This window comes from Elephas maximus, chromosome 2 (assembly GCF_024166365.1).
Source record: "Elephas maximus indicus isolate mEleMax1 chromosome 2, mEleMax1 primary haplotype, whole genome shotgun sequence".
Taxonomy (NCBI): Eukaryota; Metazoa; Chordata; class Mammalia; order Proboscidea; family Elephantidae; genus Elephas; species Elephas maximus.
Window position 1 is genome coordinate 49,796,829 of NC_064820.1, and position 123,720 is coordinate 49,920,548.

General features: G+C 40.4%; 2 protein-coding genes across 9 annotated transcripts; both read right to left on the minus strand.

Moving 5' to 3' along the window:
• Positions 1-35,434: 35,434 nt before the first annotated feature.
• Positions 35,435-86,573, minus strand: CCL28 (C-C motif chemokine ligand 28). The gene is made up of 3 exons (XM_049863447.1): positions 86,447-86,573; positions 50,028-50,154; positions 35,435-41,232 (listed from the first exon to the last, which is right to left on the minus strand). The coding sequence occupies exons 1-3, from the start codon at positions 86,508-86,510 to the stop codon at positions 41,040-41,042; spliced, it is 384 nt and encodes a 127-aa protein (XP_049719404.1). The 5' UTR covers positions 86,511-86,573; the 3' UTR covers positions 35,435-41,039.
• An 11,280-nt stretch (positions 86,574-97,853) lies between these two features.
• TMEM267 (transmembrane protein 267) lies at positions 97,854-121,673 on the minus strand. 8 transcript variants are annotated; one of them, XM_049863411.1, is made up of 5 exons: positions 121,532-121,673; positions 110,499-110,583; positions 108,612-108,691; positions 106,319-106,699; positions 97,854-99,249 (listed from the first exon to the last, which is right to left on the minus strand). In XM_049863411.1, exons 4-5 carry the CDS (start codon positions 106,628-106,630, stop codon positions 98,914-98,916), a joined length of 648 nt encoding a protein of 215 aa, XP_049719368.1. In that variant the 5' UTR covers positions 106,631-106,699; positions 108,612-108,691; positions 110,499-110,583; positions 121,532-121,673; the 3' UTR covers positions 97,854-98,913. The 8 variants fall into 8 exon arrangements, with proteins under 8 accessions (XP_049719368.1, XP_049719379.1, XP_049719371.1 ...); XM_049863422.1 differs by lacking the exon at positions 110,499-110,583 and having other exon boundaries at positions 121,545-121,673; XM_049863414.1 differs by lacking the exon at positions 110,499-110,583 and having other exon boundaries at positions 108,612-108,702; positions 121,545-121,673.
• Between the last annotated feature and the right edge of the window lie 2,047 nt (positions 121,674-123,720).

Consider the following 123,720-nt stretch of genomic DNA (forward strand, 5'->3'; position numbering starts at 1 on the left):
TTTAATTGATTGTTTCTTTTTTTTTAATTGTACTTTAGATGAATGTTAGAAGCTAGAACAAACTAGCGTCTCATTAAACAGTTAGTACACGTATTGTTTTTGTTGTAGGGAAAATACATCACAAAGTTTAGTAAGACAAAAAGAAAGTTTTATTTGGCATATATTCAAAAAGGCGAAAGCAGGAAATCAAACAATCATGCTCCCAGAGCCAGTCTGCCTAAGTCCAAGGAAATATTACAGAACAGACAAAAGTGGGAAAATGGACAAACATGCTGCCACAGTCATGTCTGCCCGAGTCCAAGGGGTATTACAGAATAAGCAAGAGTGGGAAAATGGACAAGCATGCTGCCACAGCTATGTCCAAAGAACATTATTGAGTCATCAGTATAAATTAACATTACAAATGGACAAAACCATTGAAAGCTTCACCTTTTCACATATTGGCTAGAAACTGTGACCCTACATTTTGAATTGTCTTTCTTAACAATCTTTGGTACAAGTTTCAGTCTTCACTGTTCCAACAAATTTTCTATTCACTAAAGGCTAATAGAAAAAGATGAGAGTGAAAAGTCTTTTGAGTTCTCCTTGATTGGCTTATGTGAAAGTTTCCCTAAAAGATATTTTTCTTCCCTAAAAGATAATTTCCAAGGTTATTCTATCTATTGTCTTTATCTTAGGGCCCAGTTGATATGTCCTTGTGAGTCCTTGTGAGCCCTAGTGGGCTCACCTCCAGCTAGGTCACATTCTCTATGCTCAGGGACAGGGAATAATGATTCCAATATTATTTTCTAAATCACTTTATGATATTGGTTAACATCCCCATGTCATGTCAACACTCTCCCTTCTTGACCTTTGGTTCAGCTTTCCTGTCCCCTCTTGCCTTTTCATCCTTGCCCTTGGGTTGGTGTGCCACTTTAGTCTCATTTTGTTTTATGGGCCTGTACAGTCTTTGGCTGAAGTGTGAGCCTCAGGAGTGACTTCATCACTGAACAATAAGGATATCCGGGAGCCATACTCTCTGTGTTTCTCCAGACTCTGTCAGACCGGTAAGACTGGTCTTTTTTTTTGTGAGTTAGAATTTTGTTTTACATTTTTCTCCAGCTTTGTCCAGGGCCCTCTGTTGTGATCCCTCAGAGCAGTCAGTGGTAGTAGCTGGGCACCATCTAGTTGCACTGGACTCAGACTGGTGGAGGCCATGGTAGTTGTAGAAGTCTGTGATTTTTTTAATGCCTAAGATAAGAATGCTGACTTGTTTTCATGGTTCTTCAAAGAAATAACTTTTGCTCTGAGGTGAAAGATATGCTATTTAAGGTGACAAAGTTTGAGTTGCTGAGATAACAAGTTGGCAGGTCTGCTCTGCCCTGCCCTGCCCTGTCTTGCCCTGCCTGGGGCAGCTTGCCTGTCGGCACCCACCAATCAGGAAGCGGGAAACCTGGTCAGGTATGCTAAGGTGACAGCAGGAGACATGGGAGCAAATCAAGGAAACGAAGAGAAACTGAAGGCACTATCTGAACCTGAGGTGGGGGAAATGAAATTTCTAGGCCGAAACCCTGGTGGCGTAGTGGTTAAGTGCTACGGCTGCTAACCAAAGGGTCAGCAGTTTGAATCCGCCAGGCACTCTTTGGAAACCCTATGGGGAAGTTCTACTCTGTCCTATAGGGTCACTATGAGTCAGAATCGACTCGACAACGGCACTGGGTTTTTTTGGGGGAGAAGAGAGGTGGGGGGAGGGGGAAGAAAACAATGAGTTAAGTCAAGACAAAAAAGCATTTGGGGGAAAGTGAGAATTTGTCTAAGAAAATCAACACTTCTGATTCTTTTCATAAACTTTTATTTTAGATTTACAGAAAATTTGCAAATATAGTACAGAGAGTTCCCATATGCCCCACAACCAGCTTTCCTATTGTTAACATCTTATTTATGATATATTAGTCACAGCTAATAAACTGATATTGATACATTATCATTAACATGTGATTCTATGATACCACATTACATTTAGTCATTGCCTCTTTAGGCAACTCTGGGTTGTGACAGTTTCTCCAATTTTTCTTGTTTTTGATGATCTTGATAGTTTTGAGGAGTACCAGTTAAGTATTTTGGAGAATGTCTCTTAATTGTTATCTGTCTGATGTTTTTATAATGGTTATACTAGGGTTATGGGTTTTTGGAGGAAGATCACATATCAAGGGTACATACTAGCAACATGACTTATCGCTGTTGATACTGACTTTGGTTACCTGGCTGAGATAGTGTTTGTCAGCTTTCTCCACTGTAAATTTACTCTTTTCCCCTCCCCATACTGTACTTTTAGGAAGGCAATCACTATGCACAGCTCACACTTAAGAGGCGGCATCCCGCTTATTTTGTTTCCTTTTTATCCCTCAGGTTTATCTTGTTTTTCCCGTTGCCTCATAGCCACCCTGGCATCATCATCTCTCCTTCTCTCCTCCCTGCTCTTATGTAGCAGCCTTTCCCTTGTAACAAATGAATACCATGAAAAAATCATTCCTTTCTCTCTACTTTCCTTCCACAGATATGATGTATTAGTCAACTACTCCATGAGTCTGAACTGACTCCATGGCAGCTAACAACAAAGATATAACAAACCACACCCAAACCCAGCGATTTAAAGCAACAATTTATTTATTGCTCACGTGCCTGCAGATTATTTAGGGGTTAGCTGATCCAGGCTGGGCTCAGCAGGGTGGCTCTGTTCAAGTTGTGGGGCTGACCAGCTCTGGTCTTTGCTCTGTGTATGTTCATTCTGGGGCCCAGGATTTGGAGAATAGTACCCAGAGTGAAGGATTCTTAAGGCAGTGACAGAAGTGCAAAAGGGCAAGCCCAATTGCACAAGCACTTTTTAAGCTCTGGTTTGCATCACATCTGCTAACATACCTGTGAGGCGCAGAAGCAATTTGGCCTTTTGTTCTAAGCTCCTGAGAGCTGGACTACAGCTAAGGCTAATGAGTGGGAGCTGACCAGCCAGCAGGGACCACCTGGGAGCCTGATGCTAAGCCTCATGTTGTTGTTGTTAGGCACCTTCCAGCCGGTTACAACACTATGTGCAATAGAAAAAACACTGCCCAATCCTGCCCCATCCTCATGATCATTGCTGTACTTGAACTCGTTGTTGCAGCCATCGTGTCAATCCAAAAAAGAGGGCCTTCCTCTTTTTCGCTGACCCTCTGCTTTAACAAGCATGATGTCCTTCTGCAGGAACTGGTCCATTCTTACAACACACCCAAAGTATGTGAGATGTAGTCTTGCCGTCTTTGATTCTAAGGAACACTCTGGCTGTACTTCCGAGAAAGATTTGTTTGTTCTTCTGGGCAACGCCATAATTCTAAGGCATCAATTATTCTTCAGTCTTCCTTATTCATTGTCCAGCCTTCACACACATATGAAGTGATTGAAAATACCATGGCTTGGGTCAGGCACACCTTAGTCCTCAAAGCGACATCTTTGCTTTGTAACACTTTAAAGAGGTCTTTTGCAGCAGATTTGCTCAATGCAGTGTCATTTGATTTCTTTCTTACTTCTTCATTGCAAATACATTTTTTTCTATCTTTTTTTTTTTGTGCTTTAAGTGAAAGTTTATAAATCAAGTCAGTCGATCATACAAAAACTTATATACACCTTGCTATGAACTCCTAGTTGCTCTCCCCCTAACGAGACAGCACACCCCTCCTCTCCACCCTGTATTGCCGGTATCCATTCAGCCAGCTCCTGTCCCCCTCTGCCTTCTCATCTCCCCTCCAGACAAGAGCTCCCCACATAGTCTCATGTGTCTACTAGAGCCAAGAAACTCACTCCTCACCAGTATCATTTTCTGCCTTATAGTCCAGTCCAATCCCTGTCTGAAGGGTTGGCCTTGGGAATGGTTCCAGTCTTGGGCTAACAGAAAGTCTGGGGACCATGACCTCCAGGGTCCCTCCAGTCTCAGTCAGACCATTAAGTCTGGTCTTTTTTACGAGAATTTGAGGTCTGCATCCCGCTGTTCTCCTGCCCCATCAGGGATTCTCTGTTGTATTCCCTGTCAGGCAGTCATCTGTTGTAGCCTTGCCCCATCTGGCTCTTCTGATCTCAGGCTGATGTAGACTCTGGTTTATGCAGCCCTTTCTGTCTCTTGGGCTCATAATTACCTTATGTCTTTGGTGTTCTTCATTCTCCTTTGCTCCAGGTGGGTTGACACCAACTGATGCCTCCTTAGATGGCTGCTTGCTACCGTTTAAGTCCCCAGACGCCACTCACGAAAGCGGGATGCAGAATGTTTTCTTAATAGTTTTTATTATGCCAAATGACCTAGATGTCCCCTGAAACCATGGTCCCCAGGCTCCTGCCCCTACTACTCTGGCCTTCAAAGTGTTCGGTTGTATTCAGGAAACTTCTTTGCTTTTGGTTTAATCCAGTTGTGCTGACCTCTCCTGTATTGTGTGCTATCTTTCCCTCTACCTAAAATAGTTCTTGTCTACTATCTAATTAGCGAATACTCCTCTCCCTCCCTCCCTACCCTGTAAGCGTTAAAAAATATTTTCTTCTGCATTTAAACTATTTCTTCAGTTCTTATAATAGAGGTCTCATGAGATACTTGTCCTTTTGCAACTCACTAATTTCACTTAGCATAATGCCTTCCAGATTCCTCCATGTTATGAAGTGTATTATGGATTCATTGTTGCTCTTTATCATTGCGTAGTATTCCATTGTATGAATATACCATAATTCATTTATCCATTCATCCGTTGATGGGCACCTTGGTTGCTTCCATCTTTTTGCTATTGTAAATAGTGCTGCAATGAACATGGGTGTGCATATATCTGTTCGTGTAAAGGCTCTTATTTCTCTAGAATATATTCCAAGGAGTGGAATTGCTGGATCATATGGTAGTTAGATTTCTAGCTTTTTAAGGAAGCGCCAAATCGATTTCCAAAGTAGTTGTACCTTTTTACATTTCCACCAGCAGTGTATAAGTGTTCCAGTCTCTCCACAACCTCTCCAACATTTATGATTTTGTGTTTTTTTGGATTAATGCCGGCCTTGTTGGAGTGAGATGGTTATTTTATTGTAGTTTTGATTTGCATTTCTCTAATGGCTAATCATCCTGAGCGTTTCCTCATGTATCTGTTAGCTGCCTGAATGCCTTCTTTGGTGAAGTGCCTGTTCATATCCTTTGTCAATTTTTTAATTGGATTATTTGTCTTTTTTGTAGTTGAGTTTTTGCAGTATCATATAGATTTTAGAGATCAGAGGCTGATCAGAATTGTCATAGCTAAAAACTTTTTCCCAGTCTGTAGGTAATCTTTTTACTCTTTTGGTGAAGTCTTTGAATGAGCATTAAGTGTTTGATTTTAAGGAGCTCCCAGTTATCTAGCTTCTCTTCTGATGTTTGTACATTGTCAATAGTGTTTTGTATACTATTTATACCATGTATTAGGGCCCCTAGTGTTGTCCCTATTTTTTCTTCCACAATCTTTATTGTTTTAGATGTTATATTCAGGTCTTTGATCCATTTTGAGTTAGTTTTTGTGTATGGTGTGAGGTATGGGTCTTGTTTCATTTTTTTTGCAAATGGATATCCAGTTATGCCAGCACCATTGTTACAGAGACTGTCTTTTCCCCATTTAACAGACTTTGGGCTTTGGCAAATATTAGCTGCCCGTATGTGGATAGATTTATGTCTGGATTCTCAATTCTGTTCCATTGGTCTATGTACCTGTTGTCGTACCAGTACGAAGCTGTTTTGACTGCTGTGGCAGGATAATAGATTCTAAAATCAGGTAATGTGAGGCCTCCCACTTTGTTCTTTTATTTCAGTAATGTTTTACTTATCTGGGGCCTCTTTCCCTTTCATATGAAGTTGGTGATTTGTTTCTCCATCTCATTAAAAAATGTCATTGGAATTGGGATCGGAAGCATCCTTGTCTGGTTCCCATTCTCAAGGAAAAGTTCTCAAGGGGACTGCTTTCCGACTCTCTCCATTTAGGATGATGTTGGCTGTTGGCTTTGTGTAAATGCCCTTTATTATGTTGAGAAATTCCCTTCTATTCCTATTTTGCTGAGAGCTTTTATCCTGAGTGGGTGTTGGACTTTGTCAAATGTCTTTTCTGCATCAATTGATAAAATCATGTGGTTCTTATCTTTTGTTTTATTTATGTGATGGATTACATTGATTGTTTTTCTAATGTTGAACCATCCCTGCATACCTGGTATGAATCCCACTTGGTCATGGTGAATTATTTTTTTCATATGTTCTTGAATTCTATTGGCTAGAGTTTTGTTGAGGATTTTCACATCTAAATTCATGAGGGATATAGGTCTGTAATTTTCTTTTTTTGTGGTGTCTCTACCTGGTTTCGGTATTGGGGATAGGCTGGCTTCATAGAATGAATTTGGGAGTATTCTATCCTTTTTTGGCTATCCTTTTCTATGCTCTGAAATACATTTAGTAGTAGTGGTGTTAACTGTTCTCTAAAAGTTTGGTAAAATTCTCCGGTAAAGTCCTCAGGTCAGGGCTTTTTTTGTTGTTGTTGGGAGTTTTTAAATTACCTTTTCAATCTCTTCTTTTGTTATGGGTTTATTTAGTTGTTCTACCTCTGTTTGTGTTAGTTTAGGTAGGTAGTGTGTTTCTAGAAATTCATCCATTTCTTCTAGGTTTTCAAATTTGTTAGAGCACAATTTTTCATTGTAATCTGATATTATTCTTTTAATTTCAGTTGTGTCTGTTGTGATATCGCCTATCTCATTTCTTATTTGGGTTATTTGCTTCCTCTCTTGTTTTTCTTTTGTCAGTTTGGCCAATGGTTTTATCAATTTTGTTAACTTTTTCAAAGAACCAACATTCGGTCTTGTTAACTCTTTCAATTGTTTTTCTGGTCTCTATTTCATTTAATTCTGCTCTAATGTTTGTTATTTGTTTTCTTCTGGTGTCTGAAGGCTTCTTTTGTTGCTCTCTTTCTATTTGTTCAAGTTGTAGGGATAATTCTTTGATTTTGGCCCTTTCTTCTTTTTGGATGTGTGCATTTGTTGATATAAATTGACCCCTGAGCACTGCTTTCTCTGTGTCCCAAATGTTCTGAAAGGAAGTGTTTTCATTCTCATTCGATTCTATGAATTTCTTTATTCCGTCCTTAATTTCTTCCATAACCCAGTCATTTCTGAGCAAGGTGTTGTTCAGTTTCCAAGTGTTTGATTTCTTTTCCCTGCTTTTTTCTGTTATTGATTTCTACTTTTATGGCTTTATGATCAGAGAAAATGCTTTGTAATATTTTGACGTTTTGGATTCTATTAAGGTTTGCTTTGTGACCTAATATGTGGTCTATTCTAGAGAATGTTCCAAGGGCACTGGAAAAGAAAGCATACTTGGCTGGTGTTGGGTGGAGTGCTCTGTATACGTCTGTGAGGTCAAGTTGGTTGATTGTGGTGTTTAGACCTTCCGTGTCTTTATTGAGCTTCTTTCTGGATATTCTGTCCTTCACCAAAAGTGGTGTGTTGAAGTCTGCTATTACTATTGTGGAGCTGTCTATCTTGCTTTTCAATGTTGTTAGAGTTTCTTTTCTGTATCTTGAAGCCCTGTCATTGGGTGCATAAATATTTAATATGGTTATATCCTCCTGGCATATTGTCCCTTTAATCATGAATCATTATATAGTGTCCTTCCTTATCCTTTGTCATGTATTTTACTTTAAAGTCTATTTTGTCAGAAATTAATTTTGCCACTCCTGCTCTTTTTTGATTGTTGTTTGCTTGATTTTTTTTTTCAGTCTAAGGTGTATCTCTTGTAGGCAGCATATAGATGGATCATGTTTTTTTTTAATCCATTCTGCCACCCTCTGTCTCTTTATTGGTGCATTTAGTCCATTTACATTCAGTGTAATTATGGATAAAACCCCACCCCAGCAGATAGGTATGAGTTTTGTGCTGTCATTTTGATGTCTTCTTTTGTGTGTTGCTGACAGTTTCTTTTTTCCACTCAATTTTTTGTGCTGAGTAGTTTTTCTTTATATATTGTCTTTTCCTGTTTTTCATTGCTGTTCATTTTGTTTTTGCTTAGTGTTTATGTTTTTCTTGTATTTTATTTTGATGTGTAGGATTGTTAGTGTCCTTTGTGATTACCCTAATATTTACCCCGATTTTTCTAAGTTTAAACCAAACTTTTATTTCTTTATGTTGCCTTGACTTCCTCTCCATATGAAAGGTCTATGACTACATTTTTTAGTCCCTCTTTATTGATTTAATGTTGTAATGTTTTATATTATGACATCGCTGTTTCCCTGTTTTGCACTTTTTTATCTTGATTTATTTTTGTGATTTCCCTATCTGGGTTGATATCTGGTTGCTCTGTCCTGTGTTCTGGTCTTGGGTTGATATCTGATGTTATTGATTTTCTAACCAGAGAACTCCCTTTAGTTTCTTATAGTTTTGGTTTGGTTTTTGCGAGTTCCCTAAACTTCTGTTTATCTAGAAATGTCCTAATTTCACCTTCGTAGTTGAGAGACAGTTTTGCTGGATATATGATTCTTGGCTGGCAATTTTTTTCCTTCAATGCTGTATATAAATAATCCCATTGCCTTCTTGCCTGCATGGTTTCTGCTGAGTAGTCCAAGCTTATTCTTATCGACCCTCCTTTGTAGGTGACTTTTTGTTTATCCCTAGCCACTCTTAAAATTCTCTGCTTATCTTTGGTTTTGGCAAGTTTGATTATAATATGTCTTGGTGAGTTTCTTTTAGGATCTACCTTACATGGAGTTCGACGAGCACCTTGGATAGATATCTTCTCATATTTCACTATATCAGGGAAGTTTTCTGCCAACAAATCTTCAACAATTCTCTTTTTTCTGTTCTCTCTTCCTGTTCTGGTATACCAATCACTCATAGGTTACTTTTCTTGATAGAGTCCCACATGATTCTTAGGGTTTCTTCATTTTTTTAAATTCTTTTATCTGATTTTTCTTTGAATCTATTTGTGCCAAGTGTTTTATCTTCAATCTCACTAATTCTGAGTTCCAGTTCCTCAATTCCTCTCTTCTCTGACTTTCTATTGATTTGTCTAATTCTGAAATTTTATTGTTAATCTTTTGAATTTCTGATTGCTGTCTCTCTATGTATTCTTGCAGGCTATTAAATTTTTCATAATGTTCTTGAATAACCTTCTTAATTTCTTCCACTGCCTTATTTGTGCATTCCTTGACTTGTTCTGTGTTTTGTCTTATTGCCTTCCTGATCTCTTGAAGAATTCTGTAAATTAATCTTTTGTATTCTTCCTCTGGTAATTCCAGGATAATCCCTTCATCTGGAAGATTTCTTGATTCTTTGAGAGCTTGTTTAAGGGATCATGGTCTGCTCATTAATGTGATTTGATATTGACAGTTATCTCTGAGCCATCTATAAGTTATTGTATTAATTTATTTTATATTTGCTTACTGTATCTTAGCTTCTTGCTTTGTTTTGTTTTGATATGCCCAAATAGGCTGCTTGAGAGAGCTATCTTGGTTATTTGACCTTTGAAGCTCTAATGTCCTGTCACCAGATGGCTAGAGCTGTTCCCATGTATATGAACCTAGGAGTCCATTCAGTTTTCTTGTATGGCTTCAGCTCAGGTACCCAGGTAGTTGGTCACCAAGTGTGTGGTGAAGGCTCTGACCTACAGTCTTAGAGGGGCAGGGCGATTGGTGTAGGCAAAGGTATCCGGTTGCAGCAGGGATTCACGTACTGAGCAAGGCAGGGGGCTAAAAACCATCCCCTGAGTGTCTGTGAGGAAAGTGCATCTCTGTTAGAGCACACATGTGGGTGGGTTCTGCAGCCAGATCATGGGTACTGAATGGTTTTTTTTGTAAGGACTGGAGGCACCACTTATCCTTGGACCCCTGTCTCATGTGTGGCTAGGTGGCATGGGTGGAGCCACCAGTCCTCAGGCCCCTGATCTGGGTAGGTGAGGTCCCTGTTTAATAGGCAGAGTGGTGTCAGACCTCTAAAACCTGACTCTTAACCACATAGCTAAAACAGTTAAAGTCAGATCTTAGGCACATACACCATTGCAGTCTGCCAACAAGGGTGTAGGCTCCTGAAATGGACCCACACAGGTCCATACAGGGGCGACAGGCATTCAAAGTCCATGGACCATTCGTGCCTGGACAGGAGCCACTTCTGCCCTGAGTTCCTAGCTTAGGGAAGCCAGTAGATTATCTTTTCCCCCACCTGCTAATTTATTCCTTCTTCAAGGCCGGGAGAATGGTTCAGAGCATGCAGCAGGACCTATCTCAAGCTCAAGGAAATTGACCACCACTGAAGCCAGCTTGGGGACTGGGGGTGTGTGGAAAATTAGACGCAAGTACGTAGCTGTTGGCAAGAGCACTGTTCTCTGGTTCTGGAGGCATGAGTAGACTGTGCGGCTCCCTGACTCTCCCTGAGGAACTTGTGGCCTGAATGCCGCTGGCCCCACCACAGTTGCACCACGGGATCGTGCCTGAGGGACTCTGGTTCCTGCTGATTCAGTTCCTGCAACTTCTCCCTGCTTCTGAACCATCTCTCCTCCCCCCTCACTCAGTCCAATTTCCTAATTTTTCCTTTGATATTCAGGGCTCCTAACACGTCATGTATATAATCGCTTCACTTGTTTTTTCAGGTCTTTTTGTAAGAGGGATCGCCGGAAGTGTCTGACTACTCTGCCATCTTTGTCATTTGATTTCTCGACTGCTCCTTCCATGGGTGTTGATTGTGGATCCAAGTAAATGAAATCCTTGACAACTTCAGTCTTTTCTCCGTTTATCGTGATGTAGCTTAATGGTCCAGCTGTGAGGATTTATGTTTTTCTTTGTGTTGAGGTATAATCCATACTGAAGGTTGTAGTCTTTGATCTTTATCAGTAAGTGCTTTAAGCCCTCTTCACTTTCAGCAAGCAGGTTATGTCATCTGCAGGTTGTTAATGAGTCTGCCTCTAAACCTGGTGCCGAGCTCTTCATATAGTCCAGCTTGTCAGATTATTTGCTCAGCATACAGATTGAATAAGTATGGTGAAAGGATAAAACCTTGAAGTACACCATTCCTGATTTTAAACCACACAGTATCTCCCTTGCTCTCTTTGAACAACTTCCTCTTGGTCTATCTACAGGTTCTGCATGAACACAGTTAAGTGTTCTGGAAGGGGAGCGTAGCTTATGATATTTTCTCAAACTTTCCCCCAATCCAATTCAAATCAATGAAAGAGATTACTTTAATTGTGTGAAATAATGCATGTGACTAAAAATAGGGATACATTTTCTTGATGTTCAAATTAAGATGTGTTGACATTCCAGCAACCTAATTGCCAGAAATTACCTTTCTTTAGTGTGATTCCCAGGACTCAAGGGCAGTGTGCCAACACTACCGTGGCAACAAGAGATTGTGTGCTTTTGCTCCGTCCTTGTCTGCTGCCTTATTGCTGCTTCACCTACCAATGATCCACATGAAGTTGCTGCTCTTAGGGCACTGACGTCCCCTCTCTTTTTTTTTAATTTAATTTTTATTGTAATTTATTTATTTATTTTTAATTGTACTTTAGATGAAGGTTTACAGAACAAACTAGTTTCTCATCAGTTAGTATACACATTGTTCAATGACATTGGTTAACAACCCCACGACATGTCAACACTCTCCCTTCTCAACCCTGGGTCCCTGTTGCCAACTTTCCTGTTCCCTCTGCCTTCCAGTCCCTGCCCCAGGGCTGGTGTGCACATTCAGTCTTGTTTTGTTCCATGGGAATTTATTTTTTATTGTAATTTGGATGAATGTTTATAGACAAAATTAGTTTCTTATTAAACAATTAATACACATATTGTTTTGTGACATTGGTTGCCAACCCCACAACATGTCAACACTCTCCCCTTCTCGACCTTGTGTTCCGTGTTGCCAGCTTTCCTGTCCCTTCCTGCCTTCTTGTCCTTGCCCCTGAGCTGGTGTGCCCATTTAGTCTCATTTTGTTTTATGGGCTTGTCTAATCTTTGGCTGAAGCGTGAACCTCAGGGGTGACTTAAGTACTGAGTTAAAAGGGTGTCCAGAGCCATACTCTCTGGGGTTTTTCTAGTCTCTGTCAGACCAGTAAGTCTGGTTTGTGTGTGTGTGTGTGTGTATGAGCTAAAATTTTGTTCTACATTTTTCTATAGCTCTGTCCAGGACCCTCTATTGTGATCTCTGTCAGAGCAGCCAGTGGCAGTAGCTGGGTACCATCTAGTTGTGCTGTTGATGTCCTCTCTTTTATTGGTGATGGCCTCAGTATCACCACTCAGCTTTTGAGGGGAGGATACTGTTCCCCCCCCATGGATACCCATTTTGAAACCCAGGACAGACCCTTCCCCAACTCGCCATAGCATAGCTGAGGTCAGGTTGTTACATTTAACAGGTGTTCAAGTGCAAAGGATTAGGGAGTAAAGGTTGGGTTGGAAATAATTGCCTTCATAAAGTAGAACAGCTACATATGCTCTTAAAGGTTGTTCTTACTTTAAACAGACCAGAAAACCGTTTTCCCAAAACAGAACCAATAGTTACTGAGCACCTCTTATGTATCAAGCACTGTGCTTTACATTTAATCCTCACAACAACTTTTGAGCCAAGTTTTATTATCCCCATTTATAGATAAACAAACAAAGTTTCAATCCAAGGATTCCAGCCAAGGAAGGCCTGCTGAACAAAACAATTCTGTGCTCTTTCTACTTCTTAATGTTGCACAAATGAAAAATCAAGACTCAACATTAGATTTAAAAAATAATATTCACTTTATCAAGTGATTTTTTACAGGAAAATTTTCTACCTTTTAAAAAATTTAATTCAATTATGAAAATATTTTTAAGAAGAAACTTACCTACCTCAAATTCAATTTATAAAAATATTATTTACTCTATTTTTTCAGAAATATTTATTTTACAAAAAACAGATTCACATAGGTTTATAAGTTGGTTGTGTGTTTTTTAAATAGCTGTTGCTAACTCCACAAAAACTCATACATGACTATTAAAACTAATATCTTACTCCAATTATTTACATAGCAGTCATTGTGAGTATATTAGCTCTGTTAAAAAAAGAAAAGAAAAGAAAAACCATTGCTGTTGAGTTGATTTCAACTCATAGCAACACTGTAGGGCAGATTAGAACTGCCCCATAAGGTTTCCAAGGAGTGGCTGATGGATTCGAACTACTGACCATTTGGTTAGCAGCTGTAGCTCTTAACCACTGCACTACCAGGGGTCCATATTTGCTCCAGATATGTAAAATCTGGATGTATCCATAACTTCCACTGTGTCTTCACTACCTCTTGTTTCTCAGCCAGTAATAAGGGGAAATTGGCCTGCTTTTGAGATTTGATTTAGGGAGCTAGAAATGGTAAATTTCTCCATTTGCACCTGGAAAGTAGCTTGAGGCCATTTTGGTGTGAGGAGCTATTGCTAATATAAAAGATTGATGTGTATATATTAAGTGGCACACTGAATTGAAATAAACCTTGTTCCAGCATATTCTTTTGGAAATCTGAGCCTTACAACTGTCATCTGTGATCTACGTGATCCAGATATCTGAAATAATATCTTATACAACTACTAAGACTTGTTCCACCTGCTTAGAATGTAAATACATTTATTTTGTTTATTATTCTGATCAACTGACTGCAAATCAATTTGCCCTTTGCCTTTAAGCTAGATTGCCTAGAGAAGCAAAACCAGTAAAGCATAAAAATACATATATAGACAAAGATTTATATCAAGGAAATGGCTCATGTGGTTGTAGAGGCTGAAATGTCCCAAGTCCGTGGGTCAGGATAGACGCTTCTCCTGATTCACACAGCCACAGGGGCTGGTGTACCCAAGAAAAGCAGGCAAGTCTGTAGGTAAGCTGCTAGCTCCGGTTGCAAGAATTGGAGGTCAAACGAACAGGAGCCAGCTGCAGGACCCAGAACAAGCAAAAGCCCATGAGCCCTGCCAGAATGTCTGCCTGCACTTCATGCAGGCCACACGCCCAAGGAAACTCCCCTTCAACCGATTGGCTACTCACAGCAGATCCAATCATGGGAGTGATGACATATGAAATCTCTACAGGGAAGTGACCACAACATCACAGGACTGCCAAAACACTGAGAGTCATGGCCCAGCCAAGTTGACACACAATCTTAACCACTATACCCTTATTCTCAGTAATTAGAGTATTTCCTTTTCAAAGCCTATCTCCTTCTCTACTTGGATAGTTCAGGAATTCAATCCAAAGTACTCAATCTTGTTTTCCAAATACCAGGTAGATAGAGAGTTCAGTCTACCAGCGTGATTGCTGTGGCTACTACTACAGGGTGTTGTTACTGAATACTGGTCCTAGATCTTTTATTTAGCACCTTTTATGCTCCCATATTCATTGAGCATCTTCTATGTACCAGACACTGGACTAAGGGATATAGGTGGGATGACACTAGACATGGCTGCTGTCCCCTTCCAGCTTTCCCAATACTATAGTCTAGTAGATGATGCCCTTACTGGACCAGTCACATGGACCAGCTTGGGGAAATGCCCCGTGCTTGGGTCCCCCATTTGCAGCTCTCCTGAGTCACACACAGGCTCAAATCCTATTTCCTAAGTGGCAGAGTCTTGTGAGCTTTGCTCTTAATCACACATGGAAGTACAAAGAATCTACCTCCACATCCAAACACTGAGCCCCTTGTGTCAAGCCTGAGCCATCAGCTGAGAATATTCCCACTTTTCAGGTAAATTTACCTTTGTGGCAGTTGGTGCTGTGTCTGCCATCAGGCCTTGAGAGAGACTACCCTGAAAGGATTCCCTGATGGCTACTGCTAACTCCAATTTCAGTTGTCCAAATTAGAGTCTTGGTCCCTTCTTCCCCAGCAAGTTTTGACTTCCTTGTGCAAATTGTACACCCGTTCCCCCAAACTTCACATATAAAAAATATCAGTGGAAAATACCGGTGCTAAGCCGTAATGGGGGAGAGTGAGATCTTATTGTGACCTTACCATTGCCCACCAACCTTACATTTACACAGTAAATGGAAGCCACTCAAGAAAATCTTCACAGAACAATTGAGACTAGCAACTCACCATCCAAAGGCGACTTCCTGTCTCTGCCTAGAAAAAAAGAGGCTGAGATCATTAAAACAATAACAACACTGCTTCACCTGTCATCATCTTTGATGGGGGGAGAGGAGGAATGATACTTTCTGTGCTCAACTCCAGAGAAATCTTATACGTAGACCTTACATTCTAATAAGCTTTTGACTATTTTCTAAATGAGGTGACTATTTTCTAAATGAGGTGACTATTTTCCAAACTGATAATCTTGGAGTGGTAGGGGGGAGGGTCATTTTCCATAAAAGCAAAAATGTGTGTTTGCGTGCATGCATGTATATGGATGCCACAAACGGCCTGCTCTCTACTACTAACCTAAAGCAACAATGTTTCGAAAGAAAAGCCTGGTGATCTGCTTTTGTAAGGATTACCACCAAGAAAACCCAATGGAGCAGTTCTATTCTGTAACACGTGGGGTTGCCATGAGTCGGAGTCAACTCAATGGCAATGGATATGATATATGTATATTACATATAAATATAAAATATTTTATATATTTATACAATTGCATATTTTATATATGAAATTTTGGTTGTCTATTTTACTTCCTCATGGAGCCCTAGTGGCACAGTTGTTAAATGCTAACCAAAAGGTCGGCGGTTCGGATGCATCAGCCACTCCTTGGAAACCCTGTGGAGCAGTTCCATTCTAGCCTAAAGGGTCGCCGCGAGTCAGGATCGACTTGACAGCAATTTTTTTAAATTACTTTGTTAAGAGTCCTGGTGGAACAGTGGTTAAAGCACTAGGCTGCTATCTGAAGAGTTGGTGGTTTGAACCCACCAGCTGCTCTGGGGAAGAAAGATGTGGTAGTCTGCTTCCGTAAAGATTTACAGCCTTGTAACCCATGGGGCAGTTCTACTCTGTCCTAAAGGGTTGCTATGAGTCAGAATCGACTCTATGGCAGTGGGTCTGGTTTTTTTTTTTTCTTTCTTTTTCATATTATTTTGTTAGCCCATAGTCTAAAAGCAGGTATTTCTGATGTCTGCCATACAAATCTTCAAATCACTAATCAGCATTGTTGATGAAGTGAATTGAAGTTGAGCAGTAGGCCTGCTGAAGAGCTGCTTTCAAAGGTACGTGATATGGTGCAGTGAAATGGGTCAGGCCTTAGCACCAGAGAAAAAGCTCGGTTGGAATTCAGGTTATACCATTTAATAGATTCAGCTTTGAGCAAGTTGCTTAATCTGTCTGAGTTTCAGTTTTTCCTTTTGTTATATGTAAGAAAAAGTATCTACTTTTGAGGGTTATTGTGAGCCCTAAATATAATGTTTCTAGGATGGTGAGGGGAAGTCAAAACAAACAAACAATTATTATTTGGGTTTGTAGGAAGAAGTTAGTTCTCTGCTTCATAAGGTTTTTACAAATTGCAGTGTGTCATAGGTTGCTCCCAATACTCATTCTTTCTTTCTTCACCTAATAATAAAAAAACAATAGTTTTAGTTGGGCGCGTGGCCACCAAGCTATGTTTCCTTGCTTCTCTTGAAGCTGGGGTGTTCATGTGGCTAACTACTGACCAATAACATGTGAAGGGGAGTGTTACATTCAACCTCTGGGTTATGCACTTTAAAGAAAAGAGCATTTTGCCCCTCCCACCTACCCTACTGACTCTTTTTCACTCTTATTGGTATGCGAGCCCAGTGCACGTGATGGTAAACCATATTTAACCAATTGGACAAGAGGACAACAGAAAGACATGGCAGAGGAGACCATGGAGCCACCATTTCAGCCCTGGTAGGATAATTTTTTTTTTTTTTTTTTAGGATATTACTTGAGGGAGAAATAAACTTCTGTCTTGTTTGAACTATTTTTTGTTTCAGAATCTGGACCGGCATCCTAACTAAAACAAACAATGATTAACAAATAGCCATATTTACTAGGAGAGGCTCTTTGAGGCAGCATTCAGAATAATGCTTGGCTATGAATGTTCTATTTTGGATAAAAGAGATTCATAATTTGGGGTTGGTTGTAGGGAAAAGGGAGGCATGCTCACTTTGTGAATTAAATGTGACCATTCAAAGGCACAAAGTTGAAATTCAGTGAACTTCCTCAAGGGCATTATATGATGTTTTGATTTAATAAAATAACCTCATCTAGAAGTTTACTTCTAATAAGTAATTTGATTGCCTGTTAAATTAGTTACTGTGGTAATTTTTATTGTTCAAAACCAAAAACCAAACCTCTTTGCCGTCAAGTCTATTTCGACTCATAGTGACCCTGTAGGACAGAGTAGAACTGCCCCATAGAGTTTCCAAGGAGAGCCTGGTGAATTCAAACTGCCAACCCTTTGGTTAGTGGCTGTAGCACTTAACCACTACGCCACCAGGGTTTCCAATTGTTATTGCCTAATTTTTTTTTTTTTAATAATTATTATCCTTTTCCCCAATGAAACATTTGCTTCCTCAAATGGTGTTTGCAACACTGCACTTCCTTGTTTGGGCTTTGAACTTCTTGGGGAGCAGCAGGCAATGTGAAGGCTGCTTTCACCTGACTGAAAAAAATCAAGTACTTTCTGGGTGATTATAAATGTTCAGATGTATGGCACCATGCTAATAACAGTAAAAGATATTCGATTCAAGTTTTCAGTTTTACAAATATAGCCAGAAGTGGGATTTTGTCAAAATTGTGATCAAAGAGATAATTCCTCTTATTTCTCAGTCTTTTCTAGCATCTCCAGATAGCGTCAGTCTTTCAAACCCAAACATTACTCTCCTCTTCACCCCCCTTGGCTTCAGAACAATTCCTGTCACTCAGGATTCTGCCAGCCTTTGAGTATCTATGTTTCAGGTTAAGCTCTTTTTCCCCACTCAGCTTCTCTTTGTCCTTTAAATCTACAGATCTTACTACTAGTGATGTGTTTTATAAATATGTTTAAAAGAAATTACCTGATTCTCAATCTTCAGCGTATGTGTGTTCTTTAGTGGTAGAATTTGTTGTGATTTTTGCTTTCCAGAAGATAGAACACCTCGTTACACTGTTTCTTTGTACTGGTTATCTACATAACTAGTTATCTGTATCTCTGTTCTGGTTTGCTACATAACTAATTACCTCAAGATTTCATGGCTTACATAACATGGATGAATCTGGAGGGCATTATCCTAAGTGAAATAAGTCAATCACAAAAGGACAAATATTGTATGAGACCACTATTATAAAATCTCAAGAAAAGGTTTACTCAGGGAAAAAACAAAAAACTGATGATGTCTCAGTCATCTAGTGGTGCTATAACAGAAATGCCACAAGTGGATAGCTTTAACAAAGAGAAATTTATTCTGTCACAGTCTAGTAGGCTAAAAGTCCAAATTCAGGGTGTTAGCTCCAGGGGAAGGCTTTTTTTTCTGTCAGCTCTGGAGGAAGGTCCTTGTCATCAATCTTCCCCTGGACTAGGAGCTGCTCAGCGCAGGGACCCTGGGTCCAATGGCTGCACTATTCTCCTGCCTTTTGCTTCTTGGTGGTATGAGGTCCCCAATTCTGCTTGCTTGCCTTTCCTTTTGTCTTTTGTAAGATAAAAAGGTGGTTCAGGTCACACCCCAGGGAAACTCCCTTTACATTGGATCAGGGATGTGACCTGAGCAAGGGTGTTACCTCCCACCCTATTACTCTTTAACCACAGGCAGAGATTATGATTTATAACATATAGGAAAATCACAAAATGGAGGACAACCACACAATACTGGGAATCATGGCCTAACCAAGTTGACACATATTTTTGGGGGAAACAATTCAATCCATAACAGAAGGTTATGAGGGAGGGGAAAGTGGGGAGGAGGAATCACTAACTAAATAGTTAGACAAGTGTTAACTTTGGTGAAGGGAAAGACAACACATAATATAGGGGAAGTCAGCACAACTTGTCCAAGGCAAAGTCATAGAAGCTTCCTGGACACATCCAAATACCTTGAGGGACTCGGTTACTAGGGCTGAAGGCTGGGGACCTTGGTCTTTGGAGACATCTAGGTCAATTGGCATAATATAGTTCATAAAGAAAATATTCTACATCCTTCTTTGCTGATTAGCATCTGGAGTGTTAAAAGCTCATGAATGGCCAAAAAGAGAACCTACAGAATAGGAAAATTTTTTGGCTATGACAAGCCGTACAAAGTCCTAATCTCTAAAATCTACAGGAAAATCCAAAGACTCTACAATAAAAAGACAATCCAATTAAAAAATGGGCAAAGGACCTGACAGGGAACACAACAGAGAACCCCTGAGGGAGCAGGAGAACAGTGGGATGCGGACCCCAAATTCTCATAAAAAGACAAGACTTAATGGTCTGACTGAGACTAGAAGGACCCTGGTGGTCACGGTCCCCAAACCTTCTGTTGGCCCAGGACAGGAACCATTCCCGAAGCCAACTCGTCAGGCATGGATCAGACTGGACAATGGGTTGGAGAGAGGTGCTGATGAGGAGTGAGCTACTTGCATCAGATGGACACTTGAGACTATGTTGGCATCTCCTGTCTGGAGGGGAGATGGGAGGGTAGAGGGGGTTAGAAGCTGGCAAAATGGTCACAAAAAGACAGACTGGAAGGAGGGAGCAGACTGTCTCATTAGAGGGAGAATAATTGGGAGTATGTAGTAAGGTGTGTATAAGTTTATATGTGAGAGACTGACTTGATTTGTAAACCTTCACTTAAAGTACAATAAAAATTATTTTTAAAAAAATGGGCAAAGGATATGAACACACACTTCACCAAAGAAGACATTCAAGAGGCTAAAGGATATATGATGAAATGCTCAAGATCACTAGTCATTAAACAAAAAAAAAAGAGAGAAATGCATATCAAAACCACAATGAGATACCATCTCACCCCGACATTATTAGCAAGAATAAAAAAAAAAAAAAACAAAAAAATAAATGTTGGAGAGGCTGTGGGGAGATTGGAACTTTTATGCACTGCTCCAGGAATGCAAAATGGTACAGCCATTTGGAAAATGATATGGCACTTCCTTAAAAGGCTAGAAATAGAAATACCATATGATCCAGCAATCCTACTACTAGGAATATATCCTAGGGAAATAAGAGCCATCACATGAATAGACATACACACTTAAGTTCATTGCAGCATTATTCACAATAGCAAAAGGATGGAAATAACTTAAGTGCCCATTAACAGATGAATGGATAAACTAACTGTGGTACATACACAAAATGGAATGCGACACAATGGTAGAGAACAGTGATGAGTCTGCAAAGCATCTCACAACATGGATGAATCTGGAGGGCATTATGCTGAGTGAAATAAGTCAATCACAAAGGACAAATATTGTCTGAGACCACAACTATAAAAACTCATGAAAAGATTTACACACAGAAAGAAACAATCTTTGATGGTTATGAGGGACAGGAAGGGTGGGGAGGGAAAAACTTTAAGTAGACAATAGATAAGTAGTAGCTTTGGGGAGGGGTAAGACAGTATACAATACTGGGGAAGCCAGCACGACTTGTCCAAGGCAAGGTTTCTGCACCCTGGCCCATTTCCTGTTACTTTGTTTGTAGATTTGGGGGCCCCTCTGTTCCCTGTCTTAGATCCACTTCCCTCATACACATGGTTGTTGGCCAGGTTCAGTTCTAATGGCTGTCGGATTGAAGGGTTCATTTCTTCACTGGCTATTGGCAGGAGGCTAGCCTCAGTTCCTTGTCACATGGGCCTCTCTAACATGGATGCTTGCTTCAACAAGGTAAGTCAAGAACGCAAAAGAAAGTGTCAGAAAGAGAGTGTGCCAGTGTGACAAAGTCACAATCTTTTATAACCTAATCTTGGAAGTGACACTCCATCACTTTTGCCATATGCTATTCATTAGAAGCAAGTCACTAGGTTCAGCCTACTCTCAAGGGGAGGGGATTACATAAGTGCATGAATATCGGAAGGAGTGGATCATTTGGAGCCATTTTAGAAAGCTAACGACCAGTCTCTTAATACTTCATTAATTTCCAATGTACCTAAAGCTGATCTTAAAAAAAGGGGGGGGGGGGGAGTTGAAACAAATTGAGAAAGTGCATTCTTGTAATAAAGAAAAAAGAAGATTGATGTCTCATGATACATATTTTTTTTATTTCTACATGTGGTAGCTAGTCTCCAAAGATGACCTTCAATGAGCCATGGTTCCTAGTATTCATTTCTTCAGTTATTCCTCTCCCACATTGAATCGAGGCTGGCTTGTGACTTGCTTTAGCCCATAGAATGTGGCAGAAGGCCTGTTTGAAGACAGCTTCCGTGTACTTAAAAGCCCTTAGTCACCAGGTAAAAAGTTTGGCTACCATGCTGTAGACATCATGTGGAGAAACCACATGAAGAAGGAGACCCCAATACTAAAACACCAGCTGATGAGTAAATAAAAATGTTTCTATTGCCTACTACATGCTAGGGCCCTACTACTTTCTCACACATATCACTTAATTCTCTTAATAATCTTGAAATGTCATGATAATCATTCCAATTTTACAGGTCAGGGGGCTTAAATCAGAGCTTCTCAACCATGAATATAACAGATGTGTCCAAACATTCAGTCCTCAGGTCTTGAGGCAGTCAAGTGGGGCCTGGGGCTTGTTAAAAATCAACCTCTTTGTTCTTCCAGTGTGAGATAATAATCTTATCGTTTTCTATAATAAGGAAGTACGACCTAGAGATAAGAAGTGGCAGATCCAAAATTTACCCAGTTATGTCTGACCTCAAGCCCAGTGTGCTTTCCACTGGCACACACCTACTTCCTAAAACATTTTCAGTGTCTGAATCAGTAATTGTCGACTTTTGGGGAGTCGCGGATGTCAAACACACATAAGACAAGACAACACTGGGGAAGGCCAAGGCCAAGGACTGACCTGGTTGGTAAGTACACATATTAAGAGTCACTTTAATACTTTATTATTTACATAGCAAAAAAAAGCATATCCAAAGGCATCAGCTTCCCATGGTCCTTGTTCCACACTCCAAAATGAGTTGTGGGATATCCCATTGCTGAGAAGCAATTCTAGACTGAAGCTGAACAGTTTTATATTCCACAACTCTGTTTTGAGAGGGGTGAAGTAGAAAGCCCCATACCTCAGCAGAATCTGGGATGTGATACGAAACTGTCTTGTGACAGCTTCCCAGAAGAGAGAGGGAGGCAAGTGGGAGATGGCCTCAGAGCAGCTCCTTATAGGTATCTCATCCTCTCATGTTCCAGGAAGATCACAAGGTGTTCTAGAGATCAAGCCTTTGCCTGTGTGGCCTGTGTGGATCTGTGTAAGGTCACTAGGGCACCATGGTGGAGCCATTCCCCTACAAAGGACACATTTGAATCTTCAGTGAAAACAAAGACTCACTCAACATAAAAATTCACATATATACAAAAATTTTCTCTCAAGGGGTTCACGAGCCTTCTTGGAGCCTCTAGGCATTCCAGGCACCCCAGATCAAGAAGTTTGTTCTAAATGAATTGCTTGATCTAAAAACCATGACAGACCTGCTTTGATGCAGTAAAGCATGTTAGAGGAGGGAACTTCAGAAGATAAAAAGTAAAAAGATGAGGAAGCTCTAGTAGGCAAAATCATCAGTCTTGTATTGAGTGCGACTTGTCCATCTGTGTTAGAATTTCTGTAGTGTTTAATGCTAGTTTGGAAGTTAGGTCTAAGACAATAAAGAACTTCCCCTTTCTTGCCCTACCCCACTCTTAACCTAAGCATGCACTTAGGGCACCAGCTAACAGGGTCATGCAAACAATTTTTTTGAAATAATTTATTTTCAAAATACTTCCCTACACTTATTTTAAAATTGTTTTTGTTTTTAATTACATACCAGTGAACACAATACAGTAATCTTGTTAGTGCTTAGGGCTGGTAAAGGTCTTAATTTTGCTCTCTAATATGAGGCTTGAGTATAACAGGTTGGGAAGATGCATGATGCTTTGGATAAATGAATCAAGGGATAAAAGATTTTTATGAGATTCCGAATTGAAAAGATTTTCTTCCTTTAGTGAAAAAGTTGTAGGGAAGTGGAAATAGACTGGTTGTAGAAGCAGTGTTTAGGACTAGTTCTGTAGTGCTTACCCATTACACCACCAGGGCACCTTTGCCACACTCGTTGTATAGTTTTGGGGAAGCCAAACTTTGCCTCCGTTTTCTTACCTATTAAATAAGGATAATTTATATCTGATAATATCAAGTAGAGATTGAGTTCAGTTGCATAGAACTGAAAGTCTTGATAACAGCCTAAAATGAATAACCCAGTTGCTGTCAAGTCAATTCCGACTCATAGAGACCTTGTAGGACAGAGTAGAACTGCCCCATAGAGTTTCCAAGGAGCGCCTGGTGGATTCAAACTGCTAACCTTTGGGTTAGCTGCTGTAGCTCTTGACTACTACATCACCAAGGTTTCCAAATAGGGACTTATTTTTGTCACAAAATGAGGAGTCTGGGGGTAAGAGCTTGTAAGCAACTCAAGAATGTCCAAGTAGAGGTCTCCAGGTTTTTTCTTGACTTTTTATTTTTACAAGCCCTAATTCCAGCTATAATGCTGTATTCAGGTATAGGGCAAGGGTCAGTTGAATAAAACCCCCCTAAAAATTTTTTTCCCGGAAGACTCATCTAACTAACACTTTCCACCTATATCCCAAAGGCCAGAACTTAGTCACACAGCTACTCCTATCTCAAGAGCCTAGGACATGTAGGTTTAAGGCACATTGTCACCCCCAACAAAATCAAGGATAGGCAAGGAGATGGGAGGAAAACTGATTTTGTGTAGGCAACCAGCAGTCTCTCATACTCTTTCTAACTGCTTTTTCCAGGGGTGGGTGTTAAAAATGAGATTTGGTTGTTTGAAAAATATTTATTGAGCATTTAGTATACTCAGAGCATCAAAAGCACTTTGAAATGGTAACATTAAAGGAAAACAGTCCTCATTAGGGAAATGCAAATCAAAACCATAATGAGATACCACTTCACCGCCACTAGGATGGCTACGAAAAAACCAAAAACAAACACAGGTCAGCGAGGATGTGGAGAAATTGGATCCCTCATCTATTGCTGGTGGAACTGTTAAATGGTACAGCCACTGTGGAAAACAGTTTGGCCATTCTTCAAAAAAGTTAATACTGAATTGCTATATGACACAGAATTCCACTTCTAGGTATACAACCAAGAGAACTGAAAGCAAGACGAAGAGGAAATCACCAAAACAATACCATTTACAGTAGCCCCTAAGACAATACAGTATTTAGGAACAAATCCAACCAGAGACATAAGAGACCTATCAAAGAAAACTAAAAGACACTACTGCAAGAAACCAAAAGAGACCTACATAAGTGGATAAACATACCTTGCTCATGGACAGGAAGAGTCAACATTGTAAAAATGTCTATTCTGTCCAAAGCGATCTATAGATACAATGCAATCCCAATCCAAACACCAGTGACATTTTTTAATGAGATGGAGAAACAAATCACCAACTTCATATGGAAGGGAAAGAGGCCCCGGATAAGTAAAGCATTACTGAAAAAGAAGAACAAAGTGGGAAGCCTCACTCTACCTGACTTTACAACATATTATGCCACCACAGTAGTCAAAACAGCCTGCTACTGGTACAACAACAGATACATAGACCAATGGAACAGAATTGAGAATCCAGACATAAATCCATCCACATTAGAGTAACTGATATTTGACAAAGGCCCAAAGTCTGTTAAATGGGGAAAAGACAGTCTGTTTAACAAATGGTGCTGCCATAACATTTGCAAAAAAATGAAACAAGACCCATACCTCACACCATGCACAAAAACCAACTCAAAATGGGTCAAAGACCTAAATATAAAATTTAAAACAATAAAGTTCATGGAAGAAAAAACAGGAACAACACTAGGAGCCCTAACACATGGCATGAACATTATACAAAACATTACTGAACTGCAAAAAGGAAATTAGATAACTGGGAGCTCCTAAAAATCAAACACCTATGCTCATCCAAAGACTTCACCAAAAAAGTAAAAAGATTACCTACAGACGGGGAAAAAGTTTTTAGCTATGACACCTCCAATCAGTGGCTAATCTATAAAATCTACATGATGCTGCAAAAACTCAACTACAAAAAGACAAATAACCCAATTAAAAAAGGGGCAAAGGATATGAACAGGCACGCCACTAAAGAAGACATTCATGTAGCTAACAGATACATGAGGAAAAGCTCACGATCATTAGCCATTAGAGAAATGCAGATCAAAACTACAATGAGATTCCATCTCACTCCAGCAAGGCTGGCATTAATCCAAAAAACACAGAATAATAAATGTTGGAGAGGTTGTGGAGAGACTGGAACACCTATACACTGCCGGCGGGAATGTAAAAAGTTACAACCAATTTGGAAATCGATTTGGCGCTTCTTTAAAAAGCTAGAAATAGAACTACCATATGATCCAGCAATTCCACTCCTTGGAATATATCCTAGAGAAATAAGAGCCTTTACACCAACAGATATATGCACACCCATGTTCACTGTGGCACTGTTTACAATAGCAAAAAGATGGAAGCAACCAATGTGCCCATCAAGATATGAATGGATAAATAGATTATGGTATATTCACACAATGGAATACTATGCATCGATAAAGAACAAAGATGAATCTGTGAAACATTTCATAACATGGAGGAACCTGGAAGGCATTATGATGAGTGGAATTAGTCAGATGCAAAAGGACAAATATTGTATAAGACCACTATTATAAGAACTCAAGAAATAGTCTAAACAGAGAAGAAAATATTCTTTGGTGGTTTTGAGATGGGGACTTACTAATTAGATAGTAGACGAGAACTAATTTAGGTGAAGGGATGGACAACACACAATACAGGAGAGGTCAGCACAACTGGACTATACCAAAAGCAAAAAAGTTTCTTAAATAAACCAAACGCTTCGAAGGCCAGAGTAGCAGGGGCCATGGTTCGGGGACCATCGTTTCAGGGGACATCTAGGTCAATTGGCATAATAAAAACTATTAAGAAAATATTCCACATCCCACTTTGGAGAGTGGCATCTGGGGTCTTAAATGCTAGCAAGCGGCCATCTAAGATGCAACAATTGGTCTCAACCCACCTGGAGCAAAGGAGAATGAAGAACACCAAAGACACAAGATAACTAATACTGCTTCCTTGAGTCTGGTCTCTTCCCCTCATCATGATACTTATAAGTTGTAGATTGTTCATTCTCACTGATGAACACACTGTTGGTTGTGTGAATTAACATTTGAAATCTCTCCATTATACTGTTGATGGGCACTTAGGTGGTTTCCAGTTTTAGTGATACTATGAACATTTTTGTACATGTGTTTTGGTGAGCATATTCATTTAACTGAGTACAGTATTAAGTGTGGATTTTCTGGGTCACAGGGTAGGTATATTTACACTCCCTTCACACTGGTGGCGCAGTTGTTAAGAACTAAAGCTGCTAACCAAAAGGTCAGCAGTTCAAACCCACGAGCTGCTCCTTGGAAATGCTGTGGGGCAGTTCTACTCTGTCCTATAAGGTCAATATGGGTCAGAATCGACTTGACGGCAACCGGCCAGCGCACAAAGTATTTTGGTTGCTACCCACATCTTCATCAGCACTTGGTATTTTCATCTTTTTCATTTTAGTCGTTCTGGTGGCTTCAGGGTAACACTGAATGTAGAGAATCAAACAGGAGGTCACCCCTTTCTTTCTCCCTTTATAATCCCCAAGGTCACTATGACTCCACTTTCTCCCCAAACCTGGGTTTTCTCACAGATTGTGCCTTTTGCCCTCACTACGATGAGTTTAGGAAAGTCAGTTGATCAGAGTCCATTTCTTCCTATCTGAATTGCTTCACAAAGGAGATGCTTTAACTTGTTGATAAAGATCATTATGCCCTGGGAGAAAGATAGCAGAAATGGAGACAAAATCCATTTTGTGGGCAGATTGGTGTCAGAGTTGCAGAGACTAGGTAAAAGGTGAAAAGTCTGAGATTAAGGAACACCTAAAAACATTCAAGCTCTGTCACACTGAGTTTAGTTAATTTATTCTCCCCAGGTGAGATCTTGGCAGAGTTTAATGCTCAGTATCCTCACTTTTTAGTAGGGGATGGGTGGTGCGAACTGTTACCATGCTCAGCTGCTAACCAAAAGATTGTTGGTTCAAGTCCACCCAGAGGCGCTCAGAAGAAAGCCCCGGTGATCTGCTTCAGAACTACCACAGCCACTGAAAACCCTGTGGGTGCAATTCTAGCCTGAAACAGAAGCAGCTGCCGTGAGGCAGAATCCCCTTAACGGCGACCCGGTTTTGTTCATCACAGGGGTGCGGGAGTTCTCCGTGATGTCTTGTTCTCATTGTAATTAGCCAAACAAGAAGTCCTTGTCTACATATACCTGTTTTATCAATAAAAATGTGTAGAGTGACAACTATGTGCCAAACCCTGGATGAGGGAAGGAGATACTACATTGTTGTGGTAGTTTATGCGGAGGTAGAATGGCAACGACATACAGAGGCTGAAATATGACAGTCAATGAAATTATTGTTACTGAACCTGGAAAGGTGGGTCCTTGTGCGGCACGCTCAGACTCGCTGATTATCTGGACACTGTTTTTTGAGAAAGAGAAAGTAACTTTATTGCAATGCGCGGAGCAAGGAGCCAGGAGGAAGTTCCTCAGATCCGGGTTCCCTGAACTACAGGGAAGCAGGGTTTATATGTGATTTGGGCAGCAAGTGGGTGGCCTTGAGATGTTCTGGGGAGAGAAAACTCTAGAAGGCTGCCAGGAAATAGGAGGAGACGTTGTTCTTGTCAGTCCTTTCGCTTCGAAACAGGGTCTATGTGATGATTTTCCTTCTGATTCGTTCCTCTTCCTGGTGCTGCGTCCTCTGTTGAGGTCAATTAGCGATCACAGCTGGCCTTCTGCACACGCGGGGCAGGCCAGATCTGATCTGGGCTAGTTTAAGAACGAATAGAAATTTACCGGCATTAGTAAAGCCAGGTTACGTTATCTGCCAGTGAATTATGAGTGAGAGCATAATCACAACATTGGGGTAGGTGAGGTGAGTTTAGAGTTCCCCCAAATTTACCAGAAGGGGAAAAATGATTTTATAATTATAACAAAGTGCTAGAATTGTCAAAACTGCATCAAATTGGCTATATAAATTTTGAAACATGTCATGTGTTAAAGAATTTAACCTTACCCGAAGAGAGGTCTGTCCTTTGCCTGTGACTTCTGGGATTTAATCTCTAAGCCCTTGGAATGTCATGACTCATAAGAGTATATTTGCCTGGGATCTCTGGGCTGGCCAGATAGTAGCATTATGATTTAGCATGGGGGCTTCAGGTCATATGGTATCAGTTGACCTCCAGAGGGGCTGGAGACTAAGGTCAGCTATGTGGATGGCCAACCAGGTTTACATTATCAGGTTCCAATAAATACATCAAGGCTTCAGAGAGCTTTCCTGGGTGGCAATACACTGTGTGTGTTGTCACGCACTGACTCAAAGATAGTGATGCTGTCCTGACTCCACAGGGAGAGGACGAATGGAAAAGTCACATTTAGAGCTTCTCCAGACTCTGCCCTATGCGCTTCTCTTGGCTGGCTCATCTATATCCTTCAGTTGTAATAAGCCATGACCTGAATAGATCAGCTTTCAATAAGTTCTATGAGTCGTTCTAGTGAATTATCATATCTGTGGGTAGTTCTGCGCATCCTCAAGCTTACAATCAGCATCAGAAGTACAAGTGGTCTTTTGTGGGGACTGTGCTCCGTCTAACTTTGCCATTGGTTAACTCTTTTGCATATGCCATAGCCCTATTTGTTCTGAGATAATATAAAAACCCAGAACTCAAAAGGAGGAGTAACAATACTGGCCTGAGGTAATCTGTGTCTGTCTTCCCACGTGTTCTAGTCAAGCTCCATGGTATGAACAAGGGAAATATTTTGGATTGCCTGCCTGCCAACCCAGCCTGGGGACTTGATAATTATAAGATGTTTAATGGCAATACACAGAGAATCAATTTTTCTGTAAAATGGAAGATCCTTTCAGCTTAGATCAAACTGAAAATTATAGTAGTCTCCTCATCAAAAGAACTAAATAGAAAAGTCACCTGTCACAATGGGGTGGCCAGAACACAGAGAGAGTCATCAGAAAGAGACAAAAATCTCAGTGCCTCTACTGATAGAAAGGCCATTGCCAAATTTTAGGTAGCTGGAGGCAGACATTTTGAGAGTCATTGAAGGGTACAACTCTCCCTAGCAATATAGTTAATAAAAGCTCTATTACTTAAAAATTGTAGAACTATGAACAACTTCAGATGCATTAATGAAAAATTCTGTGTAATTATTGGGAAGCCTGATACCTCAAGTGAGTGACCAGCTGACTGACAAAGACCAGAACAGCAGGTGATTCAAAGAACCTGGATGACTGGCCATACCCAGAAGAGAAGCAAAATATCTAAACTACTTGAGTAGTATGAGGAGTTGTTGTATTTCATCAAGCTTAAGTTGCTTGAACTGTGAACTATACACAGTTCATTCCTTAGAGAAGGATATTAAATTCTAACACACTACTTGGCCCTGCAGAGAACAATAATTACATAGTAAAGATACATAAAAAGTGCTGTTTATTGATTGTATTAATTTTCTCCCCCATGCATCTGTCAGTTTGCTGCACTGTGGGAACTTGCATGTTGTTGTGATGCTGGAGCTATGCCACTGGTGTTCATATATCAGCAGGGTCACCCATGGTGGACAAGTTTCAGCTGAGCACCCAGACTAAGACAGACTAGGAAGTAGGACCTGGTGGTCTACTTCTGAAAAAAATTAGCCTGTGAAAACCTTCTGAATAGCAGAGAACATTGTCTGATATAGTGCCAGAAGACAAGCCCCTCAGGTTGGAAGGCACTCAAAAGATGACTAGGGAAGAGCTGCCTCTTCAAAGTAGACTCAACCTTAATAACATGGATGGAATACAGTTTTCGGTACCTTTATTTGCTGATGTGGCACAACTCAAAATGAGAAGAAACAGCTGCTAACATCCATTAATAAGGAATGTGGAATGTACGAAGTATGAATCTAGGAAAACTGGAAATCATCAAAAATGAAATGGGACACATAAACATCAATATCCTAGGCACTGGTGAGCTGAAATGGACTGGTATTGGCCATTTTCAATAGGACAATCATACGGTCTGCTATGCCGGGAATGACAAATCAAGAGGAATGACATTGCATTCATCATCAAAAAGAACATTTCAAGATCTATCCTGAAGCACAAAGTTGTTAGTGATAGGATAATATTCATACACCTATAAGGAAGACCAGTTAATAAGACTATTATTCAAATTCACGCAACCACTAAGCCCAAAGATGAAGAAATTGGAAGTTTTTTATCAACTTCTGCAGTCTGAAATTGATGGAATATGCAGTCAAATGCACTGATAATTACTGGTGATTGGAATGCGAAAGTTGGAAACAAAGAAGAAGGATCAGTAGTTGGAAAATATGGCCTTGGTGATAGAAATGATGCCAGAGATTACATGATAGAATTTTGCAAAACCAATGACTTCATTGCAAATACCTTTTTTCAGCAACACAAACGGTGATTATACAAGTAGACCTCGCTGGATGGAATGCACAGAAATCAAATGGACTACATCTGTGGAAAGTGACGATGGAAAAGCTCAATGTTATCAGTCAGAATAAGGCCAGGCGCCAACTGTGGAACAGACCAGCAATTGCTCATATGCAAGGTCAAGTGGAAGCTGAAGAAAATTAGAACAAGCCCACGAGAGCCACAGTATGACCCTGAGTATATCCCACCCAAATTTATAAATCATCTCAAAAACAGATTTGATACATTGAACACTAGTGACTGAAAACCAGATGAGTTGTGGAATGACATCAAGAACATCATACATAAAGAAAGCTAAAGGTCATTAAAAAGACAGGAAAAAAAGAGAAAAGACCAAAATGTATGTCAGAAGATGCCCCGAAACTTGCTCTTGAACACTGAGTAGCTAAAGGGAATGGAAGAAATGATGAAGTAAAAAGCTGAATAGAAGATTTCAAAGGGTGACTCAAGAAGATGAAGTAAAGTATTATAATGATATGTGCAAAGACCTGGAGATAGAAAACCAAAAGGGAAGAACGTGCTTGGCATTTGTCGACCTGAAAGAACTGAAGAAAAAATTCAAGTCTCGAGTTGCAATAGTTAAGGATTCTATGGGGAAAATACTGAACGATGCAGGAAGTGTCAAAAGAAGATGGAAGGAATACACAGAGTCACTGTTACCAAAAAGAATTGGTCAACATTCAACCATTTCAGGAGGTAGCATATGATCAAGAACCAATGGTACTGAAGGAAGAAATCCAAGCTGCACTGAAGGCATTGGCAAAAAACAAGGCTCCAGGAATTGACAGAACACCAATTGAGATGTTTCAACAAATGAATGCCGCACTGGAAGCGCTAACTCGTCTATGCTAAGAAATTTGGAAGGCAGTTACCTGGCCAACCAACTGGAAGAGATCCATATTTATGTCTATTCCCAAGAAAGGTGATCCAACCGAATGTGGAAATTATAGAACAATATCATTAATACCACATGCAAGTAAAATTTTGCTGAAGATCGTTCAAAAGTGGCTGCAGCAGTATATCGACAGGGAACTGCCAGAAATTCAAGCAGGATTCAGAAGAGGACGTGGAACCAGGATGTTTACCTGTGTTTTATTGACTATGCAAAGGCATTCGACTGTGTGGATTATAAGAAATTATTAATAACATTGCAAAGAGTGGGAAGTCCAGAACACTTAATTGTGCTCATGGGGAACCTGTACATAGATCAAGAGGCAGTCATTTGAACAGAACAGGGGGATACTGTGTGGTTTAAAGTCAGGAAAGGTGTGTGCCAGGGTTGTATCTTTTCACCATACTTACTCAGTCTATATGCTGAGCAAATAATCTGAGAAGCTGGACTCTGTGAAAAAGAATGTGGCATCAGAATTGGAGGAAGACTCATAACAACCTGCCATATGCAGATGACACAACCTTGCTTGCTGAAAGTGAAGAGAACTTGAAGCACTTACTGATGAAGATCAAAGACCACAGCCTTCAGTATAGATTACATCTTAACATAAAGAAAACAAAAATCCTCACAACTGGACCAATAAGCAACGTCATGATAAATGGCGGAAAATTGCTGAAGTTGTCAAGGATTTCATTTTACTTGGCTCCACAATTAATACCAGTGGAAGCTGCAGTCAAGAAATCAGACGACGCATTGCACTGGGCAAATCTGTTGCAAAAGGTGTCTTTAAAGTGTTAAAGAGCAAAAAGGTCACCTTGAAGACTAAGGTGCACCTGACACAACTCATGGTGTTTTCAATTGCCTCATATGCATGTGAAAGCTGAACGATAAATAAGGAAAACCGAAGAACAATTCAAATTGTGGTGTTGGCAAAGAGTATAGAATATATCATAGACTGCCAAAAGGAAGAACAAACCTGTCTTGGAAGAAGTACAGCCAGAATGCTCCTTAGAAGCAAGGTTGGTGAGACTTTGTCTCCTGTACTTTGGACATGTTATCAAGAGGGACCTGTCTCTGGAGAAAGACATTATGCTTGGTAAAGTAGATGTTCACCAGAAGAAAGGAAGACCTTCAATGAGATGGACTGACATAGTGGCTGCAACAAGGGACTCAAGCATAACAACAATTGTGAGAATGGTGCAGGACTAGGCAGTGTTTCCTTCTGTTGTATGTAGGGTCACTATGAGTTGGAACTGACTCAATGGCACCTAGCAACAACAACCTGTGCTTATTTACTAATCTCTTGTGCACACTACAGATTAGTCCCACAAAAAAAAAAAAAAAAAAAAACAGAGATTAGTAAGTAAGCACAAATAAGCCCATGCTTACCTTGCTTAATGTAAACCTATGAGTACCTTGCTTTCTGGTTAATCTGCCCCTGGTAGGTGGGTATATTATTCAAAGTTAGAAAGAAAAATAAAAATGATAATAATGAAACTATCAGATACTAGGATGAGAAGGGAGAAGGGAAAGGAAGTAAGTAGTAGTAAGGAAGCAATAGATATTGTCTAAAATTGATAAATAAATGAATAGTACTTTAAGCATTTTATTTGAAACTATGCAGGTAACAACCAGAAGAACTAAAACTAAAAAAGTTTTTAAAAGCTTGCCCCAAGGAAGTAGGTCTGAAAATCAGGAGCATGGGGGGCGGGGGGCGGGGGGGAATGTTGCTTTTTGTGATAAATTCTTCTGGACTTTTATTTTGTATTTGTTTTAACCGTATACTGTATTACTTTAATAAAAGTGCAACTTAAAAACAACAACAACAACAACTTAGGGGGTTAACCTTGGTGATTAGTTATAAATGTTTTGCTAAGCACCTATAAAATAAAATAGTTAACCGTGAGGTTTCTTTAAAAAGCTGTTCTGTCAGGCACAAGGTCCTTGGACAAAGTTTCAATTATTTGCACTGCAGTGAAATCAGTTTTTAAAATATAACATATAAACCTACTGTGGTTATAGCTTCACAAAAATTGTGTAATATTAAAGATCTGCACTGGAAGAAGAGGCAAAATTGAAAATAATTCAAGTTGTTAGTTGAGAGAATTACAGACCAGTTTTTTTTGTTTGTTTTAATTTTTGAAATAAAAATTTTTTATTCAGGGAAGAAAAATAGTCTTTATTGGGATCATTTTTGCAAGTTATTAAATATTCTTTGAAAAAGCATTTTGCTTGTTTCCTTGCATTCTCAAAGTACAGTCAGAAATCTTGCTTCTTTCCTCTAGTGAAACAGATTACCACCCTCATTTTTTAAAATTATAAATACATTAAAAATAATTTGTTATAACCATTCTCACCCTCTTTTTCTCAATTGTTCCTCCCTGTTAACATAAATTCACTGTTCCTTAAGCTTCCTATTTACTCTTTAGAGTTGCTGTTGTCAATTTGATCAGATATAGTTCTTAAAACAACACAGTGTTCAAGGCAGGGTTTCTTATTAAGCTAAACTATGGGCTCGAGTGCAACCATGATTGTGAAAATGACACAGGACTAGGCAACATTTCATTCTATTATACACAGAGTTGCTTTGAGTCTGAACTGACTAGATGGCACCTAACAGCAACAACTGTTAGGTTTAAAGAAGACATCAGGGAATATTTTTGGTTTAAGTTTTAAAGATCATCTTGGAGCAATAATTCCATGGATTCATCCAGCCTCAGTGGCTCAAGGAAGTCTGGATTTCATAAGAGTTTGAAATTTTGTTCTACATTATCCCCCTTTTGATCAGGATTCTTCTATAGAATCTTTGATCAAAAGGTTCCGCAATCAGATCAAAAATTTCTTTTAATCTTAACTCTTCATTGGTGCTGGTTACTGTGATGAATTAATTTGAAAACTTACAGATTTATTGAGTGGAGGAATGTGGTATTTTTGACAAATATGTCCTTAAGTTGAAAAGAAGACCCATGTGAGGGAAACTTTTCAACTCAAAGGCAATAAATAGTGTGCAGTTTCCTCAGTTGCCTAAGTGTGTGAAATTCAATAAAATCAGGTTGGGGCCTGTTTTAATGTATGAAGATTGTTATCGCCTGTATTGGTGTAAACAATGCCAGCTGGTAGAATGTTTTGATTCTAGACTTCCAAGCAAAAATGTCAGGTATGTCACGTAGCCCTTTTGTGAAGTGCAAACATAGACATCTTTATCTGAATGTCTGTCCTTCTGTCCTACCTTCAGGTCCACACCTTAGTTCCACTGCTGTGGCTGATAAGAGAACTGGGAAGAACACTGGGATGAATCAGGCAATCTAGGTGTAAGACTTGTCTCTGCTACTTACTGTGTGACCTTGCGCAAGTCGTGTGATGTCAGGTTTCCTCCTCCATTAAGTGGAAATAATAAAAAAAAAACTTGCAGCATTGTTGACAACAATGAATAAACCACCTGCTAAGTCACTGTAAATGGGGGATATTAGACAAAGATCCTGTGGTGATATTTTAACCCACATCAAGCTCAGCACCTCATTATCACCTCCCAGTCATCCTGGCAGCACCCCTACCTGGGGCTACCAAGCAGAGAGGCCTAGAATACCTGACAACTGACAAAGCAGATGCTAGGCTCCTACCTTCTGGTGGCCATTTATGAAAACTGTGCTGTTACTACATACGTATAAGCTTCTGTAGATGAAAGGAAGCCAAAAGAGGAGCCTGCACACTGGAACTAACTTACAATGTGTGAGAAAGATACGCTAAGAGTTCAAAGATGTTGTTTGGCAGTTCCTCAAAAAATTAAACACAGAAGAACCATATGATCCAACAATTCCACTCCTAGGTAGAAATTTCTGAAAAACTGAAAGCAGGGACTCAGATACTTGTACATCAATGTTTATTGCAGCACTATTTACACTAGACAAAAGGTGGAAAAAACCTAAGTGTCCATCAACAGATGAGTGGATAAACAAAATATGGTCTATACATACAATGGAATATTATTCAGCCATAAAGACAAATGAAGTTCTGATACATATTACAACATGGATGAACCTTGAAAACATTATGCTAAGTGAAATAAGTCAGACACCAAAAGACAAGTATTGTACAATTCCTTTTATATGAAATAACTAGAACGGACAAATGCACGGAGACAAAGGTAGATTACTGGTTACCAGTGGCTGAGGGGAGGAGGAAATGGGAGTTATTGATTAATCGGCACTGAGTTACTGTTTGCAGTGATGAAAAAGTTTTGGAAAAAGGTAGTAGTGATGGTTGTACAACATTATGAATGTAAATAATTATGAAAGGGTTAAAATAGCATATTTCATGTTATATATATTTTGCCACTGTTATTGAATTGTGTTCCCCCAAAAACACGTGTTGTAAATCCTGACCCCTATACCTCTCACTGGAAACCCTGGTGGCGTAGTGGTTAAGTGCTACAGCTGCTAACCAAAGGGTCGATAGTTCGAATCCGCTAGGTGCTCCTTGGAAACTCTGTAAGGCAGTTCTACCCTGTCCTATAGGGTCACTATGAGTTGGAATTGACTCGACGGCACTGGGTTTTTGGGATACCGGTCGCTATGAGTTGGAATCAACTCGATGGCAAAGAGTTTGTTTTTTTTGGTTTTTACCTATGGTTACTTGGGAACAGGTTTTCTTTGATATGTTAATGAGGCAGTATTAGGGTAGGGTATGTCTTAACTCAAAATTTTTTTGAGCAGATTAAGCAAGCAAGCATAGAGGGGAAGATACATTCCACATGATCGCCAAGGAACCTAGGGATAGAAGCTGAAAAGAGACAAGGACCTTCCCCCAGGGTGGACAGAGACAGAAAGTCTTCCCCTAGAGCCAGCACCCTGAATTTGGACTTCTAGCCTCCTAAACTGTGAGAAAACGAATTTCTGTTCTTTAAATCCACGCGCTTGTGATATTTGTGTTAGAGCAGTACTAAATAACTAATATAGCCACAATTTAAAAAAATAAAACGTGGACTTTGTCAAGTGAAAGTGTAAAATCACCCCACACAGGACTAATGGTGCTCCAAGAGCTGACAGTGGAGGCACATGGCTCTAAGAAGATGGTCTTGCAAGTAAAGCAGATAGATTTTTCAGCATCAGAATTTATCAATTTAAACAGCAGTATTTACTCAACTCATCTGTCAGTTTATCGTACTGTGGTGGCTTGGATGTTGCTGGGATGCTGGAACCTATGCCATCAGTATTTCGAATACCAGCAGGGTCACCTGTGGTAGGCAGGTTTCAGTTGAACTTCCAGACTAAGACAGACTAGAAAGAAGGATCTGTTGATCTACTTCCTAAAAAATTGGGCTGTGAAAACCGTATGAAGAGCAACAGAACATTCACTAATATAGTGCTGGAAGATGACCCCTCAGGTTGGATGGCACTCAAAATACAACATGGAAGAGCTGTCTCCTGAAAGTTGTTATTGTTTTTGTTGTTGGGTGCTGTCCAACTCATAACAACCCTATGTACAACAAAATGAAACACTGCCCAGTCCTGAGCCATCCTCACAATCATTGTTATACTTGAGCCCATTGTTGCAGCCACTGTGTCAATCTATCTTGTCAAGGGTCTTCCTCTTTTTCTTTGACCCTCTACTTTACCAAGCATGATGTCCTTCTCCAGAGTTGACTTAATGATGTGGATGGAGTAAAGCTTTCAGAACCTTCATTTGCTCATGTGGCATGACTCAAAACAAGAAGAAACAATTGCAAACATCCATTAATAATCAGAACTTGATAGGTATGAATCTAGAAAAATTGGAATTTGTCAAAAATGAAATGGAATGTTTGAAGATAGATACCTTAGGCATTAGTGAGATGAAATGGACTGGTATTGGCCATTTTGAATCAGACAATCATATGGTCTACTATGCAGGGAGTGACAAATTGTCAAAAAAAAATTTCAAGATCTATCCTGAAGTACAATGCTGTCAGTGATAGGATAATATTCATATGGCCCTTAGGAAGACCAGTTAATATGACTATTATTCAAATTTACATATCAACCACTAAGGTGAAAGATGAAGAAATTGAAGATTTTTACCAACTTCTGCAGTCTGAAATTGTTCAAACATGCAACCAAGATGCATTGATAATTAGTGTCAATTGGAATGCAAAAGTTGGAAACAAAGAAGAAGGATTGATAGATGGAAAATATGGCCTTGGTGATAGAAACAATGCTACAGATCACATGTTAGAACTTCTCAAGACCAAGAACCTATTCATCAGAAATACGTTTTTTCAACAACATAAACATCGACTATACACTGGACCTCGCCAGATGGAATACACATGAATCAAATTGACTACATCTGTGGAAAGCAACAATGTAGAAGCTCAATATCATCAGTCAGAACAAGGTTGGGGGCTGACTACAGAACAAACCATCAATTGCTCATATGCAATTTCAAAGTGAAACTGAAAAAAATTAAAACAAGTCCACAGATCCAACGTATGACCTTGAGTATACCCCACCTGAATTTAGAGACCATCTAAAGAATAGATTTGACTCGTTGAACAATAATGATGGAAGACTAGAAGAGTTGTGGAATGACATCAAGGACAACATACATGAAGAAAGCAAAAGCTCATTAAAAAGACAGGAAAGAAAGAAAAGACCAAGATGGATGTCAGAAGAAACTCTGAAACTTGCTCTGGAACTTGGAGTAACTAAAGTGAATGGAAGAAATGATGAAGTAAAAGAGATGAACCAAAGATCTCAAAGGTCAGCTGGAGAAGACAAAGTAAAGTTTTATAATTACATGTGCAAAGACCTGGAGGTAGAAAACTAAAACGGAAGAACACGATTGGCATTTCTCAAGCTGAAAGAAAAGTTCAAGCCTTGAGTTGCAATACTGAAGGATTCTATGGGCAAAAAATTGAACTACGCAGGAAGCCATCAAAAGATGGAAGAAATACGCAGAATCACTGTAATCAAAAAGAACTGGTCAACATTCAACCATTTCAGGAGGTAGCATATGATCAAGAACAGATGGTACTGAAGGAAGGAGTCCAAACACTGAATGCATTGGTGAAAAACAAGTCTCCAGGAATTAACAGAATACCAATTGAGTTGTTTCAACAAATGAATGGAATGCAAAGCACTCAAAAAATTTTGAAAACAGCTATATGGCCAGCCGACTCGAAGAGATCCATATTTGTGCCCATTCCAAAGAAAGGTGATCTAACAGAATGTATAAATTACTGAAAAATATCATTAATATTACACACAAGTAAAATTTTGCTGAAGGTCATTCAAAAGCAGTTGCAGCAGTACCTCAACAGGGAACTGCCAGAAATTCAAGCCACATTCAGAAGGGGATGTGGAATAAGGGATAACATTCCTGATGTCAGATGGATTCTGGCTGAAAGCAGAGAATATCAGAAAGATATTTACCTGTGATTTATTGACTATACAAAGGCATTCAACTGTGTAAATCATAACAAATTATGGATAACACTGTGAAAAGTGAGAATCCAGAATATTTAATTGTGCTTATGCAGAACCTGTACATAGACCAAGAGGCAGTCTTTCAAACAAAACAAAGAGATACTGTGTGGTTTAAAGTCAGGAATGGTGTGCATCAGAACTGTGTCCTTTCACCATACTTATTCAATCTGTATGCTGAACAAATAATCTGAGAAGCTGGACTTTATGACGAAGAATGCAGCATCAGGATTGGAGGAAGACTCATTAACAACCTGTGTTATGCAGATGACACAACCTGCTTGCTGAAAGTGAAGAGGACTTGAAGAACTTACTGATGAAGATCAAAGACCACAGTCTTCAGTGTGGATTACATCTCAATGTAAAGAAAACAAAAATCCTCACAACTGGACCAATGAGCAACATTATGATAGAAGAGAAAAATAATGAAGTCAAGAATTTCATTTTGCTTGGATGCACAATGTACACCCATGGAAGCAGCAGTGAAGAAATAAAATGACATATTGTAGTGGAAAAATCTGCTGCAAAAGCCCTCTCTCAAGTGTTAAAAAGCAAAGATGTCGCTTTGAGGACTAAGGTGCTCCTGAGCCAACCCATGGTATTTTCAGTCACCTTATCTATTAAAAAAAAAAAAAAAAAAAAAAATTTTTTTTTTTTTAATCTATGCATGCAAAAGCTGGACCGTGAATAAGGAAGACTGGAGAAGAATCGATGCCTTTGAATTATGGTGTTGGCAAAGAATATTGAATAGACCATGGACTGACAGAAGAACGAACAGATGTCTTGGAAGAAGTACAGCTAGAACGCTCCTTAGAAGCAAGGGTAGTGACACCTCTTCTCATGTACTTTGGACATGTTATCAGGAGGGATCAGTTCCTGTAGAAAGACATCATGCTTGGTAGAGAGTCATCGAAAAAGAGGAAGGCCCTTGACAAGATGAACTGACAACAGTGGCTACAACAGTGGTCTTGAGCATAACAAGGATTGTAAGGTTGATGCAGGACTTGGCAGTATTCATTCTGTTGTACATAGGGTTGCTATGAGTCACAACCAACTCGAGGGCACCTAACAACAACAACAATCTACTCAAACTCTTCTAAAAATGATATTCAGCTTAAAATTTTTGGTCTAGAAAATGAACACTAGCCTCCAAATGCAATAAGACACAAATTCATATAGGAAGCATTGTTGCCAAAACTATTAACCCTGAATCTTAGACAAACCCAGAATGTGGAACAGATTCCAGCCTAGACTCTTTTAAGAACGTCCTTGCCATGGAAAAATAGAAGGGAAAAAAGAAGATACTAAAGAGATATAGCAATTAAAGGACAAGTGTAAACATTGACTGGTTCCTGGATTGGGGGAAAAAGAAAAAATCAACTATATAAAATGCTCTGGAAATAGTTGGGAAGTTTTAATATGGACTACATATCTATTAGATGGAATTACTGTTAATTTTTATGTGTAAAACTGTTAATGGGATGATGTACGAAAGTGTATTAATTCTTGGGTGATGTCAAGTTATAACACTAAAAAGAATTTAGAGGTAAAGTGTCATAATGTTTGTAACTCATGTTCAAATGGTTCAGAAAAAAATACATACGTACATAATATTTTAAAAATATTTTTGTATACACATATACAGACAGAGAGCAAATGTGACAAGATATGAGCAATGATTAATCTGGATGAAAGGTATACAGGTGTTCATTGTCCCATTCTTTCAACTTTTCTGTAGGTGTGGGGAAAATGCATAATAAAAAATAGGGGAAATTACATTAACATGCTCCTTTTAAAATATTATCTGATGATAAGTATTATCTTTCCATTTCATTTTTCAGTTGAACATATTAGTTATGTTTGCATACTGTATAAACATTTCTTTAAAAGAAAACAGTATTTTGTTTTGCCCTGTTGGATTCCAATAAGGAATATTACAAATGGGAAATTTATAATCAGCCATGGCCAAGTTTCCTGCAGGAACCACCATTGTAGATTAATTTGTCAGCTCTCTTTTTCTAATAAGGAGTTCTATGACCAGATGTTTCATGTGTCCCCTGCTGTTCCCCTTTACTGGTCCTCTTGCTGTGGTGACTCTTCTTATGGCAAATGTTGCCTTTAGCATTTTTCTTGACTGCTTGTGCTTTCATCCACTGCTTAACAGTATGGCTGTGCGGGCTGGCACAGATTCTTCTGCGCCTGACATGGAGACTGACAAAAAAGGGAACAAAAAATTACTGATAGAAAACACAAATCAAATAAAAACATAGTGACTTACAGGCAGTTCCTGGAGGCGGAGCCACGATGGCAGAATAGGCAGATGCTTCCGGCAAGCCCTCTTACAACAAAGACCCAAAAAAACAAGTGAAACGAGTATATTTATAACAAGCTAGGAGCCCTGAACATCAAAGGCAAGCTTCAAAAAGAAACTGAGGGGCAGGGGGAGGAAGAGATGGTTCATAAACAGAGAGGAGTTACCGTAACTGAATCGTGGGGAGCCCTCAGGCACCATTCCCGGAGCGGCCACAGCAGGCTGGTACTAGCATTTGGCTGCAGTTTCCTCAGGGAGAAGCAGCCAGCCACACAGCCTACTCACACCTCCAGAACCAGAGAAGAACTGTGCTCTGGGCAAAAGCTAAGTATTTACGTATATTTTACCGCATGCCCCCCACCCCAAGGCGGCTTCAGCAGCTGATTTCCCTGGGCCCAAGATAGGCACTGTTAAGTGCCTAGAGCCATCCTCCCAGCCTTGGAGAAGGAATAAATTTGCAATTGGGGGAAAAGATAATTTGCCAGCTCCACTAACTGGGGGAGCTCAGGACAGAAGCGGCTCCTGTCCAGGCATAAGCGGTCAGTGGACTTTGAGTACATTTTCCCTCTGCATGGACCTGTGTGGGCCTATTTCAGGAGAATAGGCCCTTGATGGCAGACTCCAATCGTTTCAGCTATGCAGCAGAGAGGTGGGTATTTGATGTTTGACATCGCCTTGCCCATTAAACAGGGTCCTCACCTACCCACATCAGGGGCCTAAGGACTAGTGGCTCCACTCAGGTCACCCAGCCACCCGCGGCAGGAGTCCAAGGATAACCAGTTCCTCCCAGTCCTCACAACCAAAAGCATTGGCTGCCCATGGTCCGTGTGCAGAACCCACCCACCTGTACACTCTAGGGAACAGGGACACGCTTTCCTCAGAGACACGTGGGAGATGATTCTCAGCCCCACCCTTGTTCAGAGTGTGACCCCCTGCTGCAACCAGATACTACCAATCACCCCTGCCCCTCTAAGAGTGTAGGACAGAGCCTGTACCACACAGTTGATGATCAGCTACCTGGAAACCTGAGCTGAATTCATATAAGTGAATGGACTCCTAGACTGATATACCTGATAACAGCTCTAGCCATCTGGGGCAGGACTTCAGAGCTCCAGAGGTGAAAATAATCAAGCTGGCTCACTCAAGCAACCCATATGGGCATATCAAAACAAAACAAAGCAAGAAGCTACGACACAGTAAGCAAACATAAAATAAACTAATACAATAACTTATAGATGGCTCAGAAATAACAGTCAACATCAAGTCACATAAAGAAACAGGCCATGATTGCCTCAACAAGTTCTCAGAACAAAGAATCCAGGGATCTTCTAGATGAAAGTACATTCCTGGAATTACCAGAGGCAGAATATAAAAGATTAATATACAGAACCCTTCAAGACATCAGGAAGGAAATGAGGCAATACACAGAACAAGCCAAGGAACACACAGATAAAGCAGTTGAAGAAATTGAAATGATTATTCAGGCAGTTCCCACTCTCGGACTCTGTGTATTCTTAGAGACTGAATCCTAAAGCTGAGGACCATGTGGTTAAAAATTGACCTTACATACATCATTGCCTGTGGTTCCTTAGACATCAGCAAAAAGTATTAAAAGAGAGAGAGAGAGGAGGAGAAGGAAAAGGGAGGAGGAGGAAGAGGAACAGAGGAATAAGAAAGAGGAGAAAGAGAAGGAACAGAAGAAGAGGAAGAAGGAAAAAAAGAAACATGTGAAAATAATTCTCTTCCCTACCAGCACAACCTGTCCAAGGCAAGGTCATGGAAGCTCCTTAAACACATTCAAGCTCCCTGAGGGACCAAATTACTGGGCTGAGGGCTGTGGGCACCATGGTCTCAGGGAACATCTAGCTCAATTGACATAACATAATTTATAAAGAAAATGTTCTATATTCTACTTTGATGAGCAGCGTCAGAGATCTTAAAAGCTTGAGTGGCCATCTAAAATACTCCAGTAGTCTTGCCCCATCTGGAGCAAGAGAGAATGAAGAAAACCAAAGACACAAGGGAAAGATTAGTCCAAAGAACTAATGGATCACAAATACCACAGCCTCTACCAGACTGAGCCCAGCACAACTAGATGGTACCTGGCTACCACCACCGACTACTCTGACGGGGATCACAGTAAAGGGTCCCAGACAGAGCTGTAGAACAGAATTCTAACTCAAAAAAAAAAAAAAAGACCAGAGTTACTGGTCTGACAGAGACTGGAGAAACCCTGAGACTATGGCCCCCAGGCACCCTTATAACTCAGTAATGAAGTCACTCCTGAGGTTCACGCTGCAGCCAAAGATTAGAGAGGCCCATAAAACAAAATGAGACTAACTGGGCGCACCAGACCAGGGGCAAGGACAAAAAGGCATGAGGGGACAGGAAAGATGGTAGTGGGGAGCCCAAGGTCGAAAAGCGGTGAGTGTTGACATGTTGTTGGATTGGCAACCACTGTCACAAAACAATAAATAAACAAATTGTTTAATGAAAAACTAGTTTGCTCTGTAAACCTTCATCTAAACCAAAAACTGAACCCATTGCCATCGAGTCAATTCCGACTCATAGCGACCCTATAGGACAGAGTAGAACTGCCCCATAGAGTTTGCAAGGAGCGCCTGGTGGATTTGAACTGCTGACCGCTTTGTTAGCAGCCGTAGCACTTAACCACTACATCACCAGGGTTTCCCTTCATCTAAAGTACAATTTTAAAAAAATTGAAAAAAAAATTAATTCTCTTCCCTGGCTCCAAGTTCCATCCAACGAAATCAATACATTCCTCACTGCCCATCTCAAATACATCCTCCTCCATAAGATTTTCCCAGGTCCTCTCAGCTAAACACTTTTTTTCCTTTGAGCCTTTATGATGCTGGTTGCCTCTCTTCTAGCACTTAGCTTACTCTGTCTTTTGATTACTTGTCTCACTCCTTCTATAGAAGTTATGCTCCTTGAAGGACGAATGATCCGGAAGTGTCTTGAAAACGCTCTGTCCACAGTAGGAATTCAGTAATTAGTTGTAGATATGAAGAGAAAATGGTTCAAAATAAGGACAGGCTGGTTTTGTTTTCAATAAAACAGCCAACTAAAACATTCTATGTATTTGTTAACATTTAACAGCTCTTAAGAGCTCAGCTGCTAACCAAAAGGTCAGCAGTTCGAATCCACCAGCCGCTCCCTGGAAACCCAATAGGGCCGTTCTACTCTCTCCTATAGGGTCGCTATGAGTTGGAATCGACTCGACGGCAATGGATTTGGTTTAGTTTTTTTTATACCACATCTCGGAATATGTTTGCATTTTCATTGGGTTGGCAGGACCCTAGAGCAGCATCCACAGGTTCTGGTAACTGGAAGAATTTGTTACAAAAGATATGGCTTTTAATTCCCCCATCAGGTGCTATTCAGCTCTTAAATCCGCCGACTGTACATACACAATATTTCTGTGTCCCACTAAATGGAAACCTCTGACCACATTATGGAGAGTTGTGACTCCTGAGAAACGACGAGGCAAATTCTTTTTTCCACACAAGGATAGGTAGAGACAGCCTGATGGACCTAAAGGAGTGATCCTGCCATAGAAATTATATCTCTGATTGTTCCCTGAACTCTTGTTTCTTCGTCTGTTCACATGCATACTCTTTAGTAAAACAATTTAAAAACAAGAAAACCTTTATGGTTATGTTGAATGTCAGAAAACGGGAAACACAACAGCCCTTCACAACCATCTTTGAAAAAATACTCAAGCCTCCTGTCTTAGTCATCTAGTGCTACTATAAAAGAAATACCACAAACGGATGGCTTTAACAATCAGAAATTTATCTCTTCACAGAAAAGTAGGCTAAAAGTCCAAATTCAGGGTGTCAGCCCCAGGGGAAGGCTTTCTCTCTGTCTGTCAGCTTTCTTATCAATCATTCCCCAGACTAGGAGCTTCTATGTGCAGGGACCCCAGGTGCTCTGCTACCAGTACTTCTTTCTGTGTACTTCCCTTTCCTTTTTATCTCTTGAGAGATAAAAGGTGGTTCAGGCCACACCCCAGGGAAACTCCCTTTATATTGGATCAGGAATGTGACCTGGGTAAGGGTGTTACAATCCCACCCTAATCCTCTTTAACATAAAATTACAATCACAAAATGGAAGATAGCCATACATACTGGGAATCATGGCCCAGCCAAATTGATTCACACATTTTGTGGGGGACATAATTCAATCCGTGACACCTCCCAAATAACCCTGCATTTTCCTCCCAACAGATAACGTCTATATCATTCAAGACATCTCAGCCTATGCCCAAGATAAACAACTTTGCATTGTGTTTCAGCTTAGAAGCAGCCAGATGCTCCTTAATGAAGTCACTGTAGAAGGGTTCAGATAAGTAAACTGCATCACACATCAATAATTACAAGGATCATTTATAGTGTGTGAAATAAAAGACCTATTTCTAAGCAGAAAGAAACAGAAAAGAGATCCAGTAAGTTCACTGTAAGTTTATTTGTATTAATTAATTATAATAACAGATGCTATTGGGAATTATATTTCAAATCTTAGCCATGTTTTCTGAATCTAAAATACTTGTCTCAAATCTTAAAGTCTTTACACATAGGGTTAAGGGACTACATTTTGGATAAGTAAAGACATGCATGCTCTATAGTAAAACTATTTAAAAACAAGAGAAACTTTATGTTGACTGTCAAGAAACCAGAAACACAGCCGAGAGGATCCATTACTTATGATAAAAAAAAAATATTACATAGTTGTCACGGGTTGAATTGTGTTCCCCCAAAATATCTGTCAACTTGTCTAGGCCATGATCCCCAGTATTGTGTGATTGCCCTCCATTTTGTCGACTGATGTGATTTTCATATGTGTTGTAAATCCTATCTCTACGATGTTAATGAGAAGGGATTATTGGCAGTTATGTTGTTGAGGCAGGACTCAATCTACAAGGTTAGGTTGTGCCTTAAGCCAATTTCTTTTGAGATATAAAAAAGAGAAGCAAGCAGAGACCTGGGGACCTCATACCCGCAAGAAAGCAGCACCAGGAGCAGAGCACGTCCTTTGGACCTGAGATTCCTGCACTGAGAAGCTCCTAGACCAAGGGAAGATTGATGACAAGGACCTTCCCCCAGAACCAATAGAGAGAGAAAGCCTTCCCCTGGAACTGGCACCCTGAATTCAGACTTCCAGCCTCCTGAACTGTGAGAGAATAAATTTCTCTTTGTTAAAGCCATCCACTTGTGGTATTTTAGTTATAACAGCACTAGATAACTAAGACTGTAGTCAAATTTAATCTTGAGACCAGGATCCCAAATGCTCTGTATTTTTCAGCTTTCTTATCAGCACAGAGAGGTTAATTTATAAACTTGTAGTTGAGTAAACTAAGTATTTTTAGGTCTAAGAGTTTGGCTTCGTAGTTTACCTTTAATTAAAATTGAGTTCTTCTCTAAATGAAGACTTGGGTTTCTCATCTTATTTTCCCTTATCAAAGTGAGGGCTTGGATCATTTCTGCTCCTGTATCTTTTAGATCTCTACCCCTCACCTGGTTATTGTGAAGAAACTGCTCTGAAAATCCTGTTACCAGTTGTATCCCTTTATAATCCTCAGAATCTGTCTCTTATACACTCACAGAAACTTCTAGTTCTTTCCCCACACCTCTCTGGGAGTCTCACAGGAGCATTGATGAGCTTTGAAGCCTCCTTTAGTCTGATGGGCCCCAGCCCAGTGAAGTGAAAAGAATTGAGAAGATCTGAGGACTTGGAGTTTCTGAGAGCAACCAGGGTAAACTCAGGCAGATATAGTTCAGCTATGTCAATGTGACACTGACATCCAGTTGTTTCCAAGTACTTTGAATATTCTCTATCCATGAACTGGCTATGAATTTTTCACTCTTCAACTATTATCAAGAATATTAAGACTAAATAAAAGACATGTAGAAACTGAATTAGGCATATACTAAGGGAGCTTTTTTCAAAGAAGTTGGGCATTCGAGGCACCCCTCAGAAGGCACCTCATTAGTTGTATATCCCTCAAATCGCTGCAGGTTGCACTGGTTCCCACTGACTAACCACCTGAGTCAATGGGTCCAGCATGGTTGCATGGACTGAGGAGATTCTAAGAGAGTTCTAAATGGTCTCCCTTCTCCCACATAGACACCAGTGTTTACCAAACATTTGGACCAGGAACTGGCTCCCTTCTCAGTCACTCATCTGACCCTGAGGGTGGTTTTTAAACTTTGTTAGATAGATCTCAGATGCTTTGAAGATCTTATAAAACCTACAGACCTTCTCAGCAGGAAAATGCTCACATGTTCATACACAAAGATTTCAGGGTGCTCACAGCCCCCTAATATGAAGCAATTCTATCCATGGAGCTCTAATAAACTCATCCTCTGAACTCCTAAGAACCCTTGTCTTGGATCCCTCTTAAAGGGAAAATATGTATCTCAAATCTGAGAATAGTTTGCAGAACCCAGCTGGATAAGGACTCCCCTGGACACCCCAGGAGAGCAAGGTCTATTTTGTCAAAGCTGCATCCCCAGCACATAGAAGGGTGGTTGGTACATAGTCATCAATCAAGAAACATTGGTTGAATTAACTGAATGGAAGACAAAGGTCCCCAGGCTGTGGGAAATTCCACTGCCTCAAGCAGCTTGCTTGGCACACCCCATAACTTTACATTAAAATCCCGGCTCCTTTGCTTGACTCGCCCCATAGCTTTACACTGAAGTCCTGATTCCCTCCTCCTTAACTGCTGCCCCAAACTAGAGGAAACTGGCAGAAACCAGTTAAAGTGCCATTTTGACATTCCGTATAACCTTTCAGCTCATTAAATACCTCATACATAGAAACTTCTTTGCCTCTGGATAGAGTTTAGCTGCCATTTTCTGAACATGGGATGCATAAAGTTATATGTAAACCCCCTTGCACCTGTGTAGTATGATTAAGAATGTTGCTGATATAACTTGTATGAACTTGCTACTTGTAAACCCCTTAAAAGTAACCTTCCCCCTCACCCTTCCTGAGCAGTCTTGGTGGCAGTAGCCCCAACTGTTCCTTTCCTTGTGCAGTGAAATAAAGGTGGCTTTCTACTCTCACCACAGTCTCTCATTTATTAGCTAAGATGAGCCGCATCGAGCAGAACCTGAGGTTTCCACCTGGCAACATTTCAATAAACAAGGCTCCCAAATGACTCCAGGGAGCTCAGGCATGATTTAGGAAATAATACTGTAATCATTATTCCCTATCCTTGAGCATAGAGATGTGACCCACCTGGGCTCACAAGGACTCACGAGGACACATCAACTGGGCCCTGAGATAAAGACAATAGATAGAATAATCTTCGAAAATATCTTCTAGAGAAACTGTCACTTAAGCTAGAACACAGAAGACATCGCACTCTTATCTTTTTCTATTAGCGTTTAGTGAACAGAAAATCTGTTGGACCAATGAAGACACTCCTGACTATTGGTTACTGAAAACTGCACCAATGATTGTTAAGAAAGACAATTCAAAATGTAGGATTACAGTTTCTAGCCAATTTGTGAAAAGGTAAAGCTTTCAATGGTTTTGCCTGTTTGTAATGTTAATATATACTGATGACTCTGTAACCTTCCTTGGACTCGGGCAGACATGGCTGTGGCAGCATGCTTGTCCATTTTCCCATTCCTGCTTATTCTGTAATATTTCTTTAGACTCAGGCAGAAACAGCTCTAGTGACATGCTTGTCCACTTTCCACTTTTGCCTTTTTGAACATATGCCAAATAAAACTTTCTTTTTGCTTTACTAAACTTTGTGATTTCTTCCCCCTACAACAGGTATATGCAACGGGCTTATTTGCAGCCCAAAGAAAGGGGCACCAACTGTTAAAAGTGTTAAAATCAGCTTGCCAGGGAGATGTCCAACATGATTTGAAGGTGCTGCAATGGAGTTTTGGGAGAGGGTTTTACGGTCAGGCACTATCGATTTTGAGAAATCTTGGAGGTCTACAGTGTTCTGAACTGAGACACCTGGGTTCACATCCTATTTCTGTCAAGCTTTAGCTACGTGAGACCACATGAGCTACGTGATTTCTCCAGTCATAGCTTTTTCCTCTGTGGTACAGAGATCATTTATATCTATCTCACAGCATTGTTATCAGAATTCAATCATTTGCTAAATGCCAATGTGCTCTAGATTTGAGAGCCTCAGTGGAGCTGGGGTAGGGCTGGGAGAGTTCACAATAAGCCAAGACCCAGAATCAAATGAGAAATAGGACTGAATGTGTGCTTGGATTGAATGTTCCACTTGTGGCAGGTGCAGACATTCTTATACTTCTTTTGAGCCTTATAATATACTCCTGATGAAGTCGGAGAATAATATGATAGTAATCTATATACTTGCCTGGGAAAAGTTAAAGCCATGAAAGAACAAAGTCACCTTTGCTTTCCTTTTTCATTCAAAGGCTTCCTTGTTTTGCTTAGGAAAGTCATTAACATTTCCTGGTGCCAGAGAGCACTTAGTTCTTACCAGGCTCTCCACTGAAGCGGGGGAGGCTAATGTGGGGCTCTGGACCTCCCTGCAGAAAAAATTCACTCCAGGGTGCACTATTTCCTCTGCCCTCCCTAGTTTGATTGATTATTGGTGATACGTGGTGTGTTAGGCAAAGTCCTGGAGAAATAGTCACTGCAGGTTTAGACACCCATGCTGAAGAGCACTCACATGACAGCGGCCAGGTCACAATCCCCATCGGCCCTCTGAATGCGACACGTAGTCACTCTTTCCAGAAGCCTTCTGGAAATATGATGTGAAACTTCGGTGCAACAGCTGGAGGCAATGGGAAGTATGGCTGAAAGAAGAAAAGTAAGAAAATGTTAAACCTTACAGTTTATAGACCATTAACCTTGTTAAAATATGTGTTGGAATTCTAACCCCTATAACTGTGGAGGTAACCCTGTTTGGAAATAGGATTTCCTTTGTTACGTTAATGAAGACAAATCAGTGTAGGGTGTATCCTAAACCTAGTAACTCCTGAGTTATAAAAAAGATTAGACACAGAGATAAACAGACAGAGGAGAAGACAGATGTCCTATGAGGATAGTCCACACACCAAGGAACAAAGAAATGCACGGGGCTACTGACAAAGAGAAGATTTCAAAGGGCCTCTCGAGATGACAAAATAAAGTATTATAATGACATGTGCAAAGAGCTGGAGCTGGAAAACCAAAAGGGAAGAACACGCTCGGCGTTTCTCAAGCTGAAAGAACTGAATAAAAAAGTCAAGCCTCGAGTTGCAATAGTGAAGGATTCCATGGGGAAAATATTAAATGACGCAGGAAGCATCAAAAGAAGATAGAAGGAATACACAGAGTCATTATACCAAAAAGAATTAGTCGATATTCAACCATTTCAAGAGGTGGCATATGATCAGGAACCGATGGTACTGAAGGAAGAAGTCCACACTGCTCTGAAGGCATTGGTGAAAAACAAGGCTCCAGGAATTGATGGAATATCAATTGAGATGTTTCAACAAACAGATGCAGCGCTGGAGGTGCTCACTCGTCTATGCCAAGAAATATGGAAGACAGCTTCCTGGCCAACTGACTGGAAGAGATCCATATTTGTGCCTATTCCCAAGAAAGGTGATCCAACCGAATGTGGAAATTATAGAACAGTATCAATATCACACGCAAGCAAAATTTTGCTGAAGATCGTTCAAAAGTGGCTGCAGCAGTATATCAACAGGGAACTGCCAGAAATTCAGGTGGATTTCAGAAGAAGACGTGGAACCAGGGATATCATTGCTGATGTCAGATGGATCCTGGCTGAAAGCAGAGAATACCAGAAGGATGTTTACCTGTGCTTTATTGACTATGCAAAGGCATTCGACTGTGTGGATCATAACAAACTATGGATAACACCGCGAAGAAAGGGAGTTCCAGAACACTTAATTGTGCTCATGAGGAACCTTTACATAGATCAAGAGGCAGTTGTTCAGATAGAACAAGAGGATACTGATTGGTTTAAAGTCAGGAAAGTTGTGCATCAGGGTTGTATTCTTTCACCATACCTATTTAATCTGTATCCTGAACAAATAATACGAGAAGCTGGACTATATGAAGAAGAACTGGGCAACAGGATTGGAGGAAGACTCATTAACAACCTGCGTTATGCAGATGACACAATCTTGCTTGGTGAAAGTGAAGAGGACTTGAAGCACTTACTAATGAAGATCAAAGACCACAGCCTTTAGTACGGATTACGCCTCAACATAAAGAAAACAAAAATCCTCACAAATGGACCAATGAGCAACATCATGATAAATGGAGAAAAGATTGAAGTTGTCAAGGATTTCATTTTACTTGGATCCACAATCAACAGCCATGGGAGCACAGTCAAGAAATCCAAAGACGCATTGCATTGGGCAAATCTGCAGCAAAGGGCCTCTTCAAAGTTTTGAAGAGCAAAGATGTCACCCTGAAGACTAAGGTGCGCCTGACCCAAGCCATGGTATTTTCAATTGCATCATATGCATGTGAAAGCTGGACAATGAATAAGGAAGACCAAAGAAGAGTTGACGCCTTTGAATTGTGGTATTGGCAAAGAATATTGAATATACCTTGGACTGCCAAAAGAATGAACAAATCTGTCTTAGAAGAAGTACAACCAGAATGCTCCTTAAAAACAAGGATGGCGAGACTGCGTCTTACATACTTTGGACATGTTGTCAGGAGGGATCAGTCCCTGGAGAAGGACATCATGCTTGGCAGAGGACAGGGTCAGCAGAAAAGAGGAAGACCCTCAATGAGGTGGATTGACACAGTGGCTGCAACAATAAGCTCGAGCATAACAACGATTGTGAGGATGGCTCAGGACCAGGCAGTGTTTCGTTCTGTTGTGCATAGGGTCGCTATGAGTCGGAACCGACTCTACGGCACCTAACAACAACAACAACACTGACAAAGAAGGAATCGACTCAGCCTAGACTGATTTGGACTTTTAGTCTCGAGAACTGTGAGAAAATAAATTTCTTTTCTTTATAGCCACCCACCAAAAATAAGTAAATGATTAAAATATTTTTTAAAAAAGAAAAGCCACTCACTGTGGTTTTTCTATTACAGCAATACTAGGTAATGAAGACAGACCTAGATTTCACCATAAAGATTCCAGAGAAGCAGAATGTTAATCCACTCAAGCGAGTGGTAAACACTGGTCGATCTTGGACAGGACACATCCTCTACCTTTCCGGAATTTACACTGAATTTGGGAGAGATAAACCTTAAGATTGATACAGTAGCTGCAGCAATGGGCTCAAGCATAACAATTGTGAAGATGGCAAAGGACGCAGCAGTGTTTGTACTCAGGGTCTCTCTGAGTCGGAACCAACTCCAGGGCACCTAACAACAACAAGACTACAGACATAAAAAAGCTGAAGAGATTAAGAATAGCGCCAGGTCATGATGTCAGTAGGATTACAAAACTGACTTAACAAAGGCCAAAGGAGTGAAGTCAACAGAGTGTCCCACCCTGTTCTGAAGAGATAGGTAACAGGCCCCCGGAGCAGATTTGAAAGTTTTCCAGCTGGGAAGGCCCTGGCTGACTGAAAGATTTGGATGGGTGGAGAGAAATGGAGATATTTGTTCAGACTATGGAAATCCTGGTGGTGTAGTGGTTAAGTGCTATGGCTGCTAACCCAAGGGTCGGCAGTTTGAATCCGCCAGGTGCTCCTTGGAAACTCTATGGGGCACTTATACTCTGTCCTATAGAGTTGCTTTGAGTTGGAATCGACTCAATGGCATTGGGTTTGGTTTGGTTTGGTTAGAGTTCTGAGACAGGAAAGCCCAAGGCACATTTAGGTTCAGACTATTATCTGAATTGAGGATCTAGGAAGGTGAGTGATGGGAGATCTATTCATAAGATAGACTGAGGTCACACCGCTGAAGCCTTGAGTGTCAGCCTGAGGAGGTTTGCTTTGTTAGTTGCCCTTGAGTCAATTCTGACTCATGGTGACCTCCTGACTGCAGAGTAGAACTGCCCTGTAGAGTTTTCAAGGCTGTGACCTTTTGGAAGCAGATCACCAGTCACATTTGGATGGGTTTGACCAGCCAGACCAGGCAACCTTTTAGCTAGTACCTGAAGACTTATTGTGCCACCCAGGGACTCATTTTATGAAATGGGGACCAGTAAAAATTTGAGAAAGGAGAAGAGTTTTAGGAAAATTCACTTTGCAGTGATATAAAGTGTGGAGTGACTGGGGCAAGAGGTCAAATTAGGAGGAGCTTATGTTATCCAAGGAAACCCTGGTGGTGTAGTGGTTAAGTGCTACAGCTGCTGACCAAGAGATTGGCAGTTCAAATCCGCCAGGCGCTCCTTGGAAACTCCATGGGGCAGTTCTACTCTGTCCTATAGGGTCACTATGAGTTGGAATCGACTCGACTGCAGTGGGTTTGGTTTTTTTTGGTTTATGTTATCCAAATGTAAGGAGATGAGAACAACGCAAATAAGAAGGGACTGTTATTCCTATACTAACGTGTATACCACAAATTGCTACGTGCCATGTACACACAGTACTCTTCTATGCTTCCCATATCACCAAGTGGGTAAAAACCAAACTCATTGCTGTTGAGCCCCATAGTGTTTCCAAGGCTGTAATCTTCATGGAAGCAGATTGCCACATCTTTTTCCTGTGCAGGGACTGGTGGGTTTCAATAGCCAACCTTTTGGTTAGCAGCTGAACTCTTAACCACTGTGTTACTAGGGTGCCTTACAAAGGGCTCCTTACAAAGTGGGTAGTGAATAAAAATCTTTTTAGAAATTACAGCACAACAGTGGCTGCAGGTAGCAGCCTCATAACGCAGTTAGTCCGTGAATTAGGGGTCAAAAGAAATGGTTGGACTCTTCTGTAGTGTCAGCTCTAAGCAATAGAGCTATCCCTGACCTTGGGATAGGGAAAGCTCTCTGTACCCATGCCTTGACCTCATGGAATTGAGATAGAACCCCCACAGTGCTGTAATCTTTACCTGACTTCCTCCCCTACAGTGCTGTATTGCAAAATTGTTTTCTTTGCTGGGCTCCCCGCCCCGTCACCCTTCTATTTGAATCCTGCTTTTTCTACTCTGTCCTATAGGGTCGCTGTGAGTCGGAATTGACTTGATGGCACTGGGTTGTTTGGGTTTTGTTTGGAGAAACCAAAAAACCAAACCCACTGCCATCGGAGTTGATTCCTACTCACAGCGACTCTATAGTTTGCTTGGAGGTGACATGTAAACCCCATTGTACCTGCATAGTATGATTAAGAATGTTGCTGACCTTAACTTACATGAACTCCCTACTTGTAAACCCCTTTAAAAGTCACCTGCCTGCCTGCCCTTAGCAAGCAGGGTTGGCAGCAGTAACCACCGAGTCACTCCATTTCCTTGTACAATGAAATAAAGGTGCCTTTTTGTTCTCCCACCTCATTCTCTCGTTTATTGGCCGATAAAAGCCATACCAAATAAGAGCCTGGGGTTTCCACCCTGTTAAAGAGTCATCAAACCTCGTCACAACTTTGGAGCAGAAAAGGAGCTGAATATGAGATTAAGAATGTATATGTGATTCACTCTCTGGCATCAAAGTTTTTGTTTATTCACTTATTCAACAAGCATTTATTGAGCAATTACAATGTTGCAAAAATAAACAAAACAACGTCTCTGTCCCCAAGAGGCTGTAGTGGAGGAGACAGATTTAGAACCAAATGCTTAGGACACAACCCCATTGGCCCACTATAATTCTACTTCCAGAATTCTATGCTTCAGAATGACTCACAAGTGATGAGAAAATGTGCGTGGCTTTTCACAATAGTAAAACACTAGACACCACCTGTTATGGATTGAATTGTGTCCCCCTAAAATGTGTTTTTTTTTTAAAATGTGTGTCAACTTGGCTAGGCCGTGATTTCCAAAATTGCATAATTGTCCACCATTTTGTCATGTGATGTGATTTTCCTATGTGTTGTAAATCCTATCTCTATGATGTTAATGAGCCAGGATTAAAGGAGTTACGTTTATGAGGCAGGACTCAATCTACAAGATTAGGTTGTATCTTGAATCAATCTCTTTTGAGATATAAAAGAGAGAATCCAGCAGAGAGACAGCGAGACCTCATTACCACCAAGCAAGAAGAGCCAGGGGTGCACGCATCCTGTACTGAGAAGCTCCTACACTTAGAGAAAATTGATGACAAGGACTTTCCCCCAAAACCAACAGAAAGGGAAAGCCTTCCCTTGGAGCTCTGGCCCTGAATTCAGACTTCTAGCCTCCTAAACTGTAAGAGAATAAATTTCTATTTGCTAAAGCCATCCATTTGTGGATTGCCAGGCCTGTCTTCAGAGGTGCCTCTGGGTGTGTGGGGGTGGGGGCGGTTCAAACCACCAGCCTTTCAATTAATAGTCGAGTGCTTAACTGTTTGTAAGTAGTTAAATAATGGTACATCCAAATGGCATAAAGGATAAAGTAGCTCTGTATATGCTAACATATATGAATTTGTCCACAATTTATTAAGTGAAAAAAGCAAGTTGCTGTACAAGAACCATAAATGATTCTATTTTTCTAAGAATATACATGCATACGTAAAAAAAAAAAAAAGGAAAGTGTATGAAAATATAGATTCTCAAATTTATAAGCAACAATTACTTCTAGAGAGGGAAGGAAAATTTTCAACTAGCATGCCTTTATTTGTGATTTTTTTAAAACTTCAAAATTTCTTGGAAGGATATAGTGCTACAGAGATCTGAATCAATTCCTCTAGAGAACAGAAGATAGAGAAATTAACTCTATCTAGGGGAGCTAAGGTAGGCATCAGAGGACATAAAGTTTGGATTCAGTTTTAAAGAAGGAGTCAGAATTCACCTGTTTGAGAAATGCAGTGGCACATTCCAACCAGAAGGAAGGAACTGCATGCTCTGAGGACTGGGATAGAAGAACAGAATGCTTGTTTGGTAATGTATCTCACACAGTCTGAGGTCAAATCTGCAGAACCTGGTGTCTTAGACTGGGGCAAGTGTAACCTGGAACGATTTTTGTCAGTATTGGAACAGGAAGCTCAGGGTTGACCTCAGACCATTTCCAGTCCCAGGGCCTAGAGAGAATGCCTTGACTCTGGGGATCTACTTCATCAAGGGCCAGGTTGGTCTGGGACCCTAGTCCCAGCACTCTGAGTAGGATATTTGTTAAGTTAACTGGAGCTCATGGCTTCATCTACCATGAGACCGGAAGAATTAGATGGTGCCCAGCTACCAACTGTTCTGATCAGGACCACAATAGATGGATCCTGATATAATGGGAGATAAATGTGGAACAGAATTCAAATTCTTAAAAAGTCCGGTCTTACTGGGCTGGTTGAGGCTAGAGGACTTCCTGAGGCTATTGCCCTGTGATATACTTTAAACCTTAAACTGAAATTATCCTTTGAGGTCATCTTTTAGCTAAACATTTATTTTGCTTAATATTTATTTTTTGAGATTAAAAAACCCACCCAGTGCCATTGAGTTGATTCCGACTCATAGCGACCCTGTAGGACAGAGTAGAACTGCTGCACAGAGTTTCCAAGGAGCATCTGGCTGATTTGAACTGCCGACCCTTTGGTTAGCAGCCATAGCACTTAAGCACTACCCCACCAGGGTTTCCTTTTTGAGATTAGCTTATAAAATAATGTCATGAGTAAATAAGTTTCTTAGAAGATTAAATGGTCAAAAATTACTCTAAAGCAAAGATGAGAATGTAAGGGGACAGGGAAACTAGAGTGCCGGAAATGGTACAACCAGAATGGAAGGAATGAGAATAATGACACATTGTGAAAAATGTAACCAATCCAATTTGTGTAAAAATTGTTAGATGGGAACCTAATTTGCTGTGTAAACTTTCACCTTAAACTCAATAAAATATTAATAAAAAAAAAGTTAACTGGAGTGCTTTCCTTCCAGAAAGAAAGCCTTTCACCTTCCTCTCCTGCCCCAACTTGCACTGAATAGACCACACGGCTCCATTTGGAATAGAATCTCAGTTTCAGATACAGATCAATAAAAACCTAGCTTCAACCCTAGCTTAATTTTTTTTTTTTAATTCTCAGGAAATTAGATTATACATACAAATATCCCTAACATATATATTTTTTTAATATGTCTGAGTCATCTAGTGCTGCTATAACAGAAATATCACAAGTGGATGGCTTTAACGAACAGAAATTTATTTTCTCACAGTCTATTAGGCTAGAAGTCCAAATTCAGGGCATCAGCTCCAGGAGAAGGCTTTATCTTTTCTGTGGGCTCTGGAGGAAGGTCCTTCTCGTCAATATTCCCAAGGACTAGGAGCTTCTCCTGGAAGGAACCCCGGGTCCAAAGGACACACTCTGCTCCCGGTGCTTCTTTCTTGGTGGTATGAGGTCCCCAACTCTGCTTGCTTCCCTTTCATTTTATCCCTTGTAAGATAAAAGGTGGTACAGGCCACACCCCAGAAAAACTCCCTTTACACTGGATCAGGGATGCAACCTTAGTATAGCAAGGGTGCTACAATCCCACCTTAATCCTCTTTAACATAAAATTATAATCACAAAATGGAGGACAACCACACAATACTGGGAATCATGGCTCAGCCAAATAGATACACACATTTTTGGGGGGATGTAATTTAATTCATGACAATATATTAATTGTATATTTACATAAATCCAATTACAAAAATGTATGACTTCAATAAATTCTAAACCATGCATTTCTGAATTGTAGTAAAATATATACACCATGAAAGTTGAGTGTACTTCCAATTTTAAGTGTCTACTTCAGTGGCATTAATTATATTCACAATGTGCAACCATCACTACTATTTATATCCAAAGTATTGTCATTGGCCCACACAGAATCTCTGTATCCATTAAGAAATAAGTCCCCATTCTTCCTCCTCAGTCCCAATAACTAATCCACTTTCTGTCTGTGTGCATTTGTTTATTCTAGATATTTCATATCTGTGGGATCATACAATATTTGTCCTTTTGTGTCTGACTTACTTCACTTAGTGTAATATTTTCAAGGCTCATCCATTTTATAGTATGTATCAGAACTTCATTTCTTTTCGTGGCTGAATAATATCCCATTGTATGTGTCTATCACATTTTGTTTAGGTATTCATCTATTAATGGACTTTAGGTTGTTTGCACCTTTTGGCTATTGTGAACAGTGCTGCAATGAACATTGGTATCTATTTGAACCCCTGCTTTTAATTCTTCTGCGTATGCAGTGCAGTGAATTGTTATTATATGGGCCTTCTAGCCATGGTCTTGTAACTTCTACAAAATGATTGGGTGATGCTATGCAACTAAGGTGTTTGTGGCCCACTAAAGGGATTAGATAACCTACTAATAAAAATAAGGTGCATGGAACTCTTGTAGGGTATTGGTTGGTTTTGACATCTCACTAGGCTTAAAGGGAGCCTATCCCAGAGATTGACATCTGTAATAGAATATAGACATTGAAGCATAATGTTCAATTAGTTCTTTCAGCATTCTTTCTTTATACTACCACCAAGAAGACCCAGGAGTGGAGCTCAACCTTTGGATCCAGGGTCCCTGTGCTGAGAACCTCCTAGGCCAAGGAGACAGAGAGTTGTAACACTGAAGACAGTGTGAGACCACAGTGGCAGGGAACTGGCAGGCTAGACTTGCTGACTCATGGAGTGAGAGAACAGGATGCCTTCAGACAGGAGGCTTGCTGGCAGAATGGGGTGCCTCTGGGTACTTGTTGGTGGAGCTAGGCTTGCTGACGCATGGAGCAAGAGAGCTGAGTGCCTTCTGGCTGAAGTTTACTGGCAGAGTGGATTGCCTCCAGGCACTTATCGGTGGAGCTAAAGAGCTTTGGAACACTTGCTCCAGCAGGGCAAAAGCAGATAGTTAGTCTTAGGGGCTGAGAGGCCAAGGAACCAGGAAGCAGAAGCTCAAGAGATAAGGAACACAGGAAGCAGAGCTGCCTCAGCCTCAAAGAGTAGGGCCACAACCTCAAAGAGTAGGGCCACAACCTCTGGGGTCTCAAAAGGTGGACTCACCACTCAGATGGACTAGGAGAATGGGGCTGCCCAAATGTGAGGGAGCAGAACTGCCATTCTGGTGGGCCTGGAAGGTGGAACTGAAGCCCAGGGCTGAGAGACTTCCACTCAGAGTCTGAAGCATGTGGCCAACACCTAGAGCCTGAAGGACAGGGCCACTGTCTGAATAGTCTCAGAGAACAGAGGATTATTTTCAAAACTTAAGGGCTAATGTAATGTGTTCTGCTGACTCCCTTGGTGCCTGTTATCCCTTCTTTTCTTCCAGTTTCTCCCATTTGTAACAGAAATGTCTGTCTTGTGCCTGTTCCACCATTCTACTTTGGAAGCAGATAACTCGTATTCTAATTTCACAGATGAAGAAGAATTTTTGAATTTTGCACTTGGAACTGATTTAAGACTTTTGCTATGATATGATGGCCAAGGACATGAATTTTGGAGGTCCAAACGGTAGAATGTTATGGATTGAATTGTGTCCCCATCAAAACATGTGTCAACTTGGCTAGGCCATGATTCCCAGTACGGTGTGATTGTCCACCATTTTTTCACCTGATGTGATTTTCCTATGTGTTATAAATCCTACCTCTATGATGTTAATGAGGCAGCATTAGAGGCAGTTATGTTAATGAGGCAGTTTTCAGTCTACAAGATAAGGTTGTGGTAAGTCAATCTCTTTTGAGATATAAAAGAGAGAAGTGAGCAGAGAGACATGGGGACCTCATACCACCAAGGAACAAGAGCCAGGAGAATATTGCCTCCTTTAGACCCGGGATCCCTGTGCTGAGAAGCTCCTCAGTCCAGGAAGACTGATGACAAGGACCTTCTCCCAGAGCTGACAGAGGGAGAAAAGCCTTCCCCTGGAGCTGGCACCCTGAATTTGGACTTCTATCCTCCTAGACTGCGAGAATAAATTTCTCTTTGTTAAAGCCATCTACTTGTGGTGTTTCTGTTGTAGCAGCACTAGATAATTAAGACAATTAATTTCCTAAAATGAACTGTTTCTTCTTTTAGTTGTGTTGCCTATTCTCCAAGTTGAATGGTTTAATATCCCAAACAAGGTTTTGGGTTCATTCATCTTTTCTTCAATCCATTCGCTTATCTTACTGTATATGAATTACTACGCTACAACCAGTGCAAATGGTTTGCACTTGACTACTAACCTAAAGGTTGGCAGTTTGAACCCACCCTGTGGTCTGAAAAAGAAAGGCCTGGCAATCTGTTTATACAAAGATTACAACCAAGAAAATCCTATGGAGCAGTTCTACTCTTTAATACATGGAGTCGCCATGGGTCAGAATCGAACTGACAGCAATAGGTTTGGTTTTTTTAATGCTAGAACCTGGGGGTAAAATGATGAATGGTCACTAGCTTCAAGGAGCTAGTACTCAGATCACTGCTATCAGTTGTAACCTAAACAATTATAAAATACGAAATGGACTTTCAGAAGCATTGTGGGAATTAAGAATCATAGGCAAGCCTATGTGCTTAGGAATTTGAGTTATCTGGGTTTATTGATTTCCAATTCAACCAATAGTTTTAAACCAGAAAAACACCCAACAATTACTAGGCAAATGTTAACCAGTTGTTTGAGGATCCTACGTACTTAGCAAACTGGCTTCCATTTCTCAAATAGAAATTTAGGATGGGTTCATCTGTAAATCACCTGACCTAAATCAGATTACCTACCAAAAGGCAAGAGGCAGTTCACCCTTGAGCTAAAGATTAGAGAGGCTCATAAAACAAACAATAATACACCTAGCTCAACCATATAAGACTAAAATGGCACACCAGCCCAGGGACAAGGCCGAGAAGGCAGGAGGGGAAAGAAAAGCTGGAAGAATGAAAACGGGGAACCCAAGATTGATAAGGGGAGAGTGTTGACACATTGTGGGGTTGGCAAGCAATGTCACAAAACAATGTGTATTAATTGTCTAATGAGAAACTAATTTGCTCTGTAAACCTTCATCTAAAGCACAGTAAAAAAAAAAAAGAAAAGAAAGAAAGAAAACTGACATCTTGTAGGCAGGCCTCTGCAGTTGTACTAAGGAAAGAACCAAAAAACAAAAACAAAAACAAAAACCAAACCAGTTGCCGTCCAGTCTATTCTGACTTATAGTGACCCTATAGGATGGAGTAGAACTGCCCCATACGGTTTCCAAGGAGCACCTGCTGGATTTAAACTGCCAACCTTTTGGTTAACAGCCGTAGCTCTTAACCATTATGCCACTGGGGTTTCCACATAAAAAGAACAGAGAATGTTAAAAAAAAAGAAAAGAAAGAAAGACAAGAGGCTGGCTAGCATTTATTTCATGTTGGCAGATGCAGCTGGTGCCCTCCTGAGACAGTCAGAAATGTAAAAGACCAGGAAAGATGGAACCCTTTGAAGAAAAAGAGCACAAGGGGTTAGGCAATGAAAAAAGCAAACAGGTTATTTGGAACTAGAACCAGTACCAGTTGCCAGAGTTGATAGGGGCAATGGTAAAATTTTATTAGATAATATTGCCCTCTAGAGGTTCTCTGGTGAAAACGTCTGTAAGAATATTTTGGTTTTTAAAAAATAATCAGCCACATCCTCTGATTTCAATGATGACTCCAGAATTTCCACATAGGAGGGATTGTGGGGTGGCAACAAGGCTGAAAAAAAGTACATTTACATGTACTTACTATGTAAATGCTTTGCTTGTGCATTTTTATGTTTATTACGCATATAGTTGGGGGAAGACAAGTTCATAAGAGATTGTTGTTGTTGGTGTTAGCTGCTGTCGATTCAGTTCTGACTCATAGCGACCCCACGCACAACAGAACGAAACGCTGCCCGGTCCTGCGCCATCCTCACGATTGTTGCTATGCTTGTGCCCATCGTTGCAGTCACTGTGTCATTCCATCTCTTTGAGGGTCTTCCTCTTTTTCACTGACCCTCTGCTTTACCAAGCATGACGTCCTTCTCCAGGGACTGATCCCTCCTGACAACATGTCCACAGTATGTAAGGCTTATGTAGTATGTAGTCTTGCCAACCTTGCTTCTAAAGAGCATTCTGGTTGTACTTCTTCCAAGACAGACTTAGATTTGTTTGTTCTTTTGGTAGTCCATGATATACTCAATATTTTTCACCAACACCACAGTTCAAAGGCATCAATTCTTCTTCAGTCTTTCTTATTCGTTGTCCAGCTTTCCCGTGTAAATGATACGATTGAATATATCATGGCTTGGGTCAGGCACACCTTAGTCTTCAAGGTGACATCTTTGCTCTTCAACACTTTGAAGAGGCCCTTTGCAGCAGATTTGCCCAGTGCGATTCATCTTTTGATTTCTTGACTGCTGCTTCCGTGGCTGTTGATTGTGGATCCAAGTAAAATGAAATCCTTGACAACTTCAATCTTTTCTCTGTTTATCATGATGTTGCTCACTGGTCCAGTTGTGAGGATTTTGGTTTTCTTTATATTGAGGTGCAATCCATACTGAAGGCTGTGGTCTTTGATCGTCATCAGTAAGTGCTTCAAGTCCTCCTCACTTTCAGCGAGGAAGGGTGTGTCATCTGCATAACGCAGGTTGTTAATGAGTCTTCCTCTAATCCTGATGCCCTGTTCTTCTTCATATAGCCCAGCTTCTCGATTATTTGCTCAGCATACAGATTGAATAGGTATTATGAAAGGATACAACCCTGACGTACACCTTTCCTGACTTTAAACCATGCAGTATCCCCTCCTTCTGTTTGAATGACTGCCTCTTGATCCATGTACAGATTCCTCATGAACACACTTAAGTGTTCCGGAATTTCCATTCTTCACAATGCTGTCCATTATTTGTTCTGATCCACACAAATGCCTTTGCATAGTCAATAAAACACAGGTAAACATCCTTCTGGTATTCTCTGCTTTCAACCAGGATCCACCTGACACCGGCAATGATATTCCTGGTTCCACGTCCTCTTCTAAATCTGGCTTGAATTTCTGGCAGTTCTCTGTCAATATACTTCTGCAGCCACTTTCCAATGATCTTCAGCAAAATTTTGCTTGCATGTGGTATTAATGATATTGTTTGATAATTTCCACATTCAGCTGGATCACCTTTCTTGGGCATAGGCACAAATATGAATCTCTTCCAGTTGGTTGGACAGGTAGCTGTCTTCCAAATTTCTTGGTATAGATTATTGAGCACTTTGAGAACTGCATCTGATTGTTGAAACATCTCAATTGGTATTCCATAAGTTCCTGGAGCTTTGTTTATCCCCAATGCCTTCAATGCAGCTTGGACTTCTTCCTTCAGTACCACCGGTTCCTGATCATATGTTACCTCCTGAAATGGTTAAATGTCGACCAATTCTTTTTGGTATTGTGGCTCTGTGTATTCCTTTCATCTTCTTTTGATGCTTCCTGCGTCATTTAATATTTTCCCCGTAGAATCCTTCAATACCACAACTCGAGGCTTGAATTATTTCTCCAGTTCTTTCAGCTTGAGAAATGCTGAGCGTATTCTTCCCTTTTGGTTTTCTATCTCCAGGTCTTTGCACATGTCATCATAATACTCTACTTTGTCTTTTTGAGCCGCCCTTTGAAGTCTTCCATTCAGCTCTTTTACTTCATCATGTTTTCTTTTCGCTTTAGCTACTTGATGTTCAAGAGCAAGTTTCAGAGTCTCTTCTGACATCCATTTAGGTCTTTTCTTTCTCTACTGTCTTTTTAATGACCTCTTGCTTTCTTCATGTATGATGTCCTTGATGTTATTCTACAACTTGTCTGGTCTTCAGTCACTGGTGTTCAATATGTGAAATCTATTCTTGAGATGGTCTCTAAATTCAGGTGGGATATGCTCAAGGTCATACTTTGGCTCTAGTGGACTTATTCTAATTTTCTTCAGTTTCAACTTGAATATGAATAATTGATGGTCTGATCTTTAGTCAGCCTCTGGCCTTGTTCTAACTGATGATATTGAGCTTTTCCATCATCTCTTTCCACAGATGTAGTCCATTTGATTGCTGTGTATCCCATCTGGTGAGGCCCATGTGTATAGTTGCCATTTATGTTGGTGAAAAAATGTATTTGCAATGAAGTCGTTGGTCTTGCAAAATTCAGTCGTGTGATCTCCGGCATACTGATCCTTCTCTGTTTCCAACTTTCACATTCCAATCACCAGTAATTATCAGTGCATCCTGATTGCATGTTCGATCAATTTCAGACTGCAGAAGTTGGTAAAAATCTTTGAAATTCTTCATCTTTGGCCTTATTGGTTGGTGCATAAATTTGAATAAGAGTCGTATTAACTGGTCTTCCTTGTAGGCGTATGGATATTATCCTATCACTAACAGCTTTGTACTTCAGGATAGATCGTGAAATATTCTTTTTGATGGACTCCAACCACGTCATTAAGGTTAGCTCTACTTTGAGGAGGCAGCTCTTCCCCAGTCGCATTTTGAGTGCCTTCCAACCTGAGGGGCTCATCTTCCAGCACCATATCAGACAATGTTCCTCTGCTATTCATAAGGTTTTCACTGTATAATTCTTTCCAGAAGTAGACCACCGAGTCCTTCCTCCTAGTCTGTCTTAGTCTGAAAGCTCAGCTGAAAACTGTCCTCCATGGGTGACCCTGCTGGTATGTGAATACTGGTGGCATAGCTTCCAGTATCACAGCAACACACAAGCCCCCACAGTAGGACAAAGTGACAGATGCGTGGGCGTCATAAGAGATGAGGAAGTCTAAAGCCTTCCCACAAAGATCACCCTTGCTGCCACCATTGTGTTAAGTCAGAAATTCCAAGGAAAATAACCTGTTTTTGTTCCAAAATTGGAGCTCACATAAACACAGACCTGTTTGGTGGAGTAGGGGATCCCCACAGGGAGGAAATACATGAAATTTATTGCAAATAAGAAAGAAGTCTGACAGAGCAGGTCTGATAAAGCAGGAGCTACCAGCAGCATAAAAGAGCAGGGATTTGAGGTTCATTACAGAGTCGCTATGAGTCAGAGTTGACTCGATGGCAACGGGTTTGGATTTTTTGGTTTTTATGAAGCTTTACTTGATCCCCCCTAGTGCCTTCTCTAGTTCCCTCCTAGACATACCTGCCTACTTTTAGAAGGACAACTAGAATGTGTCAGTTGCATCCCAACAGCTCTACTAGGGGAATTCTCTCTGAAAGGTGATTTTTGAGAGTAGCAGATACATTTCCCTGCTGGCCTGAGAAGCAGCCACTAAGTAAGATTAGTACTCTGGAAGATGTCCATAACTACCAGTGGCTAGTGAGTGGATCGACAGCAGCTGCTCAGCACAGGCACCATACCAGATGCAGGTAGGGACTCTTATGGCATGAGAGACCACCTTCCCTACCCTACCCTACCCTACCCTACCCTACCCTACCCTACCCTACCCTACCCTACCCTACCCTACCCTACCCTACCCTACCCTACCCTACCCTACCCTACCCTACCCTACCACCCACCCTACCCCTACTCTTAGTGAAAAAAATGTCCTTCTATAGGATTCAATTTGAGAATTATCAAAAATATTTGGTTTGGGAAATCCTGGGAAAAACCTATAATTCCTACTAGGTATGAAGGTGGGGACTCAGAAATTCTTTATTTCCATTTACTGGCTAGTGAAGTTCAGGCCATACTGGTTCCATGGGTGGCATCTGATGTGTATATTCGGTGCACTGATGTCAACACATATTTCAATCAGTTTGCTTTGACATTTTTGGAATGGTATCAAACTTTGCTCCATTATATACGGTGATTTCTTTCTATAATAAGAGTAAAATATAGTAGGGGGAAAAACATCTCTAACATAAGACGGAATGTGTCAAGGACTATATGAGAAATAGGATGAGTGTCTGGAACACTGAGAGGCAGAAGAGATAAATCATAACATAGAGACCCAGCACATCTTTATCAGAGAGTTGGTTTTTGAGCTGGGGACTTGAAAAATGGATAGAATTTGAATAGCACAGTAAACAGAGGAAACAGTAGATATAAAGGCACAATGGTGGAAAAAGATAGAACTTATACAAATTTGGAGCCCTGGTTGCACAGTGATTACGGGCTCAGCTGCTAACTAAAAGGTTGGCAGTTTGAATCCACCAGCAGCTCCTTGGAAACTCTATGTGGCAGTTCTACTCTGTCCTGTAGGGCCGCTATGAGATGGAATTGACTTGATGGCAACAGGCTTGGTTTGGTTTTGGTATACAAATTTGATTGAAAGATAGAATTTATTAACACAAATTGTACAAGGAAAAGTATGTTGGGACCAGATAACCTTATATTTTCAGTAACCTCTTTCTATAAAAACATTTTTAATTGAGACATGATCAGGACATGACAACACCGTTACGGATTGAATTGTGTCCCCCTAAAATGTTTTTGTGTGTCAACTTGGCTAGTCCATGATTCCCAGTATTGTGTGATTGTCCACCATTTTGTCTTCTGATGTGATTTTCCTATGTGTTGTAAATCCTGCCTCTGCGATGTTAATGAGGTGGGACTAGAGACAGTTATGTTAATGAGGCAGGACTCAATCTACAACATTAGGATGGGTCTTAAGTCCATCTCTTTTGAGATAAAAAAGACAGAAGTGAGCAGAGAGACATGGGGACCTCATACCATCAAGAAATAAGAGCCAGGAGAATAGTGCATCCTTTGGACCCAGGGTCCCTTGGCTGAGAAGCTCCTTGAACAGAGAAGATTGATGACAAGGACCTTCCCCCAAAGCTGACAGAGACAGTAAGCCTTCCCCTGAAGCTGGCACCCTGAATTCGGACTTCTAGTGTCTTAGACTTCGACAGAATAAATTCTTTTTGTTAAAAGCATCCACTTGTGGTATTTCTGTTATAGCAGCATTAGATAACTAAGACATACATTTACACACATCTGTAGGAATCTCAGTGTGAATAGATAATTGATAAATTTTCTAATATTGTCCTTTTCTTGTGAAATAATCTCAAACACAAAAAAGTACTCAGAATAATACATACACACATATCTCTACCACCCAAAATTTACTAAATTTAATCCTTTTCCATATTTGCTTTTAGTCTTATTTTTAAGAAATTTGTTGCTGATATTTGTTGTTACAAGTAATACTGCAGTGAACATCCTAATGATAATAAGAAGTAACATTTATTGAGTGCTTACTCTGTGCCAGACATTTTTGTAATGGCTATATGTGAATTGGAGCCCTGGTGGTGCAGTGGTTAAGGTTACCTCTGCTGACCAAAGGGTCGGCAGTTTGAATCCACCAGCTGCTCTTTGGAAACCCTATGGAGCAGTTCTACTTTGTCCTATAGGGTCGCTATGAATTGGAACCAACTCACAGCAACGAATTTGGGGTTTGTTTTTGGTTTTGCGTGTGAATTAATTCATTTAATTCTCACTGCAACTATATGCAGAAGATACTATGTTCATCCCCAATTTTACAGATGAGTAACTAACGTACAGAAAAGTTACATAACCTTCCTGAGACCAAAGGGCCAGGAATTTGAATACAGGCAGTGTGATACTTTTTTAAACCACTGGGCTGTGTTTTGCTGAAGCCAACTCGGTAACTAACAATGCTTTGATTACTCTTCTATACATATCCTTGGGGCTTGTGTGAGAATTTCTCCAGGGCAGTGGTTCTCAAACTTTAAGGACCACCAGATTCATTTGGAGTTTTTGTTAAACTACAGATTGCTGTCAATTCCCTCCCCCACCTCAGGTTTCCGATTCAATATGTCTAAGGTTATTCCAGAAAATTTGCATATCTAACAACTTCCCTGGTTATGCTGATACTACTGGTCTTGGAACACACTTGGAGAACCGCTGCTCTAGTATAGATGTATGTATGGAATTGCTAGATGTAGGATTTTCAACTATATTTGATACTGGCAAATTGCTCTCCAAAGCGACTATACCAATTTACACTCATATCTGCAGTAAATGAGAGCTCCATTTCTGCACATCCTCAACATTTCACGATGTCAATTAAAACCCTTTGCCAGTCTGATGAGGTTGAAATGTTATCTCAACGTGGCTTAATTTGTGTTCCCCTAAAAAAAAAAAAAAAATTTTTTTTTTTATTAGTAAGTTATGGAGCCCTGGTGCCACAGTGGTTAAGAGGTACGGTTGCTAACCGAAAGGTCAGAAATTCATATCCACCAGCCACTCCTTGGAAACTCTATGGGGCGGTTCTGCTCTGCCTATTGGGAAATTGACTCGATGGCAATGAGTATTAGTGACTTACTGACCATTCAAATTTCGTCTTTGAATTCCTCTTCCAATTCCTATTTTTGTCAATTTTTTACAGGTTTTTTTCTCATTTACTTATAGAAACTCATACAATATTTCGGATACAAATCATTTGTCAGTTATTAGAAAAATATTTCTCCCCCTTGGTTGCTTATCTATTTAACTTTGTTTAAATTTTTTTTTGTAGTTTCCCTTTTATGTCTTATTTAGTAAATGCTTCCCTAGCTAGAAGCCATAAAAATAATATTTTATGTTAAAAGTTTAGTTTTTTACTTCTGCAATTTATTTTATGTATGGTGTAAGTCAGAAATTTAACTTTTCCCCATAGGATAACTAACTACAGCCTCAGGACTGCAAAGGTAAATGAAAATAGTCTCCTCCATTTACAAAGGGCAACGAAACCATTTTCCATTTCCACCCTTTCTTAGAGAGTTTCTTCAGAGACATAGTGAACCCGAATCCTTACTCTAACCTTTGGAATATAAATTAATCCCTCTAGGGATTAAGCCTAGGCTACAGTTGTTATCATGTAATGATATACCCAAAGTCACAAACCAAACAACCTCTAGATATATTAAAACACACCTCCAGAGTTAGCTCAGGATCTCTCATGAGATGTATAGGGCTGTCATAAGGTGCAGCCCTTTTGTCTCTTGAGGACATAAGAAAAGTTACTGTTCTTTACTGCTTTGCTGTATAAAATGTGTGAGGTTTTGTCCTAACTTCATAGCCACTTTTGTGCTGCTTTACATGCTTGTAATGTGTTAATGCTTGTTGGCAGGATTGTTCTGTTTCCCTGCAAAAGAACCTCCCTGCCTCACTGATGGGTTAAAAAAAAAAAAAAAAGGTGCCATCAAGTTGATTCTGAGTCATGGTGTCATGGATCGAATTATGTCTCCCCAAAAACGTGTGCATCGATTGGGCTGGGGCATGATTCCCGTTACTGTGTGATTTTCCTATATGTTGTAAATCCTCCCTCTATAATGTTAATTAGGGAGGATGGGCAGCTGTTGTATTAGGAGGCAGGACTCAACCTACAAGATTGGCTTCTGTCTTGAGGCAATCTCTTGAGATATAAAAGAGAAAAGCGAGCAGAGAGATGCGGGGGGGCCTCATACCATCAAGAAAGCAGTGCCAGGAGCAAAGGCATCCCCTCCACCAGGGAAGATTGAGGACAGAGACCTTCCTCCAGAGCCAACAGAGAAAGTCTTCCCCTGCAGTTGACACCCTAAATTTGGACTTTTAGCCTACTTTACTGTCAAAGAACAAACTTCTCTTTGTTAAAGCCATCTACTTGTATTTCCGTTATAGCAGCACTAGCTAACTAAGGCACATGGTGACCCCATGTATTAGAGTACGACTGGGCACAATCACCAGGCTTTTACTCCGCGGAGTCACTGGGTGGGTTTGAATAGCTAACCTTTAAGTTAGGAGTAGAATGCAAACCATTTACACGACCCAGGGACCTCTCACTGATGTGTGTTGATGTTGTTAGTTACCCTGGAGTTGATTCTGATTCATGGCAACTCTATGTGTTACGGAGTAGACCTGTTGCATAGGGTTTTCTTGGCTGTAATCTTAATGGGGAGTCCTGGGTGGTGCAGATGGTTAAGCACTTGACTACTAGCCAAAAGGTTGGCAGTTCAAACCCACCCAGAGACACCTTGAAGACAGCTTGGTGATCTGCTTCTGAAAGGTCACAGCCTTGAAAACCCTATGGAATGCAGTTCTACTCTGCACATACGGGGTCTCCATGAATCAGAATCTACTCAACAGGAACCAACAACAATCTTAATGAAAGCAAATTGCTGGACCTATCTTCTGTGGCACCCTTAGATGGGTTCGAAATGTCAACCTTTAGGTTAGCAGTTGAGTGCAAAATATTTGCTTTAGGGACCTCACTGTAAACACAAAAACCAAACCAAGTTGACCCTGTAGGACATAGAACTGCCCCCATAGAGTTTCCAAGGCTGTAATCTTTACAAAAGCAGACTGCTACATCTTTCTCCTCCAGCTGGTGGATTTAAACCACCAACCTTTCCATTAGCAGCGGTACCAGAAGGGCTCCTTAGGGGACCTCACTGTAATACCCTCCAAGTTTCTGATACACATAGGTTTGTTTCTAGGCTATCTCTTCTATTCCATTGCTCTTTTGATCTATCCCTGTATCAATTCCACACTGTCTCAATTAAGGTTACTTTTAAATAAATCTTTATACCTGGTACGACAAGTCACCCCACCCAACTAATTCTTCAAACTTGTCTTGGCTGTCTGTTCTTCACCCTTCACCCTTTATATGATTTATACAATCAGTTTGAAAAGTTCTGCAAAAATCTTTGACGATTACACCAAATTTATTACTAAATTTTGGAAAATTGGACTTCCGAAAAATATTACGCTTTCCCATTCATACATATGGAATATCTTTGCAGCTATTCAGGTCTTCTATTTTTTTTTTTTTTTTAAATTTTTATTGAGCTTCAAGTGAATGTTTACAAATCAAGTCAGTCTGTCACATATAAGTTTATATACACCTTACTCCATACTCCCACTTGCTCTCCCCCTAATGAGTCAGCACTTCCAGTCTCTCCTTTCGTGACAATTTTGCCAGCTTCCAACCCTCTCTACCTTCCCATCCCCCCTCCAGACAGGAGATGCCAACACAGTCTCAAGTGTCCACCTGATACAAATAGCTCACTCTTCATCAGCATCTGTCTCCTACCCACTGTCCAGTCCCTTCCATGTCTGATGAGTTGTCTTCGGGAATGGTTCCTGTCCTGGGCCAACAGAAGGTTTGGGGACCATGACCGCTGGGATTCCTCTAGTCTCAGTCAGACCATCAAGTATGGTCTTTTTGTGAGAATTTGGGTCTGCATCCCACTGATCTCCTGCTCCCTCAGGGGTTCTCTGTTGTGCTCCCTGTCAGGGCAGTCATCAGTTGTGGCCGGGCACCAACTAGTTCTTCTGGTCTCAGGATGATGTAAGTCTCTGGTTCATGTGGCCCTTTCTGTCTCCTGGGCTCATAGTTATCGTGTGATCTTGGTGTTCTTCGTTCTCCTTTGATCCAGGTGGGTTGAGACCAATTGATGCATCTTAGATGGCTGCTTGTTAGCATTTAAGACCCCAGACGCCACATTTCAAAGTGGGATGCAGAATGTTTTCATAATAGAATTATTTTGCCAATTGACTTAGAAGTCCCCTTAATCCATGGTCCCCAAACCCCCGCCCTTGCTCTGCTGACCTTTGAAGCATTCAGTTTATCCCGGAAACATCTTTGCTTTTGGTCCAGTCCAGTTGAGCTGACCTTCCATGTATTGAGTATTGTCCTTCCCTTCACCTAAAGCGTTCTTATCTACTAACTAATCTGTAAAAAACCCTCTCCCACCCTCCCTCCCTCCCCCCCTCTTAACCACAAAAGTATATGTTCTTCTCAGTTTATACTATTTCTCAAGATCTTATAATAGTGGTCTTATACAATATTTGTCCTTTTGCCTCTGACTCATTTCGCTCAGCATAATGCCTTCCAGATTCCTCCATGTTATGAAATGTTTCACAGATTCGTCACTGTTCTTTATCGATGCGTAGTATTCCATTGTGTGAATATACCACAATTTATTTAACCATTCATCCGTTGATGGACACTTTGGTTGCTTCCAGCTTTTTGCTATTGTAAACAGAGCTGTAGGTCTCTTTTAAAAATTATAAAATTATTGTTGTATATCTTACCTTAGATCTATTCTAGGAAGCATAGGTTTTGTGCCACTGTGAATAGTATCTTTTTTGAAAATATTTTTCTATTAGTTATTTTTTTTTATGAAAATACACACAACCAAACGTTGTTGCTGTTAGGTGCCATCGAGTCGGTTCCGACTTATAGTGACCCTATGCTCAACGGAACAAAACACTGCCCGGTCCTGCACCATCCTTACAATGGTTGTTATGTTTCAACCCATCCTTGCAGCCACTGTGTCAGTCCACCTCATTGAGGGTCTTCCTCTTTTCCGCTGATTCTGTCCTCTGCCAAGCATGATGTCCTTCTCCTGACAACATGACCAAAGTATGTAAGACACAGTCTGGCCATCCTTGCTTCTAAGGAGCATTCTGGTTGTACTTCTTCCAAGATGGATTTATTTGTCCTTCTGGCAGTCCGTGGTATATTCAATATTCTTGGCAAGACCACAATTCAAAGGCATCAATTCTTCTTCCGTCTTCCTTATTCATTGTCCAGCTTTCACACGCAGGTCCTCTAGCAATGGTTTAGCACCAGGCTCCCCACGAACTGCAGTGCGTGACGGGCGAGGGGGCGGCCCCCTTTCCGGCAGCTCCCCCTTCTCCCCGGACGAAGAGCTCTCCTAGTCGGACCCAGGTCCCGGTGCGCGGCGGTACTGCACCGTGCACCAGCCAAACATACACGCATACAATTTTTACATGTGCAGTTCAGTAACATTGGATAACGACTTCGCGTTGTGTCACCATTCTCACTATCTCGGCCCATATTGTTTCCCCACCATTTACTTAGACTCTCTACCCCTAATGTTCTCATTCGTGCTTTAGAGTTACTGTTGTCAATTTGGAAACCCTGGTGGTGGTGTGGTTAAGTGCGATAGCTGCTAACCAGAAGGTCGGCAGATTGAATCCACCAGGTGCTCCTTGGAAACCCTATGGGGCAGTTCTACCCTGTCCTATGGGGCAGTTCTACTCTGTCCTATGGGGTTGCTATGAGTTGGAATCGACTCAGTGGCAAAGGGTTTGGTTTTGGCTTTTTGGTTGTCAATTTGATCTCATATAGATAATTCTTTAAAAGAGTACAGCGCTTAAGGCAAATATTCTTTATTGGTTGAGCTAAATTGTTGTTTAGTTTAAAGATGACTCGTGGGATAGTTTCAGTTCAAAGTTTAAAGATTATTTCCGGGCAATAGATTCGGGGCTTCCCCCAGTCTCAGTGGATCCGGTAAGTCTACTTACCGTAAGAATTTGAAGTTCTGTTCCATGTTTTCCTCTTTTTGATCAGGATTCAGCTGTATGATTCTTGATCAAAAAGTTCAGTAATGGTAGCCAGGCACCATCCATTTCTTCTGGTCTCATGGCAAAGGAGGTAGTGGTTCAATGGAGGCAATTAGACCAGCAGCCTGGTCCCTCCGCCTATTCCTTAGTCTCCTTCTTCCTCTGCTGCACCAGGAGAATCTGTTGCCATTGAGTTGATTCCGACTCCTAGTGACCCTATAGGACAAAGGAGGACTTCTCTATAGGGTTTCCAAGGCTGTAATCTTTACAGAAGCAAATTGCCACAACCTTCTCCCTTGGCACGGCTGGTGGGTTCCAACCACCTGCCTTTCAGTTAGCAGCAGAGCTCTTAATCGCTGTGCCACCCAGGCCCCTCTGCACCAAATGAATAGAGACCAATTGCTTTATCTTGGGTGGCCTCTTGCAAGTTTGTAAGACCTGGGTACTACTCAGTGAACTAGGAGGTAGGATAGAAACTCGAAAGACCAGTTGATTAGGCCGTTTGATTGGAATGACTCATGAAACCATGACCCTAAACCTTGGAACCATGAGAACGGATCCCATGAGGTGTTTAGTTGTACCTGACTGCTGTTGTTGTAAAGTTATATATAATACTCTATTTGCCATTTTTTCCAGTGCACAGCTTAATGATATCAGTTACATTAGTCAAGTTGTGTAACCATTACCCTTAGTCAATGCCAAGTTTCCCATCACCACAGACAAACATTCCCTGAGAATAATCCCCCTCTTTCTCTCCCCTCTCCTGCCCCTCTTAACCACTGGTCTTTATATATTCGCCTATTCTTGTCATTTTATGTAGGTGAGACCATACAATATTTGTCCTTTTGTGATTGACTTATTTCATTCAGCATAATGTCTCCAAGGTTCATCTGTGTTGTAGTATGTATCAGGACTTCATCTTTCTTTAAGGCTGAGTAGCATTCCATTGTATGGATATGCCACATTTTGTTTGTCCACTTATCTGTTGATGGGTACTTGGGTTGTTTCCACCTTTTTGCTATTGTGAATAGTGCTGCAATGAACATCAATGTACATATGCCTGTTAATGTCACTACTTTTAGGTCCCTAGGGTATATACCTAGGAGTGGAATTGCTGGGTCATACAGTAGTGTTTTTTTTTCTAATTTTTGAGAATGTCCATACTGTTTTCCACAACAGTTGTACCATTTTACATTTCCACCATCAGCGGATAAGGGTTTTGACCTCCCCACATTCTGGTCAACATGTTATTTTCTTTTTTTTCTGTCCCTTTTTTTTTTTTTAATTGCCATTCTAGTAGGTGAATCTTATTATAGTTTTGATTTGCATGTCTCTAATGGCTAATGGGAAACCCTGGTGGCCTACTGGTTAAGCGCTATGGCTGCTAACCAAACGGTCGGCAGTTCGAATCCACAAAGTGCTCCTTGGAAACTCTATGGGGCAGTTCTACTCTGTCCTATAGGGTTGCTATGAGTCAGAGTAGGCTCAACAGCAACAGATTAATGGCTAATGAGACTCATAGGGTCGCTATAAGTTGGAATTGACTCGACGGCACAGGTTTGGTTTTTTTTTTTCTTCAGTAATGATTAATGACAATAAGCATCTTCTCATGTGCTTTTTGTCTACTTGAATATCCATTTGGTGAAGATTCTGCTTTTGTCCTTTGCCCATTTTTGACTGGGTTGTCTTTTTGTAGTTAAGTTGTAGAAGTTTTCTCTTAGTTATTTTTGATATATAAAAATGATATTGGTTGTTTTGTGCTGAGCTCTTTTAGTTTGGGGTAAATATTCATTGGTTTTCTAGGTAAATAGCTATTTTCATCTCTTCCTTCTCAATTCTTGTACAGCACTTCTTTTCCTAATCCTATCATATTGGCTAGAGGCTCCAACATGCTGTTGAATAGTAGGGATGATAGCTGTTTTTCTTGCCCTATTCTATGCTTCATTTTTTATATACGTATTTCTTAAATGAGAGTTGAATTTACTTTTTAAAAATCCTGCAAATAGCAACTAATAATAAGACTTTTTCCCTTTAATCTGTTACTTTCTTCAATGCCTAGAACACTGCCTAACTCAATAAATACTTTTAAATTTAATGTGGTAGATTAATATTCTTTTTTTTCTTGATTCCTATGAAAAACCATACTTGGTCATAATGTATTAATATTTTATATGCTGCTGAATATTTTATATACTGCTGGATTTTTGCATCTCTTTTTATAAATGAGATATTAATATATTAATCTATATATTCCCCCTCAATATCACCCTTGCATGTTTTGAGTAGTGAGATTATATTAATTTCAGCAACGCACTGGGTGGCCTTTTCTGTTCTTTGAGATAGTTAGTATAAGATAAGGATTATCAGCTCTTCCAATGTTTGGTAAAACCTCTAAGACCACTTAGGACTTGTGTTTGTTTGAAAGAAAGATGTTTAACTCATTTAATTTCTTTAATGGTTGTTGGCTTATTTAGATTTTCTCTATCTTTTTAAGTCAACTTTGAGAAAGTAGCTTTTAAAGAAATTGCCTCTTTTATCTGTGATATCTAAACTATTTTCACAGTTGCACAACATTCTTTTACTGTCTATAGTTACCACTCTCTTTTTTATTCTTACATAGTTGTGTTTGAAGAGGGATTCTCGTGCAAAGGAACAGTTTAAAAGTTTAGATCTCAATAATAATAAAAAGTGTATTTATATAAGACCAGACTTAATGGTCTGACTGAGACTGGAAGGACCCTCGTGGTCATGGACCCCAGACCTTCTGTTGCCCCAGGACAGGAACCATTTCTGAAGCCAACTCTTCAGACATGGATTGGACTGGACAGTGGGTTGGAGAGGGATGCTGGTGAGGAGTGAGCTTCTTGGATCAGGTGGACACTTGAGACTATGTTGGCATCTCCTGCCTGGAGGGGAGATGAGAGGGTGGAGGGGGTTAGAAGCTGGCGAAAAGGACACGAAAAGAGAGAGTGGAGGGAGAAAGCAGGCTGTCTCATTAGGGGGAGAGTAATTGGGAGTGTGTAGCAAGGTGTATATGGGTTTTTGTGTGAGAGACTGACTTGATTCGTAAACTTTCACTTAAAGCACAATAAAAATTATTTTTTAAAAAAGTGTATTTATAAATGTAAAAACATTATTTGTTTAGAAACTTAAAAATGCTCCCAACTCATGGGCTACAGACAAATAGAAATTTATTCTCTCACAGTTTGGGAGGCTAGAAGTCCAAATTCAGGGCGCAGCTCCAAGAGAAGGCTTTCTCTCCTTGTTGGCTTTGGGGGAAGGTCCTTGTCATCAATCTTCCCCTGGTCTAGGAACTTCTCAGCACAGGGACCCCAGGTCCAAAGGACATACTTCCCTCCTGGTTCTTCATTCTTGGTGTCATGAAGTCTCTCTCTTCTCTGCTTCCTATGTTCTTTGTCTCTTAAGCTTCCACGTCACATTGATTAAGGGTAGGGTTGCACAGCCAGTTACTATAATTACTGTCAATAAGTTGTTGTTAGGTACTGTTGAGTTGGTTGCAACTCACAGCGACCCCATCTACAACACAATGAAACACGCCCAGTCCGATTCCATCCTCAAAATCATTGTTATGCTTGAGCTCACTGCTGTAGCCACTGTGCCAATCCATCTCCTCGAGAGCCTTCCCCTTTTTCGCTGTCCCTGTATGTCAATAGGATTGCTAGGAGTCCAAATCCAATCCACGGCAACTGGTTTTTTTTTGGTTTCTACATCAATAAGTTATACACCTGTAAAAAGTTGACTTGACCAAATAAATAAACAAACCTGGGATGTACTGAAATATACATGTCAAAGCAGCCTGTATTATTTTTTGATATACAAATGAAACTAAAATTAAAGAAAGTGGGGGGTGAACCCCAACTATTTTAACTAAAGAACCTAGAAAAGGAAAACCAGAAGAAACCCAAAGTATTCAGAAAGATAAAAAGAAGAAAGCACGACATCGCGGCGCTTTACGGCTGTAGCACTCCACACAGTCGCAGTCATGGCTCCGACCCAGCAGGAACAACTGGCAGCGGCACACCCAGCGCAGGAACCGGAGCGAAGCCCGGCCGCAAGGAAGACAAGTAGTGCTGCGAGGCGGCAGCAAGAAGCGGGTGGTGCTCAGCATCGCATACCTGGGCTATATCCTGCTACGCTTCTGGCCTCCGCGCGCGTGCTTGCACCCTCCTTGGCACCCAGCAAGGCCAGGCGGGGCTTCTCTCAGTTACGGGCTTCTCTCAGTTACGGGCTTCTCTCAGTTACGGGCTTTTCGTGCAGCGCAGTCTGGGAGAGGACAGGCTCGAAGAATAGGCCCAAGTAAAGCAAGAACTAGCGCGTGGCGGCCGGGCTGCCCACATGCTCATGGACGCCGGTCGGCGTAGCTCCCTTCCCGGCGATTTGAGGGTGGTCCCGGCTTTCGTAGACCAAGCAGGAGGCCAGCCTCTGTCCTGTGGACGCTGAGCGGACGCGCGTGATCGCCGCTGCCGGGTGGCCGGCGGCGCCCAGAACCAGGCCTGGCCCACCGTGGGCTACCCTGCAAGCTAGCTGTGTTGTGTACATCTTCTCCCTCTACTGTTTGATGTTTCAGTTTCTGATGCAAGTATGTTAAAATCTGCTACTATTAGGGGCTTTATGTCCATTTTTTCTTATAATTCTGTCCAGTTTTGTCATATATCTCTTGAGGTTATGTTTTGAGATGCACACAAGTACTCTACTGATCCGAGGTGGAGATTAGAGCGAGGCAAGTAAAGGCACTTGCCTAGGGTGCAAAATTTAAGAGGACACCGAAAACCTCAGTAATCGAGATAAATATCTTAATATAGTATTTTTTAGAGTAAAAATTAATGCCTAAAAATCCGTGATGAATAAAATACTACAATTTTAAATAAAAACAGAATGTGACCCTGCACTTGCTCGATTCACTTCACTTACCTTACTCTACTAGTCTTTGCCCTGGTTGTATCTTCTTGGCGAACTGATCTTTTTAAATGATTCTTTAAACTCTCTCTAGTGGGCAGTAGTGGTTCAGTGGTAGAATTCTGGCCTTTTTCATGCTGGAGACCTGGGTTAGATTCCCAGCCGATGTACATCATGTGTAGCCACCACCTGCTGTCAGTGGAGGCTTGTGTGTTGCTGGGGTGCTGAACAGGTCTCAGCAGAGCTTCCAAGCTAAGACGGTGATCTGAAGGATCAGCTAATGGAAACCCTGTGGCTCACGATGGTCCATTGTGCATGGGGTTGCCATGTGTCAGGGACTGACTTGATGGTGGCTGACAACAGCACACTTCCTCTAGGAGTCCCTGGGTAGTGTAAACAGTTAATGTGCTTGGCTGCTAACCCAGGGTTGGAGGTTCAAGTCCACCCAGAGATCCCTTGGAAGAAAGGCTTGGGAATCTACTTCCAAAAAAATTAGCCATTGAAAACCTTATGGAGCATAGTTCTACTCTGACACGTGGGGATTTACCATGAGTTGGAATCAATTCCATGGCAACTGGTTATGGCTAAACTCCTTGTATTCCTGTTACAGTTTTTTGCTTAAATTCTATTTTTCTGATCTTAATATTATTACACCAACCTTCCTTTGGTTAGTTTTTGTTACATTTATTTTTTTCACCCACTTTATTTTGTGCTTTCTCTTTGTCATCCTTTCTCTCTGCTTTTTTTTTTTTTTCCTTCTTTTGGCTTCATAAAGTTTTGTACATTTTCTGTGCCTTCATATTTTTTACTGAAGTTTTAGGCTGAACTAGGTCAAGGAAAAACTTCCTTGGTAAAATATGTATAACATCTAGGATAAAGAGATGTGTCTCCTTGGGGCTATTCCTGTGACGCAAATGTTCTCAAAAAACAAACACCAGTAAATGTGAATTGTGTGAATAAGTGTATTATTTTACTAATGAAAGCGATTGTCACATCGGTAAAATTCCATAAGCATTTATTGAGGGCTTACCTTATGTCGGTTTTTTTTTCAGGCAAAGTATACAATAAGGAGGAAGTCATAGTATATGCCCTCAAATGTTTTTCTGACATCTAACTAGACCTCCGTGCTACATTTGATGCTTTTATCCATTCCTTCCTTGAAAATATCCATATCCCTGGTTTACAAGACACTAATCTCTCCTGATACTCCTAATACTAAAAAACTACCTTCTCTGCCTCTTCCTGGACTCATCTTCCTGTGCCCTTTCCTCAGTACTTGACATTCCTCAAGGTTCCGTCCCAGACCTACTGCCCTTTTCTTTCTACATCTGCAACCTTGCCAGTTCAATCCCTTTCATGCTTTAAATTACTACATGTCAGTAACTCCAAAATATCTTTATCTACTTTGACCTCCACCCAAATATATTCTGACACATATGTCCAATTGCTGCTAAACGTGTACTTGGATATCCCAAACCCTCCCCTATCTCAAATCTCCAACCGAAGGCATCATCTTTTGCCACTTCATTTCTAAATCTACTTCTCCACTTTTCCTTATCTCACTTAACCATGTTCAGTTACCTGAGCCATGAGTCATTCCATCCTCTTCCCAAACTCCCCACAAGTCACAAACACCTGTAAATTTTACTTCTTTACCTGTAAATTGTACTTCTTTTTTAGATCAGTCTTCTCTCCATTACTGTTACCACTGCCCTAATTAAAAAAAAAAAAAAAAAAACCATTGCCAAGTCAATTCCAACTCATAGCAACCCTAAAGGATGGAGTAGAACTGCCCCACAGGGCTTCCAAAGAGTAGCTGGTAGATTCAAACCGCCGACCTTTTAGTTAGCAGCCAAGCTCTTAACCACTGTGCTATCAGGGCTCCTGCCCTAATTTGTTGTTGTTAGGTGCTGTCGAGTCACTTCTCAGTGACCCTGTGTACAACAGAACAAAACACTGCTCGTCCTGCACCATTCCCATGATCCTTGTTATGCTTGAGCCCATTGTTGCAGCCACTGTGTCAACTCATCTCATTGAGAGTCTTCTTTTTTGCTGACCCTCTGCTTTACCAAGCATGATGTCCTTCAGGGACTGATCCCTCCGATAACATGTCCAAAGTATGTGAGACGTAGTCTCACCATTCTTGATTCTAAGCAGCATTCTGGCTGTACTTCCGCCAAGACAGATTTGTTTGTTCTTTTGGCAGTCCATGGTATATTCCATATTCTTCACCAACATCATAATTCAAAGGCATCAATTCTTCAGTCTCCTTATTCATTGTCCAGCTTTCACATGCTATGAGGTGATTGAAAACAGCATGGCTTAGGTCAGGCACACCTTAGTTTCAAGGTGACATCTTTGCTTTTTAATACTTTAAAGAGGTCTTGTAGCAGATTTGCCTAATGCAATACATCATTTGATTTCTTGACTGCTGCTTCCGTGGGTGTTGATTGTGGATCCAAGTAAGACGAAATCCTTGACAACTTCAATCTTTTCACCATTCGTCATGATGTTGCTTATTGGTCCAGTTGTGAGGATTTTTGTTTTCTTTATGTTGCCCTAATTTAGGACCTCGTTAATTATGTCCTGAACTACTGAGCCTCCTAGTCACCTCCCTTCTCCCAGTCTTGTTCTCCCACTTGAATCTGTATTCCCACAGCACTCACTGCTTTACTGTATCTTAGTCCTACCATACCATGAGAAAGTAAGAGTTTATCTATGTCTTTTGACAGAGCGTGAGCTCCCTAGGAACATCCTTGAACCCCCACCACATAGCACAATGCTGTTATTAGTGCTAAAGTTTCTTGACCTGACCTCTGATGTAATTTTATGTCAATGTTTCATTTTATCTTTTTTTTAGGCTTTTAATTCCATTAAAATATTGTTACTTTTTTTGTTTAAGGAAATAAGATTGTTTTTGTTCAAAGTATTATGTCTCCAAATTTTCTAAAATTACACAGTGCTTTTCAGAAACATACTACCCTTTCATCCTCAAGTAATGAGGATCGACTCAATATGATATCTCATTTTTAGTATTTTTAAGATGATGTTATTATCTCATTGAAAGCATTATTATTTGTCTTATTAATTATGGTGTTATTTCTGTTCATTCTGCTGGAGGCTGCTTTATTTGTGTTGATTCTGTTGGTATTGGTTTGCTGTCACTGTTGTTTCCAATATTAAGTGTCAGAGGGTTGAATGGGTGATTTGCAAGGAGTGTCTATCCCTGTTTGGTTCAGTCTGTGATCTAATTTTGGTCTCTGGAGGTCTCTGAAGATTTCTAAGTGCTCAAGATCTGTTAAGACCAACACTGAAACATTACACATAATAAATTCATTTTGTAAAAATTAGATTCTGGGTTTTAAGGAAAGGGTCCTGCTGTTGTAGAAAGGTAAGCTTCCTCTCTCACTTGGGTGTATTGTACAGAATCTTACTACTCAAAGTGCAGTCCCCAGACCTGCAGCAATGGCATCACCTGGGAGCTTGTTAGAATGCAGTTTGAAAAGCGCTGGTATAAAGAACTCTTTATAGAACACTGTCAAATGGAAACAGAGCAAAGGTACCTGCCAATGTTAGAAAAGGATGCCCAGGATAAAGACTATAAGAAGGATTTACTCAGCTGCTGTCAGTAGCTCAAGGTGATGAGTGCAATTTAAGAAGGGCAATACATAAGTAAACAATGTCCAGGATGTGGTTGCTTAGGTCCACACCTTCCCATCGTAGTGGACCTCACTGCTTAATGGAACCATATCACACTAGATTCCTACAAACAAAGGTGCCCGCTGCTGTCACCAAGTAGGCAGGAAGGACACATCAAGCCATGATGCATGAGACTATGATGCCCAAATAAACTCCTAGACACTTTTTGAAACACTGGGATAATGTTCAGCAAATGTACAGTAGGTGGGGGTTTTTCTCTCCTTAAAATGAAGACATCTTGTCACTGATCCTTCTCACAGCATAGACACTAGAGTGGTTAGGGGTGATTCTTAAAAGGATTTGGATAATTTTGTGGCACAGAGATGTGCTGAGAGGCATTACAGCACAGTGGTTCAGCATGTGGAGACGGACTACCCAGTTCAAAGGTGGCACTGCTGCTTACTAGCCGACCTTGGGCCTGTCTCTTAATTCTCTGTGTCTCAGTTTCTTTATCTGTCAGATGGGGATGGTTATATAGCACCTACCTCATAGGGTTGTGAGAACTGCATGAGTTTATACATTTAAGTGCTGGGAACAGGGATGACAGTAAACACTCAATGAAAGTTAACAACAAAGGCAGTAATGGGAAGCCAATATGCAGCACAGTGCCTGGCACATAGTACATGTCCAGGTGACCACTAAGTGTTTGTGGAATGTGCCACTTATCAATTTATTGCCCTTCAGCTTCAAATTCACCCTTAATTGCCTACTCTCTGACATGGAGGTGGATCCTTTCAATGTTTTTCCTTTGCCAGCTGGCACGATGTTAGACTTTATCAATAGAGGACACTAGGGAGACGTTGCAGGAAGAGGCAGTTTTCCTTCCTGGTCTCCGGTGTGCTCCTGGCTGCAGGCTCTTGGAGAGCTGCTCCAAGCCCAGGCTCCCATAGTGCTTGGTGGCCAGTAGCTTCCCTCCTCACCCCTCTCAGGCAGTTTTGTAGCAGAATGTCTTTAGTGAGATGCCTCCCTGTGAAGAACTTACCCTGGCACACTAGAGGATGGCTAGCCAGTGTGGGCCACGGGGATTTTTCTGCCACTCATAGAGCCACAACCCATCCTGTGGCACCTCAGAAGACAGGCCTGGCAATCTGCTTCCGAAAGGTCATAGCCTTGAAAACCCTATGGAGCAGTTCTGCTCTACACACATGGAGTCGCCATGGGTCTGAATCAACTCAGTGGCAACTAACAGCAACGTGCAGAACAACTCTCAAGCAAAAATACATATTCTTAAAGTCAAGTTTTCCTTTGAGATGTGTTATGGATTGAATAGTGTCCCCTCAAAAATGCGTATCACCTTGGCTAAGCCACAATTCCCGGTATTGTGCGGTTGTCCACCATTCTATGATCTGATTAAGTGTTATAAATCCTAACTTCTATGATTAGGATTAGGTTGTATCTTGAGTGAATCTCGTCTGAGATATAGAAGAGGGAAGCAAGACGAGAGGAGAGGGACCTCATTACCATGCAGCAAGAAGAGCCAGGAGCAGAGCATATCCTTTGGAGCTGGGGTCCCTGTGCTGAGAAGCTCCTAGACCAAGGGAAGATTGATGACCAGGACCTTCCCCCAGAACCAATAGAGAGTGAAAACCTTCCTCTGGAGCTGAATTCAGACGTCTAGCCTCCTCAACTGTGAGAGAATAAATTTCCGTTTGTTAAAGCCACCCACTTGTGGTATTTCTGTTATAGCAGCATTAGATAACTAAGACAGGATGCAAGTGGCAAGCCCCTGGCAAGTATGTGGGATTCAGGAGCCATCTCACTCTAAGAAAGTAGGTTATCAGGAGGAAGCCAATTTGAGACTTGATGAAGCATCCCCCCGCCCCCACTTGAATCTGCTTGGCACAAGTGGAGCTTTGGTTTTAATGTACAATAAAAACTGCCAGGCCCACAAAGCTCTAGATTGTGGATTTTAATAATCTGGCTCAGAGCCACTGAGAATGGTTGATGGGCATTTTCATGGATTCAGTATTGAGCTGTGGGGGCCAGCAGCCAAGTCAGCAGGTGTGGAATGTTGCCTGCCTTTAGGTGGAATCCAGGGCGTTTTTTAAACTGCTTCCTGATTTATTATGCAGAACAATTTGGGAATGCCATTTAGTGAGCCAGCCCATCAAGATGGCCATTTAAGACACCATTAAGATAATGGAACAATTACTACCTGAAAGAACAAAATGTATTTCCCAAAGCCCCAAACTGGCACAGGTTACTTCCCTCCCCCTCTAAGACTGCAATATAATGGTTATGGCCATCTATACTTCCTTCCCAGCAGTGCTCAGTGTTTCCCACCTCCTTCCCCACCCAGTCCTGTCTTCTGCCCCCTCCCTGGAGCCTGAAGCACTTAGTACCTCTCACAAGGCACCTGGCACACACAGACACTTGGGTGAAAGTTTGCTACAGAAAGTGGAGTTGCCCTTCCAAGCTTCACAACGGTTTTCAAGCCTTCCTCGTGTATTATAACCCAACATAACTTGTTTTTAAATGGCTGAGGGTTGAGGCTTCTCAGACAACGTGATTTGCCTATGGCCCACACTACCTTAGGAGAAGGCAGCCGAGGGGGTTCCTTCTTACGTTGTCACAGGTTTACGAGCATTTTCTCTCTCCTTCACACTCCTTCCTGGAGGGCTCTGGAATGAGGTGGGAGGGTTGGGTAGCAGTTCCTGGAAGACAGGCCTTGAATCTGGGACCTGAAACTACTGAACTTGAGACTAGCCCAAAAGACTACTGTGTCTCCTCAGCTCCTTTGCTTCATTAGCATCACCAACTGTACCTTTTCACACAACCCTTTATTTTGTGTTCCACCCTGTCTGCCAGGATTCAGCCTCACAACAGACCTTCTCTCACCCTCTGCTGGCCCTTCCCTCCCTCCTTTCCTGGAGGGCTGCTGCTGCTGCTATGGGGACAGCTAGAAATAGGACAGGAAGCTGAATGGGAGACACACCTCTATTTTAAAGCTCTACATGAAAAAAAAAATGTGCGTTAGTGGAGCTGCCAAAACTAGGAGCAAGGCCTTAGCAGGTAGGCTTTGAGAAACAGTGAAAGTGAGTCCTAAAATTTCAATGGTGAATTTTTCTCAAGAACTTTAGAGAAACAAAATAGTAAACTGTCTTGATAAAATAGACTGATAGAAATTAAGATTATCTGGATTTTTCCTCTGCTGAGTAATATAAGCCCAGTACATTGGCATACTGTATTGGGGTCCTTAAACAAATGCCTGAAGAACAATGATTATGGCAAGATTAAAGGGGACAGGCAAACTGCAGAGCTCATGGCTAACAGGCTAGTCAGCCCCAGGCAGTTCTTGCCAGGGAACGGAACTCTTATTGCCAGATCTGATTTTTTAAGAGAAGCTTAAAATGCTAACTGTGTGTATGTGTGTATGTAATCTACCAGTTTAAAAATGGTGGCTCAATTTTTTAAGATGCAGACCAAACAAAATTAGATGTAGACAATTTATTCAGGGTAAGGCTTAAGAAAAGACAGAGTGGAAAATAGTCTTATCTGTCAAGTATTAAGTACCTGCATTTAGAGTTTCCTTGAGGCTGCCCTGAGAGCTACTGTAGAATAGGTTCCCTCCCATCCAAATGCAGTAACAATCTCCATATACGTGCTAGCAACTCACAATTTAAATCCTTTGATGTAATGTGTACGGCTGTCTTCTTCATCCTGCTTTCGCTTTTTGAGGTCAGATTGAAATGTCAGTGTCCACGGGGCTTTGTTCAGAAAGCTTGCAGCTTACGTAACCCTAACCTAGGTCAAGACTGTCTTTTCTTTCAGAAATGTGCACACTTATCTCCAGACAGTTTTCAGCAGGTTGGGGGTAGGAAGAGACGGATGAATAATGGGGGCTTTTCTCCAAACTCTAGCTGGGCATTTTCGAAGATACTATCATCAGAAAAGGAAATGTGGCTCGAAGTTGCACCTGTGTGGAGAACCTCATCCTCCACCTGGCAAATGACTTACAAAAACCAAAAAACCAGTTGCCGTCGAGTCGATTGCAACTTATAGCAACCCTAAAGACTTATATTCCTGTTAAAATGATGATCCTTCCAGAAATTTCTTCCTGGAGATTTGGTATGTAAACCTATGCCATTCTCTTGTCAATAACCTTGTAGAACAAAATTGGAAACTCCTACCTGAAGAGATGGAAATCCCTGCTCCCAAATTCCCGGCAGTACTTCACTGTCCCGGCGCTGCCAGGAGAGGCACGCATTTCCCTGGAGGCCTAGGCGGCCAATGCCTACTCACCTTCTGAGGCATGAAGGGCCACGCAGGCAGCTAAGGCCACAAGGGCGAGTCCTGTTTGCTGCATTCCTGCCTGCCCCACTGGGTCTGACAGCACCGCAAGTGAGGCTTTAAGATCAGGAAATGAGACTAAAGGTGTCCTTGGGTGCAGAGAAAGCCTGGAGAAAAAAGCATGCCAGGAAGTCCCGCCCAGGGCGGTGCTCAGGGGATCCATTTCTCCTGTTTCTAAGAAGAGTCCTCTGTCAGACTTCTGACTTCTACTCACACTACCTGGGGTCAGGGGGTGTCAGTAGCAAGGCAGCTTTGAACCTGGCACCTGAAGGGGTCATTTTGAGTGGGGTGTGTGCATCAGAATTACTTGGGAAACATTAAAAAAGAATAACTGTACACGAATCCCTTCTTAGACTTATAAACCAGAATTCCGGCTTAGGGGACCAATGATTTGAATTCTTAGAAATCTCCACAGGTGATTCTGATAGATATCCCCTACTGAGAACCTTTGCATAAAAGAATCAGGATTTCTAAGTAGCTTGTTGAAATGACAAGTTTCTGGGGACAAGGGTGACAAGTCATAAACAAATTATCTCCATGGAAAGATATGGAAAAAGTCGATCCTATTCTGGTCCTGGTTTGCAGCCAAGTTGTTTTCATTCAAGAAAAAAAACCAAGCACCTTTCACTTTAAAGACAGAGTCCCTGGGTGGTGCAAATGGATAAGCCCTTGCCTGCTAACCGAAAGGCTGGTGGTTGATTCCACCCAGAGGCACCTTGGAAGAAAGCCCTGGCATTCTGCTTCCAAAAAATCAGCCATTGAAAACGCTGTGGAGCCCAGTTCTACTCTGACACACATGAGGTCACTCACCACGAGTTGGGTTCAACTGGTTGGCAGCTGGTTATGTGCAAGACACTCTGTTGGACATTGAGGACAAAACAGTGGGCAAAGGGGACATGGTCCCTGTCTGCAGGGAGGACAGAAAATTAAGCAAGCCGTAACAATAAAGGCTGGTAAGAGCCAACACAGGGGAAGTACAGTGCTTTGGGTGGTCATAGGGGCATTTCACCCAGCCTGGGAATGAACCAGCTCTGAAACGTATGTTTGACTGTTGCCTAGTTTAGAATTTCATTATATGGAGGCATCATGCCTTACTGAACCAAACTCTTAATACTGAACATTTAGAATATGTTGTTTTTTTCTCCACTATTACAAGTAATTCTGAAGAAAACCACTTATATAACTCAAACATTTATGCTCTTTCTTTCAATAAATTCTGAAGAGCAGAATTATAAAATAAAAGGGTATGGTCATTTGAAAGGCTTTTGATACATATTCTGGCCCTTAAAGCTTAAAAATGTACCTACATTTTTTTCCCCAACACTTCCCACGTGTCTCCAGCATCCTGCAATGAGGACTCTAGTACATGAAGCCTTGGTGGCATAGTGGTTAATAAGTTGGCTGCTAAACAAATGATCAGCAGCTGTTCAAATCCAACAGCCGCTCCTTGGAAAACCTATGGGGCAATTCTCCTCTGTCCAGTAGGGCTGCTCTGAGTTGGAACCAACTCAACGGCAAAGGGTTTGGTTTTCTGGTTTTATCACAGGCTTTAAAATGGCCCTGGAGAGCACGTGGCAGGGCCCTTTCATCCTCTGAAGATCCCTTTCCCAAGTCAGGATTTACGGACTGTCTTGTGCAGGGCCTTCGAGGCCCTCAGTGCACCTTGTGTACACAGGAAAAGGCGTCCCTGTCTGGGTGGACGCGGCCTCGGGACCCACAGCTTGGCAAGCAGAAGGTATTTGTAAAGAAACCAAAAGTGCCTTTCTACTATAAAAAAAAAAAAAGAATGTGAGTGTGCCCCTTCCTCTGGTCAGATGAATGACTTGGCAAGTGAAGCTCAGCCTGCGTTTCTGCCCCCAGTCCTTCCTCAGCAGGAAGCCTTTTGCAGTCCACAGACTGCACAACCGTCCGCAGTAGCCTGATCTCCTGTTTCCCTCATGTCTGTGATCCTCGTTGCTCTTGCCTGGACCATCTTCTTAGCCTCTCCCATCCTATCTGGAAAGCTCCTACTCATTCGTTCAGGCACAGCCCCAATGTCACTCTGCGTTTCTCCCTGCTTCCCCAGCCTCCAAGAGGCGCCCGTCTGCTCTCTGAGCCTTCGGCTCTGGGACCTCCTCTCTGAGCTTTGCCTCGCCGCGGTGCAGCTCCGCTCCGGGCTGACAAGCCGGCGCCGCCGCAGGTGCCGCATTCATGCTGGTGAAAGCAATGCCTGGGGAGCTGCCGTCAGTGTACTCCTCATCGTAGGTTGCTATAAACTTACATTCGGACTAAAAAAATTACCTGTGTTTGTACAATATCTATATGAGTGTATAATTATGTTTATATTCATACAGATTATATATTATATGAAAATATAAAAATCATTTCTAACCAAACTACCCAGTCAAACGTTGACTCCTATTTAACATTGGGCTTTATATTCTTTCAGGCTTTTTTTTTAATTCATTTGTGAGTATATTTTATTTTCCATAAAAACAGAGTTATATAATGCTTCCTGTTTTATGATTTTTTTTTTCCAGTTATGTAATAGATCAGGAATAGCCCTCCATGGCGATACCCACAGATCTGTGTCGTTTCTTCCTTCAATGGTTTCATAGTATTTATTATATGGTTTTATCATAGTTTGTGGGCCTGCTCCTCTCCTAATGGCTGGATAGTTAGGCAGTTTGGTTGTGTTCATTTTGGTATTTTTATTATTATGGAAATGGTATAAATCAGTCCTTGTGCACTTGGTACACCCATCTCAATATTTTCTTAAATAATTGAAATGGAACTTCTCAAAGAGCATTCCCATTTAAATCACTTTTTAATATATTATCAAGTTATCTCACAGTATTTAAACTCCTCTCTCTTCCAACAGAGTGGGTCTCGGTGAGGGCAGGACCTGTGTATCTTCTTCGTCTTTATATCCCCAGTGCCTAGCTTGGTGCTCTGCAATTAGTAAATGCTCGGGAAGGTATTTGTTGAATGATGCCTCAGATAAGCAGACCTTAGTTACATGAAGAAAGTTTCCCCAGTGTAGTCACAGAAATCTGCATTTGGTACTCTTCACCTCTTTTTAATATCTATACTCTAAGTGGTACAACATTTCAAATTTGCAAGTCTCAGGAGGGATTATTTCCTATACCAGACTGAAAACAAAAACTGCACGTTGAGTTGTACCCGAAACACAGAGGATGAAGGTTCATTATAAAATTATATATCACCAGTAGATTTATAGCCTTAAAACAAGGGCTAAGGGCAGGGTGTGTGTATGTGTGTGATATTTCAGAAATCTGTATTATTTTAGAGAAACGAGATAGGAGTTTTCCAGCTGAGATAGATTTAGGAGAGCTAGGCCAGGTCCCTCCTCCCAGTGCTGTGGTTTCACGGTATATACTCTGCACTTAAATGTGTGATGGAGCTGGGCATGGGGCATGCCAAAGTAAACAGGGAGGAATAAAAGCAGGACTAATCAGTAGGAGCAAAGTTTGAACCAAGAGTCAAAGTAGGGAATTTCCCTTTGCAGTAAATTTCTTATTCCTGGTTAACACTGTAGTTTCCTTTCCAGAATTAAATTTATAACTTTTTTTTAAAAGAATTCATGCTTTCCAGATATAGGAGTAATCTCAATTCCTTACAATTGCACCGTTGTCAGTTTTGTCATGATGCTGAGGCACAGGAGTCAGGTGACTCGCCTAAGGTTGGTCAAGACACTAGGATTCCTTGAGCAGGGGGGTTGTCTCAAGTGGTCAGCTGGTAAACAGGTAAGAATGCCTCCAGGAAATTTGAAAAACAAAAGAGGAAGGAAGGGCGACTAGTCCCTCTGGATGGTGACATACATTGTAAATCCACAGTAACTAAAAGAGTGTGATGCTCATGCATAAATCCAGAAGTGGACACAATGCCTGTGGGAATTTAATACATGGAACAGTTAGCATTTCACATTAAAGGTAAGTGTGGATTATTCAGTGAATGGCTTTGAAACAATTGGCTGACTATATGGAAAAAGATAAAGACAAAACTTTAAATTCCAGATATATTAAATATTTAAAGAGTTAAAATATAAAAGTACTCAAAGGAAATATGGAAATTTTTTTTTTAAGTTTTGGAACAGGGAAGGACTTTCTAAGCAGAAAACAGGACTCAGAAGCCATTAAAAAATAAATAAAAAATTTGACATGCAAAAGAGGAAAAATTTCATCATAAAAAAATTCAATAAAAGACAAATGGCAAAAAGGTGTGAAAAGGGGGGATATTTGTTAGACACTGCTGTTGTTACTTGCTGTTGAGTCTGTTCCAACTCACCCTGACTTCATGCATAACAGAACTAAATGTTGCCTACTCCTGTGCCGTTTTCACGTTCACTGGTATATTTGAGTCCCCTGTTGCGGCTATTGTGTAATCCATCTCATTGTAGGTTTCCCTCATTTTCCATGACCCTCTACTTGACAAAATATGATGTCCTTTTCATAATTGGTCTTTCCTGATGATGTGTCCAAAGTAAGCAAGCTGAAGTCACTTACAAGGAATATTCTAGTTGTATTTTGCTAAGGAACATTCTGGTTATATTTTTTCTAAGACGGATTTGTTCATTTTTTGGCAGTCCACGATATATCAATATTCTTTGCCAACACCGCAATTTGAATGCATCAAAATTCTTCTGTCTTCTTTTTTCATTGTCCAGCTTTCACATGTATATGAGGCAATTGAAAAGACCATACGTGGCTTGGGGTAGGGGTATCTTACTCATCAAAGTGACATTGGATAACGTTCTGTTGTTATCCATAAGGTTGTCATTGGCTGATATTTGGAAGCAGATTGAGAATCCTTTCTTCCTGGTCTTAGTCTGGAAGTTCTGCTGAAACCTGCCCACCATTGATGACTCTGCTGATATTTGAAATGCCAGTAGTGTAGCTTCCAGCATCATAGCAACGTGCAAGCCACCACAGTATGACAAACTGATAGAAGAGTGTTGGATTGGTAGGACATACAACAGACAACAGGTTATTAGATAAAGCAAACTTGCAAATCAATAGAGAAATGGGCTACGGATATGAACAGGTAGTTCACAGGAATAAAAATGGCTTATAATTTTTTAATGCTCAACATTACTCAAAATTAATAAAACCCAAATAAAAACAAAACTATAGTGAGATACGCTTTTTACCTACCAGGTTGGCAAAGATCAAAATGTTTTGTATTACATGGTGTTAGCAAGTATTTACTCGTATGTGGCATCATGGCTTGAATTATGTCCCCCCAAAAATGTGCATAGTAATTTGGCTGGGGCATGATTCCCAGTATTGTGTGGCTGTCCTCCATTCTGTGATTTTAATTTCCTGTTAAAGAGGATTAGGGTGGAATTGTAACACCCTTACCCAGGTCACATCCCTCATCCGATGTAAAGGGCGTTTCCCTGGGCTGTGGCCTGCACACCTTTTATCTCTCAAGAGATAAAAAGGAAAGAGAAGGGAGCAGAGAGGGGCACCTCATACTACCAAGAAAGCAGTGCTGGGAGCAGAGCGTGTCCCTCATACCACCAAGAAAGAAGGGCTGGGGGCAGAGTGTGTCCTTTGGACCCAGGGTCCCTGAGCAGAGAAGCTCCTAGTCTGGGGGAAGGTTGATAAGAAAACCAACAGAGAGAGAAGGCCTTCGCCTGGAGCTGACACCCTGAATTTGGACTTTTAGCCTACTTTACTGCGAGGAACTAAATTTCTCTTTGTTAAAGCCATCCACTTGTGGTATTTCTGTTATAGCAGCACTAGATAACTAAGACCTGTGGTTAGTAGAAGTGTGAATTGGTGCAAATTCTTAGGAATCAATTTGTCAATACCTATCAATTTAAAATGAAGATATCCTTTGGCCTAGGAGTTTCACTACTGGAATTTATACTACAGACACGTGTCCAAAGATATAAGTACAAGAATCTCGTTGTAGGATTATTTTTATTAGCAAAATGTAAAAATCAACTTGCATATCTGTGAACAGGGTACCAGAAAGATGAATTATGGCACTTCCACCTTCCACACAATAGACTGTTAGGCAAGAGTAAAAATAACAATGTATTGTAAGAAAAGATCTTTGGTCTTCGAGTAAAACAAGGTGCAAAATGGTGGAAGGAGTACATAGATATAGATACAGAGCTAGAGATATAGTCTAGTATATATAGTATAGTATATATATAAATACACACACACACCACACTCACTTGGAAAAGCTTATGTGTGCGTAGACAATTTCCGGAATGATGAAGCACAGGTTTTTATTAGTAGTTACCTCTAGGGAGAGTGAAGGTCTGGGGGGATAGAAACATCTGCTTTTTATTGTCTATACTGTTTTATGGCTGATTTTTTTTATGTCTGTGGTTAAGAACGAGGCTGCTAACCAAAAGGTCGTTAGTTCAAATCCGAGCTGCTCCTTGGAAACCATACAGGGCAGTTCTACTCCGTTCTATAGGGTCACTATGAGTCAGAATCAACTCGATGGCATCAGGTTTGGCTTTTTTTTTTGTATTTGTTTTCTATTGTTGTATAGCAAATTACCACAAAAAACAGCAGTTTAAAACAACACTCCTTTATTCTCCAAGCTCAGGTGGTTGTTGGCAGCATCCATTTCCTCATAGCTGTAGGACTGATGGAAGCTTGCTTTTTCAAGGCCAGCAATAATGAGAGTCTCTGACTTTTAGATTATCTTTAAAAGTGCTCACCTGACTATGTCAGGCCCATCCAGTGTACTCTCCCTTTTGATTAACTTAAAGTCAACTTCAGGGGCTTTAATTACATTAGCAAAATCCCTTATCTTTGTCATATTCTATTGGCTAAAATCAAATCACAGCTTACACTTGCATTCAAAATAAGAGAGCAAGAAGCACAAGACCTTCTTAGAATTCTGCCTACCTCACCAGCAATACCTATAACAACAACAACAAGCACAGCATCTAACACATATTCTTTTTGTAGTGGGCACTGTTGCAAACACTTTGCATGTATTGTCACTTAATTGTCAGAACAATCCTATGAAATAGCTACTCATATTTCATCGGTTTTACAGATGAGGAAACTGAGGTGTGAATTTAAGTAATTTGTCCAAGGTCATAGAGCTCAAAACGTTGGAGCCAGAATTGGAACCCAGGCAGTTTAGCATCAGAGTTCAGTGTTCTTTACTACACTATGTATAAAATGTATACCTTTAAAAATACAGAGGTAAATAAATAAATAGAAAGTGTTCCAGCTACACTTGTGGCTTAAAACAACCACAACGCTTGTTTTGCTCATGAATCTGCAAATTAGGCAGGAGATGGCTTGGCAGGAATGGCTAGTATCTGCTCCACTTGACAGCAGATGGGGTAACTTGGAGGCTGGGGATTATAGATTAGAGCTGGAAAAGTGTCTTAGCCTTAGCCTATCCCTTTTTGGCTCAAAGGGGATGACTACAGCCTTGTCCACGGCACAGTGATTCAAGAAAGCTGTTTCAGGAGTGTGCAAGGTGGCTCACTAGCTCATATTAAACAAAACTACCAGCAACAAAATAAGAACTAAAAACACCTACGGAGTTGTGGTAGGCAGAACAATGCCTGCCAAAGGTGTCCCCATCCTAATGCTGGAACCTATGACAGAAGCCTAACTAGGGGGAAAAAGAGGGGGACAAGTAGAGTGCTTGCCCTTGGCACCACTTGAGGCAGGGTCCCAATTAGCAGTTTCTATGGGCCATCAGTGTCCATCACCAGCTGTGACAGATCATTCAGCAATTTAACACTCATTGCCCTAGGTGCTATTTTCCGTAGTTCTTCGGCCCCTGCCTATGAATATGTTACCTTACACGGCAAAAGAGACTTTGTAGATGTGATTAAATTAAGAACCTTGAGCAGGAGAGATTGTTTTGGGTTATCCAGGTGGGTCAAATCTAATCACACATCCTTAAAATTGGAGAACCCGTCCCAGCTGTGGTCTGAGAAACGCATCGTGAAAAGGAATTGACCTACCATTGTTGATTTCCAAGACAGAGGAAGGGGGCCACGAGCCAAGGAATGCAAGCAGCCTCTAGAAGCTGGAAGAGGCAAGGAAATGGATTCTTCCCTAGTACCTCCAGAACCAAAAACAGTCCTGCCAACCTTACACTGTAAGACTTGTGTCAGACTTCTGACCTATAAAACTGCTTAATAAATCTGTCTTGTTTCTAAGCCACTTAGTTTCTGGTAGTTTGTTACACCGACAATAGAAAACTAATATACACATACACACATTGTTACAGCAACAATAGAAAACTAATACACACACACACATGTACACACACACACACACGATGTGTTCTATAACCCCCAAGAAAACCAAGTTAGGAAGACTTCCAATCTCTTGTCCATACTTTCTTCTGTTTTGTAATATTTTTACCCTTTCAAAGATTTCCCTAAAATTTATTTTCATTGACTCTCATCTGGATTGTTACTTTAAAATGGCAACTGAGAGCTTGCAGAGTGATTTGTTCTGGGTCTCACACCCTAGGAATGGCAGAGCCTTTTCCAGAAGCATTGGCCTGGGGCCCATCCTGCCTTTCACCAAGGCCAGATTACCCAAGAGCAGCTGTCAATCAGGTAAGAATCTAGAGAAACACCAGATCCTCTGCTGGCCAGGGAACCCAGCTCAACACTGAGAGACTATTGTTATAGACTCTGGGCACTCAGAAACGGAAGTCCTGGAAGAGGGAAATGTGGTATTTACACATGGCTCTCCAAGGAGTGCAGGGCCTCTACACCACACAATGTGGTCCTTATAGCAGGGCCCTTCATAAATACTTTAAAATGCCCCAGCCACACCCTGGCTGTGCTTGTGTGAAATAGCTGAGGGTAGTGAGGTGTGACCACTGTCATTTAGATGTTACACTTGCCACATAGTCTGTGTTATATAACCATTGTTTTACACTTTATATTTTATTAGCATCACCCAGGTATTTAGGGAAAATTTTTCTCTCTGCCTTTCATTTCACATGCACGGTATTGGCATCTCTGACCTGGGAACAGTAAGAGGTACTCAGCAAATGTTAAGCCAAATGTGTACTGAATGAGTAATTAATGAGCATAAGGGTGTGTGGGCTCAGACGGGTGCTCTCTTTGCAATGGTACCCGGATGACTGAAGAGGACCGTGGTGTGCCCTAGAGCCCTAAACTGACACTCCCCTCTCCTGTTGAGGCAATTATTGGGTTGTTGGGATTGGAATGCTGCCCAGACCTTGAAGCAACATTAATTAGTGCTGCTGGTATGTAAGTCAAATAACTTCTTGAAAGCTCAGTCGGAAGGGAGAAATGCTTTATAAGCCCTTGAACTATTATCATTATTCCTGGGAAGAAATGAAAGGGGACAGAGGTAGCAAGGCCTTGAATTTACGCAAAGTGTGAAATTATGGAGATGGATTATTAACAGGAGTTGCTCAGATCGGTGGGATTGCTGTGAACCTACTGGCTTGGTGCTGGATCTAATGTGGGTTTTGGTATATTGCTGGAGTCTGATGAAATAATAAAAACAGTGAATGGCTCTGAGTCTAATTGAGGTGCTGAATCCAGTGTGGAAACAGTAGCATGTCAGCAGCTCAGAGGACTAGAGTCCACTGTTAAACCCTCTGAGGAGCTGTGAACATCAGGTGATGGTGTCAGGCCAGACCTGCTTGACAACTGAAAATTGCAGTTATGATAGAAAGATGGAAGTACCTTTATTTAGTACAAAAGAATACATGCTTATTATAAATATATATAATATGTAAATATAGAGTAAAATAAAAAATTCCCACTCTCCAGAGATAACCATTGCTAATTGCTTGGTAACTATGTTTCAAAATTGTTTTCTACACAGAAATATATGTATATATTTTATAAAAATCAAATCATACTGTTCTATTACTGGTTTTTATTTTAAAAATATTTCACAGACATCTTTGCATATAAGGTTACCTCATTGATTTAAACAACTCTAGCCATCAGTAGAGTAAGCCTTTGTGGCACAGCGGTTAAAGCGCTCAGCTGCTAACCACAAGGTCAGTGGTTTGAACCCACCAGCCGTTCCAAGGGAGAAAGAGGTGGCAGTCTGCTTCTGTCAAGATTTACAGCCTTGGAAACCTTACGGGGCAGTTCTCCCCTGCTCTGTAGGGTCACTATGAGTCGGCATTGACTCGACAGCAGTGGGTGAGTGTAGCCATTAGTACCTGATCGTCTGGGCAATGATTTGTTGTTGTCAGGTGCCATCAAGTCGGCTCCAACTCAGAGTGACCTTATGTATAACAGAACAAAATGTTGCCTGGTCCTGCACCATCCTCACAATCATTTGAACCCATGGTTGTAGCCACTGTGTCAGTCCATCTCACTGAGGGTCTCCGGCTAATTTATGTTACTGATTTTCTACTGAAAAACTTCAAATGGTTTCCATTTTTTTTTCTTGCCATTATAAGCAACCACGGGAAATCCTTTTCCTTTGTGTACTTACCTGTTTATTTCCTTAGAATAAATTTCTAGAATTGGAATCCCTGCTTAAAATGGCTTGTACTTGCCAACTTGGAGTTTTCATGTCCCAAAAGGGGCACACTGCTCTCCCATTGAATTGATGTCTTTCACCAACCAGGAAGCCTCTGGAGCTTTGGTGACCAGAGCCTTTACTGGGGCCTCATTAAGTAGGCTTGATCGATCGAATCAGCCTCCCTCCCCTGAGGTTAGCTGCTATCACATGGTGGGGTCTTTCTGGCCTTGCCAGCCCCACCACCCTCGACCTAGACAAAAAACAAAATTCTTTGGGTAAAGTTAACCCCACAGTTTTATAAAGTTATTTCTGAAATCAGGTGCTTTTAAAAACTCTCTACCTTAATCAAATTTACCTTTACTATATAATATTTACTATGACACCAACGAAAGTGAAACAGTAATTGCTTTTGGAAGATAATAATAGATTGTAAGATCCAATATATTGTAAAATATAGATTGCAATCAATTTGCTAATAACAAAGAAAAAAGTTACCTCTCTACCTGAAAGAGCTTGAATCGTCAAAACAATTTATTGCACTCTTTAATATCATATAAGAAAAACTTGCTTTGGTCAGACATTGCTGCATGAATCATCCATCATTTCTCAGAGAGTAAGGCACACAATCACTAGCATAATAAAACACAAATCTATAAGAAAGTCTGGAGACAGCAGATGGTACATATGCCACAAAGAACAGCAGGTATCTCTGGAGCATTGATTTTAATATTGAGGTAACATGAAACTGTGCAAATGTAAAATTTACAGCAACTAAATCTTTCTTCTCTAAAAAGGTTAACTATTTTAAGAAAATTAACCTGAAAGAACACAGGAAAAAGCAAATTTTCTAAAACTACTTTATTTTGAAAAAAATACACTTTGTTTCTCCATAGCAGGCCAGCTAAAAAAATGGTTTAATGGGCACAATATTTTAGAATAATGTTTAAACAAGTTATTGGCAACTAAAACAGTTTTAATGGCACATTCAGAAGTTTGTATTTGAAATTACATTACTGACAAGTCCTCTTTTGTGTGAATTCAGATTCTGTGGTTATGATCCATAGAATCATAGGTTTTAATGTTTTCTTAACTTTAGTTGTTAACAAGTATTTTGTTAACTTTAGTTATATTTTTCAAAATGCATAAAACTCCAACACATGAGATTCTTGGACAAAGATACTAAAAAGGAGTACTTCGGTAAGATGTTACAATAGCCAACATATCACAACTAATTATTTCTTAAATTGATTTCTGAAACAATAACGTAGATGTACTGTTACTGTCTTTTATAAATATAATGTTTCTCACAAGTGCTCTGAAGCAGATTTTGCCAGTAATCATAAGTCACTAAGTACTCTGCAAAATAAATTTCAGTCAGGATCAATATATATGAAAAAAATAAATGTCAGTATTCACTATACATCTTATTCATGATCTCATTTATTTTGGTCATTTCATCATTTCAGTATCTTAGGAAAACGTGGACCCAAATATAGTGCTAGCTTTCCACAAATTAGTCCCCCTAAAATTTGAGCTGTTTTTCATCAGGAAATGGACTAACTTAAAGGAAGACGTCCAGAAAACTTACCTGGATGTTAATCTAACAGAGATATTAGTAAATAGTAAAGCAAGACAAACTGAAGAAGTTATAAAAATATAACACGAAATAAATAAAACTAACATTATACTATGGTGTTACAGAAGAGAGAGTCAAAATTACCACAGACAGATTTTTTTTATTAAAGTTGTAGGTGCCTCCTAGCAAGAAGATTCAGAAATTATAATAATTAAACAATATAAGTGCCTAACTTATAAAAATATAAGTAACTTATAACTTATAAAAAAATAAACAATGTAAGTGACTAACTTTTAAAAATTCACTTTAATGTTGGCAACCCATTATCATTGTCTGAACTATTTCTAGAACTGTCATATGATATGTCAGACATCAATACGAATTCCATGTTTTGAAGACATCATTTGTCTGGTCCCCGTTAAATACATAACAAATGAACAGATGTGTGGTAAAGATGACGTGATTATTACATAAAGCCAGAATGGTAAAGGAGAAGTTTTTCCAAATGGGCATATCCACAAGCCATGACGGATTCCATCTCGGATGTGGTGTGAGGTCCAGGATATAAATAACATCCAGGGCAGAAAGCACCATGAGTCTTTGAGCTTGAAAAGGTGCATTGCAAACTTCAGGGTCAGGGCTACAATGGGTATCACAGCAGAACAGTGAAGGAAAGGTCTTCGTGGAAGAGTTAAAGCAGCCTGAGGGGAGAAAGTAGTAGCTGGTATCACTTCCTTGTTGGTAAAACAAAATTTTATAGATGTTTCTTAATATTCTAAAATGCCTTCCAGGAGTCTATTGGATATGTAAGGGAAACATTTTCTATGCCACCTCAGGATACATGAATCAAATCTACTGTGTATAAGAAAAAGAAGATAAAGAATGAACAGGAGGATTTCCTCTGCAATAAAAATAAAATCAAGATATCAGGAACATAGTGATTTTTTTTTTTTTTTAAGCTTCGTATTTTTTGCCTGAAGAAGTCACAATATGAACATAATTTATATCATAAACATATGGCTCGTGCAATCTGGATTTTTAAAGAATTGTATGGGGCCTCTAAAAGCATTGAGAAAAGTCTCACAACCAAATATTTTATAATGAGTGAAGGCAATAAAATATTTGTTATAATCATTTTCTATTAGTTTTAAATATTTTCAGAATTTATTTACATTTAGAAATATTATTTAAATAAGTAGTCTAAAGTTGAGTTACACTTCAGTAAAATTCTAACCATTGCAAAAAAATCTATGCAAAATCTGAACAAATGAAAATTTCAGGCTTAAGTCCTGCATGATCCATGCGTGAAGTTTTGTTCTACCTGCTTTAAAGGCTGAATTGCAGCTAGACAGTTTTTCATAAAAAGAAAGCTGAGGATAGTGAAAACAAAACAAAAAAAACAAATCCGTTGCCATCAAGTCGATTCTGACTCTAGTGACCCTACAGGACAGAGTAGAACTGCCCCATAGGGTCTCCAAGGAGCGCCTGGTGAATTTGAACTGCCAACCTTTCGGTTAGCAGCTATAGCTCTTAACCACTATGCCACCAGGGTTTCTGAGGAGAGTGAAGGGTGCCTAAATTCAAAACTCCTCACATATCCTCCAAAAACATTATAGAACAATAAGGACAAATAAAACTATACAGAAACCCATACCTTCAGCATACCTAGAAGTCAGAGAATGCTCAAACTTAAAATCACATTCAAGTATTAAAATAACCACCACCAAAGACAATCAGTGAGTTCACTCTCACACTCCGACCACAAGCCAGGAAACACTGCATTGAAAAGAGAAGAGGGGAACCCTAAAATGGATCTAAAATTACTATGAGGGAGAGCAAGTCCAACGTGTGGTAAGTGTGAAAATACTGAAGAGTCCTGGGAGATCAGAGCACTGATTAGAGGGAGACAATGTTAAAGTGTGATAATTCAAGACTTCGAAAAGGCATTGCTTCTGAGGGAGAAGATTGTTAAAAGGGAAGGGAAAGGCACCCTTTGGAGATTGGGTGGTGATGGGAAAAAGTACTAAAAAAAAAAATTAGGTTCCTATAGAAAAAAAGCAAAAAAGTCATCCACTTAAGAGACTGTACCTTGTCAGGCTGTCAAATGAAACTGTCTTTGAACTAAAAATCTTGTAAACCTACTTCTTAAACTAGTGTTCTTTAACTCCTACCTACTGAATAAACATCAAAGAGTTTATTCTATTTTCCTCTTACCATCTCCTTTCTCCACATTTTTAGTTGTTTTATCTCTGCTTTGTCAGAACATGTAACATTTCTGTATTATTACTCTACTTTTGTCTCCACCTTTGTTTTTTAAATTCTATACCCACAATGTATTAATGCTCATCAACAGTCCTTTTGCTGACACAACCTTAACAGGAATTCCTTACAGGGAATCTTGTAAAATAGTGAAATGAAGTGATAAAACAGATCAATCTATAAAAAGCTAGCATATGTATATAAGTTTTTATGTGAGAGACTGACTTGATTTGTAAACTTTCACTTAAAGCACAATAAAAATTATTAAAAAAAAGAAAAAATATTTTGGGGACAAATGATGAACTTTGAATATGGTCTTGCTAATAGATGATATTATAGAATTAGTGTTACTTTTCTTAGGTATGCTAATGATACTGTGATTATGTAGTGGAATGCTCTGTGTTCAAGAGATGCAGCTGAAATACTTAGGGGAGCGTGTCATGAACGCTGTACATTATTGTATAAAGGGTTCCGCAAACATGCACGTTAGATTATACTGCAAGATGTTAACAATTGTTGAATTTAGATGGTAGGTATATGAGTGTTCATTGTACTTTTCTTCTAAATTTTCTGTGTTTGAAAAGATTTATAATAAAAAGTTGGGAAAGACAAGCAAAAAAAAAAAAAAAAGCTAGTATAGAGAAGGTGGTCCAAGATGGCGGTATAGCCAGACGCCTGATAACATCCATCTTCCAACAAAGACCCAAGAAAACAAGTGAATCAGATCAGGTGACAACTTTGGAACCCTGAGCATCAAAGGCAAGGCTGAAGAATCGGACTGAATGCCAAATGGAAGGAGAGACTGTATAGAAACAGCTGACACAGAGAATTATGGATTGCCAGTGCCCTGCCAGCCGAACCTGCGACTGGATGGTCATACTGAGACAAAGCAAGCAGTGTTCCCCGCCAAACCATCACCTGATGCAGACAAACAGGAATGACTCTGTGCCTACAACCAGAGCCAGGCAGGAGTGCTTTCCGCCCTATGAAAGTTAAGTGTACTCACCTCACCCATCACGCCCCTCCCAGCCTCCCATGCCAGAGGGCTGTGGACCTTTGGTACCCTCTACCCCCCTCATCCATCCTGCCCCACATGTGACTGCAGTCTGGCAGCACCTATCACCACCCTGCCTCCTTAGCCAGGGGCTCATGGACTGGTGGTACCCACCCCCTGGCTCAGCTACTCGGGCCAGGGACTATGGACTAGCGGCGCTTGCCTCTCTACCCAGCCACTGGTGCCTTCTTCTTGACCTAGCCACCTGTGCCAGGGGCCTGTGGACTTGTGGTGTCCCCTCTTCTGCCCACTGAACTGCACTGAGGCCTGCAATCTGGCGGTGCCCACTTCTCCACCCAGCCACCTGTGCTGGGTGCCCATGGATGGGCAGCACCCCCTCTTCAGCCCACCCACCCATGCCAGGAGCCCATGGTCTGGTGGCACCTTCTGCCCACCCACCCACACAAGGCACCCACAGACAGGCAGTGCCCACTCCTAAGTCCAGCCACCTGAACTGAGGCCCACAGACTGGCAGCGTCTGCTTCTCTACCTGGCCGCTGGTCCCAGGGGCCCAGGGACTGGAAGCACCCCCTTTTATGCCCAGCCAACTATGCCAGGGGCCCAAGGACCAGTGGCACCCACTTCTATGCCCAACTGTCCACACCAGGGGCCCATGGACTGGTGGTGCCCACTGCTCCACCCAGCCATCTGCGCTGGGGGCCCAGAGACCAAAGGCATCTCCTATTCCCTCCAGCCACCTGCACCAGGAGTCCGAGGACTGGCAGCAATCCCCCCACCACATCTCACTCTAGCGGATAGGGCACGCCCTTCTAGTTGGCACCTGTGGATGGACAGTATCCCCTGCTTTACCCTCTGCACCACCCCCCACCCGAAACCAGAGGTTTGTACTCACTCCGACCACCTTTGCACAACCCTGCCCAACTGGGACCATCCATGACAGTTTCTGCACCACCCACCTGGTGACTGAAGACCTAGGCACCCTCACCCTGACCACCTGACAATCAGCAGTGAGCACACACAAAACTCAACCCAGAGACCAGTGAGAATGCTCTCTACACCCATGTCCAGGTGGCCTGCTGGACGGACATACCACCTCACCACCAACATTAGCTACATCCTCATTTGCCCTGTAAGACCAGTGAATAGAGACCCATGCTCACACACCCAGCCACTGCCCCACCCACGGAGACAGGTGGTAAGAGCTCCAGTATGGCCAGACTAGTGACCAGAGTAGCACGCATGTTCCAACTATTCAGATATATCAAAACAAAATATCAAGGTGCAGCAAACAAACCTACAATAAATAAATAGGATAAATAAATAACACCTTAATGCCTTGTAGACAACAGACAATATCAAATTACATAAAGAAGTGGGACAAGATGGCTCCAGGAAGTGACCAAAATAAAGAACCAGGAAACCTTCAGGAGGAAGAAATGGTAATGGAACCACTTGATAAGGAATTTAAAAGACTAATATATAGGATTCTCCAAGAGATAAGGAAAACACAGATAAAACAAAGGAAAACACAGACAAAATCAAGGAAAATACAAAGCAATAGAAGAATTCAAGAAAACAACAGAAGAACAAAATGACAAAATAAATAGACAATTAGAAACTATACAAAAAACAGCAACTAGATATCCAAATGATTAACAATAAAGTTTCAGAAATAGACAATTCAATACAAGGACACAAGAGCAGAGTTGAATCAATGGAAGACAGAAGCAGCAAAATACAGGACAAATCCCTTGATACCAATCTGTTTGAGGAAATATCAGAAAAAATAATGAAAAAAAAATGAAGAAAGCCTAAGAACTGTATGGGACACTATCAAGAGGAAAAAATTACATATGATCAGAATTCCAGAACAGGAGGAGGCAAAAAACAAAAACAAATAAACAAAAAACACAGGGAGAATTATTGAAGATTTGCTGGCAGAAAACTTCCCTAATATCATGAAAAATGAGAAAATACCCATCCAAGACGCACAATGAACCCCATATATGATATAATCCAAAAGAAAGTCACTAAGACATATCATAATCAAACTTGCCAAAACCAAAACAAAGACTCCTCAGAGCAGCTTGGGAAAAACAAGTTACTTACAAAGGAGAACCAATAAGACTAAGTTCTGATTGCTTGGCAGAAATCAAGCAGGCAAGAAGGCAATGAGATAATATATATAAAACCTTGAGAGAAAAAAACTGCCAATGAAGAATTATATATCCAGCAAAGCTGTCTCTCAAAATCGATGGCAAAATTAGGACATTTCAAGATAAACAGAAATTAAGGGAATTTGTAAAACCCAGATCAACTTACAAGAAATGTTAAACAGAGTCCTTTGGACAGAGAAGCAACAACAGCATACAACAACCTGAGATTAGGACACAGGACAGCACCAGCCAGATACCAACCCAGATAAAGGATTCTCAAAAATAAAACAAAGCTAAAAGACTGAAAACAGGGAATCAGAGACATCAGCTGTAAATGATGACAACATCAAAACCAAAAGGGGGAATAAACGGTATAGTTATTGAACTTTCTTATGGTGGGGAGCTCAAGGCGATATCAAGAAATAAAAGACTGCTTTAAACACAGGAAGATAAAGGTACATTTAAAGGTAACCACAAAGAAAGTTAACAAAGCTACTCATCAAAATAAAAAAGAAGAAAAACATAAAGACTCAGTAAATACAAAATCAACAACAATGTAAGAAATGAAAAGAAAATCCACAAACAAAAAGAACTTAGCACTGAAAATTAAGTGGAACAAAGAAACCAGCAACACCACAAAAAAAAGGGAAGTACAACAAAATGACAGAAGTAAACTCATACCTATTGATAATCACACTGAATGTAAATGGCTTAAATGCACCAATAAAGACAGAGAAATTGGCAGAATGGATTAAAAAAAAAAAACGACTCATCAACATGCTGTCTATAGGAGACACACCTTAGACACAAAAACATAAACTAAAACTCAAAGGATGGAAACAAATATATCAAACAATAACCAAAAAAGAGTAGGAGTAACAATATTAATCTCTGACAAGATAGACTTCAGGGGACAATCCACCATAATGAGTAAAGAAGGATATTATATAATGATTAAAGCGTCAATCCACCAAGAGGGCATAACCATAGTAAATATATACCCAATGACAGAGCTCCAAAATACATAAAACAAACTCTAACAGCACTGAAAACAGAAATTGACAGCTTCACAATAATAGAAAGAGACTTCAACACACCACTCTCGGTAAAGGACAGAACATCTAGAAAGAAACTCAACAAAGATACAGAAAATCTAAAGACCACAATCAGCCCACTTGACCTCATAGACATATACAGAACACTCCACCCAACAGATGCAAAGTACACATTCTTTTCCGATGCATGTGGAATGTTCTCCAGAATAGACCACATCTTAGGCCACAGAGCAACCCTCAACAAAATCCAAAACACTGAGATAATACAAAGTAAATTCTCTGATCACAATGCCATCAAAGTAGAAATTAAGAACAGGAAGAGCAAGAAAAAAAAAATCGATTTCAAGGAAAACGAGTAACACTGTGCTTAAAAATCACTGGGTAACAGAAGAAATCACAGATGGAATAAAAAAATTCCTAGGATCAAATGAGAATGAAAACACATCATATCAAAACCCTTGGGACACAGCAAAGGCAGTCCTCAGAGGTCAATTTATAGCAACAGATGCACACATCAAAAAAGAGGAAAGGAATAAAATCAAAACATTAGCTATACAACTCAAACAAATAGAAAGAGAACAGGAAAAAAAGCCCACAGCCACCAGAAGAAAGGAAATAATAAAGATCAGAGCAGAAATAAATAAAATAGAGAACAGAAAAACAATAGAAAGAATCAACAAAACAAAAAGTTGATTCTTTGAAAGGATCAACAAGATCAACAATCAATTAGCGGATCTACAGTTTTCTGGGTGCATCCATAGTACTGGTAGTCCCCAACTTACAATACATTCAAGTTACGACAAACCGCACTTATGACTATTTTTTTGTACATCCTATTGTTAGTAATATGTATGTACATATTAAAATATATCTGTAAGTTTATATGTAATGTTTCCAACTCCCAAAGACAAATAAAGATTGGACGTATAAAGATACTGATAATAAAAGGCAATATAATGAAAACTAAAGAGAAAAAAAGAGGTATTAAACGGCAGAACTGACTTATGACAGAGTCTTTGGAATATAACCCAGTCCTAAGTCAGGGACTACCTGTACTTTGTGATGGGAAATAACTTGATTAACAACATGTCCAGATGCTCCTTTAGGGAAGAACTAGATGCTCAAAAAAGAAAAAAAAAAAAAAAACCCCAAATAAATCGACTTTCTTATTTTATCTTATAATAAGGTCAATTCTAATTAGCTCTAAGTGATCTGTGAAGATCAGTATAATGGTGCTAAGAAAGTTAAAGGAAAGACCAGAAAAATCACAATACACGCTTCTTACCTTTAATGACAGGGATCCAGCTAGAAAAAAGTGGTCTATATCAATAACAGAGGCTAAAAATCCAGCTAAAATGATTTCTCCAAAGTCAGTCTTCTTCTTGACTCCAATGACGATCGCCCATGACCACATGCCAATCGTACAATGTATTGCATTATCGGAGAGGGCACGAAGCCAGTCATTTTGCTGAATTATGGAAAACTGAAGAAGTCTGTCAGCTACTAGGCAAAATATCCCAAGACCAAGGCTGGAGATAAGAGATTCAGTGCTACAAGACTGGAGTAAAGCATGGGTTTTTTCAGTCTCTGACGCCATCACAACCAAAGTCAGTATATACTAAAAGCCATCAGGAAACAGCCTATTTTGTTTACATTTCCAGTCACCCTATAATAGAAAGCACACAAAAATATTAATGGATGATTATGGACACCCACATAATATTTAAACAAGAAAACATGAGCAATTAATTTCACAAATAGAAAAAAATAAGACCAAGTTGTAAAAACTAGTATTTCTTAACATGTTATATATAATATGCCATGAGGCCCGAGGATAATAGGTTAGCTTTGTAGGAACCATAGTTTATATAGCACTATATATTAAGAATTTCAGAAAGCCTACTGACTGACATCTATTACTTTGAGGTCATCGAACAGTTCTTCAATCATTGTGTCTACCTACCCAGCAACTACTTCCTAATAACAGCATTCCCTTCCTTTGGCAGAACTGTTTATTACAATACCCCAACTCCAGAGCTGATCAATTAGAGTTCCCTGGCCCCCTGGTCACAGTGATTAATCTAGTGATGACAGTGACCCAGCCTGGGCCAATCAAACTCCTTTCCAGGATTTTCCTAAGTAGAGCTGGTAGGGAAAAGTCCTCTTCTTCTTGGAGGCAATGAGCCCCACTACATGGAACAGCCCAGGAAAATGAACTCAGCGTGCACAGAGACACAAAGATAAGAGGCTAAGAGAATCATGAGAACGTCAAGTCCCCAGGTCTAATCCCTAAAGTTCTCAGAGCTGTACTAGTTCCTGCTACCCCAGCACTTTCCAATAAATCTTTTTCCTTTTTTGATCTTCAACCAAAAACCTTAACTGGTATAAAAAGACAATCATAATTCTGTACTGAGTGCTGCTTACTTGGCACAGAATATTGAAATAGTTTGTCCAGTTAAAGTTATCAATACTGTGTGATACATGAAGTTTTTCTGTTTTGTTTTAATTCTGAGACTAAAGAGTAAATAATTTGAGAATGACTCAACGTCCACTCTGTAAAAAGAATTATATGTACCTCACTATATATTCTAAAATTTGAATGGCAAGATAGTCAAAGACAACAATGAAAAAGAGAAACTAAGTTGGAGAACTTATATCTTCTGATTTCAAGTCTTATTAGAAAGCTACAGTAATCAAAACAGTGCAGTACTGGGGTAAAGACAGACAAATAGATCAATGGAACAGAACAGAGTCCAGAAATAGACCCATACGTGTAGAGTCAACCGATTTTTGACAAAGGTACAAAGGCAATTCATTGGTGAAAGTCTACTCAAAAAATGGTACTGGAACAACCTGATATTCATATGTAAAAATAATGAACCTCAATCTATATCATACTCTATATACAAACATTAAGTCAAAACGGATCTCAGACCAAAATGTAAAACATAGAACTATAAAACGTCTGTAAGAAAACATAGGAGAATATTTTTGGGTCCTTGGGTTATGCATAGAGTTCTTAGCTACAACACCAAAAGCTCAATACATTAAGAAAAAATTTTGATAACTTGAACTTCATCAAAATTAAGAACTTCTGCTCTCTGAAAGATATGGTTAAGAGAATGAAGACAAGCCACAGATTGGGAGAAAATATTTGCAATGAACTGGGAGAAAATATGTATAAATCTCATATTTAATAAAGATATATCTTAACTTGCATCCAGAATATATAAAGAATTACCAAGAACAGAAACAGAAAAACAAATAACTCAATACAAAAATGAACAAAAGATTTGAACAGGTACCTTACTAAAAGTGATATAAAGATGGTAACAGGCATATGAAGATGCTCAACAAAAAAATTATTAGGAAAATGCAAATCAAGCGACAATGAGAGATCAAAACACACCTATTAGAATGGCTAAAACTAAAGACTGACCATACCAAGTGTTGAGAAGGCAATGAAGCAACTGGAACTCTCAAACATTGCTGGTGGGACTGGAAAAAGAGTTATTCAGTTTCTCAAAAATTTAAACATAAATAATGACTCAGTCATTCCACTCCTAAGTTATACTTACCCAACAGAAGTGGGAATATATGTTCATACAAAGACTTGTACATGGATTTTCACAGCATCTTTATTTGAATTAGCTCCAACCTGAAAACAACCTAAATGTCCATCAACAAGTGGTGGATAAACAAAGTGCAAAATAAACAAATGAGTAATACATACAACATGGATGAATCTCAGAATAACTATACTAAGTGAAAGAAGACCAAAAAAAAAGAGTACATAGTGAATGTTTCCATTTATATAAAATTCTAGAAAATGCAAACTACAGTGACAGAAAGCAGATCAGTGATTGCTTGGGGACAAGGGCAGGAAGGATTATAAAGGGGCATAGACAAACTTTTGCAGGACAGATACGCTCATTATCTTGATTGTGGTGACAATTTCACATGTCAAAATGAATCAAATTATACACTTTAAACATGTACAGTTTATTACATGTCAATTATACTTGTAGAAAGCTGCAAAAAAAGTTAATAAAATATACTTTGTTAATAATAACAGCAGGCTTTCATGAAAAAGAACAATCTGAAAACAAGAAAGATTATGAAGATGATAAACCTGATCACCCAATTAAAAAGTAAATAGAAGCAATGCATAGTAGAAGGAATACTTCATACAACAGAATTAGTAATAAGAACACTTTCAAAGATTTTCAAAGCTTAGGGGGAGAAAAAAGGAGAAAGAGTTTGGCATTGAAAGAAAAAAATAAATTCCAAAAAACAAAAAGAAAATCCTTAGAGTTTCCAGGCCAAAAAAGAAAAAGTTACCTGCAAAAGATAGTAAGACTAACATCAACCGTATACGCCAGAATATTGTGGGACATCATTTACAGAGCACTGAGAGAAAAGGATCATGACTATATAATTCTAAACAAAACTAAATTGTGGCACATATATGAAGATCATGAATTTTAAGAGTTTTGCCTTAGAAATTTTGATATCCATGTACCATTTCTGGAAAAAAAAAAAAAAAGGAATGAGAAACAATTTCTAAATCTGGGAGGGGAAGGAAGGAGAGAATAAAGGAACATGATCAATACTGTCAGACAGAAAAGGAAAAAATCAAAGAACTAACCCTAAAAAAAAAAATTAAAAAGCGATCAGGACCAACCATATAAAATACCACAAAAAATGCGGATATGTTAAATTCTCTATAAAGAGACAAAAATAATTCAATTGTGACAAAAGGAAATGCCCATCAAGTTATTGTTTATAAGAAAACACCTAAAACAAAAAGTATCAGCAAGATTGGAAATAAAGAGCCAAGATTGGGACCACTCCAGAAATCACCTTCTACAGATAGACAATGATGCTGATAAGGAGTGAACTTCATAACTCAAGTGGGAACACAAGACTATGTGAGTGACTCCTGGCTGGTGATGAGATGAGAAGAAATAGGGGGACAGAGGCTGGCTGAATGGACACCGGGAGGACAGGGTATGCATGGCTTTTTGTATGAGACTGACTTATTTGGAAACTTTCACCTAATGCACAATTAAAAAAAAAAAAAAGATTGGAAGTAAAGAGATGGAAAAGTATCTATCTAGGAAATACAAACAGAACAAAGCAGCAGTGGTAACATTAACATCAAACACAGTAGAATTCAAGGCAAAAGTGGTTAAATGGGGCTAAATGGATAAAATATTCACATCATAAAACCAAAAAACAAACCCATTGCCATCGAGTCGATTCCAACTCATAGCGACCCTACTCACATCATGGTACAGTTATATAAGGTAAGAGGATCATGTCAAACAACATAGCAGTAAAATATATAAACTAAAACAGGGAGTCAAGAAAATCAGGGCTTCAAAGCAGTTTGTCCCAGTTCAAACCCCTGCTGAGAATTTACATTTCTAATAAGTTCACAGAAGGTTATACATAAGAATCACCTGGGAATCTTGTTAAAATGTAGATTCCGATTCAGTATATCTGAGGCAGAAATGCAAATTCTCAGCAGGGAACCGGTTTGATGCCCTGCAGAAAAGGTATAGATAATTGCAATAATTACAAATATGATTTCATACACAAGTATAGGATGTTTTACACTACATAGAACATAATTCTTTTCAAATGTCTGTGGAATATTTATAAAAATTAACCACATGTTTACTAAACCATCAAAAAGAAAAAAAGTCAGTGAAGCCTAAAAAGTAGAGATGTTCAGTCCAAATTCTCTGATCACAATGCAATATAATTCATCACATTTTAACAAGTTAAGAAAGAAAAATACAGTGGCCTAATTAGCTCAAAGAAACTCAGCTTAATATTGGTGCAGGTAACATTTTTTAAGGTCAAAAGACTTGCCTATCTTTCAAGTGTTAATGCTCCAAAAACATTTCAGGAAAGAAAACAAAAACAGGGACTTCGTTTGCTTTGTTTGTCAATATATTCTCAGCACACAGAAGGTGCTCAATAAATATTTACTGAATGGATGAATGAAAAATTACCATTCATTGTATCTGTTAGGCATCAGGTATTGTATATTAAATGTAAAAAAGGCACTTAATAAAATGTAACATTTACTTTGTGAAAGAGCCCCCAAAACCTAGGTGCTTGGCATAGGGTGCAAAATTTTGTTCAGACCTGAAAAGTAAGAGACATTCAAGTCGAGCTTACAGTAATCTGCACTGACTCAGAGAAGAAGAGGAGAGGAGAGTCAGAACAACTGCTACTCTCAAAAAGAATGTTTTTGTACAAGCCGCTCCTATCTTCGAAAGATAAGACCATTTTCACAAAATGCTTCCGTAGGCTAGCTCCAGGACAGGACGTTTACAGATTAACTAATATATGACCTATAATTACTAATGTATGACTTGTAATTACTGATGTATGACTAATGATTACTATTTCTCTAAACTTCTCCTTTATAAAAAGCCCTTCTTACTTTGGGACATGTTGTACGTTTGCTTCGTGTTCCCCAACTTGGGTTCCCCACTCGAGTTGCTATCCCTTCAATAAAACTCTTTATTTTCACTTTAACAGAGTGAGCTGTGATCCTCTTTGACAATTTCTGGAATCTCCATTTTTAGCAAGTACACATACCAGGTGTCATGGATTGCGTTGTATCCCCCCAAATATATGTGTCAACTTGGTTAGGCCATGCTTCCCGGTATCGTATGGTTGTCCTCCATTTTGTGATTGTAATTTTATGTTAAGAGGATTAGGGTGGGATTGTAACACCACCCTTACTCAGGTCACCTCCCTGATCCAGTGTAAAGGGAGCTTCCCTGGTGTGTGGCCTGTACCACCTTTTATCTCTTGAGAGATAAAAGGAAAGGCAAGCAAGCAGAGTTGGGGACCTCATACCACTGAGAAAGAAGCACCAGGAGCAAAGGGGGTCCTTTGGACACAGGGTCCCTGCACCTGAGAAGCTCCTCTACCAGGGGAAGATTGAGGACAAGGACCTTCCTACAGAGCCTGCAGAGAGAGAAAGCCTTCCCCTAGAGCTGACACCCTGAATTTGGACTTTTAGCCAACTTTACTGTGAGAAAATAAACTTCTCTTTGTTAAAGCCATTCACTTGTGGCATTTCTGTTATAGTAGCCCTAGATGACTAAGACAGCAGGTAATTCTTATGTTTATTAAACAACGAGAATCACTAGTTCACCCTGCCCCAAAGTGGTCAAAACCTGAAGACACTACCTTAAAAGTCAGAAACACTACAACTATTCTAACATTTTTCTGACAGTTTTGATCAATGTGCTAAGGCCAAAAAAATAAATCATCGCCTTGTCAGGAAGATAATTACATTAGTTTGCGGGTGAAATGACTGCCTATACAACAGGATCAACTGAAAATTGTTAGAATTTAAGTTCTAAAAGGGGACTACTTTGAAGGCAAATAGTAAAACAATCTTGTTAATATACCAGGACTAATCATTAAAAGAAAAATTAACATTCACAACAGCAACAAAAATTCAAAATACCAAGGAATAAACTAATCAGGAAATGTATATTAAGAACTACAAAACTTTATTAAAGAACATAATGGCTTTGCAGTATGTCAACTCAGCTAAGCTGGAATTACATTTCCCAGAATTCCCTTCGCTGTACAGTTCTGGGTAGTGTTATCTGCAGGCGACATTTTGCATGAGATATGGAAGGCAGAAGTGAAAAAGTGGCCATATTTTTTACGCTGTGAAGGTTAGGGCAAGGCACCAGACACTGTGGCAACTTGCTTGTGTTGTTGCTGATCTGCTAGCTCACCTTGCTAGCATGGGAAAACAGCTGGTCCTGCAGTTCCTTCAGCTCCCACCTAGCTCTTTCTTGTGGGGCTTTCTTCAGCTTCTCCAAATCCTAGTCTTCAGATGCAGCTTTGAGGTTAAGTGCCAACCTCTCCTGCAGCTCACCCAAAGCATCAAAGCTAGATCTGGTGAGAGGCTCATGCAGGTTCCATTTGCTTCCCAAGGATTTCAGTTTGTCTTTGCTCTATTCACATCCAGCTTCCCTTACCAGTTCCTCCTCTAGCTGATCTGCACCAACTTCAGACTCAACAATAGACTCTGAGGCAACAAACAGCCTATACAGACTGGTCTACCAGCTCCTCTAATTATGTAAGTTCCAACCACTATAAATTCCTTATTCTTTATCACACAAAGTAGTTCTGTTTCTTTGATCAAACTTAATTGATGCAAAAGCCAGACTATTTTATTGCATAAGAAGACAACATTGATGGTGTTATGGATTGAATTGTGTCCCCCCCCCAAAATGTGTGTCAATGTGGCTAGTCCATGATTCCCAGTATTGTATGATTGTCCATCATTTTGTCATCTGATGTGATTTTCCTATGTGTGGTAAATACTACCTCTATGATGTTAATGAGGCAGGATTAGAGGCATTTATATTAACAAGGCAAGACCCAATACAGAAGATTAGGTTGTGTCTAAGTCAATCTCTTTTGATATATAAAAGAGAGAAGCAGGCAGAGAGACACACAGACCTCATAACATCAAAAAACAAGAGCCAGGAGAATAGTGTGTCCTTTGGACTCGGGATCCCTGCACTGAGAAGCTCCTGGACCAGGGAAGACTGATGACAAGGACCTTCCCCTAGAGCTCACAAAGAGAAAAAGCCTTCCCCTGGAGCTGGCACCCTGAATTCAGACTTCTAGCCTCCTAGACTGTGAAAGAATAAATTTCTCTTTGTTAAAGCCACCACCTGTGGTATTCCTGTTACAGCAGTACTAGATAACCAAGACAGAATTTGGTACCAGGAGTAGGGTGCCGTTCTAACAGATACCTAAAATGTGGAAGTGGTTTTGAAACTCTGAATGGACAGAAGCTGGAAGGGTTTTAAAGTGCCTAACAGTAAAAGCCTACATTGCCTTGAAGAGGCTGTTGGTGGAATTATGGACGTCAAAGACAATTCTGGTCAGCTCTCAGAGGGAAGTGAAGAGAGCTGTTGCACTCGCAGACAGCAAGATGCAGCAGCAGAAGACCGGCAGTGGCAGAGAACCAGCAGCGGCAGAACCAGGAGACCAGCTCAAGATAGTGCAAAAGAGCTAAGTGCCTTTGGCAGGAGGCTTCCCGGCGGAGTGGCGGTGCCTCAGGGCACTTAACGGTGGCGCTAGGGTTGCCAACCCATGGAGCAAGAGAGCTGAGGGCCTTCTGGCCGAAGTTTACTGGCAGACTGGGGTGCCTCCAGACACTTATTGCTGGAGCTAAAGGGCTTTGGAACACTTGCCCCAGCTTGGCAGACACAGATGGTGAGGCCCAAGGGGTCGAGAGGCGAAGGAACCAGGAAGCAGTAGCTGAAGAGACAAGGAACACAGCAAACAGAGTTGCCTCAGTCTCAAAGGGTATGGCCACAACCTCCAGGGTCTCAAAGGGTGGAGCTGCCACTCATATGGACAAGGAGAGTGGGGCTGCCTGGAGTTTCCATGGTTAGATAGCTTTTGTAATTAGCTTGGTTATCAAGTTTGGGATATTTATATGAATTTGTAAACAGATTTCTATACGATTCAGCTAGCTACTTTTAGAGAAGGCAGTCAAAATCATTTTTAAAGAACTGATAGACATGACTACATAAAACTGCCAAATGTCTACATAGCAAAGTTAAACAAATAAATGGAGGGCATTTAAAACATTTATAACAGCAAAATTTTGAACATTTATGACAGAGAAAGATTAGTAGTCCTAATTTTTAAGGGCTCTCAAAATTAATAGGAAGAAAAAATAAGTATCCCAATAATAAAGTGGGCAATGTATGAAAAAGGCAACTTGAAAAAGGAAGAAATACAAATGATCAAACAATTTGTTAAAGGACATTCAACTTCATTAGTAATGAATGGAATTCAAATTAAAACAATGAGATTTCAACATAAGATTGACAAAAGACTGCTAATACTCTCTGTTACTACTGGTGGGGAAATGATCACTCTCAGATTGTTAGTAGAGTATGTTGTTGTTGTTAGGTGCTGTCGAATCAGTTCGGACTCATATTGACCCTATGTATAACAGAATGAAGCACTGCCGATCCTGTGCTATCCTCACAATCATTGCTATGTTTGAACCTATTATTGCAGCCATTGTGTCAATCCATCACTGTGAGGGTCTTTCTCTTTTTTGTGGACCCTCTACTTTACGAAGCATGATGTCCTTCTCCGGTGACTGGTCCCTCCTACCAATAGGTCCAAATTATGTGTAAAACGAAGTCTCGTCATCCTAGCTTCTAAGGAGCATTCTGGCTGTACTTTTTCCCAAGACAGATTTGTTCATTCTTCTGGCAGTTCACAGTATATTCAATATTCTTCACCAACACCATAGTTCAAATGCATCAATTCTTCTTTGATCTTCCTTATTCATTGTCCAGCTTTTGGATGCACATGAAGCAACTGAAAATACCATGGCTTGGGTCAGGTGCACCTTAGTCTTCAAGGTGACATCTTTGTTTTTCAACACTATAAAGAGGTCTTTTGCCCAATGCAACACATCTTTTGATTTCTTGACTGCTGCTTCTATGGGTGTTGATTGTGGATCCAAGTAAAATGAAATCCTGGACAACTTCAATCTGTTCTCCATTTATCATGATGTTGCTTATTGGTGCAATTGTGAGGATTTCTGTTTTCTTTATGTTGAGATGTAATTCATACTGAAGGCTGTGCTCTTTGATCTTCATCAGTAAGTGCTTCAAGTCCTCTTCACTTTCAGCAAGCCAGGTTGTGTCATCTGCATACTACGGATTGTTCATGCGTCTTCCTTCTGTCCTGATGACGAGTTCTTCTTCATATAGCCCAGCTTCTCGGATTATTTGCTCAGCATACAGACTGAATAAGTATGGTGAAAAGACACAATCCTGATGCACACCTTTCTTGATTTTAAACCTTGCAATATCCCCTTGTTCTGTTCAAATGACTGTTTCTTGGTCTATGTATAGGTTCCTCATGAGCACAATTAAATGTTCTGGAATTCCCACTTTTCTCAATGTTATACATAATTTGTTATGAGCCACACAGTTGAATGCCTTTGCATTGTCAATAAAACACAGGTAAACATCTTTCTGGTATTTTCTGCTTTCAGCCAGGATCCATCTGACATCAGCAATGATATCCCTGGTTCCATGTCCTCTTCTGAATCCGGCTTGAATTTCTGGCAGTTTCCTGTCAATATACTGCTGCAATCTCTTTTGAATGATCTTCAGCAAAATTTTACTTGCATGGGATATTAATGAGATTGCTTGATAATTTCCACATTCTGTTGGATCACCTTTGTTTGGAATGAGCACAAATATGATCTCTTCCAGTCAGCTGGCCAGGTAGCTGTCTTCCAAAAATCTTGGCATAGACAAGTGAACGCTTCCAGTGTCATATCTGTTTGTTGGAATATCTCAGTTGGTATTCTGTCAATTCCTGGAGCTTTGTTTTTTTGCCAATGGCTTCAGTACAGCTTATATAAACTGTAGAGTTTAAACTGGTAAAACCTTTCCAGTGGACATTTTGACAATATGGACCAAAAACCATTAAAAATAAGTACATAAACCAGAAACTACATCAGCCCGAGACCAAAAGAACTAGATGGTGCCTGGCTACAACCGATCACTGCCCCGACAGGGAACACAAGAGAGAACCCTTGAGAGAGCAGGAGAGCAGTGGGATGCAGATCCCAAATTCTCATAAGACCAGACTTAATGGTCTGACTGAGACTAGAAGGACCCCTGAGGTCATGGTCCCCAGACGTTCTGTTAGCTCAAGACAGGAACTGTTGCCAAAGCGAACTCTTCAGACAGGGACTGGACTGGACAATGGGATAGAAAATGATACTGGTGAAGAATGAGGATCTTGGATCAAGTAGACACATGAGACTATGTTGGCATCTTCTGTACGGAGGGGAGATGAGAGAGCAGAGGGGGTTAGAAGCTGGCCAAATGGACACAAAAATAGAGTCGAGGGAAGGGGAGAGCAATTAGGAGTATATAGCAAGGTGTATATAAATTTTTATATGAGAGACTGACTTGATTTGTAAACTTTCACTTAAAGCACAATAAAAATTAAAAAAAAAAAAAAGTACAAACTCCTTTGAGTTAACATTTACAATTCTAGGAATTCATCCTGAAAAAAAAAAAAATCAGAAAAAATACAAAGAGCTATATATGGATGTTTAGGATGGCATTGTATATAATAAGGAAAACTCATTAACAGTATATATGTCTAAAATATAGGACTAGTAGAATAAATTCCACACTATATTATGCTGTGGCTAAATAATACTTATTCTCATATTTATTGACATGGGAAGATGCTCAGTAGACATTAAATTTTAAAAGGTAGCCTATAAAATATGTGAAGTATTACATTTTTTTTGAAAAATAGTACACACACATAAGTTTTAAAGGCTGCTCAGTTGTCTCTCAGTGGTGGGCTTACACATGCTTTTTTTTTTTTTTACCATTTTTTTCTTTCTTTGATTGTCTAAAAATTTTCAATGTCCTACTATTATTACCATAAAACCAATAAAGCTATTTTGAAAAGTTAAAGCCAGAAGTTTCCAATTAAGGGGCAAAAGGAGCTTGTTTGTCAATAACATTAAAGTAGCAATATAAAATAAACAACCCAGACTGTGATGCTAAATCAGCCTCTTAAAGCTATAATAAAAAATCATGTAAACATATTACTAGGTAAAACAGTATATACATTAGCAAGGTGCTAATATATAACATAAATAAATTGTTTACAATTATGTTAATTTTATAGTACCATATAAAAATAAGTTGTTCATATTTATGTATTAGTTGATATATGAAAAGTCTGTGTGAAATATTTCTGTTTCTCTAGATGAAATAAACTCATGTAGCTTCCTCTAATTCCTTCGTGCTACTATGAAGAATACTTACTCTTTAGAGAACAAGTATTTTGTTAATGATAACAGAGTCTACAATAATCTTCAAATTCTTGATTATTTGCAATTAATGAAAATTATCCTCTGAAACACTAAGATCAGGTTATTTGCCACAGACTCTCCTAGGATCTATAGAAATAATGATTTTAAGGAACTTTCATCCAAGAGATACAACCAAAATGCAAAAGATATCTCTATTATAAAGTTATGAATGCTTTGTGTAAACTTCAGGATTTATAATCCCACATTTGTTTCTAATTTAGAAAATAAACATTTGACACTTGAATTGATAAAGAAGTCAATGTTTAAAAGTTTAGTGCATACAATTTTAAAGTTTATAAAATATTCCTTTAATCAAAGATAAAAGTCATCATCAGCTTATCTGGGTGGGAACTGGGACTCAAGGCTTGAATTAATAACTAAACCAGGTAGGCCCAGCAGGAGCAATATTCTCCTTCAATTAGCAGTGGCCTGTAATTAGCCCTAGAGAGTAAGAAGGCCATTCAGATGAATGAGTGTGACAAGAATGTAGGCTGCTCAGACTACACAGAGGTCTAACAGGTAAGTTCTGAGGGCACTCAAACTACGATTATATGTGCATGTAAATATAGATGTATTTTCAAATTTTATCACAGAACACAGAGAAAAATAAAAGGTCAGTATTAACTTAATTGCAAATTGCATGATGCCTCTATATAGCATTGCATTATATCTTAACTCATGACACAATTTTTATAATCACAAAATACATTTAAACGTTATTAACCTTATACTTCATAAGGTGACAGCACACAACAACCCTACACTTACATGAGTTCAGATTCTAAAAGGATCTAGTTAAAGTATCATGAGCAAAGTGAAAAATCAAAAGATCATTTCAAAACCAGAGACTTACATCATCCTGAGACCAGAAGAACTAGATGGTGCCCGGCCACAACCGATGACTGCCCTGACAGGGAGCACAACAGAGAACCCCTGAGGGAGCAGGAGATCAGTGGGATGCAGACCCCAAATTCTCACAAAAAGACCATACTTAATGGTCTGACTGAGACTAGAGGAATCCCGGAGGTCATGGTCCCCAAACCTTCTGTTGGCACAGGACAGGAACCATTCTCGAAGACAACTCATCAGACATGGAAGGGACTGGACAGTGGATAGGAGAGAGATGCTGATGAAGAGTGAGCTATTTGTATCAGGTGGACACTTGAGACTGTGTTGGCATCTCCTGTCTGGAGGGGGGATGGGAGGATAGAGAGAGTTGCAAGCTGGCAAAATTGTCACAAAAGGAGAGACTGGGAGGGCTGACTCATTAGGGGGAGAGCAAGTGGGAGTATGGAGTAAGGTGTATATAAACTTATATGTGACAGTCTGACTTGATTTGTAAACGTTCACTTGAAGCTCAATAAAAGTTAAAAAAAAAAAGATCATTTCAAGTATTTAATGATAATCAAAATTTAAAGTGAACTGAAAAAGAAAAACTTGTTTACAAAATAACTGTCCCACAATTTATAAATAGGAATACAGACATAATGGGGGCAATCCAAATGTATTTTATAAATGTAAAGTATAAATAGCTGGCTTAATGAAAAAGGAGCAAAAAGCACACATGAATGAATTTGGAAGCAAATCCTTCAGCCACAGTGAAGCCTTCAGGTGCCTGCAGCACAGGCTGACAACTGGATTGCAACCTGGGTGGACCCTGAGCCAGAACTACCCAGCTAAGCTTGTTCCAAAGTCCTGACCAGGGAAACAGTGAGGTAGTAATTGCTGTTTTAAATCTCTAAGTGTTGGGGGTAATTCGTTATGCAGCAATAGATAGCTAAAACAGTACCGTTTCTATTAAGAAAACTATAATCATGAGAAACTAGTTTGTTCTATAAACCTTCATCTAAAGTACACACACACAAAAAGTATGATCATGGTCTGGCATCTATATTCCACTCTAACTATTGGTGCAGATATTGAACATATCTGGCTTCGATTCTGAGTATCGGCAAGAGAAATTTAACATACCCGTTAAAAAAAATTTTTTTTTCTCTCTATTAATTACTGTCTCTGACTAGGACACACAAAACAAACAAAAATTAATCGAGTAGATTCCAACTCATAGCGACCCTACAGGACAGAGCAGAACTGTCCCATAGGGTTTCCAAGGTGGATTCGAACTGCCGACCTTTTGGTTGGTAGCCGAGCTCTTAACCACTCCGCCACCAAGGCTCCAAACCCCCTGCCATGGAGTCTATTCCGACTCGGAAATGTACCCATATTTCTTCATATCTTCTTCTTCCTGCTCCTCACTGTACAAATAGAATGGGCCCATGAACTTCCTAAAATGTAAAATAGCTTTATGTTTATTTTACATATTCACTTCAATGAGGTTTCCTAAGAATAGTAATTATAATATTCTTTATACCTGCCATGCTATAAGATCTAATGTGCTCAGGGCATTTAATAAATATTTTCATTACAAGGGGTAGGCAGATAAGCAGTCCTCAGCCTATGAGCTAAAGATATTATTTGGGACGGTTTCTCTGCCATAAGGGTCAGTCACCAAGACCATAATTTTCTATCACCAGACCATAATTTTCTATGACTTGCAGGAGCCACTTTCTTCAGCGGCCAAACTGCCACTATCCCATCCCCATTATATTAAAATACCATCAAATATAGGCCATCAAGGTATACATAGTAGTAATTCCCTCTTAACTCCACAAACACATAATTAGCTGGTTACTTTATATATATGCTATCATGTATTGTCTACTCATATTCACTGTGGCATGGTATCTGCCACCACAAATGAGTTAATGAATTTCCAGTGTAAATATCACCTTCTGATTTGCTCCCCCCCACCCCCATCTCACAAATACTTGGGGGGGGAAAAAAAAAACCTGGGGTGAAAGCACGGTCCAAAAATTGTCTTTATTGCACTTAATCCTTAGCTAACTTTAGTCCTCTTTGAGCGGTAGGGTTGTTGCGCTCCCTCTATATCCCTAATACATATAATTTCTTCAGTACTGTAATACCAAAAGCAGATGCCCAATCTGATGCCATTAACTTACAAGGAAACAAATCTTGCCCACTTTCACTGAAACTTGTTAGTCATCAGATCTCTGCATATAAAATGTTCGTTCCTATGGCCATGACGAAAGAAAACATACAATTTTGAATTTCAACATGTTTTAAGTCTCAGCAAATTCCCAAAGCCATTCTTTTGTAAGGTTAGTACGATGCAATAATTTTAAAAATGTCAGCTAAGAAATACGGCAGAAAGAAGCCCTGGCGTCTGCAGCGAGGGGACCATGTCACACTTTACAGCATTCAAGTCTCTAGGGCCCGGGGTTCTGAAAGGCTCTTAAACCTGTATACCTGGTAAGGATCGCAATAGGTTCCTCCAGCAAAACTCCTGGGCACCACCCCTCCTCCCACCCGCCCCCCCCAACACAAGGGGCACGAAGCCTAAGCGAGGGCTGGGTATTATGAGCTCTGTAAGAGTGATAAAGCCAGAGAGCGACAGTGCCCGCTCGCGTGCCACGCACCCCGCTTGCTCAGGGCTCCCGCGCCCCTGCCCTCTCTGCATGTCATCCCTACCCGGAACCCGGACCTTCCAGACTTCAGGCTCGGTCAGTCCCCGCCTCCGGCTTCTCACATCAGGCGCAGCTTCACGCCGTCCATGCAGGACCCCTCCCGCCGGGTGCCTCTCAGCAGCTCCGCCGGTCCCACCCTCGCTCGCGTGCTGGAGCAAGCAGCCGGAAAGACAGCCCCGCCCCTCTCTCCGCCCCTTCGCCTAGGCACCATAGAGACGCCAGGTGCGGCCAGAGCGGCTCCCGCCCCCAGCGTCAGCCGGGGACGTCGGGATACTGGCCCCACTCTGAGCCGAGGGAAGGCGATACTCGAGTACTTTCTGGTTGCGCGAGTGGATAAATTGAGTTCTCCCCGGCCCTGCGCAAAAAAGGGGACCTTTGGAACGACTGGGTGGGGTGTGAAAAGTGCCTTGTTAGTTTCCTTCTGTCAAATTTGAGGGTTCGTTTCTTGGCGTAGCCGACGCCATGTCACAGACGTAGCCGCCGACTTCCCCACGACGTACCTTAAGCGGTGGCTGGGAAACTGGGGACCAAGAAGTGGCCTCATCGAAAGCAGGACGTACAGGCCTATACCCCAGACGCTTGAGCTGGGAGCCACGGGCCGTTGTGTGTCCCGAGGGTGTTCAGATTTTTCCAGCTTCCTTCAGCGGATACTTCAGGGTGGGCGTCGGAGTTTTTCCACAGGACAGTGGGACCGCGCGGTGCTGCAGACCTAACACAATTCTGTAGCGCTTTACCACCCCCTCGGAGATCTCTTGATAATTATTCGTTCCCACTGTGTACGTTGAGAGCTACCCTTCTTTGTGGATAGCAGTGACGCGGGCTGCAACATTTAGTCATGACTACTAAATGCTCACTTGAAAAAGCGACTCCAGTTAATTAACGGGACTCAAAAGATGCAGCCTGTTTACTGGAACTCTGGCCAGGTACCAATCCCCCTGTCTCGGAGTGGTGGGTGCTGTCTTAGCATAGAGCACACATCTAGCTTGGCTTTTGGCTCTAGGAAGCAATGGCCCAAGAGAAGAGGCCTAAAGAGGACCACTGTTTCTCCTTCCTACTTACAGTTTCTCAAAACAAGTGTCAGGTAGAAGGAAGGAGAGCAGTGAGATCCTATTATATAGTTGAAAGACACCATAGAAAATTGTAATCGTCAATCACATATCAACTCCTAGGCTACTCACAAAGGTATTGAGTGTAGCTCAATTTCTAAATCATGTAATTTTTCATTGCCTGTCACACTTTTGGTTCATGGCCAATGGAAGACTCAATTGAGGTGGAAGAATTATACACGTTTTAACCCACAGAGCTTAAAAGGTAATTAAAAACGCCTGTCACCAAATACATTAGCAATTGAGTGCTTTCAGTCCTGTCAAGAATATATAGAAAGATGGCACATTTTCTGTTTGAATGCAATTAACAGTTTGCCATTGACCTTCTGGGGTATATGTCTTATCATAGCCTAGGCCTTCTAGAGCTATTGAGGGACCACATAAATGGCTTCCTGCAACCAAAACATAACAAAACCTTTACACTTTTTTTTTCTGTAATCGGTTTGTTATCTAAAGGTACTGATTTATGAAACACATACTGAGTGCTCTCAGTGTGCCTGGCACTATGCTTGGCACTGAGGCTACAGAATAGCTTTATGAAGCTCAAGTTCTAGTGGGAGCTATAGACCATAAAGAAACAAATAAGCTAGACAAATAGTAGTAAGTGCTGTTAGAGGAAATAGAGTGATGTAATAGAGAATAACTGGGAGGGGACAACTTTAGACAAAGTAGTCAAGGAGGTGCCTCTGAGGAGGTGATATTTATATTGAGACCTGAAGGTTGGGAAAGAGCCCAGTGTGAGGAGCTAAAGAGAGCACTGTGCATATTCAAATCACTGATATTACTCCTCTCTACTCTGCTTTATTCTCCATTTTTCTCTGTTGCTTCCACTCTTTTATGTGAAGAGGTTGGTCTTTTATAGAAATCAGAAGTTAACTGAATATTTCTGGTTGTCTTTAGTGTAATCTTTAAGTCTTTTTAGCTGTGTGGTTTTATTTACCTGTGTGGTTTTGTTACATATAATGCTTTGGATAAGCCCTCTCTCTTAGTCTCATGCACTTTGCAGCACTTATCTTTTCATATGTTCATCAGGCAGTTCCAACAAAATTTAATCTTTGCCGAAGTGCACAATTCTCAGCTTGAAGCA

What these genes read in the sequence shown, in the direction of transcription:
- CCL28 (XM_049863447.1), bottom strand. Translation starts at nt 86,510, where the DNA reads ATGCAGCAAACAGGACTCGCCCTTGTGGCCTTAGCTGCCTGCGTGGCC. An exon ending in GGCCCTTCATGCCTCAGAAG is followed by an intron (nt 50,155 to 86,446) that starts GTGAGTAGGCAT and finishes TTCTTCTTTCAG; the next exon opens with CCATACTTCCCATTGCCTCC. An exon ending in TGTGACCTGGCCGCTGTCAT is followed by an intron (nt 41,233 to 50,027) that starts GTGAGTGCTCTT and finishes CTTTTTTGTCAG; the next exon opens with TCTCCATGTCAGGCGCAGAA.
- TMEM267 (XM_049863434.1), bottom strand. Translation starts at nt 106,630, where the DNA reads ATGGCGTCAGAGACTGAAAAAACCCATGCTTTACTCCAGTCTTGTAGC. An exon ending in CTGGATCCCTGTCATTAAAG is followed by an intron (nt 99,250 to 106,318) that starts GTAAGAAGCGTG and finishes TTCTCCCCTCAG; the next exon opens with GCTGCTTTAACTCTTCCACG.